We start from the raw sequence: 144,179 nt of genomic DNA on the forward strand, positions 1-144,179 counted from the left end.
GCTTTGCCTTGCGCCTCAAAACACCAGCTAAATCCATCAAGCTCTACCTTGAATTGATTGCCTGTTTGTTTCCCTGTTTGATTAGATAGTCGATAGGTGCCTGAGAATTTTTGCTTAAGGTTCATTTTTCATCCATTATTAGTCTAGGCCAGGATTTGTGAATTGGTTTTTGAAAAAAAGAAATACACTTCTCTGAAAAACAGTTTTTAGGCATTTCATCAGACTCAACAGAACCTGCATGAGAAGTTGATCTTTCAGGGCTGTGTGTGGACCTCATGTTAATGCTGTATGCTGTCTTCTTGGAACTGTAATTTGTAGGTCAGGACAGACATTTATTAAGCATCAGCTCCTCACTAGTCTGCACACAGTAATGGCAAATCTGTAGGGGGTGTCTGTTCCAATTGAACAGCATATGTCTCTGCCAAATTAATCAAAAGGAATTGATTTTTTCTGATTAAATTATTAATGCATAATGAATGCATCTGTCTAAAGTAAAATTAGTGATACTTTTGGATTAAATATTATTGAATTCATTTGCTAGTTGCTTCCTCAATATGTTAAAACTTCAGTTTGGATAGTGCATCTGTTGGACCAGTGGCGAAGAGGGACTTGGCAACCCTAGGTGCCCATCTTCAACACTCAGAAGTGGTCCTTACCAACTCTGAATGGACTGAACTCTCTGACTGGTTTTTGTTTCTACCTGGCCTCTCTTTATAACACCTCTTCCACTTCCACCCTTCTGTTGCTTGTAAATTAAAGTATAAATAACTGCTGTGTATCTGATGAAGTGAACCCCTGACTCACAAAAGTGTATCCTTGTTGTTGTATCCTTGTGCAGCTGGATTTACGTTCTGTTTTCCTGCATCAGACTAAAACAGCCACCGCTCTGGGGTTCTTAAGTACTATGTAAAATGCTAAACATAACCATATCTGGTAGGTGATGTGTAGGAGGTTTAGTGTATTGTATATTTAGCAAGTGCTGACTATTTAGAGGAGGATCTAGAACTGTGTTTGTAGAAAATCAACATAAGACCAGTTCTTTGGAGATCAGTCTTTAATTTCGGTAACTTCAAATGCTACATTCCTTCCCACTGTCTTCTCCCATAGAAAATGTCTGGAGTCTGTTTAGCTTCCTGAGGATGAGAGCGATCAGGGACCCAGAGGGAAAAGCAAATAGCTACTGTTTCGATGTCACTGGATTGTGAAATGAACCACACACAGCAGGTGGGACTGGGCTGTATAGACTTCAGGAAATTGCATATCCCAGCAGCTCATGGGGATTTTCCTTTAACGAAACACAATCAAGAGCTGCTTTTGGATGCAATTCTCTGGAATAAGTGTAGTCCCAACAGAGTCAAATGATCTCCAGCCCTTTATTGCAAATCAGAACAGCTGAGAGCCAAAGGAAGCTGTCTGGCAAAAGGAAGGACGCTGTGGCTGGCGAATATACTTACTAGCCTCCAGATGTCAGTCTGTCATTTGCCAGCATCTGTGGCAGAGAAGCCATCTGCATTTATAACTGAGGAGGTCTATTACATCAGCTTGAACAAAAAATGTGTACCACGGTTGCCAAATTTCATGTTAGCCAGGCCTTTATATGCCTTCTAATAGTGCGCCAGAAGTGAGGGCATGGTTTTTCCTTATCATTAAAAAGCAAAAAATTACTTCTCTCAAATGTCTTCTTTCTATGCAACCATTAAAGTTATAGTAGCCATGTCCCACACAAAGAGCCAGCATAGTGTATTGGTTAGAGAGACAGACTAGAATCTGGGAGACCCAGGTTCAAATCCCTACTCTGCCATGAGTAACATTGGACTTGTCACCCTCTGTTTCAGTAAAATCTCCCTGAAAGGGTGGTTGTTGGTTAGAGGGATAAAATGGAAGATGGGAGTATGACGATAGACACTTTTAGTCCTCACTGGGGAGAAAAGCAGAATATAAAGAAAGAAAGAAATGAATGAATGAACCTGGGAGTAAACCCCATTGAATACAGTGAGACTAATTTGTGAGTAAACAGTCATAGGATTGCACTGTAGGTGTCCCATGTGCACAAAAACACCCACCCACTTGGAGTTCACTTTCTAACTAACTACCCTGTTAAAATAGGGTTGCCAACCACCGGGTGGTGGCTGGTGATCTCCTGCTGTTACAACTGATCTCCAGCCGATAGAGATCAGTTCGCCTGGAGAAAATGGCCGCTATGGGCATTGGACTCTATGGCATTGCAGTCCCTCCCCTCCCCAAACCCCGCTCTCCTCAGGCTCCACCCCAAAAACCTCCCACTGGTGGCGAAGAGGGACCTGGCAACCCTAAGTTAAAAGCAACCAAAAACTTTCTGAATTTCAGTCCTAGTTCTGAATCAAAATGTTGTTTTCTGTGCAATTAATAGGCATGACTTTCCTTCCCTGTTAATATTCCTTGTGCTTTACTGTTTGAAAGCCTTTCTAGTTCTCTGACTGGAGCACTACTTCCTATTTTCTTATTATTTCCCTGTGTATAGCCATTGTGGGGACATCAGTCAGACTCAAAATGTTGTGATAATGCATTCATGCTCTGGCTTGTCTGGAGAGGTGGTGTTGCGGTGCCTCAGGGGAATATGCCATTTCTCCTGTTCCGGGGTGGGGGAGATTATGGTGTGTCACTAATGGAGTGTCACATCATGCAATGGGCTGGGAAGTGCTGACAGAGATCCAGAGTTCCTCCAGGGAGCAATGTGTATCCACCCCTCCTCTTACTGTGGTAAGCTGTTCTGTCCACATGACCAGATGGCATTCGATGCCTCAAAGAGACGGGCATTGATTCCCAAAGCTGCTTTTCAAAGCCAGACAACCAGTTGTTAAAGGGGGCAGGGCCAGAATGCGTGCACGGGGTTTGTGTGAGTTCTTAGCCAGTGTGTCCTCATTTCATCCCTGCAGGCTGTAGAATCCGGCCCTGTCCATGCAGAGCAGGAGCGACTCCGGCTGCCTGCTTGGGGCATGGTCGTCTAATTTTTAAGTTGATATTTTTGTATGGCCCGCAAATGATGTTATAATGGCCCTTGGTGGAAAAAAGGTTCCCCACCCCTGCCATAGAGTCTACCCTCTGAAGCTACCATTTTCTCATGAAGAATTGATCTCTGTTGTCTGGAGATCTGGGAGAACTCCAGGCCCAACTGGAAATTGGCAACCCAGTTGGCCCTCGTGACCCCAAATCAAGAGGTGGCTGCTTACCAGTTCCAGTTGCCTCATATTTTTATCTTTCCTTTCTCCTCAACTGCCTGTTGTTTCTGCATGGCTCAGCTTTAGACTCTAATCATTCCCTCTTTGAGTGCTGCTTCACACTTGTTTTGCAACTCTGATATTGTCAGTGTGAGGTGTTAATGGGACAAATGTGTTTGTAACTGCATTCGATTTCCGTGAGACTGGGATTGGCTTTGGCTCCCGGACAAATGTACACTTGGTGGCAAATGTGGATTTGTTGCTAGGGGGTGTGTGAAATAGCCCAAAGAAGCTCCACTTCCAGAATATCCCGAGTTTTTGGTCACCCTAGAGCCCATTTCACAGAATATTCCCAGGATAATGAAGATGCTCTAGAGAGAAGCCATCTGCTTTGCGGGAGGAGGCACCTAGGGTCAATTCCTGTCATCTCCAGTTAAAAGGAGCAGGTAGCAGGTAGAGTGAAAGACCTAAGTTAGACCCTGGAGAGTTGCTGCTGGTCAAAGTAGAAAATATTGATCTTGATAGGCCAGTGGTCTGACTCAGCATAGGTGTTGTGGGTCGGACAATAGGGCAGCTTCATGTGCTCTTACATGCGTTCAGGCTGGGATCTCAGCAGCAGTCAAGTAAGACCTCTGTACATTTTCCAGCATGTGTAGGTCAAGGGCAGGGCTAGTATTTCCATTCGTACAAGGTCAATGTTTAGAATTAGCCTTCCGCAAACAGAAGTAGTGGTGGCAAAGGAACTGAACTGTACTGCTGCCGGAGCGAAGCACGTGTGGAACATGCTCATAGCATCCAAACCTATACAGCTGTGTGCGCATGAAGCCATCTCCGTGTGCGATCAGGAACTCTGCAAAAGCAGGATTCCTGAACATTCCTGCATACACAATTGTACGTGCATAGAATTTCAGTGAATGTGCATCCTTCCTCTAGGATCCTGCTTCCTTCCATCCTGGTTCTACATAAAAGAATGAGGAGTGGCACCTGAAAAGAGTTTGTGCATGCACGACGGAAGTGTCAGTGTGGGTCAACAGCAGAGGAGAAGAGCAAGCTGTTGCTTTTTAATATGCGAAAATTACACTTGGTATTATTTAATGGCCTATCTCGTTAACATCCTTCGATGGAAGGTAGGGTTGCCAGATCCCTCTTCGCCACCGGCAGGAGGATTTTGGGTAGGAGCTTGAGGAGGGCAGGGTTGGGGAGGGGAGGGACTTCAATGCCATAGAGCCCAATTGCCAAAGCAACCATTTTCTTTAGGGGAACTGATTTGTATCGGCCGGAGATCAGTTGTCGTAGCAGATCTCCAGCTAGTTCCTGGAGGTTGGCAACCCTAATAGAAGGATTTGTCCCCACACTCTAATGCTTCTGCGCTGGTAAGTGGAAGTTTGTTGTTGTTGTTGTTGTTTTGAGGGGGGGGGGGTTTGCAGTGTTTGAGCGATCGTAACTCGAGACGTTGGCAGCCGGGAGGGTCGCTCTGCACCTTGCGGCTGCCTTTTCGTCAAACGCAGAGGAGCGGAGATTGCAAAAGCCAATGGCTACGAGGGGCATCCCTGTTGCGTGCGGGAGAGAGAGACTGGGGAAGGGGAGGGAGGGGGGCAGAGCTAGCGGCTGCCCCTTCCCCCATCCCCCCCACCCCCAGACTCCGACCTAGCGGGGCGTAGCGGAGTCCGGCGGAGCGAACCCCCCCCCCCTCAGCACTAGGTTCGCCGGCAGGAGGCGCTCGCCGACGCGTCTCTCTCCGGCGAGCGCACAGACCCGGGCCGTACCACTCGGCGGGTGGGGGGGGGAGGAGGACCAGCAGCCACAGGTAGCGCCCCGGGGAGCCGGCGCGGGATGCGATGCGGGGCGGGGCGGCTGCGGGGCCGGGGGGAGCGGCTGCGGCAGGGGCCCCCAGAGCCCGCCCGGGGCTGCGTCTGCCCCTGAGGACCGGCGGTGGGCGGGCGGCTGCTGCTGCTGGGGCGGACCCGGGGGGCTCCGGCTGGGTCCCATGGCTGCCCGAGCCCGCAGGTAGGTGTCCCTCGCAGGGCGGTGGTCTCCTGGGGAGGGGGAGGGGGAGCCGCCAGGATCCACCTGTTGGACCTTTCCCCAGGCGCTCCGGAGCGGTCAAGTTTGCCGCCGGGCTTTCCAAAGCATGACCGGGGGCGGGGTGGGGGGTTGTGCCCCCTCCCCAGCTGGCTGGAGGGAGAAGAAGAGATGCTCCAAAGCAGCTGCACGGAGCAGGGCTTTTTTGGGTCTCCGATCTTGGCAGCTGGGTACCCCCGAGCCCCTAGGATGGGGAGGCGAGGGAATCTCTGCCCCCCCCCCCGCACCCGCCCGGCTCTGCTGTCTCCTGCTTCTGACCGATGCAAGCGCTCAAGTTCCAAGATCTCTCTCTCTGAGCTGGTTATGCACGGGAGGTTTTGCCTCGGATTTGCCCTTCTCTAGATGCGCGACCATTTGTGCATGGAAGGTTTCGCCTCGGGTTTGCTGCTCTCTGAAAAGTGCGTTTCCCCCCATCCAAATTCTCAAAACTCAAAAACCCCATGCAGAGTTTGGAGAATTCGGATGGGGGAAATGTGCATCTAGAGAAGGGCAAATCCGTGGCAAAACCTCCCGTACAGAAATGGCCACATTTTTCCAATCCGAATTCTCAAAACTCAAAAATAAGCACCCCCATGCAGAGTTTGGAGAATTCAGATGGGGGAAATGTGCATCTAGACAAGGGCAACTCCGAGGCAAAACCTCCCGGGCAGAAATGGCCTCTGACACACTTTCCTTCATTCTTCCTGGTGCTGCCCCTTGTCAGTGCACACCCAGAGGTTGTCCAGCCTTTAGATTGTTCTGTGGCATCCCTCCCTCTGGGAGTGTAAGGGTTAACCCCCCCCCTCTTTTCTACTCATCCCCCACCATGCATAATTCCCAGTGTGAGCATGGGTATGCATGCATGAACGTGTATATACGATACGGTGGGGTGTGACTTCTTTTTTTTTTACTAAGACTTCTTTCTTAAAAATGTGAAAGATTTCAGGCAGGTATACCTTTGAAAGCTATCTGCCACCTGAAGCGTTGTTCTGAACGAATTCAGGCAGTGTCGTGTTTAATTGCTGTCTTCCAGCACGTAATTCTGTGTGCTCTACTTCAGAGCGAAACCTGAATTTGATGAAATAAGGTGATAAAAAATTGATTCTTCTGAGAATTTGCAAAAGAAAGAAGGAAAAGAAAGCTACACCATAGTACTTTCCCCCCTGTTCCCCAAATCAGGTGTATCCTGCAAAATAGTCATTGCTGTGTGTGTGTTGTTCAGTCCTTGCAAATACAGGAAATGCTGGCAATGGGGCAAAGAATAAATGATACGATGTGATGGTGAGAGCAGTAAAATGAGCAAAGACATGTTCACAGGTTTGACCAGTTATCTTGTTAACTTTTATGCCTTGTGTAACACAAATGTGCAGAATGGAGCGGGAGGATCCTGCTGTTCAGGCTGATATTTGGGACTTCGTGTGTGATGATGAAGTACTTCGCTCTGGCTGAATCGCTACTTGAATCTCTGGTCAGAAATGTCAGTGTCTTCTCTTCTCCATGCCATGCTAAGCACTACTACAAGGCTCATTCCATGATTGTCTTTGCATAGTTTTCAGACTTCACATGCCCCATCTCTCTCTTTGCACTATTCGACACTAACAATGGATTCCTAAGAACACTTCCCTGTGAGTAAGCCCCATTGAATTGACCAGAGTAGAATTCTGTAATCCTTTAGATTACTCGCTTAGGATACCAGCATCTCGAATTCTAGAAAGGTACTGTTGGATCTGCAGCAATTAATGCAGTGCTAATTTTTTTTTAAGGATGCATTGAGAGAAATGTCTGGCAGGCTAACAGCTCTATGGAAATAGGGACTATTTGAGAAGCAGAGTTTGTTATATGCAGTAGTCACAGCATCAGTTGCTAGAAGAATCAGTAGCTGCCCAAAGCATTGAAGCGACTGTTGTCTTTACAAATGTACCCTTAATGCTTTCCTGTTGATCATTTTAAGAGATACACTTTGTTTCCATCGTTACTTCAAGCGCCCCACCACCGCTGCTGGCATGCAGCGTCCACTGTGGCAGACAACCTCTGGGTTTGCCTTGCAATTGCATGTCAATCCAGGGCACAGTAAGTGATCAAGTACTGTTATCAGAGAGCAGCATCCCCCAGCGCTGCATCCTGCAAAGCTTTTATGGTGTGCAGAAATGAGCACAGATGGGACGAGGCAGGTTGGGGTAACAGGATACTAGCCTAACATCATTTTGTCCCCCACAGATCTGGCTACATTAACGCAGTAATATGCACTTTGGAGAGGAAAAGTCATTTTATAATTCACGGGGATAGGCAGTGTAGCTTTTACCTTGCTTGTCTGGAGTGGGATGCTATGGCAGTTACAGCCATGCAGGGTACTCTGTGGGCTCCTGCAAGTGCCAGGTAGATATCTGATGCTGAAATGCCAGGGAATAACTAATTTTATTTGAAATGAAAATAGTGCTTGAGGGATTTCCAAGTACACAAATAGGGACTTGGCACAGGATGTCCAAAGAAGCGTAATTCCACTCCTGTGGAATGATGCCGTATCCAACCACTGATCATTTCCCTACTAACATTGTGCATGCGGGAATATCACATGTGTGTGTTTTAATAAACACCAAACTTTGTCGTGCTAACAGTGCAGCCTTAAGTGAAGTTACCCTACTAACATTAATGTATTTAGACAGGTGTCAAGCCCAAGGGTTACCTCAGACTTGTGTAACGTAACCAAGCAGGTATCTGAAGAAGTGAGCTGTGGCTCACGAAAGCTCACACCCTGCCAGAAAATATTTTTGTGAGTCTTTAAGGTGCTACTGGACTCTTGCTCTTTTCTACTACCGCAGACGAACACGGCGACCCACTGTGAGTAACCAAGCAGGGTAGGTCTAGTAATCAAAACGCTCTTTTTTAAAAGAACATAAAGAACTTTATTTTAAAGAAAAGGGTCAGAACAATTAAAAACAAACAAGACAGGCAGAGGCACTCTAGCAAACGAATGATAACCAGAAGTCTTACTCGTCTAACTATTCACTATATTCGAAACAGTGTTCTAAGGAGCCAGGATGAGTTTTTGCCTCTGGCAATACAATAACTGGGGGGGAAACTGCCATCGGAATGCGGAGTCCAACAGCCAGCTCGCTAGCCGCAGGTGGTAAGCCATTACCACAGGCTTCTTCGGAAACTATAGAGTCTAAAACTTTAACACACCAGAGGGAAGCCATGCAGATGTCAATAGCAAAATCGTTTTCCTTTCTTCACAACAGGTATAATTCCGTCTAGGATTGCACTGCAAATTAAGTTGCTGTACAGAATAAAGGCGGGCATCCATACACGGATGCTCATCTTCCTGACATAGTTCTCTGTCTGTCTCCCTCTGTAACACAAAGTGATTGTGATGTTTGGTCATGCTAGATGTGGCCGAGGAGATCTGGGATTCGGACCTCCTTTTTTAAAAAAAATGCTGAAAGCAGCTGGGGCCCATATAAGGGCCATGGTGCTATGGGATGGGGTTGCACCCTTTCCTCTCATGCCACTTTCCTTCTCTCTAGCAGGCACGCCAAAAATATGTAGGAACTCATATGGGAACTAATATATTCCTTCCTGTGTGGGAAACAGCAGATCTGTGTAGGAGTTATCTGTTCTGGAGGAAATTAGTTGGCTATTACCTGTATTCCTCCTTTTCCGTCACCCATCCCTGACAGCTGCTTTAAGTTTTTCGTTTTCTTTTTTACTACCACTGATCTCTCTGGTCGAGCCTAGGTTGGTTCTATGGGCTTCTACAATTACAGATGGTGTATCTGGGTGTTCTCCTTAAATTTACGTTGCAATGTTATGATCATACCATCTAAAAACGTTGACCTGCTACCTGGTCCTGCCATCTTAGCCAAGACTAGCTGAGACTTTTTTGCTGGCAAAATGAGAAAATCATACTACCTTGTACCTATTGTCTTGTTCTCAAAAGATGTGAAACATTTCTTAAAAGTAGGAGAACATTCTGAAATGATGAAATGTTTGGAGCCATCAAAGATATCCTCTGGTGTGTGTGGAGGGATATAAAAATGAAAACAGAATAAGAGGTTTCATATTATCATTGAAATTTCTTAACTTTTGCCAGTTTACCTCTGCATTCAAAGACCAGCCCAAAGAGGGAGGCTTGCGTGCTTCAGAAAGGTGCTTAGGTTCTCTGACAGTCCAAGCCTATCACCCTAGAGAAGTGCTTCTTTAGGGTGCCACAAATCCCATCTCAAAACAGAAGCCACAACTCTGCCCCTTCCGGCAGAGTAAATATATAAATTGAGCTTTTCTCGAGCTTTTCCCACATAATGAGACCAAAGTGGTTTTACAAAAGTTGTTTCCCTTGCTAATGTTTCAGTGTGGCCTTCCAACAAACTATCAGAACCTATGAGCTGGTCTATGCAATGTTAAGAAATCTGGTCCCCCCCCCCCCCACAAGTTCTCAGTTAAGCCATGAACTCACTGGGTGGTCTTAAGCTAAGGCAGAGAGAAAGGTTCGACTCTCTGCAACATGGGGGCTGGGGGTGATAATGCTGGCTTGCTGAAAGGGGCATTCTAAGGATTACCGAGTGAAGCACTCTGAGTGCTACTTAGGAACATGTACTATAATTAAATATTAACCATTATGATTAAGTAAAGCCATACTAGCAATGTAAATCACACTTATCCCCACAAGGAGCAGAAGGCACTAACTGGCAATCCCTCCCATTTACATGCAAAGAAAATGTCAGACAGAGAGGGTGGTGGTCTGTTTTTTTTAAAAAACAGAGCGTGTGAGTCAGAGGGGGCTAAACTCTACCCCATTTGCATCATATTCCGGTTCTTTCAGCATCCCCCCGCCCCCCAGCCTTGATGACTTCTGGTAGCAGAGCTGAGCTGGGAGGAAAACGCTGAAAGGAATGGGATGTACTGAGGCTTAGAAGAGTTAGTTTCCCCTGTCCACTCATTTCATTTCTTTTAAAAGAGCCCCCTGCTTGTGGATCCCAGGAAAGAAGGGGAAAACTCAGTCCTCAAGTCAAGCTCCTGCAAATAAAATTTTAATTGCCTAGGTAGAATGGGAACACTTCCTTCTGTCTGACATTTTTTTGGGGGGTGGAGGTTGCTCCCTTGGGAGAGAGGTACATTCCCTGTGAATTTTATTCTAGCATGGTGGGGTTGAGGGGAGTTACACCTAGGATTGCCAGGTCCATATGCCCCACCCAGCCACTAGCAGGGGTTGGGAAACTCCTGGAGATTCAGGGACCTCAGTGGGGTACAATGCCATAGAGTCCATCCTCCAAAGCATCCATTTTCTCCAGGGGAACTGATCTCTGTAGTCTACAGATGAGCTATAATTCTGGAGGCTGACACCCATTGAAGTCAGTGGTTTCCTCTGAAACCAATGGAAGCAACTATCAGAGTAGCTTCTTAATAAGGCTTTCTTTAATGTTGGCATTAAATCATCTAGTTTAGGTTTTTAAAACAACCGATTAATTCCATCCAATTCTGAGTGCTTCTTTTTTGCACATGCCTTTATAGTAAATTTTTCTTTAACAAATTTGCTCACTGCTTGAGGTGACTTCTGAGACTCAGATCGAGTGGGTGTGTTGCTTTGACTTCTGGATTGATTAATGGTTAGGAAAAAGGACTATAATTAAATACTAAGTGATTCAAGTAGAGAAAGGAAAGCTAACGTCTGCCTTCTGGGCAGTAAACGTTTTTCCCACCACCCCCTTCCCCACAATCTTCTGCCGTTTGATTCTTGGGCAGGAAATCTTAACTCTGTATCCAGTGTAGCTATTTTAATCTTCCCCGTAGGTACAGTTAGTGCTTTTGAAGGTTAGGTTCAAATAAAAGCAAGTTTCTCCTTTATAGCTCAGAGAGGACGATTCTGCTCCTGGCTAGACTGGTTAAGCAAAGAGCACCTCCTCTGTGACACTGCCATTGAGCCTGAAATTCCTGTTGGTTTAATTGCACATCCAGGGGACCAGAGAAATGCCTTGTATGTGCGGGACTTATACAGGAACTCAAAAAGCAGCAAATGGAAGCCGAGAAAATGAAGGTGTATTACTAGCATCCAGCCCTAGGGTTTTTTGGATTTGTTTAAAACACTAGTTCCCAACCAGGGGTCCATGAACCCCCAGGGGTCCGCGAGAACTAAATTAAGGTCCGCGAAACAAAGTTATAAACCCATAATAAATTAATATTTTCAATTAAAAGTTCTCTATTATAAAATATATATATTCAAATATAATTCTAAGTTTAATGTTTAACTAACAGTTATGATTAAAGTTTATTTTCAAATTCCCGGAATTTTTATTTTGAACCTTGGGGTCCCTGCACCGAACAAAAAAGTCCTAGTGGTCCCTGGTCAAAAAAAGGTTGGGAACCACTGGTTTAAAAGGAGAGCCAGCGTGGTGTAGTGGTTAAGAGCGGTGGTTTGGAGCGGTGGAGTCTGATCTGGAGAACCGGTTTGATTCCCCACTCCTCCACACAAAGCCAGCTGGGTGACCTTGGGCTAGTCACATACTCTCAGCCCCACCTACCTCACAGGGTGTCTGTTGTAGGGAAGGGAAGGGAAGGTGATTGTAAGCCGGTTTGATTCTTCCTTAAGTAGCAGAGAAAGTCAGCATATAAAAACCAACTCTTCTTCTTCTTCTTAAATTTAACAACACCCTCCCTCCAAATAAAAGCCCATTTGTTTGATAATGAAAATGAATGGGAAAACCTTGAATGCTGCTTGCAGCCCTGTAGCCACCCAGGCAAACTAGTTGCTGGCTAGAGTTGCCAGCTCCTGGTTGAGAAATACCTGGATATTTTTCAGGGTGGAGCCTTCGGAGTGGAGGCTTTGGGGAGGGGAGGGATCTCAGCAGGGCATAATGCCATAGATTCCACCTTCCAAAGCGGCCATTTTCTCCAGGTGAACTGATCTCTATCAGCTGGAGATCAGTTGTAATCCTAAAAGATCTCCAGCTAATACTTGGAGGCTGGCAACTCTATGCTGGACTGGCAGTTTCCATTCCTGCAGGCTTGCTGAGAACTACAGTCCCCAGGGTGCACCAAGGTACCATGCCTTGGAGGTCTTGGTAAAAGCATCCAAGATGCCAGGGGATGTGGGGATTCTATCACCATTAAGGTTACCAGTTCCGGGTTGGAAATTACCTGGAGATTTTGGAGGTGGAGCCTGAGGAGGGCAGGGTTTGGAGAGGGGAAGGACTTCAATTCCATAGAGTACAAAGGCCAAAGCGGCCATTTTTCTAGGGGAACTGATAGGGTTGCCATCTCTGGGTTGGGAAATACCTGGAGATTTTGGGGGTAGAGCCTGAGGATGGTTGGGTTTAGAGAGAGGAGGGACTTCAATGCCATAGAGTCCAATTTCCAAAGTGGCCATTTTCTCCAGGGGGAATGATCTCTGTTGCATGGAGATCAGTAGTAATAGCGGGAGATCTCCAGCCACCACCTGGAGGTTGGCAAGCCTAATCACCATTAATTGGTTGGCTAGACAAAGTACTGCAAACAGAAGAAGCAGCCCTGCAGCACAGAAAGAAGGCAGGTGCATGGATGAGAGAGATTTAAATGAATGGGAGGAGAATTAATGAAGTTTGTTGAAAACAAAATTGCACCCTTCTGTGTAGGACCTCAAAGAAATTAACTTCTGGTAAAGGAGAGAAAGTTTATTTCTATTTATTTTTGTGGTCATCCTCTTAGATGAAGCAATATATGGGAGTGACCATTAAGCATTCTGTTTAGTGGTTATGTAATTGATAATGCTTCACATCTAAGATATTGCACTGGCTGAGGCCTTTCAGAGCAGAATGATTGATTTGACAGAACAACCTTTGCATCAATTAATGCCCCTATTTAGAGATTCTGTATGTTCCATTGTTGTCTGAAAGGGGCCGGTGCTTTCCAACAGCTGTTATGTGCCATTTGTTTCGGTACATCATAAGAGTGTGTATACAGAAGACCGGAGGAAGCCCACAGAGACTTTCCTTTTCCTTGTTGTGATGTGTTAATAGCATCCCCTAAATTTGTAGGAGGAAACCAAGGAAGTGCAGAGAGACAAGCTGATTTCAGTATCTCTCGAGTTAGTAACTTGCTTACTCCCCCCCCCCGCAGCTGGTAATTCAATTATACAACGCTGTAGCAACGGCCATGAGCATAGATGGCTTTAAAAGGGAATGAGATTTATGGGGGATAGGTCCATCAGTGGCCATGAGGTCTAAAATGAGCTTCCACAACCAGCTGGGTGGCCTGTTTGATGTATGGAGAGCTTCACCTTACTGAGACGTCCTTCTGGGGCCCTGTAGCTTTCGAATGTACAACTGGGCACCTTGCACAAGCAGGCTTTTTGCTGATGGGGAATGGGCGTATGCGTGTTAGCAAGTGTGAATGAGTGGATTACATGCCTTGAATCTGTATTTGGGAGCAGGGACTCGGTAATAGCAACCTTCATCGAGGTTTACAGAACTCAAAATCAAATGACTGAGATTGTTCCTACTACATCGTGCTAAACCGCGTTTTCTGAGAGCTCCGGGCATTAGTGCCTAATGCATTTGAGTAAAGCGTTCCACCTCCGGGGAAGCGTAGGTTTAATACAGGTCAGTCATGAGTGAAGGCTGTAATCATCAGATGTCTGTTCGGTGGCCTGTGCAGAATGAGGTTAATGTGGCTGCTCAGTTCCCAGTGGAACTGGCCCCAATTAAGCTGGGAGAGGGGGCATTTGAAGTGAAACCACGGAAGGAGTGGGAGCCGGGCACCCTGGCTCTTTCGGCACTCTTCTGGGACTATAGATGGCTGGGCCTCGGAGGCCCTAAACAAGAGAGAAGCCCCCTTAATCAGCACACGGCGAAATAACGATGCCACAAAGTTAGACACAGCAAAGTTAGGCGAGCTTTTTCCTGCTGTAAAGAGCTTTGCAAGCAGATTCACGTCCCCAAAGCCAGATGGTCTCCAAAGAGCAGCCTGCTCTCTCGGTCTCATTCATGTCTACTGCAAATTGAATTGCTCAGCAAATTAGCTCTGGGGGAAACCTCCTGGAGCAGCGGCAATTAGGAAGCAGGCACCTTCCCCTGTAGAAAGGATCTTAATGCAAAGACAGGAGCCTTTTAAAGGCAATCTGATTCATTGTCATACAGTTGTCACCAGTCCTACTTAATCCTACCCAGCCGGTTCTTGACCTCAACCTTGGAATGCAACAGTAAAACTCAAGGGAGGTGGGGGCAGGTTTTGTGTTGTTGAACACCTTAAGGAAGCCATAGGGTTCAGAGGCTCCAGAATGATGGGAGGCAAAAGATGTCAGCGGAAATGATCAAAGGATAACCACAAACCCTGGCCTGCGCAAGTGTTGCGTGTGCTTGTGATTATCCAGCGAGCAGTCACACTTTGAAGGGAAGAGCCACTTTTCTCTGTGTTAGCTGAAGTTCAAGACTGGAATAAAGAGTGATTTGAGGGCCAGCATGGTGTATAGGGTTGCCAGCTCTTGGTAGGAAAATACCTGGAGATTTTTTGGGCAGAGCCTGAGGAGGGAGGAGTTTGGGGAGGGGAGGGACTTCAATGCCAAAGAGTCCAATTGCCAAAGTGGCCATTTTCTCCAGGGGAACTGATCTGTATCGGCTGGAGCTCAGTTGTAATAGCAGGAGATCTCCAGCTAGTACCTGGAGGTTGACAATCCTAATAGTGTTGTGGTTGTTCCCCCCCCCCCCGTTCAAATCCCCACTATACTGGGAAGGTCACTGGGTGATCTTGGGCCTGATACACTCTCCCAGCCTAACTTACCTCACAGTGGCTGTTGGTGGTGGTTGTGAGGATGAAACGAAGAAGGAGAGAGCTGTGTGTGCCTCCGTGAGTTTTCTTGAAGGAGCAGCAAGATGAAAATGCCGTCAATAATATTTTTATTAAAATGAGTGGAATCTCATTTGATGAACCATATTTGCATAATACCACGGGTCTCGTTTCTGTCCTTTCTGCAGCATTGTCCACAATACAGAACCCTCCTGCTCAACAAGGCCGTCTGAGCAGACTTCATCACGCTTCAGGCTACACAAGTCTTTCTGCTGCCACACTTTCCTGCTGCTGCTTTGGCTGTGCCCTGACCTGCCTGCTGCCAGTCATCACTTGAAACCATCCCTGCCCCCCATTGTGAAAGGCAGCCCTTTTCTAGTGACCTGGAATGCACCAACAGCTCGATGTTCAGCCTCCTTTGGTGTGCCACTCCACTTGGACTCCTATAACATCCTGGTGAATTCTCAGGAAGCCTTTGCAGGCGGGAACATCACCATCTTCTACTACGACCAGCTGGGCTTGTATCCCTACTACTTGGAATCAACTGAACCGCCCACTGCTGTCAATGGCGGCTGCCCTCAGAATGCCAGCCTGACAGAACACCTGGACAAGATGAGAGGGGACGTTGCTGCGGCCATTCCTTCGGAGTCCTTTTCAGGCCTTTCGGTGATCGACTGGGAAATCTGGAGGCCCCTGTGGATACGAAACTGGGACAAGAAAGCTATCTACCGGAACATGTCTCTCCAGCTTGTAAGGCAGAGGAACCCCGGCCTGACTGAGGACCAGATTGTAAGGAAGGCCAGGTGGGAATTTGAGACAGCCGCAAAAAAATTCATGTCTGAGACTCTCCAGTTGGCTCGGTCTCTGCGCCCCGGTGGTTGGTGGGGCTACTACCTCTTTCCAGAGTGCTATAACTACCACTACCTGAATAACTTTGAGAGCTTCACGGGGCACTGCCCTCCACTGGAGCTGCAGCGTAACAATGAGCTGAAGTGGCTTTGGGAGCGGAGCAAAGCTCTTTTCCCTTCAATCTACGTGGAGGAAGTGCTAAGAAGCTCCATGCAAGGGAAGAAGTTTGTCTGGGCCAAAGTGGGGGAAGCCCTGAGAGTGGCTGAGCTGCCTTCCTTCCAGCATTCCCTCCCTGTCTTTGTATATGCCAGGCCATTCTACACCTACACACTGAAGGAGCTGACGCAGGTGATGCTAGGGCTGTTAACGTCTCAGGAAATTTCTAGGGATTTAGAGGCAGAGCCTAGGAAGGGCAGAGTGGGAAAGAGCTCAGAGGGGTTGTGATGCCATAGAGCAGGGGTGTCGAGCATATGGCCCGTGGGCCGGATCTGCCCCCTTGAGAGCTCTTATCCGGGCCACAAGTCAGCTGAGGCAGCCACCCCTCCCCTCCCCCTCACTCTCAGTCTGGGCATGGCCCAGTCTGACCAAGTGACATTTATATCATATCTGGCTCTCGTAACAATTGAGTTCGACACCTCCCACCATAGAGTGTACTCCTGCTATAGAGCATAGCTGCCATAGAGTGTACCTGCCAAATCTGCCATTGCTTCCAGGGGAACTGATATCTGCACTCTATAGAGATGAACTGTAATTTCAGGAGAACTCCAGGTCCCACCTTGAGGTTGGTAACCATAGGTGATGTGCTTGCCCTGCTCTAGCTTGTTCCAAAACTATCCATAGGAACTACGCTTTGAGCCCAGTAGACTTGCCGGACAATCAGAAATTCACCTTCAGAGCTGAAGTCATGCTAAACTAGGACAGCAAAGTGGTCAAGCTTACTGAAATCTTACCTCTGTCTAGGGTTGCCAGCATGAAGATGGCAACCAGCTGGAAATTCAACACGGGGCTGGTGGGGAGAGAGAGACTTTGCTGGTGATGTAATGACATCACTTCTGGTGTGACTGGAAGTGAGGTCAGCGCACACCAGTGATGCTCTAGCGTTTGGCCAACATCGCTAGTGACACACCAATGTCAATTCAGTTGCACCAGAAGTGATGCCATTGCATCGAGGTGCTGACAATCGCCCTTCTATTCCCCCCCTCCCATTTTCTCCCAGTTGAGCAGCAACAGGAAGGGCCCACTAGGGGGGTGATGGATCCCCTGCCCCCAGCAGGAACCTGGTAAGCCTAACTCCGCCACAAATGTACTAGGAGGCTGCTGTCTCTTGGCTTTCCATCTGCAACTGGTGATGTTGATACTAGCCTCCCCCTTACAGGTTTGTTGTGAGAACTGTGGCAAGATAAATGTGGATGAACATTGAAAGAGCTGCTACAGAAGTACTCCCAGAAATGGTTGGGTTGAATTGCAATTCATGTAGGAATTACAGGAGTGGGGGCTAATTTTGTTCAGACAAAGAATAAAATGCAATAAGAGAGAATAGTGCTATTTTTGTCCTGACAGTAGAAGGACTTTGCGTCTAGTAACATTTTTAAAAAAACTTTCTTGCTTTAGCTTGTGATCATCACTATTCAGTGCTTACTGTTAAATCTGATACTTGTAGATCGTTTAATATCCACACAAACATTTCACACCACTGGTTCTTGTAGGTTATCCGGGCTGTGTAACCGTGGTCTTGGACTTTTCTTTCCTGACGTTTCGCCAGCAGCTGTGGCAGCAGGCATCTTCAGAGTAGTAACACTGAAGGACAGTGTCTCTCAGTGTCAAGTGTGTAGGAAGAGTCAGAGAGGGGTTGGGTTTGAGCTGAGTACTGTCCTGCAGACGCAATGTGCTAATCATTGTCCTGTAAGTATCAAGATAATGTACTAATGATAATGTACAAGATAATGTACTAATGTACTAAGTACTTGATACTTACAGGACAATGATTAGCACATTACGTCTGCAGGACAGTACTCAGCTCAAACCCAACCCCTCTCTGACTCTTCCTACACACTTGACACTGAGAGACACTGTCCTTCAGTGTTACTCCTCTGAAGATGCCTGCCACAGCTGCGGGCGAAACGTCAGGAAAGAAAAGTCCAAGACCACGGTTACACAGCCCGGATAACCTAAAAGAACCAATGAACTCTGACCGTGAAAGCCTTCGACAATATTTCACACCACTTTGCTAGTAATGCTCACTGAGGTTTTCTTTACCCCTGATTATGTGAAGCATAAGTCTGTCTGTGTGAGTAATTCTAAAATATTTGGGGCCTGACAGCAGGATTAGAAATCTGTTAGAAATCTTAATTTTTCATACTGGCAATTTCAAAAAAGGATGACACTATTTTAAATGTGCATGCTGCCTTCTGCATGCTTTTCCATTTCACATTAGGGTTAAGAATTTTTTCACTAGATTGAAATTGATGAGCGGTATGATTTGATGATAAAATTACCCATACACGCACACACAGGCCTGTCTTCATTTGTCCTCAGCAATGTATATTCAGCATTAAATGGAACTGACATTCTGATGTAAAAAGCAAAGCCAAAAAATACAGGCTCATTGAGAAGGTTTTGGTTTAGCCTGCAACCTGCTTCTAATTTTTTGAAGATCTTGGGTTTCAGTGAAGAGATACAGCTAGATTTGAGCCCAGTGGTGCCTCAGCGACCAACAAGATTTTCAGGGTATGATCTTTTGAGAGTCAAAACTCCCTTCATCAGATACTGACAAAGGGAGCTTTGACTCTCAAAATCTCATACCCTGAAAATCTTGTTGGTCTCTGAGGTGCCACTGGGCTCAAATCTAGCTGTTCTACTGCAGACCAACACAGCAACTAGTAAAAAGAAAGGAGTTCAAATATCTCATTAACCATGGAATGTGTGGCAGTGAGGTCTATGCTGTACATTTTAGTGGCCCAAAGAAGGAACCATGACCTTTTCTTTGGAAAATCAGCATAGACAGTGAAGGCTGTCAATCCTTCTTAACAGTGACCTTTTTTTCCAGTGGGGGAAGTGAATGCTGGGAATGATTCCTCAATCCTGCTTCTTGAAGGTGGGCCAGAGAATATATGAAATCAGGGGGCAAGGCAAAACAGGGGACTCAGTCCTTACTTCTTTCTCACTGGTGCTTCCACTGAAGATGGACATTTGAGGAAGTGTCTTCTGGCACTCGTCCCCAGGTGCCACCCACTTTTGCCTGCAGCATCAGAACAAAGGAGACAAAGAACTGGCGCTCTTTCCTCTGCTATCAATACTCACAAGTTCACACACAAACCCCTCACTGCTTGCCTATGCTGGTGACTTCTGGAAAACATTTAGCAAAAAGCTGCCTCTATAAGAGAGCAATATGTGAATTGTCTATAACGTTTCTGAGCTTCAAGGGGAGTGGGGATCAGGGTAAGTTTCCTAAAGGTTCAAAATCAAAAGACCAACAGAAAGAACAAGTTCATAATTTTTATTTTCAGTGAGTATCACGATTTGTAAAGTATTTTTTTTTTAAAGTGGTTGATTTAATGCCCTTCCTGTATATGGAGAACAAAGAATAAAATGCAAGATGTCTGTCAGCAATGGCTTGGATATCATGTTCCTGTGAATTTTATGTGATGCTTTCTTTTGCTGTTCTAGACGGATTTGGTGTACACAATTGGGCAGGCTGCAGCCATGGGGACTCATGGCCTTGTGCTTTGGGGAGAAGCCGAGTATTCTCGCAACCGGGTAATTTAACAGTAGCTTTCGAGGCTGCTTTCCTAAGTTTCTCTGTTTCTCTCATCTATCTTGCTTACTGTTCAGCCTCAGGTTAACTGGCGAAGGGAGAAACTGTATCTTTGTATATTTACTATTTACTTGCAGGAAAAAAGCCTAGGAGGAATAAGCAACAGGAGGAGAGAGGCTGTGCTTTATTGATAATATTACTTCTGTGTTAGAAAAAACAAACTGTGCATCAGGTCCTTTCATTTATGTAATGTTGGAATTGCAGTCTTGATACCCTTTAAATCTGAGTGATCGTTTCTTTTTCATTACTTTGTTTTTCTTAACTTAAAACATTTCTATCTTACCTTTCTGTCGCACATGGACTCAAGAAGGTTATACAAAAATGAATTTAAAAACTAATAAAAGGTAACTATTAAGCACTAATAAATACTTACATGACTCTTACAAATCACCGGTGTCAACATCATCACCACGTTGTGGTTCCCAGAATTAAAATAATGAATTCAAAGCCCTGAACTATTCTGCGTTTCATAATGTCCTAAAATGTGACAATTTCTGACATGTTCAGGGAAGTGATTCTATAGCATTGGGGCCATCATCAAAATAGATTATGATCAGAGGAGTTGTGGTGTTGCACAGGGATCTATTGGGACAGATGGTCCTACAGAATAGAGGAAAAATGTGCCTAGATAGGGAATTCAAAAACAAAACCATTTCCTACTCCGGGCATTTCCCACCAGTTGAATGAATGACATTTGTGTCTAGGCCATTCAAACTGCAAGTAGGGCTCCTATGCTTCTCCATACTAAGAATTCCTTATGCATAGAAAACTATCAGAGAGAAAGGCTAAACTAAAGCCCTTCTCCCTGACATGTTTGTTTTCTATACGCAAGGCCTTTTGTGCATGGAGAAGTACTGGACCATATGACTTGCAGGTTTGGCACAGATTTTGCACTCTAATGAGAATTTAAAAGGTAAAGGTCCCCTGTGCAAGCACCGGGTCATTCCTGACCCATGGGGTGATGTCACATCCCGACATACTAGGCAGACTTTGTTTACGGAGTGGTTTGCCAGCACCTTCCCCAGTCATCTTCCCTTTACTCCCAAGCAAGTTGGGTACTCGTTTTACTGACCTTGGAAGGATGGAAGGCTGAGTCAACCTTGAGCCGGCTACCTGAAACCAACTTCCATCGGGATCAAACTCAGGTCATGAGCAGAGCTTGGACTTCAGTACTGCAGCTTACCACTCTGTGCCACGGGGCTCCTGAGAATTAAGCCTTTTTAATACAGATCTGCCTGCAGCCATTGTATGAAGGATGGGATTGAGTGGATGAATGTCGAGGCAGCAGAGGGACAGAAAAGAAGGGGGTGGGAAGAAAATTAGGATGGATCACAAGACAGGTATGAGAAGACAACACAGATCCCAGCATGAAGAGGAGAGGAGGTGGTATATATTCTGCAACAAGTGCAGAAGGCAGTGGCTGCTAACTCAGGCTTTCTAGGGTGATCATGGAGAATATTTGATCTTTTCTGTTAAGGTGGTGCAAACTGCTGCATCCACATTCTTCTCTCCAGAGCATGCTGTTCTGCCAAGCAAGGCCCTCTCTTCCCAAAGCACACAGGCTGGGCAAGAGTCTTGGCCTTTCTTGCAACCTTTAGCTGGTAAACATAGGTCATGGCTGAGAGGTGCAAGTTCTTTGCAAAATGCATTAAGAACATAAGAAAGGTCATGCTGGATCAGACCAAGGTCCATCAAGTCCCACAGTCCGTTCACACAGTGGCCAACCAGGTGCCTCTAGGAAGCCTACAAACATTGAGATGTGCTTGTTTTGGATCGAGTAGCCTTGGTCTCTGGGACATCCTTAGGGAGGAAATATTTTAGAGTTGATCTTCTGAACCAAGGGGGTGCAGAAGATCCGTCATGCTCTGCCAGTGAAGCCCCAGCCAGTGTCCAAGTGGGCCACGTAGTACCAGTTGGTTGCTCAGATACAGGCAAAAGGTTCTGGACTGGGTGGACCATGTTTGGAATATAAAGCATTTTTTAAAGCAATGGTACATCACTCAACACATAAATTGTGCTTTAAGCATAGTACTCGTGCTTTTTAAATGTAACATACAGCTGTGGGCCATGGGGACTGTAGTAAGGAAGTAGACCACACAAGACTGAAGTTCAGCCTCCCCTCTTCTACTGTAGACTATGTGCTACAAGGTAACTGGGGATTAAATTTAAAACCACAGTGCTCTTTCTCAGGCTTCCCATATAATGCTTGGGGGCCACTTCGGAGCAGAGATGGCCACTTTCCAAAGATTCTGTAGCCTTCAGTTCAGTAGGTTTCTAGTCTCAGTTCAGACAATTTTAAGTGCTAGTCAGATCTGGTCAACTATTTCTCTTTCTCTCTTTGAGGGTTGGTGTGAGTGTAGACAATGTCATATACTTTAATCGACTTAGCCTAGCATTGCAGATTTTCCCTGGCATTTTGTACCTCTCTGTTAACTGTTTAATTGTTCTTTCTCACAGGCCAATTGCTTGAAGATCAAAGACTACCTGATGAGCACCTTAGGCCCATACATAGTCAACGTGACCACGGCAACCAAACTTTGCAGCCAGTTTATCTGCAGTAGCCATGGCCGCTGCATTCGCAGAAGGATGGACTCTGATACCTACCTGCACCTCAATCCCCATTCCTTCCAAATCCGAGCAAACACAGTTGGCAACGGGATCCAGCTGTCAGTGACGGGAGCCTTAAGCCATCAGCAGAAGGACAAGATGAGGCAGGAATTCACCTGCCACTGCTACCAAGGCTGGAAGGGTGAAAGCTGCCATGCTCGGGGGAAGGGCATGAGACTGCAGACACGGGACTGGCACATCGCTGGGGTTGTTCTGTGGGCACTATTGGTATGGTGTTTGTGAGCCATTTGGACCAGTTGTTTAAAAATGTGAATTTTGTGAAGCCAACTGTGTAAAGTGACTCCCCCCCACCCACACACCAGTGGCCAGGGGCGGGGCCTGGCCACTCTAAGTGAATCCCACTTCCCTTTACTAAGTGGAGAGAAGGGAAGAGTGCTACAAATATGTTGTTTGGTGGCCAATGTCTTGTTAAATGTTCCAGCTGTGTGACTCCCAGAAATTTCCCAGGATACCTTCTCCTTTGGTGGCTCTCTGGGAAAGTGAAGTCATCTGGATTTTCCCAGTTTCATCCATAACCTATGCAGGATTCTATTCCTCCAATACACAAAGGATTTTTTTTTTTTCGTTTTAAAAGTATCTTCACCAGCATAACAACAGCTTTAAAAATTCAACCTGGTGCACGTTCTTAACTGTGACAAGAACAGTTGTTTTCTAATACTTGTTTTTTTAAAAAAGAAAATAGTTAATTTTATCTAGAGAAAATGTGGTATTTATAACAGTGAAAAAAGTATGCATTCACCTTTTACATGATCACAACGTATTTAAGAAGATTAATTTATACACAGAGCAAATGTTTCTCGAGGTGTCTTTCAACTGTGATGTTCTCAATGTGTATGTGTGTGTGTGTGTGTGTGTGTGTAAACTACTTTGCAATGGAAGGGGGAAATGATAGTTTAATTTTTAAATTAAATATTTTTTCATATGACTGGTATTGTCCTAGCACTTGATTCCTCTGAATTGCCACATAATGATTTCCTCTTATCCAACTTTACAACTGATCTGTTTAATGTAGTATTGCCTGCACCTCTCCCTCTCTTCTTCTATACGCAGGAATCTTGACAGGAAAAGGTAGCAAAGGAGGGATGTATATTCAGAACACAACTAATTGAAAACTGAGCTCAGTACAATCTGTTTGTTAACCTTGCAAGGGAAATTATTCTGAATAAAAATGCCTCCAGCATTCAGGCACAAAGCAAGTAGGCCAGATCTGGTTAAATGTCTGGTGGTATGTACTCACTCTACTTTTCTTTTCCATAGGCAGGGAGGGGAGAGTGTGCCTCTGCAGAGATGTCCCTCACAAAGATCTTGTCCAACTAGAGATTGCTTAGCCTACATTTCCACTGCACAGTAGCCCTGTTCACAAGTTACAGTGAACACATGTACAATCGGAAGAAGTGAGCTGAGGCTCACGAAAGCTCATACCCTGCCAGAAATTTTGTTCGTCATTAAGGTGCTACTGGACTCTTGCTCTTTTCTATTGCTAGTGTACACTGAGTTATTCTTTATATTGGTGTTGAGTGATTTTCATATTACATTCAATGCATGTACAGCCGAATGTGTGATTGAAACTCTGCATTTATCCAGATACTGGTTCCTGGTTTTATTTGTAAAATAAATGCCTGCAAATGAAACCAGGCACCAGTATCTGTTACAGTGAACTCATGTACAATCTGCTTTCTTGCAAACAGATGTAAGACATGCAGATGTAAGACATACATGCAGATTGTACATGAGTTCACTGTAACATGTGAATAGGCCTAGTATTTTCCCTTGTTGGCATTTCTGTGTACACCACTGGTTCCCAACCAGGGGTCCGTGGACCCCCAGGGGTCCGCGAGAACTAAATTAAGGTCCGCAAAACAAAGTTATAAACCCATAATAAATTAATATTTTCAATTAAAAGTTCTCTATTATAAAAATATATATTCAAATATTATTCTAAGTTTAAAGTTTAACTAACAGTTATGATTAAAGTTTATTTTCAAATTCTCAGAATTTTTATTTTGAACCTTGGGGTCCCTGCACCGAACAAAAAAGTCCTAGTGGTCCCTGGTCAAAAAAAGGTTGGGAACCACTGGTGTACACCATTTTCCCCAGTCATATTACACACTTTTGCTGGCTCAGGAAAAGCTCATTCTATACAAGCAGAGAAGCTCCTGATCATGTGGAAAGAGCTGAAGGCATACCTACTTGGTAGGTGCTACACACACATCCCAGTCTTTGAGTGTGCATAATTCAGACAGAATTCATTTTACCCCTTTCAAACTGACATGGCAGGAGCATACAGCTACCTGTGTTGAATGGCCTACATGTGCACCCTAATAGGGGCATTTTGTAGCCTTTGCTATCCCTTTAAGGCATTCCCCACTCCTCCACATGAGCGGCGGACGCTAATCTGGTGAACTGGATTTGTTTCCCCACTCCTACACATGAAGCCAGCTGGGTGACCTTGGGCTAGTCACAGCTCTCTTAGAGCTCTCTCAGCCCCACCTACCTCACAGGGTGTTTGTTGTGGGGAGGGGAAGGGAAGGTGATTTTAAGCTGGTTTGATTCTGCCTTCAGTGGTAGAGAAAGTCAACATATAAAAACCAACTCCTCCTCTTCCTCTTCCTCTTCTTTTGAGCAGCACTGTGGTTTTGTTACATATGTGCAGAAGAATTACATGTATACAGAAAAAATAGTTTAGGACCAATCACATGCAAATTCATACCATCATTTCCATTTGTGATATATACTTTTCCCAGCACAGTGTAGAGATGGCCAACTTATCACCTTAATTTATCACCTTCATTGCTTGTTTCTGATTTACAGGTGCCATTAAGTTCAATCATTGTGGAAATGCTGTAAACTAGAGCCCATGGTTGACCGAAATAATCACATTCCATCTAAGCTGGAAAAACAACAACAACCAGGAACTAAATTTGAGGGGAAACCCCTAACCCTGGCAGGTGAATTAGTCCAAAGATGGTCAACAAAGCTGGCAGCTACTGTAACAGTGCCCAACGTCTAACACAAAAGCAGGGTTGCCAACTGAGGCTTGGAAATTCCTGGAAATTTATGGGCAGTGTTTGGGGAGGGGAGGGAGCTCAGTGAGGATATGATGCCATAGAGTCTGCCCTCCAACCCTGCCATTTCCTCCAGGTTTATAATTCTGGGAGAACACCAGGTCCAACCTTGAGGTTGGTAACTACACAAAGAGGATATTCATGGGCTCAAATTTCAGACTTAATGACAGCTTATAAGGTTGTTTTTGGGTGTGCTTTCTTTCATGATTTGGATCCCAGGCACAAAAAATTGATCCTTGTGGCCATAGTAGCTATGCCAGCTGTTTGGGGTTAGGGACAAGCACTTCACTCTCTTTGCATGCAAGGTGTGGGTCCTGTGTAGGGTGATGAGTTCTTGGTGTGCAGAAACCCTTTTTGCTGTTTGCCAAGGTGAATGCCAGAGTTCAAGTCGGAACAGTGCAAGTCACTGTTTGAGTGGCTCTTGCTCTAGGTGAAGTCAGTCCGTTTTGGTCTTGGAGGGAATCAACAGGGGCATCCAAATCGCAAGATGTCATAGTTCCCCTATATACTGTATTGGTCAGGCTGCACCTAGAGTACTGTGTGCAGTTCTGGAGGCCTCAATTCAAAAAAGATGTGGACAGAATCGAGAGGGTGCAGAGAAGAGAGACAGGGAACATCAGGGGCCTGGAGACCAAGCCCTATGAGGAAAAGCTGATGGAGTTGGGAATGTTCAGTCTGGAGAAGAGGAGGTTGAGGGGGGACATAATTGCTCTATAAGTATTTGAAGGGCTGTCACTTACAGGAGGGCAGGGAGCTGTGCCTGCAGCAGAGGATAGGACACACAATAATGGGTTTAAATTGCAGGAAGAAAGGTTCCGGCTGAATATTAGGATTTTTTTTTTACAGTAAGAGTTGCTCAACAGTGGAATCGGCTACCTAGGGAGGTGTTGAGCTCCCCCTCACGGGCAGTCTTTAAGCAGAGGCTGGACAAGCACTTGTCAGGGATGCTCTAGGATGATCCTGCATTGAGCAGGGGGTTGGACTAGATGGCCTGTATGGCCCCTTCCAACTCTATGATTTATTATGTGGCCTTTTGACATGGTAGCATTTCTGATCTAGCCTTGCTTCTAGTAAGAGATTGTTGATTGTCAGAAATGCAGGGGTAGCGGACAGTGCTGATCTAGTTTATCAGCCTGCAGGTAGTCAGTGATACTTTGCCAAGGAGTACTCCAAGTGCATCGTTTCCCTAGCCTGAACCAAAATGGTGGTGCAAACATAATTCATCATGTACCTAGACAAATAAACAAATGCTGACTTTCTCTACCACTTAATAACGTTGGTGACTAGCATTTTAAAAATCTCATTGTGAGTTACAGTGCTCCTCATCAGTAGCATGCCACATAATGTTCCATTTTAATTCTGCATTGAAATAGTTTTGACAGCAAGTCAAGGGGTCTGATTTCCCATTGTGTTCATCTGAGATCTAAGATCAACAGAGAGGAGAGAGGAAGTCCAGTCCTACTCCCCATTAGCTGGCACAGAAAGGAAGAAAGCAAACGAGAGATACACCACACCTTTAGATCACAGTCATTGGGGAAAACCCAGCATTTATCAACCAAAGAGGTACATTATTCCCCTCCCAGCCCTGAAACTCAGCATATACGTAGTTAAATACAATTGCATTATGCGGGACAACTTCAGTGTGGCATGTGCTACAGTTTTGACATTGCTCAGGAATGCACTGGCAAAACTTGAGGGGGAGCAGTATCTTGTAAACAGGGCACCAGCATGGGGAGGAGGAGACTGCAGCTGGGGCAGAATGCGGCAGCCCAATTATCAGCATGGATTAGCTGATGGGAACATAATCTTGTCCTGGAAGCAGCTGCATTGACTGCCAGTCTGATTCTAAGTTCCATTGAAGGTGCTGGTGATGCACTTTAAAGCCCTCCTTGGCCTGGGCCCCCACTAGGGTTGACAACCTCCAGGTAGTTATTCAAAATAACACAGCTGTATGGCTTATGATTTCTTTCTCAAACTTACTACTGTTGAAGAGCTTAGTGTTATGTTACCCAAAATAAGGTGTTGGCTACAATAAATTTTCTTATGCCAAAGTTTTTTTTTATATAATGTTGTAAATCAAAACAATTTTATACAACAGTTATAATAACTCAAATTGCTGCCATACAGTCTTTCTTAGCACTTTGTGCTTTAAACAATTCAAATCTTCACCATAAACCAAAAGAAATTACAAAAACAGTCCATGTAGTTCATATTAGGTGGGACAGCTTCCCGGTAAGTAGTGCTATTTCAAAATAAATTTCTTCAGCCACCCCTGGCCGTTTTTGTATTGCTTCAACTGTGGATCAGCAATAATATATAAGCTATTAATATAATTTATCAACAGTAATTTTTAACAGTAATTTTTATACATTCATTGAAACACCTTATAAATGTACTTACAATTATATTGTTTAAATAAATTTCTTCCAAAAGGATAGTAGTTTGTATGGTTTTTTAGGATCATCTAGCAGTCACTGACTGGCTTCTATAGTCCCATCATTTGAACATTGAGGCTAAGTTGTTACTAGTTATACAGTGAACACCATCTAAATTTAAAGCAACCCTTACAAAAAGCTAGTATAGTCACACGTTGCATTTAACCCATTAGGTTCCATAGATTTCAGGAGGAAGATAAAGCGAGATGCTTGTTGATTTAAAACTTTTTCTATGTTGGTTCTTTGATATTTTCTAGATTTATATTGCCAAATAGCAAAAAAATGAAGATCAGTGACCTTATGTTTTAATTTTTTAAAGTGAGATACAACTGGTGCTTCAACCACGTTGTTCCTTATGCGTGATAAATGTTCACCTATTCTTATTTTGAAGGGTCTAGTTGTCTCTCCTACATAAAAAAGATTGCATAGGCAGGTTAAAAGATAAATCACATTAATTGAATTACAATTAGTGTGTGTCCTTAATTCGAAACAAAAGCCTGTTTGTTCACAAGTGAAATTGTTAACGGGTAATGCGTAGGTGCACATAGCGCATGCGCCACAGTGGCGATGTCCTACCTGCCCCAAATTAGAGACAGTTTGAGTGCTGTCCGTTCGCACAAGGCAATCTTTTAAAGAGGCAGTACGTCTAAAGGCAATTAAAGGTGGTTCTCCGCAACCCTCAATATCTTGAATGACATGCCAGTGTTTATTTATGATTTTTTAAATATAAATTGTAAAGAAGATGTTAATCTTGTATGTAGGTTTCAATTTTTTTGAAATAAAGCATTACATGGTTTTAAATCTGCTCTCTGTTTGACTTTCTCCAAGATGTGGATAGGGTAGCCTCTTTTCTGTAGGGTAACACAGAGAGAGTTAGCAGCTTGTTCATAGTCTGTCTGACATGTGGAATTTCTTTTTAAACGCAGGAATTGTCCATAAGGCAAATTGTTTTTTAAATGTCCTGGATGGTGTGAACTATAATGTAATAAAGCTTTTTTATCCGTGGGTTTTTGATATGGTTTAACCCATATGTGCCCATTTCAAGTTAAGTTTACTTCAACATCCAATAAGGTAAGCAAGAATTACTCACTTTGCCTTCAAACTTAATGTGTGGTGATGCCATATTTAGATCACTTAATAAGATCTCGTAAGCCTCTTCACTGTCCAGGATCATTACCAAATCGTCTACAAAATGTTGGTAAAATATAACATGTTTTTGAAATGTATCATGATTATAAATGTGTGTTCAAAACAATTCATGTATATGTTGGCTATGGAGGGTGCTGCTGCGGAGCCCATAGACACACCTTTTATTTGTCTAATCATGTCATCTTTAAATCTGAAAAAGTTATTTTCTGACAGTAGGTCAAATAAATCCATTAAAAAACGAGTAGGTGGTTTTTTTTTTTAACTCTGGCATTGAAGTCCCTCCCATCCCCAAACCCCACCCTCCTCAGGCTCCGCCCCCAAAACCTCCTGCCAGTGGCGAAGAGGGACTTGGCAACCCTAGCCCCCGCATATCTTAAGGACCAATTCCTCTCTTACGCGCCATGGGCCCACTTCAGATCTTTACCTGCTGCCTGTTCTCTGATTTAGGCTAGCTCACCTGGGACTGACCATAGCCTGGGCCTTTTCCATCTATCGCGACTTTCATTCTTTGGAAGGACCTTTCTGAAGCATTGAGAGAAGGCCCCTCATTGCGAGGCTTGATTGTTCGCTAGGGTTTTTGATGGGATATGAACAGCAGACATCTTTAAGGGGGAAGAGGGAGGTATCTGGGAGTTTTATTTTATCTGGTTTTAATCTGCAATGCTTTAATTATTACTGTAAGCCACCTTGGGCCAAGAGGAAAGGAGGGTTACAAATATTTTAAAAAATAGAAGTTACATCAGATACATAAAAGTTCTGCCTGCTGCCTCTCTTGAAAACAGTTTCAGACTTTGTTGATCAAGCAACAATGCTTTTCTGTACTTTTGGGATGGAGGGATCTCTAGGCAGAAGTCCTGGAGGTATGTTCTTCCGTGAAACCAACCGGTCTCATGGCTGGCCATGCCTCTGTAATAAAGCACCAAGCAGCCACCTCCTTCTACACAAAGCCCAAAGATCTGCAAATGCAGAATGTTGTAATGACAAATAACTATACAAGGGGCCAAGTTACAAAAGTTTGAAATTTTTACCAGGCCTTAACTTGTTTCCCTGCTAAATTTTAAGAACTTACTTTTAACTTTTGATGCTTACAAATAAATTTAGGACAAGTCGCTTCACAAGTCCCCCCCCCCCTTGCATTTTCAGGTTAAAATACCCTCCCACTGCTCTGACTGTTACAGCTGGAGGCTGTCTTCAAAAGCAAGCTGCCAAGTTCAAATTCTATCAAAAAGCAATTTGCGCTTTTCAATTTTTTTTGCCCTTAGCTATCTCCTTTAAGTACATTGAGAAGACCAGAGTTATAAACCACACCTCAGTTTCCTGACAGCTCTCAGACTTTAGCAGCTGCATTGACACGCTGTGGTAGCTTTCCCCAATGCTGGCAACTTCATGCTAGGCGAACCTGCACCAGTTGAATTTCTGCCTGTTACACCACTCTTAAAGGCCCAAGCTCTGCCAGGAATGAAGGCAGCAGCTCCAAGTATATCGGGATGCAACAAACAGCACAGAATAAGTGTGAAAAAGAGGTATTTTAATAATTAATTGTAAAGGACAGTGAAGAGGGGATGAATACAAGCCAGGGCTTGCCACTGGTGATCACATTCTTGTGCCTTTCACTTCTGGGACATGATCTACAATGAGTTAAGATTAATTTTACAACAAAATATTCCTAAAACTTCAGAGATGATGTTCCTAAGTATTATACCAGACTATATTATAACACAACGAACCTTTTTACTTTATGCCACCACAGCTGCAAGAATGGTCTATGCAGCTAAATGGAAAATGACTGAGACACAGGACAAAATTGATTGGATACACAAAATGTTTGAACTAGCAGAAATGGCGAAACTGACTGCATTAGTAAATCAAAAAGACAATGATGAATTTGTTAAGGAGTGGGAGGCATGGATTGTATACTGGAAAAATGAACTTAATATGCAAAATGTTAAAGGTTATGACTTAGACTAATTCTAATTTGTTACAAATGGTTATATTATCGAATTATATAAATGGGGAAGTTAAGTAATGTTCCTTTTTTTAATAATTATAGAATGTTATATACAGAATTAGAAAATAAATGCAAAGAGGATTATGAAGATAAATTAGAGATAGATGAAGGAAGAGGGGAAGTCACAGTAGTAGTAGAAGATGTTAGAAATATATACTGTAGGTTAAACTAGATTTGGAAGAGATTAATGGATAATGTTAAGTGATTGTATGGAATATTTGAAAAAATAATTTTAAAAATTCAAAAAAAATTATTGTGCCTCTTAACCCTCCCTCTCTAGAGAGACACACGATTACACTCCACTGATAAATCAGAGAAATGAACCTGACCTTGCAATTGCTTTGTTATTCCAGCACACAAAGCATCCCTTGCCCCAAGGGTCTTGCATTCCTCTCCTTGCTTTGGCTCTTCCCTGGTATGTTCCCTCAAACACAAATTCACATCCCCTCTGACAAGCTGGGCAGTGCAAGCAGCCAGGGAGAAGTTTGGTTTCCTTTAGGGATGAAACCCCACAACAGCCAAGGCAGGAGGAGGCTTATTCATACTTTACACATCTTGTATGTTTACTGCGTGCAAAAATGCATCTCTGTTCAGGGCTACCCAATTGGCATGTGCTAGGAAGTCACACCTGGGCCACAGCAACTTGGATCGTGAGCATCCTTGTTCTCAACTGACTGGAAATATAAAACTGTGCCGTCATACATTACCAGTGCACCAAAACAAATACCATCACTAACAACAACAACAAAATACTAACATGAAGACTGAATATCAATGTGGGGAAAACCCACATTTTCTTATCTGCAAAAGACATCATTACTGCCTCTTTCAGAAATTACCCCTACACACACACACACACACACACATATGTATGTATAATGATTTCAGATTTTTCTGCAAACCTGGGGCTTTTCTTAAGTTTGTAGGAAAGTCTCTATTGTCTGTTAATGGTTCCAGTCTCTGGGTTTAAGTATCCACAGATGGGGCCATGTTGAGAATTTGATACATTGCTGATGCCTCATGTGGCCTGCCCCTGATAATAGAAAGGCTGATGCACTTTAAACCAAGTACAGATTGCAAAGCTTTCAAGGGGAGCCCCAGAAAGAGCACACAGTAGCCAAAAACTTGAGGTTACTATTGCATGGATCAGCATGATCAGCATGACAGTCTCCAAAAGTGAGAAAGCTTATGGTCCAAGTGAAGTTGATAAAATGCCCTTTTGGCCACTGCAGAATCTGCTTCTCCAATAATAGAGCTAGATCCAGTAGGACTACTAAACTCTTCATTGAGCTCTCCCCGTTCTCCAAGATGAATGGTGCACCTCTGTTCCTGCACAACTGCTGGTGTCCCCACCACAATGTGCCAGAATACCACAATACACAACACTACACCCAAGTTTTACATTAAAAAGAATCTCCAGATGCTGCGATGCATTTGATGAATTAGGCTGTGGTCTATAAAAATAGTTAGCCAGAGCCCTTTGCTATTGTATTCATCAATAATGAATAGTGCCCCCACATATATAGTGGTATATGCCTGATCTTTGGTAACAGGAAAGTGCACTTCAGAATGGAACAGAAAACAGGAATCCAAATTCTAGTCCCTTAACAGACATGGCAGCTCTGGATTGCAACCAAAGCTGGACTTGACACGGATATTGATTATGGGCCTATACACAGGTTTATATAAGGCACAGTATATTCCCCCTCTTCCAATCGATGAGTCATACATTTTAAAAAAAATTCAGAGACCACACACCAAACAAAGAAGCACAACTTCAAGATTTCTCAGTGGAAGAAAGATGGTCCAAAGGAGTTGGGTTTCAGTTGTCATTAAGCACACACAGGTGAGGCTGCTGCATGTCACTAGAACACATTTCCTCCGCTCTGTTGTTAAAAACATATACCCCTCACTGAAATAACTATCAGATGTTAGTCATTGTCCTCAGCCTTAAGCAAATATGACAGTTTGCTGACTAACTCATCTATGCAGTGAATCACAGAAGTGTTTTTATAAGAGTGCCCAGTATCTATAGAGTGGGTACGGTTTAAATTCCTTATGTGTTGCAATTTCTGCAAAGGCAGAAATCTACATCGCCAATATTCCTTAGCATCAAAATCAGCTGAGAAGAGATGAAATTCTGGCAAAATCTCTCTTCAGAGTTCAGGAATGCCTACAGTACAGAAGATCTAGATTTGCATGATCCAGTCTCCTGCCTTTATCATTCCGAAGAAGCAGCTAAGCTTTTCTCCATACACAAAGGGAAATGAAGGGTTACACTTCCACACCTGCACATGAAACAACTGGCTGGGGCCTTTTATGCACAGGTTGTTCCCACCACTGTCACCCCCCCCACAGACTACTTCAGGCTTCATTTTGATTTTGCATGTATTTTCCGACCTTCAGAAGTTGCCTTGCTCTCCGCATTTCCCCGTGTTTTCAGGATGCTCTTTTACCCCGTGTTTAAAATCTGCCTCAATCCCAAATTGAAAGCCAGTCCTGTGCATACTTGTCGCATCAGGTTTTTCTACCCATGCCCATTCTCTCATGTGTCTGTTTCCCTCATCCAACCCCTTCCATAGAAGCCATTTGTGAGTGCACTAGCGAGAAATACCATGAGGCTGCTTAGTCAGTTTCACAGTGAGTGTGGGTCAGTTTTGGTTCGAACAGTTGAGAGAATGATGATATCATCACAAAAGACCTATGTGGCTGCTTTTGGTCAGTTTCACAGCAAAGTGGGTCAGTGTTCTTGGCATGAAAGGCTCTTTTTTTGCAAGAGCAAGACTACCAAAACAAATTGGTTGGAGGGGGGGTTGTCCAGACCGTTCTCTGCTTTGGCTGTAAAATGGTCACTTGGTTCAGATCAAATTAAAGAATCTCGCTGCGGGGCTGGTGACACACTACAGCCAATTACAAAGAAGTGTTTTCAGGGGGGGGGGAGGGATTCATGTGTGGTTCAGAAGCTCCACATTTTCACTGGGGTTGCATAATTGATCACAAGGTATTCCTGGAATTTCTTTGGGGCGAAAAGCCCCTGTGCATAGTGATTTGAGAATTCAGCTGCAAATACTGTGGTTATAGGGCAGCAGATTCAGCGGAAACAGACCATGCACAAAAGACCTGAGTCAGAGGCTGATGGAAAATGAGTAGAGCCAGGCAAACGCCCCACCCCCTCCACCTTAAGCAAACATTTTATGAGGCAATCCTCACCTTTGAATTTTGATATACAGAGAACACCACACCTCTTTTAATATTAGTTGTGCCAAAGCCAGATGATTTCTTTCCGATAGGAAAGAATTTAATGATTGCTCCAAATAGTCAGTTCTTCTAAATTTGGGAGCCTTCCTACACAAGGCTATTGCTTGTGAATGTTTCACTTCTGAAAGACTACTTGCCCCAGAAACGAGAAATCTAAACAGGGATGAATAATTTTTAAAATATATCAGAGAAAGGTTATCGACTAGCACAGAGGTTTAGTACTACCACTGCTGTTTTGGCACAACAGTTACATTGCTAACTGTACTGACCCCACTAGTAGTTTTTGAGGAGCAACCAGTCATTTGTAACAAAACCAAAAAAACAAAGTGAAAGGTCTGTTAACTTCTCCAAAGACCTTCCTTCTAATCCTTCCTGGGTATCTTCAACAGCAGCACTATCCTTTCTGCAAGGAAAATCCCCTCACGGTTGGGCCTCCTCATTGACAGGACACTTATAGGCTGAGCTACCTTGCAACTGTACCTCCAGTCTGATAGACAATATATATAAAGGGGGGAGGAACCTGTGGACATGGGGACACACACACTTGAATAGGCACACTTTGGAGGTGGCTGGCAAAGATGTCAGGAAATCTATGGGGGCCTGATTTTTGGAGATGACTCTGCTGTTACTCTAGTGTTGCTTATGCCTGCTTATGCTTGCTTCTCTGCTCATGAGATATGTGCTCTAACTGGTCATTCGTGAATAAACAGTTTCACAAAGACAGTGTTTTACAAAGCACTGGAGACTTAATCCTAAAGAACCCAACTTTGTAAAAGCTTTTACTAGAACATCCCAGGGTTTGGAGAATACAAAGTAGTACATTCTGAGGATGAAGGAAAAATAGCTTCAATAATAAGTCATCGTGCATATGATGGTCGGTTTAAAACGATGCCTGAAAGCGACTTTGAATGGGCGGAAAGGTGGCATCATAAAGCATTGAATGCTTTAAAAGTTTCCTACCACCCAGTTAATGTGATCTCTAAAAGTACCTTTAGCTAAATCTGCACATCCCCTTGTCTAGTGTCAGACACTTCATAAAAGCACAAGGGCCATCCATAAACTCACCATGTGGCAAATACACAGAAAGCAGCCATCTGTAGTGCCTGGCCATGAGGAAAGGTGAATTCTACTGAGCTTCAGCAACATTTTCTATCAGTCTTGAGGCATGGTAGAATTCACTGAAGATCAGGGGCTCCCCAGAAGGTTGAAAACTCTGCAAGTTTTTACCCGTGCAATTCTAAGCGCTTGCCCTCTTCTCAACCCACTGACTTCAACAGATGTGGCAGGGCATAACTCTCCTTAGGACTGCATTGTCAGGGAGCCAACAGACAGCTGTTTCAGTCCACCCAAGAAATATACATGGCAGATTGTTTTAAAAATACTTTATTTGTTGTTTTTATTTTTTTTAGAAAATACAGCATTCAGTACAGTGTGCCCTGCCTCCCCCATAATCTCTAATCCACATCATCCAGCCCAGTCAGGAATGTGCATCTCTTTGTCTCTCCAAACCTGGTGCTCATGTAAGAACAGCAGCATGACCAAGTCAAACCCAATGACAGATGGAGAGGGCTGGGCCTTTGACGATCATGTCAGAAAGCCCGGTCTTCCTGACACAATGGCTAAGAACGCCTTGGCTGCACCAAAACCTATCACAGCTGCCACTGAGTTTGTGCAAGAATACTCCACCCTTGTTCTTCAACATAACCAAGGCTGTGAGCAAATAATCGCATTTAGAACACAGTAAGTTTCAGAGAAGTGATGGTAGACATTCCAGCAATCACTTGAACTTTCATATTTGATATTGGACTGATCTAAGAAACTAATACAAAAAGGACAGAGATGAAGTCTTCTGGGTCAGTGGTTTGGCGCCTACCTGGAAAAACCTACCTGGAAAAACAGTGATGGCGGCTTGATGGATACCTGTAAATTCTTATCCAGGCTAACAAATTCCGGATGGGGAGCTCTTTCCTCAGGCAAGGATGCATTTGGGGCTTCCCAGTTGCCCTGACATTCTTTATTGGATTTGTGAAATGCTTCTAGAACTTGGCAAACGTGATGCTGGTGTGTTTCCCACAGAGCAGTCAAAGACAGGGAAAGGGAACTTTCTACTGTGCAGCCTGAATGGGTACTGGGAAGGGGGGGTGAAGAAATATTTATGGAGCTGTCAAAATATGGTGACCTTCATTCTAGATGACTGTTTCTGAGGTTCTTCAGAAGGCACTGAAACTCAAGTAACCAGCCATGAGCAAGAGGTTTTCCAATTATTATTTGTGAAGACAATGAACCTAGTGCAGACAGTCACAGACTCCAAGGCATGATGTGGGAGGGAAAATGCAGTAGCTCTGACAATCATTTTGAACGACCTAAATTTGGCCCTTAGTGTTCGGTTGCTAAAGAGAAAATGAGACAGGGAAGGAAGTACTGAAATGGATGCTTACTGATTCTGTCTTTCCCTTCATGGAAGTTCTGGTATGTCCTTAAATTGCAATTCGTCATATGTTCAAAGGTACCTATTGGATCATCACCATTACATGGCAATGTTTTGCATTAATATAGCAACAGGATGGATTCAACCTACTCCGGGGTCCAAATACTACATAAGACTGAGATGAAGCAAGCACTTGGTACACTAACCACCAAGTTAGTTTTTGATCATAATGAACGTGGGGTGAACATTACAGATGATGAGGTCAGTGAACATGTCAATAGTGGCCATCCCAGACACACTTAAACTGAACAATATCTATCTTTTAATCTTTGGCAGGGGTGGGGGTCCCAAGGCACTGTGACCTCTAGGACACAATTTATCACTTTCATCCAGCTTCAGAATGGAAAACATACCTAAGTCAGCAAATGCTCCTCTGGGGGCCCCTTCCCTTGGGCTTGATGGACACCCTCTTAAAAAAAGGTAGACTTTTGCACATTCCTGACGGAATGGAATGACAGAGGCACTAGTATACATTATCCCCAAACAGAATACAAACCAATCAACAAACAAAATGCACTATTTACTATGTCTCACAGGGGCAGTAAAATGCCCACCGAGGGCGACAAGTCAGCAGCACATGAAACACGGGTGGACTAGATTCATGTGTACTTGATAAACTCAACCTAGAATGCCAAACTTCCCCACAGAATTGCTGCCTCAATGTTACTTAAAAAAATTAACCAAATGAATTATGGTGTTGTAGGAACAAGGGATAAAATGCAGTTGTGTCACAGAAATTATAGAGGCCAGGAATTCAGATACAACTATTAAATGATTCTAATAGAGTAAAAACTACTACTGCAGTCCCAAAGTGTGGCTGAGCAATTTGGAGTTGGGTCACAGAAAATAAAAATCAGAACAAGAACAGATTCCATTTGGAGCCTGGGTTCTGCTGGCTAAATAGATCAAGCTAGGGTAAGCCCAACCCTTGATCTTCATCAATATTTTCTGTCCACTGGTTGTTGGAAACAAGAACAGCCTATTTCTAAGACATCTCTGGGCAAGTTTCCAATATTAGGAGACTGTTCCGAATCCTCTTAATAAATCTCGCAAGAGGGTAAACTATGAGCACACAAGCTCAAAAGAAAGCTACAAGACATCTAATGTCTTCATTTCTTCTCTGCAATAATTGTTCTGAATTGTTTAAAAAAGCAGACAAGTTAGAATCATTCTAGAGTACAGAGTGCTTTGAATCTGAAACAAACAAACAAATAAACAAACAAAAAAACCTGCATCTCTTTTGCAGGTCAAGTCCCAAGCACTTCTACCACAGAGTGAGCCAGAAGAGCAAATCCAGGCTCTTTTCCCTTTCAACAACTATTATAACATTATTTGCGCTTAAACTACCTGGCTCTGCTCTAGTTTTCAAAGGGGTACACTGACTTTATATATATATTTTAAAGGGGGGGGGGAAGAGAAATCACAATTCAAAGCCACTGAGCTAACATCACACAATCAGTTCTTTAGAAAAGATGTGAGTTCCTTTTGCATGAGATACAAAACAGACCACCAAGAAGCTCCCTGGGGGCCAGAAGAAGTTTAATCATGCACATTAAATTCAATGATTCCCCCACCCCCCATGGAATGACCACGTCTACTACAATGACTTTCAGAAGCCCCGAAATCTGGGTCATGTCCCTTCTTGGACAGTGCCTAGTTCTCTTCTTGCCTTCAGAGCCAATTGTCAAAGATTTCTTCCAACCCCTAGGCAATTCACTCGTCCTTCCAGCATGTCCCCTGCTCCAGTCCCCTGTGCTTATGCAACTTTGTTCTCATGCTGGCAGCCATCTCTTCCTCCCACTTGGTTTACATGGGCCTACAACAATCACTCTTGGGCACAGAATGTTACTGCCATGGTAAACAACATCTATCGCAGGGAATTAACAACCTTGCGGGACAGAGTACGTTCCATGAAGAATGCGACCCAGTCCGTGTGCGGTGGCCTGTGAAAGTGCCAATTTCCCCTTGGCTTGGCAAAGCTCTAGTGTATAGCTAGACCAGAGCGACTGTATACTGCAGTCTACTGCAGTGAGTTAGTGCAGCGCTGGAATTCAATGAAGGGATGCAACTGGTGGGTATGGAGACCCAGAGGGGAGGACAAACACCTAAGCAAACCAGGCTAAGGATGGTGCCTGTGCTTTACGGCAAAGCCTATTTAGAACCATCTAGCTTGGGAGAGGGCAGTTCAGGAAGGAACGTCTATCTCAGTAAATCAGTGCAAAATCACAATGCAGCATTAGGCCAGAAGCAAACACAGGACAAGATGCTGGTGTGTTGGCAACGCGCAGGAAAGCCTCCCAGAACTATTCACGGAAATCACATGTTCAAACTGCTGCAGCCCAGAGCTGAGGAGGTCAAAAAGCTGCCAGCAGGAACAGGACCGGATTACTCTTCCCTGTTCTTAATTGCCCCAAACCTTCTCTTCTCATGTGGCTGTACTTTAAGGCAATGAGCTGTTTGATTTTGGGCAAAGAAGGGAAATTAGTCAAGCTGTCTCCAAATGGACAGCTTCACAAATCACCAAGAGGGCAGTGACGGAAAACTCTTTTTAGTGAAATCCTGGGCATGTGCACAGATCTGTGGTGAAAAGCCACCCTTTTGCCACAAGCAAGGCTATGCAGCAAGGCATGGATGTCAAGGCTTCTCAAAGAGTCAAGGAAAGCAGCTCCTCTTTTGCCACATAGAGGTTTTCTTCACCCAAATGTTTATTTGCCTTTTGAACAACTCACCCACTAATCTCTAGCACTTTTCCCACCAAATCCACAGGTCTAAGATAAACAACCCAAAGAAGCGGAGTATATGTGTGTGTGGGGGAAGAGCCTCGTTGTAACTGTGAATCCTTGGGGCACACTACACATATTACACACAGTAGAAAAGAGTCACTTCCTAAGCAAACAGGCCATCTTGGAAAGGAACGGTGTTAATAGTACGGGAATTCCAAAATGAAGATCATATCTTGCGAGAAATGCATCAAAACAGCAGCCATGAGAGACAGGGCATGTGGGGATTCATTTTGTGGGATAGCTCTTCCCACAAAGGCAGCTCCCTCAGACAAGCAGTGAACGAAGTCCTTTGAGCGATGCAGTTTCCACATAAACCAGGTCACAATGTGAAGCAGCAACAGGAGCATCGGTTCAAGTGTCATTTCAAACTAGAACAAATGGGATTTCCCCCCACCCCACCCCCCGCCTCACCCAGGATTTATACAACAGGGCAAGCGGGAAGAGAAAAAGCAACACCTAGTGTTCCCCTTCTTCCTTCCGCCCTCCTCCCAGGTATCTACCCTCCCTCCCCCTGACAAAACCAAGTGGACATGATTGTGAAAGCAGAGCTGGAGGGGAAACCTCTGGAGATCAGTGGACAGGCTCAGACGCAGAGAAGTGGATTTGGTTGGAGCTGCAATTCTGGAGGCTGGCAGGCGTTCACAGCCCCTCCCCTGACCCGTCCCTCCTGTCCGCTGGGCTCTAACTGTCTTCTCCATTCTCCCCTGGTCCTTTGATAAGTCGCTTTTGTCCTCGTTTTCCCACAGGCCCCTTGGGTTTGGCAAAGGCCTGTTTGAAGGCATGCTGCTTAGGATGAACCTCATCATACAGGAACTCTGCAGTCAGCTCAGCTCCATCGTCAATTTCAATCTGGTGCAGAGAGAAAAGGAATCACAGGCCTGAGTCCTGGCGAAACTAAGATTCAACTGACATCTTCCTTCCCATGACAGCCACTGGTCCTCCTGCCACCCTTTCCCAGCTGCCTCCCCCTCCATCCCATTCAAATCCTCTCTTGCGTTCAGGATCTGAGCATGTCAGTTCCCACTGGTGACGATGAGAAACTCATTATGATCTACAAGCTCTTGTGCCCTAGACTGTTCTAAAATGTGCTGCACCCATCATTGAATACTGTACTATCTCTGAACTATAGCAATTATTTGCAGCTGCAAAATCCAGTGTGCATGACTGCTGTAGTGTAACAATAGTGCAATATCCAACAATGTGCAAATGCATTCTTGGTTGTTAGCCAGTCTTTTTGGAGCGCTGTTCTTCCCTCAAACAAGGCATAGCCATTATGATATAGCTCGTTAATAGCGCTTGCTCCAACTCATGAATTCCTCCTTTTGCCCAAGGAATTTCCTCTAAAACAGTGGTTCCCAAAGTGAGCAGTACCACTCCCTGGGGGCGATGGGATTACCTAGGGCAAGGGGGCAGCGGGGGGGGGCACTAGAGGTGGGCCCCTTCAACTGTGATGTTGGATAGGGTAGGGGGTGCTGGGGTTGAGTTTGTGGAACCAAGGGGTGGTGGCCCGAAAAGCCTGGGAACCACTGCTCTAAAAGAACGTACAGCTGCTGACCCACCATCTCCTCCTACCACTGTAAGAACGAACAGAACCTCCTTTTTAATGAACAAATGTAAGGGGGAAGAGATCAGAGTTTACCTTCTTTGCAACCTCTAAGCAGAAATCTTGCTCCACTGAGTCAAGCAGCCGGCTCTTGCAGCTGGAGTACAACATGCGCTCCTTGATGCTACATTTGTAACCAGGCATGGAGTAGATAAACACTGCAAGCAAGAGAAGGAAGGTCAGCTGTCTCTGGGCCCCATGATCTTTAAGTCCACAAACCTATTGGGGAGTGATTGTCATGCATGCAACAAGAAGGCTATCACAGAACAAAGGAAACCCAATCTAGAGAGTGTAGGAAACACCCCCCCATCTTGAACAAAATCCTTGCAGCTAAGCAGCTTTCTCTTCATGTATCATGTGGTTCCAGAGGCACAGACTGGCAATGTCCAGAACTGTGTAAGACTTGTGTAAGGAAATATGGATCCATAGAAAAGATACGTATTCTTAAATATAGAAGATCCATCCCAGTGTCTTAATCCACTTGCAAGACTGCTTGTAAGAGAGGGATGAGATTTTCATTGATTTAGCCTTAAGCTGCAGCTTCTTGAGTTGCATCTCACTCTGTTCCTGAGGGCTTCCCCAACTTTCAAGAGCAGCTTTGTGGAGGCCACAATGGGTGAGCTCTGTTCCAAGATCTCCTTCTGTTCAAGGTGCACTGGATCGAACCTCAAGTGTGTAAAGGATGAAGGAAAGTTCTGGTCTGTTCCTGCGTTGCTTCTTTAAACAAGAGTTGAAGAAGCCCAAGGTTTGCCCAGTGCTTACCAACAGACTCCAGATAGTCTCCCTCATGAGAATGCTTATACAGAAAGAAGTGATAGCGGGCAGAATCTTGCGGAATTCTTTTAGGCAGGTCTGCTATCTCAGTGGCAAGTGTGTGCACCAAGTCTATAGTTTCCTTCTCCAGATCCAGTTTCTGTTTAAACAAAGGCAAGAGAACACATATTTCAGAACTACATTTGGATTGAGATAAGCAGGAGAAATCAAATCTTGGCAAAAGATGAAGGACAGCAGCAAAAAAGTACAATGGTTATATTTTCAACTAGTTTCAAGATTAAAAAAGGATATATATATATAAGGGGGTTGACAGAATTTAAAAAGGGTGCAATAAGGGGGTTGACAGAATTTGAAAAGGTGATAACGCAGTAAAAAGAACATTTATTAGGACGAATTTATAAGCTATTTCTTCAATTTGAGACAGAAACAGATTAAAACATATATGGTCAGATGGATACAAAACTTCGAGGAAGAGATCTCTCACCAACAATGGGAAATCTTATGGACGAAAGGTATAAAATTTACAACAAGTCAAACATTAAAGAGAAAAGTAGAATTAAATGTTTTATCAATGGTATATTACCCCAAAGGTTATCAAGAAGATGGATAAGAATTATAATGGGAAATGCTGGAAGTGCAAAGAGGTGGCCGGTACTTTCTATAATATGGGGTGGATGTACAAAAAGACAAATAAATTTGAAAGGAATACATGCTGAAACCCAGAAAATCTTAAAAATTAAATTTGCTATGGAAGCCAAGAGTATGCTATTGGGCATTTTGCCCAAAAACATTAGAAAAAACTTTGAAATAATTTTTAAGACATATGACAATGGCAGCCAGTTATATTTGCAACAAAATGGAAAGCAGAAGAATGTTTGAGACAGGAGGACTGGGAAAGTAAATTAGCTGAATACGCAGTATTCAATATTCAGGAAATATTCTTAGAATTGTATGCTTAGATTTATAATAATCACTTTTTCAAGTTTTTTATTTTTTGTTGCCGTTTATTCTACGATATTGTGTAATGTTATATTTGTAGTTATCAAGTATTGCATAGTGTATTTTATGTATAATTTTCTTTTGTTTTATATATACATATATATATGAGAGAGAGATAAATCTTGCACAAGAAGGCCTGGCACAGAAAATGCACGGGGGAGATGGTATGAAGGTGGTACGTAGAGACCCAAGCGAAAAGGATCAAGCAGTGGCTCCTTACCAGCTGGATATAATTGATTTTCTTCTGTTTTAGTAACTGAATGGCCTGCTGTGCTTCCGGCTGCAAGGGAAAAGCCAGTCCCTGGAGGGTCTGGTGCTTGCTCTCTACGCTGATTTCCGTCTTGACCTAACAACAACAAAAAAGGCAAAAACGGACAGTGATGAAACCAAAGAAACAGGAGAGGCTAGACGATGAGAGGGACAGGGATGACAGCAAAGCACAAACCCATGCAGCTGGTACTCAGGTACTGGAGAGGGTACTCAGGTACTCACAAGCTTCTGTACTGCTTGAAGGAAAGAGCCTGTTGCCAAGGGCTGTTGTTGTACATGAGCAGAGAGAGGACTTTGAACAGATTCCAACCTTAAGTAGGGAACTACAAATTAAGCAGAGCTGAGCACTTCTTTCCCGAGTTTTTTTTTTAACTGAAAAGTAGCCTTGAGGGCTACAAACATGAGCAGAAAGATGAGCTTGGCTACTTGACCTTTTTCCTTCTTTTCATTCGTCCACTCAAAATCCTCCCCCATCCTGGGCTTCCCCACCAAATATGGGAGCAACAATCAGGTAAAATAGCCCTTCCAACTGAGGTGAACATCCTTTGTGTTCAGAATACCGACACCAGGGAGAAGTCACCTAACTGAAGTAGGCATACGGAAGGAAAACACACCACACAAGTAACCCATTAAGAGGCCCTGTGCTATGACAAACAGCCCTCAAGAGCTGCCCACAGTAGCAGCAGTCCAAAATGCTATTCCGAAAGGAGACTCATTTCTATCCCTGCTTTCCAAGTAATTGCCTAGCACAGAGTCTTGCAACATGCCATTTCCCAGGGACAACAACCCTGCGGTCACAAAAGAAACCACTTGCTCTAGCATGCCTGCTGGGGATGGGTGGGAGAGGGCTGCTGCAATGTGCACAGCCCTAGGTGGTAACCTAAGGATCAAGACATGTGGGCAAACTGGTCATCAGACACCCCTTTCAAGTAAGCAACTCCATTAAGTTCCTCCAACATTTCAGGGTCAGTTCCCACTGGTTCCTTACATTTAATGAAGACATCTAGCTGTTGGTTTCAGGACTGTGACTACAGCAACTCCCAGCCTAATTTTGCCTTTCCTCATTTGGACAGTAATTAGTTTATATTTGTTGGTTTTCATAACCAAAGCTAAAAATAAACTCCAGGGGGGAAATTATAAATTTCCAGATTGAAACTACGTAAAAGACTGTTTAGCATTTATAAACAGCAAAATGAAGGCATGATCATTATCCCTTAACGTTTACTACTAATTTGGCTTTACTCCTCCTCTATTTTCTCACTCTCTCTTGTGTTTTCTTCATTATCAGATTGTAAGCTGTTGGACAGAAGCCTCACTTCGATCATGTCTGTGCGGCACCTATTTGTGGCACACACTTAAATCAATGCAGCTATTAATATTATGATTCAATAAAAATTAAAATATTTTAAACAAAGGCCAAGAATTCATTTTGTTGTCAGAGAAGGAGAAGAGCTGTTTTTTATATGCTGACTTTCTCTACCACTTAAGGAAGAATCAAACCGGCTTACAATCACCTTCCCCTCCCCACAACAAACACCCTGTGAGGTAGGTGGGGCTGAGAGTGACTAGCCCCAAGTCACCCACTGGATTCATGTGGAGGAGTGGGGAAATAAATCCAGTTCACCAGATTAGATTCCACTGCTCATGTGGAGGAGTTGGGGAATCAAACCCTGGTTCTCCAGATCAGAGTCCACCACTCCAAACCACTGCTCTGAAACGCTACACCACACTGGCTCTCTTGTTTAATTCTTTTAAAAAGCCATACAGGCTACTGAGTTCAATGGACCTAACTTTCCAATAAGTAAGTATGTTTCAAATGGCACCCCTGGAAAGGGTCAATGGCAATGCCAGTTCTGCTTTCCTCTCAATAGCTTCCCCACCTTGGAAAGGGCCTTGTGTGGGACACCAGCTCCCCTCAAATGTTAAGGTTTTAATGCTAGTGACTGCTGATGCCCGAACAGAAGGGACAGGGGATCTGCTCATAACACTGGAATAAGGAGGCAGGCTGTTTTCTGGCACTGGTACCTACAGCCAAGAGCCCGGTTTTCTAGCCTGAGGAAGCTCCGCAACAAAGGATTGGGCTGTATTTTTCTTGCTACAGGTGCAAAGAGAAGAGTTTCTGGGCTGGATTTGCTTTATAAAATCTCAGTCATAAGCACTGGTGAAATCTAAATCAATGAAAGCTAAAAAAAATGTCAGTTTTGTTTCTGTGAAGTACACTGAGGACACCAGTAATGGATGTAAACAAAAACTGGAAAATCTATTTTTGATCTTTATTGCAAAATATCAAATTCCTCTCTCTATATCCTAACGTTTTTAATCAGACAAGTTTATTTGGAGGAGAATAAGTGGAAGTTTTCCTGTCTATGCTCTCTGGATATTCATGACACACCTTATACCAAAAATGTTGCATATGAAAACAGAATGAAAACAGATGAAAATACATTTTTCTTTCTAAACAACTCAGTAGAAAAACAGGCTTATAAGACGTCACACAGCATCACTGTGGGCTGGGGAGGGAGGAATCATCAACCAGGAACTTCATGCTTTATAGAGGAGCGAGAAATAGGTCACACGGTTCATTGAACAACCATCAATATCTCACTTTCATTCTTGATAATGGAGCAGGTGCTGGGGTTGACTTTTTGCCAAGTAGCACAATTATCACTTTCCATTGTATAGAAAAATTTGCATTTTTATTCTTGTTTAAGTTATCAGAAGCAATTTCAGTTTCGCTGCGGCTTATGCACTCAAACCCTGAAGCGGTCTTGATCGGCTATTAATGAAAAAGAGCCGCGTTTCTATACGGCTCATCAAATCCCAGTTCCAACCAAATATACCTTCGCACTTACCAAAAGCAGAAGGAAAAGGATCTTGTATAGGAAAGAACACGTAATAGGGTTGCCAGATCCCTCTTTGCCACCGGTGGGAGGTTTTGGGAGCGGAGCCTGAGGAAGACGAGGTTTGGGGAGGGGAGTGCCATAGAGTCCAATTGCCAAAGAGGCCATTTTCTCCAGGTGAACTGATCTCTATCGATTGGAGATCAGTTATAATAGCAGGAGATCTCCAGCTACTACCTGGAGGTTGGCAACCCTAGGCACAATTAGAACAACCAAAAAAATGGAAGACCCAGGAAAAATGTTTAAAATTGTTTAATTTGCATAGGAATGTTGTAGCTAGAGCCTTACATCACAGCCCCAGCTGCTCCCACAGCTTTTCCAAGGGAGGGAGGGAGATGTATTGCAACAGAGATCACAGCCGTCTTTTGCAAAGAATGCAGAGCAAAGCTTTGGACACTTCATCAGAGGCACAAGGCAACTTAGGTGCCGTGAGCCTGTTCTCCAGTCCTGAAGAGCAATACAAAAGGTCAAGGCGTCCTGTGTATGTTCCTGCCCCACCAAGGCTCCTTCCTCAGAATCCCTGTGCCAGCCATAAAGTGACTTTCCTCTGTGCAGTCCCTGAAGCTGGGCTGTGGCTAGGGGAGCTGGGAACCTCATCTTATTTCGCTTGCTAACCCTAACCCGTGGCACAGAGTGGTAAGCTGCAGTACTGCAGTCAAAAGCTCTGCTCATGACCTGAGTTCGATCCCGACGGGACTCAGTTTCAGGTAGCAGGCTCAAGGTTGACTCAGCCTTCCATCCTTCCCAGGTCGGTAAAATGAGTACCCAGCTTGGCTGGGGGTAAAGGGAAGATGACTGGGGAAAGCACTGGCAAACCAGCCCGTAAACACAGTCTTGCCTAGTAAACGTCGGGATGTGACGTCACCCCATGGGTCAGGAATGGCCCGGTGCTTGCACAGGGGACCTTTACCTTTTTTTAAGCAAGAACAGTTTTCAGAAATTAAAAAGAAACAAAACCTGATGAGGTTCTTGAGGAACACTCTTCAGTGCTGAGAATGCTTAAGTGGACCACAGAACGTAAAAGCAGCAAGAGAAATGAGTCTTCGCTAGCTGCTTGCGCCTTCTGAGCCCCAGCTAGTGTTCTAGAAACAAGACATTCTTGGGTGCCTTGAGATCCAAGTCGTACTGCCTTGTTTGCTGGATGCCTCAGGCGGTTTTATTGCATTGTTTTATGCTGTGCAATCCCGCCTCGAGTCTCAGGGAGAAAGGAGGCCTATAAATAAACTAAATGAAAGCTGTTCATGCTAGGATCAGAAGGATTTAAATAGTAGTCACATATCAACTACACATATGTTTGTATTACACGATAATTAAATAACTTGAACTGTGCTCCGGGGGGATTTTTGGACTGCACAAAGTCCTTCTGGACATTTCCAATGATCTGCACTTGGACACTCCCAGCCACTTTGGGGTTGGCCTCAGACTAGAGGGGAGACAATGGCTCTAGCACACAGCCTTCCCTTCCTCTCCAGACTCTGATATTTGCTTCAGAGCTGTCAGCCTGGCCTAGCACCTGCTGGGTCTTGAGGCAAGTGCCATAGCTTAGCATTCCAATTTGGTGTTTGCCATCTTCTAGTTTTTGCCGATGACAGGCTATTCTCTTGGTTTGTGCCGATCTGGGCCCACTCTCCACCTACCCCCTTTTTCACAGGCGAGTCTGGTCTCAGGTGTCATCTCAGGCTGGCCTTCAGAACATGTATTCATCAAATGAACAAACTGATGGCTTTTACTGCTAGGTAAAATCCCCACAAATTAATTGTGTACCTTCATGTTTTTACAAGCATTGTGACAACCACCAGACAGTTCAGGAAAACAAACAGAAAAGTGCCACGGTGTGTGTGTGTGTGTGTGTGTGTGAGAGAGACATTGCATTTCACTTTTTATTCTCAGTTCCTCCCCACACTAATCCTTCATGTATGAATCCTTACTATTCGACTGCATTAACCACAAGTTCCCAAAATGACCCTACTAAACTCATTACCATGAAAAGGAATCAGGAATCTAGGTCCCCCAATTCTTTGGCTGCATTCTACGGACTACTGCCATGCTCTTCAAATTAAAAGAAAAGAAAAGAATTTTCCTTAACGTGTTTATGGAGATGCTTTAAATATATGAATGCCTGTGACAGAAATTTCATTATATTCATCAAATGAACAGCCTGTTGTATGTGTGTCTGAGTTTGATATCTGCCTGGCAAATTATAATGTTAAGCTGATGCTGGACTCACTTCCAAAAGTCTGCTTTGCATTTACCACACTAGTATTTAAACATTTTATAACCTTGGGTTACAAGGAGGTTCCATAGAGCAAACCCTCAAAATGGAGGGAAACAGCCAAACTTAAATATAATTTTCTAGTGACCACCCTGATTAAGCAGTTATCTGACAAGTCCGCTCACGACCAAATTCACTTCAAAAAGGAAGGGAGGGAATTGGATTCTTTCTGTTGGAATCCACGTCACCCATGGGGGGTCACTTATCCTTCACATTTCTCTCATGGCAATTTAGAAAATATCTTTCCTATTTACGATAAGATAAAAACAAGTTACACTCTGATTTGTTGGAAATTTTGTTTGTTTGGAGAATATGAAAAGGATGTGACCAAACTGGGATTGAAGAGAAAGAATCCTCCACAAGGAACCGAAAATATAATGCGGGGAACACAGCCTACCTCCTCAAGGTGAGGGTATTCGACCGTTGATGGGCAGCAGCAACAGCCCACTACCATCTGTCACACAGAATATAGGGAAACAGAGTCACACGGCGACTGAAGCAAGAATTATCTGAAAGCTTTTATACATCCTGGCTTGAGCTTTAAACAAGTCACTAACGGTGACATCCTAAGCAGTGTTACACCATTCTGAACCAACTGAAGTTGTCAATGGGCGTAGAAAAGCGTAACTCTACTTAGGATGGCACTGTAATACAGTACAATACAGTCTACACCACTGACATCCCTACACAGGGATGCCATGGCTGTTTTATTAAGCTAGTCAGTGATGTCTGTTCATTCTGGCTGCACATTTCTGCAATGGAGTCAACCACAACTTAGATAGGCGCTTACTTTTTCATATCTTAGCTAGGCTTGAAGACTGGGGCTTCCATCACTTGTGTGTGCTAATTTCCGCAAGACTAATTGCATATAACCAAGTGCAAAACTGCTGCCAAATAGTTTTAGGCTTTGAAATAAGTTTTGGATTGTGGGCAAAGAGGATGTTGTAATTTTTCAGTGCAAAGCACACAATGACTTTCACTGTTGACTGCTGCAAGAGTCAACATTTGAAGGGGGGAAAGAAACACCAACCAAAAGTCAACATTTGAGAAAACCAACCAAATGTGCAGCCAAATGCTTTCCTTGGATGAGGACCCTGGGAAACGGTTCACAAAGGATACTGGTATTTAGTCACTTTATCTACTTGTGCAAGTTGCACAACAGACAGCATAAGTGGCCTCCCCCATTTCCTCCTCAATACACACAATTTAATTGGGGGGGGGGTAGTGTCCTTTCCTATCAGCTCCCATTGGCCTTCTGTGAATGGCAGATTCTTCCATGAACAGAAGGGTACCTTTGACCTTAATCATTTTCTTTAGGAAATAATGGCTGAATTTATATTCTATCAAACACATAAAGTCATTTGTACCAGTAACAGAAGAAAACAACCATCACTAGGATCTCAGATTTTTGCCAAAACCTTCACTTTATCATACAAACAGAATTTAGGGCAACTAAAGAACTAATTAGCTTATGGAGTTTGTAACTCAAAGCGCAATCATAACAAGCTTTTTAAATGCAGAGCAACAACACAGATGCTAAAGAGACGGTCTCACTTTCACCTCAATATGCCCTTCCTACAACAGATCAAAAGGGGCACAGCCAGGTGAGAAACAACCAACCCTAGAAGAAGAAGAGTTGGTTTTTATATGCCGACTTTCTCTACCACTTAAGGGAGAACCAAACCGGCTTACAATCACCTTCCCTTCCCCTCCCCACAACAGACACCCTGTGAGGTGGGTGGGGCTGAGATAGCTCTAACAGAGCTGTAACTTGCCCAAGGTCACCCAGCTGGCTTCGTATGTAGGAGTGGGGAAACAAGTCCAGTTCACCAGATTAGCCTCTGCCGCTCATGTGGAGGAGTGGGGAATCAAACCCAGTTCTCCAAATTAGAGTCCACCTACTATAAAGTCCCATTGGTTCCTTGACTAAAAAATATCAATTTTTCATTAGTCATATTTCAAGGAACTCTTTGGAGTATTTACAGTGCTTATTAGTTCAATAATCTTTCCATACTGTGTGTGTGTGTGGGGGGGGGGGGTTAGCACTAAAAGCGTCTTACTTAAGGATGAGATTAGATTTGAACTAGGGACTTTCCAACTCACATTCTTGACGACTGATCTACATACCTCTGAGTCAAGAGGCAGGAAAGTATTATTCCAACAGTGTATAAAGGCTGCAATTAGAGAACATGGGCTCAAGTGACTTCTGCCGAGTGGCAATACTCTCTCCTTTAGGAGAGGGTTGGAGCTTTGAGAGTTGCCACACATATGACAAAAAACTCCAAAAGGAAACACAGCAATGGAAGGAGTGGAGATACACACAAGGGTCCAGCCTACCATCTCAGTGTAAGGCAGGTCCTGGAAGTTTGGGTCCTGGGAATATATGTGAAGAGGAGAAACTGGATCAGCAACTCAATGTGGAACTGGAACCAACAGATGCTCACATTACTCTCTCACAAATGTAGGGTTGTCTTGGGTTTTAGTACCAAAACAGTGAAGGCAAATGTAGAGGCTTTGAGGAACAGGGCCTACCATCTCACTGCTGGAGGCCAGAGAATGAAGATCCTTGGAGCATATGGGAACAAAAATGGCAACAAGGTTAGCTCCCTGCTAAACCCTCTTAGAAAGATCTGCTTAAATACAGAAATAGTACAAAGTGTTTGGATACACTAGGGACAAGTTTTGAAATACCGGAAGGTTTTGTCAAATCTTGGCCTTTATCCTCAGGACCATAAAACAGCTTCATGCACTGATGCCAGGCCTTCTATAGAGTTTACATGGACCAGTTAAACAGGTGTGAAAGTGTTTAAACACCAGACTGAATGCCACCCAACTCCTTTGCCTTAGAAACAAAATCACTCAGGGAATGGAATGACAAAGCAAAACATAGAGGAAGACAATGAGGCACAAGGCACACAAAGGTATAAAGGAGGCATGTTCAACATGTGCTTTCAGAGAAGCCAATGTCCTTCCATTGTTACAAAAACATATGGGCAACTATGCAATGAAAACTTGGGAACTCATCTGTTTGGTAATGTGTGAAATGGGCCACAGTCTGGTATATTGCGCTGGAGTGGCACTTGACAACTGAATAATCAATTTAAAATTGTATAATAAGTCAAGCCCCATGGTGCAGAGTGGTAAGCTGCAGTACTGCAGTCAAAGCTCTGCTCACAACCTGAGTTTGATGCTGACGGAAGTCAGTTTCAGGTAGCTGGCTCAAGGTTGACTCAGCCTTCCATCCTTCCGAGGTGGGTAAAATAAGTACCCAGCTTGCTGGGGGACTGGGGAAGGCAATGGCAAACCACCCTATAAACATAGTCTGCCTAGTAAAAGTCATGATGTGACGTCACTCCATTGGTCAGTAATGACCCTATGCTTGCACAGGGGACTGCCTTTACCTTTTTAATAAACCAAGCCACTACACTATGAGAATCCAAACCACTTGGTAGTCACCAATCCTGCAGTGATATGGGAAAGTCTGTTTGGTTCAAGTTACTGGGCATCTTGTCCAACTAGCAGTATCTTTCATAATACTAAGACCCCAATCAACACCTAATTTTCTTGAAGCCAAGTAAAGGGCTTCAAACTCCACCTCATAAAGGGACTTCCCAGAAAATCTGTTACCACGATGATATTTTCTCCACATCTATTTCATCTTCAGGTTAGCAACTAGGTGGTTTTGGCCTATGTCCATCAGCCATTTCTGTGAAAGCCTAACATACAAATTTCAAAAGCTCTGAAGAATTTTAAAAGCAGTATTACTATTATTTTTGGCCATCAAGTCACATCTGACTTATGGGGAGCCCTGGTGAGGTTTTCAAGGCAAGAGACGTTCAGAGGTGGTTTGCCATTGCCTGCCTCCGCGTCATGACCCTGGTATTCCTTGGAGGTCTCCCATCCAAATACTTGCCAGGATCGACCTTACTTAGCTTCTGAGATCTGACGAGATCAGGCCAGCCTCAGCCATCCATGTCAGGGCTAAAAAGAGCAATAGTGCCTGCATATTCTGTAACAAGAAGCTGCAATAAAAATGTCCTTCCCCCTACATTATGCTTTAAACCCAGAAGCTAAAGAGCATGCAGTTATGATGAAGAGGAACTTGATGACTGAAATGACGTACTTATTTGATCAAATCCAAAATACTCTAAAATTATTTTTATTTAAGTGGATTGAAAATTTAACTACAGTCTTAATGCCTACAGTAATGATGCAAGATACTGGCTTGGATCCGACGGCCAAGGTACATCACTCCTAACCAAGTCTCTGCCATGGAGTGAGCTTCCTCATTCCTTATGCAAACAGATGCCTTAGTGGAAGAGGAAGGGTGGCAGAGAGTATGTAGTGTGCATGGAACCTGATTAAAGGGTCCATGCTTAAAGTCAAGAAATTCCCAAGGTTTAACTCTGCTCCTGGAACTCAGCCAAATATGACATCCACAATTTATCTAATGCTCTTTATGTAAACATTCATCTTTATTTTTTATTATTATTACGGTCCTTAGACCAAGCATTACATGTTTGCAGTTACTAGGTGTACCCAAACCGGCAGTATATTTTTAAAAAATTAATCTTCAGATTACTCCTAATATATGGAATAAAAGCAATAAATAGCAATAAATAGAAAAAGATAAGAGGAGAAATAAACCCAAGTAGGATTAAAGAGTTGTTATATTTTAGGTTCCTGATCAAAGTTATAGCACTAGTGTAGTATTACAGGGGCAAGGTAAGGCATATTATGGACTGTTTTTCAGCTTCATATTAGAAAAGTAATACATGGACCTCATATCCACCCCAGTACTAGGGCAGCGTAATACAAACAACAAGAGCCATTCTGGGGAGCCACCAAATATTGACAACTGCACTGCAAAGAACTGACAATCTTGCATTGATAAAGTTGTTAAAATCACTGTTTTTGTTTCTAACTCCCTCCAAAATTCATAACTGCTTCATTTGACTTGATTTCTTTTAATCCCCAAACTATTTTTGAAGGTTTTATCTAGGGTAGAGAACTTGCCTAGATACCACATTCTAAAATCTAACATGAACATATAAGTGTCATTCAAATAATTTTTAAAGAACCCAAGCAAGGTGAATCTATCTAATTTGCAATCCTACACAAGCCATTCTAAACCTTGCCTGAATGGAGAAAGAGACAAAGAACTTCTAACATGCCCTGAATCTGAAAAACAAAGTGCCAAAGTGCTTTGGGGTTCAAAGATTTCACATGAGCAGAGTATAACAGCAATGTACAACTCTAAAAGGACTTAGAAAACAGTACTGATCAGCCCCAGCTCAACATGTCATTTTGCTACACTGGAATCTTATGCAGAGTTATTCCAATCCAAATCCATTGGGTTTAAAAGGGAATGCCTGGCATAGGATTGCTCTGTTAATCACTCTGGGCTCCTAACACAGTCTCTTGCATGCGCTGATCGACACTGAAAGAATATTACAAAACTGTAAGAATACCAAACTACGGCACACAAATATTAAATGAAACTAGGATGAAAACACTTAGCCTAAATGCTACAAGGCTACAAGTTCAGCCATTCGTAACATTTTGTACCCCGAACTTTGTCCTGTGAAGTCATACAAGACAACAACAACAACAAAAAACCAACACACCAAGACTTCCCTGACCTTTCTTTGGGGTAAAAGAACATGCCAGCACAGCACAAACAAGCACACATGCATTTGGGGAAGAAATCCAATCTGTGGTCAAGCACAGCCACATCACACCCTTGTTACTTCTATTCCCTTTTGAAGAAATATTTTGTCCACAGAATTTCAGAGCTTGACTATTAAACCTGATGGAGCTTTGTGTCCCTTATTATTCCTCCTTTAAGCTTATTCCCAATATGTTTTCTTTACCATGGATGCTGCTATCACCAACAGTTTGCCTCCATCAAACACACAGGGTACAGGCCGAGGCTTGCCTCTGGGATCCATTAGTGGCCATTTGTAAAGTCCAAAATGTTTTGTCCCAGGCCCAACATACCAATGGCAAGTGAAACTAAGGCAGCGGGAGGAGGGGAAAAAGGCAATTTAAACTTCTAATAGCTTAGAGAAGGCAGAGGAGGAACCCCTTACATTGTAAATGCAATGGTACCTTTGAAAAAGAAAGGCTTCCCTCCTAAGTACAACTAGGCCTAAATAAGAGTGTTCTGTACATGTATAAAATGTACATAAATGCACCACTGATATTTGGTAGTATAGCAAAAATATCATTAGAACTCTATTTTCAGAATTCTGCAAAGGATGAAGGGCCTTACGCTGTGTTAAGTGCTATCAAGTCGCAACTGACTTACAGCAACCCCAGCAAGGGGATTTCAAGGCAAGTGAGAAGCAGAGGTGGTTTGTCATTGCCTTCCTCTGCAAAGCCTTCGTTGGTGGTCTCCCTTCCAAGTACTGATCCTGCTCAGCTTCTGAGATCTGACAAGATCGAGCTACATCATGCTGCTTTCCTGTCCATCAAAGGCCTTATATTACTTTTATACCCTGTACCAGAGATTGTGTTACCATAAGGTCAGGAATGCCAGCCTCCACATGAATATTTCTTGTTGGCATACCATAGTTTAGTCCTCATACTTTATTCAAAGTAACAAGAGAGCAAACTACAGAAAGAAAGCAGGCAATCAAGCAAGCAACAGAAAGCACTTACCTGGGCTGTTTTCCCCTGCAAGATATAGGCAAAAAGCCACTTAAATCAAGCTAAACTAAAGACTTGTAGTAAAACAAGTCTTAATAACATCATTGGTAAACTTAAAAACAGAGGAGATAAGGCTGAAATCAGACTGGTCATGCCTTCTGAACAGGAACCTCTCTACAAGCAATTCCTAACTGTATGAAGGCACTCTGGCCGTGCTCAAAGATACTTTCTTCTTAAATACATGCTACAAAGACAAGGAACCCACCCTTCCCAGACTGCAAGGCTACTGTCTGATAAGCAATGCCTACTTTTAGGAGTGACAGGCTCAACTTACTACATGCATCAGAACAGAGACAACCCAATGTATGCTAGGGGTAATGTCTATACCAGGGATATCAAACCCCCGGCCCACGGGCCGGATCCGGCCCCCGGAGGGCTGTTCACCGGCCTGCGAGCCGAAGCAGCCAGTCCCCACTCCTCCTCCCTTTATGGTTCCCCGTTCTCCCACCCACCCCCCGTCCTTCTCGGGTGCAGCCAGGCCCTCCGCCAGCCTGGCACGCCCTCCATTCCACCCCATCCCGTCCTTTCCCCTTCCTCCTTCCCCCCTCTTCTTCCTTCTCTCCACCCCGGGTCCTTCTTGGGCACAGCCAGGCCCTCTGCAAACTGAAGATCGGGCCGTCTCTCGGCGGGAGGCTGGGCGATCTTCAGCCCTCCCCGCCACAGGCAAGCTCCATTGCCTGGGGTGGGGGGAGCAAACTGAAAATCGGGCCGTCTCCTGGGGGAAGGCGGCTTCCCCGCCCCAGGCAAACTCCACGTGGAGCTTGCCTGGGGTGGGGTGGGGGAGCAAACTGAAGGTGGGAGGGGGTAAACTGTGGAGCTTCACTGGGGCGGGAAGTGAAGTTGTTCACTCCTTCTCTCCAGCCCAGAGGGACCTGTGTGTGTGAATGAGAGGGTGAGTGTGTGAAGTACCGTGAAGTCGCTTTCAGCTCACGGCGACCCTATGAATCAGTGTCCCCAAAATGTCCTATTCTTAACAGTCTTGCTCAGGTCTTGCAAACTGAGGGCCCTGGCTTGCTTTGTAGAATCAATCCTTCTCTTGTTGGGTCTTCCTCTTTTCCTGCTGCCTTCAACTTTTCCTAGCATGATTGTCTTTTCCAGGGACTCCTGTCTTCTCATAATGTGTCCAAAGTAGTATGGCCTCAGTTTAGTAATTTTAGCTTCTAGGGTCAGTTCCGGCTTGATTTGATCTATAACCAACTGATTTGTTTTTTTGAAAGTCCACAGTATCGGTAACACTCTCCTACAACACCCTAAATATGTATTTTCCTCCCTACATTGCTCTGCTCAAATTATGCAGCAAGATGAGCAGCTTCCTGCTTACCAAGTGTAAACCTCAGCAGCTGGAGCTCTAGGGCAACTTCTGAGGGTCAGGACTAAGTGAGCAAGATGCTGATCTCCTATCCTCAAACCTCAGGAGTCTTGCACTGCTGCTCTGAAGGCAGGAAGAACTTCCCAAATGTTAATTCTCCATGCAATTCCTAAAACAAAGGGATGTACTAAAAGGAATGACAGGATTGCCCATCGGAAACAATGAGAGAGGCTTGGAGGCTCACTGGTGATAAAGGGATCCAGGAATGCCAGTTGACATGTATGAGCTCCACTGAAATACATTACAGCACAAAAAAGTTGCAAAGAAAATGAAGAATGGATTTTCCATTAAAGTCTCTGGGCCCAAATAGACTACTCTGGGACTGGAATGACAGGTTTCAGAGTGGAATAACAACCTCTGGGTAGCAGAAGCGTTCTGGGAGTGGAATGACTGCCCCCAAGTGGAATGTAAACACCTAGGAGTAGCAGAAGTGATCTGTAACTAGTATGACAGGTAAAGTGGAATGACTGCCACTGGAAGTAGCAGAAGTGTTCAGGAATGAAATGACAGCCCCCAATTGGAATGACAGCCCCTCGAAGTAGCAGAAGTGTTTTGGGACTGGAATGGCAGCCCCAGAATGCTCCCGCTACTGTCATTCCACTCTGCAACATGTCATTCCAGTCTCAGAGCACAAATTCTGTTCCCAGGCAGCCCCCCACCCAGTCTAGATAAAATTTAGTGCCAGGGACCAGAGATATAAACTACAGAAGACACAGGCAAAGCCAATTAATGATATTATTTTTTACTTAAAATACAAACACGCTTAAAACAATATCAAAAAATAATATCATTAATTGACTTTGCCTGTGTCTTCTATGAAGTTTGTGTCTCTGGTACCTGGCACTACATTTTATATTTATTTATTTATTTGGTACACATGGCCCAGCCCAACAAATTGACATTTATGTTATATCCGGCCCTCATAGCAAATGAGTTCGACACCCCTGGTCTATACTGTATGAAGTGCATGGAATCCAGATGTTGGAAAAGAGTCAGCATCGAATGGGTTGCCACCTCCAGGTAGGGAAACTCCCGGCGATTTAAGGGTAAATCCTGGGGAGGGCAGGGACCTCAGAAGAGATGTGATGCCAGAAAGTCTGCCTTCTAAAGCTACCATTTTCTCCAAGGGAACTGGTATCTGTAGTCTGCAGGTCAGCTCTAAACCCAGGAGATCACCTGGCCCCACCTAGAGGATGGCAACGCTCGAACAGAATTGGCTTTGAGAATTATTCCTAGGCTTTCTAGCAACACTTCCAAACTGAGGGAGATTCAAAGCAGGGCTTTCTGATCCCCACAGGCAGACGTGTTTTGCTGAAGGTTACACTCTTGAGCTCTTCAGGAAACCCAGTTGAGGTTTCAAAAATGGAATGGATCATACTGGAGAGCCAGAACCCACACTTGACATGCATAAGGCCTAAGGCGCCATCAGACTGCTGGACTTGATGGGCCTTGGTCTGATCCAGCATGGCGTTTCTTATGTTACGTTCAGGTGAAGACTTCTGCCCAAGACCCTGGCAATCAGCTGCCAATCAGCACCTGTTGAGAAGTGCAGGAAAATGCTGTCCTAGACAAAACCTCTCCATGGGACCAAAAGAACACTGGTTGTGCTGTTAAAGCACAAAGAGGGAAAGTGCAGCAAGATCTGAGTGGGCTATTTTGGCTTTCATGGGCGGCAATTCTGTGAGCTGCACTCCAAACAAAGCTGACATCTTGCCCGCTACACTGGCACCAAATCACATGCACAGTGACCCAGCAAGGGAGCAATGAACAGAGAAGAACTCTCTTCACGGGCTGTCATAACCACTCAGTCATGCAGAGGCAAAAGCAGGAGGGGAACGGGGGATGTCATTGGAAACATCAATATACATATTTAGAGAAGGGAGAAGAATAAGCAATGATAACTGGGCTGGAATTGTTTAACTGCGTTGCTGGGCATAGAGATGCAGGAGTACCAGGAGATACACTACTGAGGTGGGTAACTTTTTCTAACTGGGGAATGTATATAGTGTTGAAGTCCTTATAAAGACATTTGGGCCCTGCTCACATTTCCAACAGACAGAATGTTAAAATTTGATACACATGCATCGCTCAAGAAACCCCAGTTACTAAGAAGTAATGTTTTTAGGCTTCTTGCTCAAAATGCAGCACACCAGTCTTTTCTCAGCTGAGGCAAAATTACTTCTTTAAAGTTAGTACATCTTTTGTAACCCGATAACACTAACACGCAACCCACATCCCATATGTGGCTGGAACAGAAACGGCAACACAGTTTTGGCAAACAACTAGCAAAGGCAAAACCTAAGTGAACATTTGGAAAATTCTGGTGAATGGTCTGCAAAAATACCCTGTGCAATTTTCACTGCTACTTAGATCGGAGCCTTGACTACTTACCATGAGGGCTCCTTCTCTTCTGAGGCGAAGGGCATCTTGTAGCTGTGGGTTATTGTCCACGCCCTATCTGGGGAGGCAGGACCAAAATTGATTTCCTGCTGCCCCTATCGGGACACTAACCCCCTGCACCTCAGTCACAGGCTTGCCTAGCTCTTAGACAGGAACAAACAGGGTATAACAGAACAAACCGTAACATTAACCAATGAACACAGGAAGGAATTTTCCTATAACTTGTCAGACAGGTATAGGGACCAGAACCTAGGTCTGAAACTGACTGTCTTCTGAAGGTATGGTCGATAGCACGTTGCCTTGACTCTTCACCCAGGTGGGCAAGATGCCCTTCGCCTCAGAAGAGAAGGAGCCCTCAAGGTAAGTAGTCAAGGCTCCGTTCTCCTCTGAGGCTCGGGCATCTTGTAGCTTTGGGACCTATAAGAGCTCCCATCAGGGTGGGTTATGGGATTTCCCCCACAACGTGCTGCTACACCCGGTGGCCGAATGCCACCTGTGCAGATGACCATGCACTGATTTTGTAATGCTTGACAAATGTTGATACATTTGACCACGTGGCTGCACAGCAAATCTCGTTGACTGGAGACTGCTTGTCAAATGCTGCTGATGTAGAGGCGCTGCGCAGTGAATGGGCCGTAATTCCCTGTGGAATAGGGACTCCCGAGGCTTTGTATGCCTCTGCGATTGTGGCCTTTAAGGCATAACTGATGGATGCCGCTGACATTCTGAGGCCCTTGTTAGGATTAGAAATGTTAATGAACAAGTAGTCCGTTCTCCTCAGTTCTGATGTTCTATCAGTGAAGATGCGCAAGGCTCTACGCAGGTCGAGACAGTGCTAAGATTGCTCCTTTGGACAAGACGGCTTCGGACAGAACGATGGTAGAGAAATATCCTGACCGTAATGAAAAGGGGAGTTAACCTTGGGGATGAAAGTAGGGTCTGGTCTTAAAACCACCTTATCCCTATGAAAAATGCAAAGGCCCTGACGAATGGAAAGGGCTTGCAATTCCGACACGCATTGAGCCGACGTGACGGCAACGAGGAAGAGTACTTTCATCCTAAGAATCCTCAGAGGTACTGTCCTAAGGGGCTCGAAGGGCTCCTTCGTCAGGGCCTTGAGGATGATGTTAAGGTTCCAGGTAGGGAACCGGTGAATGGCAGAAGGTCGAGTCTGGGACACTCCCTTTAGGAAGGAGACGATGTGTCGATGCTTGGATATCTCCACTCCCTCCAACAGAGGAATCACTGTCGCTATGGCCGCCACCTGTCGACGCAGAGTAGAAACTGCCAAGTTTAGTCACACTCCCTCCTGTAAGAACCCCAGGATGTTGCTGACTCCTGGTTGAAGAGGGTCGAACTTCTTTCTACGCACCCATCTAACAAACGCCTTCCACAATGCGGAATATATACAGTGGGTCGCAGGTTTGCGTGCTTTGAGTATGGTGTTCATGACCTCTGTAGAGTAACCCAGATTGACAAGGCTCATCCTTTCAAGTGCCAAACAGTCAAGCAGAACCAGTGGGGTTCTGGATGGATCAGGGGCCCCTGGCAGTGGATCCCCCACTGCACCAGAATCCTCCATGGTTCTTGAACTGCTAATCTTCGTAGGGTGGCAAACCATGGACGGCGAGGCCAAAACGGGGCCACTAGTAGTATGTTGGCTTTTTCCATCTGAACCTTGCGAAGGACCTTTGGAATAATTGGCAGGGGTGGGAAGGCGTATAGGAGAGCCCTCGGCCAAGGACTGAGAAGAGCGTCGATTCTCTCTGCGTCTGGTGGAAGTATCTCGAGAAGAATCTGGGAAGTTTGGAATTTTCTGACGAGGCGAACAAATCAACCTCTGGAAGACCAAATCTTTGAGTGATGAGATGAAAGGAGTCTTGATCTAAGGACCACTCCTTTTCGTTTTCTTGCTGCCGGCTCAGCCAGTCAGCTTCCACATTGAGGGTGCCCTTTACGTGCTCCGCTCGGAGTGACAGGACCCTGACCTGGGCCCATTGGAACAGTCTGACTGCTTCTTGATGTAACACCGTTGACCTTGTGCCCCCCTGCTTGTTCAGGTGGGCCTTGGTAGTTGTGTTGTCCATCCTGACCAGGACGTGGTGCCCACAAAGGTCCGCTGAGTAGTCTAGCAAAGCCAGTCTCACAGCTTTTAGCTCCAGCAAGTTGATGTGCTGAGATGCCTCCTGAGCAGACCAGTGCCCCTGGGCAATCTGGCCATTGAGAGTGGCTCCCCACCCCTCCAGGCTGGCATCTGTGAACAGCTGGAGAGGGTCCTTGTGCAGGTATTGTGATGGCTTGGTTAGATTGTCTCTGGATACCCACCAGCGCAAGCTTCTGCGGACCTCGATAGGTAATGGGATGAGTCTGTCCCACTTCTTCCCAATGTCCCCTTGATGTGGACGAAGTAGCCACTGCAACTGCCTGGAATGGAATCTGGCCCATGGCACCACCACTATGCATGAGATCATGTGCCCTAACAGTTTCGCTAGGGACATCAGTCTGGCTGATCTGGATTTGGCGGCAGACGACGCCCGAAGGACGATCTTTTCCACTCGTTCTCGAGATAGGGTTAAGGTATTTGTCCGAGAGTCTATATGGACTCCCAGATGTACCAAGGTCTGTGAGGGGCTGAGGGGACTTTTCTCGAAGTTCACTAAATACCCATGGTCCTGAAGGATCTGAACCACCCTGGTGGTGTTTGCCCGGGTTTGTTCCCTGGATTGCGCACAGATCAGGATGTCGTCCAGGTACGGGTGTACCTGGATGGACTCCTGTCTAAGGGTGACTATAACGGTCACCAAGCCGAAGGGAAGGGACCTGAACTGATAATGGTCGTGGACATGGGTGAACCGAAGGAACCTCCTGTGGGCAGGGTGGATGAGGACGTGGAGGTAGGCCTCCGTCAAATCCACCGCCGTCATGAATGTCTGAGGCTGGAGGGACTCTACGATGGATCTTAACGTTTCCATCCGGAAATGTTTTTGCCTCATCCTCCTGTTTATGTACTTTAAATTGAGGATGGCCCTCCAGTCCCCGTTTTTCTTTGGAACCGTGAAGAAGATGGAGTAGACCCCAAGACCCCTCTCTGGGGCAGGGACCTTCTCCACGGCTCCTATCTGCAGCAGATGGTGAATGGCTCTGGTGGTTCTGGCCCTTTTTTCTTTTTGTAGGGGTAAGGGGGAGGAAAGGAAGCGATCCCGAGGTAGGGAGGAAAACTCCAGGAAGTATCCCTTGGAAATTATCTGGGACACCCATGAATCCGGGTTGGATCTGGCCCATATGTGGCTGAAGGCCTGGAGTCTCCCCCCTACTCCCAGCGATGAGGCGTCACTGGGAGTTGTTGTTTTTGGGGAACTTGTCCCCTTTGTCTGGTCTGTTTTGGCCTTGTCTCTGGAATTTCCCCCCTTTACGAAAGGACCTATTCTGGTTCCAGGAGCTACTCTGGTTCTAGGAGCCCTTTCTATAATCCGCCCGGTATCTAGGGGAAACCTTAGATGAACGAAAGGACGGGTAAGAGGAGATTCTATTCTCCTTCCGAAGTTGCCTAGGGAGCACGTGTTTCTTGTCCCTGGTTTCAATTAGTATCCCGTCCATTTTTTCTCCAAAGAGCCAACCCCCCTTTACGGGGTAGGACATGAGAATGGTTTTAGACCTGAAATCGGCCGGCCATGCCCTGAGCCACAGGGCCCTTCTAATGGATGTGGTAGAAGCCATGGCCCTGGCCGTGAAGGACATTGTGTTTAGGGATACATCCGCCATAAGAGTGATGGCGCTAAGCACTCTTTCCAGACCTCCTACAACCCGGCGGTTGTCTGCCGGTACTAGCTGGAGGAGCTTCTTGAGAGAGCTCACTGCTTTCAGGGTTGACAATCCCTTCCTTAAGGTGTATAATGAGAAGATTGTGTTACACCCCAGCCTCAAATTCAAACCCAAGGTAGTTTCCAGTTTTCACCTGACACAAGACCTGGTACTCCCTGTCTTTTTCCCAAAACCAACTTCTCCAGCAGAGAAGACCCTCCACACCCTAGACCTTAAAAGGGCTATTCTGTACTACATTGATAGAACGAAACATTTTAGAAAGTCAAAATCTCTCTTTATTTGCTATCAAGGCCCCAAGAAGGGAAAACCAGCATCTCCATAGTCCATTGCGAGGTGGGTGGTTTCAGCTGTGAAGCTAGCTTATAAGGCAGCAAACATGACATGCCCCCTGATTGTCCGAGCACACTCCACCAGAGCACAGGGCTCTTCCACTGCTCTCCACAGAAGGGTTCCCGTCGGTGACATCTGCAGAGCGGCGACGTGGGCAAGTGAGGACACATCTGTCAGACACTACAAGTTGGACCAGCACACAAGGAAAGACGCAGAAGTGGGAAGAGCAGTCCTCCAGACGTTGTTCCGGGGGTTGGCAATGGAGCGGAGCAGACGGATCGGGCGCCTCGTGACACTTGGGAACCGGCTAACGGTGAAGGAGCCATCAGGGCCTTTTTCCAGAGTTCCGCATTTAAGAGGTTGGCACAGGCATTACGGGCCCAGATGGAAAATTGTTGGCATATTTTGCAGGTAGAAACGTTATGCCCTTCACCCAGACAGAGCAAGCAGAGGTCGTGCTGGTCCGTGTGAGGTATTTTCGTAGCACACTTAGGACACAGTTTGAAGGGCATTTTGGGGGCCATCACAGCCCTCAGCACAGGGCCGAGGGGACCGAGGCAAAGCACGATATTTGACTCTCCGGGGAGAGTACGCATCTGTAGAATTAGCGGAGGGCTGGCTAGGCGCACCTAAGCGGCAGCCTTGATCAAAAACTCACGAAATTGAAAGGTCTGAAGAGAAAAACTCTGAGGTCAGGCAAAAGGCTCCGTTCTCGGCGGCGGCAAAGAAGGAACTGAGGAGGGAGGGAATGCCCCGCCCAGGAGCACGCGGCGGTTTGGCACGAAGCCGCCCTGCGTAATGGGAGTGGCATCCCCAATTAGAGGTCTAAGGCTAATCAAAGTTACCGGCGGCAGGCCTGCGCGCAGGCGCAGTCCCACATGTGGGGATGCACCGAAGACTGAAGATGAATAGGTAGTTAGAATAGAGTGATGGCAGAATAATTTGAGAAAGGTGAGAAGAAAGAAGTAGATTCCTATAAAGGTAGGAGACACTCAACGACGCTGCTCTCCCTGATCTAGGCAGGACGGAAACTGAGCTATCTGGGCTTTCCCACCCAGGAAGACAGGAAGCTGAGTTTGGCCCTGCCTCCCTGGGAATGTGATGGGAAAACCCACAAGTCTGCAAGCGAGAACAGAAAAGACAAACAATACCAAATGAGGTCTGTACAGTACTGAGTCCCTTACTCCGATGTTATATTAAACCCTCTCTAATGCAGACTTGATATCATGGTAGTATGTCTCTGAGGTGTAACAGTGCCACTAGAAAACCATCACTGGAAGAAGCACTATTGGGGGTCATCTGCATAAGCATCTCAGAGTCCTGCCTCTCACCTCATTGATTCGAATCTGCTGAAGCTCTTGTTCCGCTGCAGTCAGTGGAGCTGGGGCAGAACAGGATGACACGTGCTTCTGGTAACCACTGAGGGAGATGTCTTCCTGTAACCAAACAGAAGAACTGAGGTAACAATGGCAGCTAACATACAACAAAAGATCCATTACAATGCAAGTTTATAGCACCTTCCTCCAAGGATAGTATATCTGCATCTCCCTTCTTCCAGGGAAGGGAGAAAGGGAACATTTCTGATGCTATGTAGATCAATGGCTGTACCTTAGACCTTCTGTCAATGTCCTAAGTTGGCTGTGCTATGCGAGGGCCCTCAGCAGTGACGCTACCCTACAGAGTAGCAGCAAGACCCTGTCACAAACTCTGGCAGTACAAATTGCTAAAAGGGAATACCCCATTGGGGGTGGGCATGAGTTAATTCTGAAAAGAATGGCTTAACACAATGACCAACACAAATGGAAAGTGGTTCTTCTTGGCCAGTGTTACAAAGGTCCAGAACCTCTGAGAGCAAGGGGAATTCCATTCAGGAGATGCTAGAATCACAGGATGCAGCTCAAAGGGGCATCTTAAAAGACTGAAGGCACCTAGGCGAGTCAACATAAAACATCCTGTTAACGTTACTTTGATAGGCCATGAATGGAGACGCAACAGGATTTGATCAGCCCCTTGTTATTGCAGCCCACTGCAGCCCCATTCCACGTTCAACTTCCCTGTTCCTAAGCTTCTACTTAGAAAGACTGCCTTGGTCCCTTGATCTTTGCACTATTAAATCTATTGCTGACAGCCCAAGCAGCTGGCCAGCCAGGTGCCCCTGCTTCCTAGGGGGTGCAGGAAGTGCAAAAAAAAGGGGGGGAAGGCACAGCTCCTCCCCCACTCCAGGACTGTCAGCCATGGGAACTTGTTCCAGATAGGGGACAGTTTTGTGGCCAGAGCCCCAAGCACACCAGTATTCAGCCTCCTGCAGAGACGGAAGGGCATAGCCGGTGACATTGCTGTGGTCAAACAGCTAGTTTTAACTCAGACGTCTTACATTTAACAAAGCGCGAGAAAGAACTACGCTTTAGGGTCTTTGCTACTTTCTGTTCTATCAGAGTTGAACTGCTCTGTGATGGCTTAAGAAGGAATAGCAGATGTCAGCCTTACATAATATACAGCCTGCGTGCTATGTAAGTGCAGTTATCATTAATTAATGCCATACTCAAACTGGCACTTGAAGAAGTTGGCGCCATTAGACGATATGAGCGACAGCAAAAAGCAATAGGCTGACAGCCCTGGCAGGTTCCAGTGACAATTTTCTAGTATCCACAGTAAATGATTCCTAGCTGGTACCTGCAGCCTCCGATTCAGATCTGAAGCGTTTAATGAATCAACAGCAGAATTCCTCCAGCCCAAGCAGACTGCAGGAATCCGCCGGTCACATACACAATTTTTGCCCTGTTTCTGAAGACTCAGGGACCAGTCAAACCACAAACCAGCTAGGAGCTTTGCAAACAGTGTATTAACTGCTTGAGAAATCAAAATCCCCAAACAGAGGAATGCTGGTATAAACTGACACCGGGCCATGCAGACAGTACTTAATGTCAGACATTCTGGCACATGACCCAAAGACAGACAGACACCCTGAGGATTTCACAGGCACATCAAAGTTGCAGACAGATGGGGGAAAAGATTAGACGTATAGAATAGCCCTATTTCATGAGCACTGCTGCCACCTTATGGTTCTTTCCATGACAACAATTACCTAGAACATTTTACAATCCATCGCTGGCAAAGCAGGGATCGATGCTGCATGATGTGGCAAATGGCCCACACCTAACCAAGATTTAAATCCGTGTGCAATCCAGGGTAGGTCACCCTAATTCTGTCATGTGGATTGCACACCTGGATAGGTATTCCTTCCACCTGGTTAACAACAAAACAGGGGTGCCTGGATTCAACATGAAGCCCAGGCTTCTCTCACAAAGGGGCCTTTTCCAATCACAGCATTCCCTCCTCAGTATAATAAACAGTACTGAGAAGTAACTAAGGCTCATTATCACGTCACAAGTTTTGGATAAAGTAAGGGCACTTTCACACAGCCCAAATAACACACTTTCAATCCACTTTCAATGCACTTTGAAGGTAGATTTTACTGTGTGAACTGGCAAAACCCACTTGCAAATGATTGTTAAGGAGCACTGAAAGCGGATTGAAAGTGCATTATTTGGGCTGTGGGAAAGGGCCCTAAGGCTCAAGGGGTGACATTAAACAAAGAAAAGGTTTATCCAGAAAACATAAAACCAGGCATATGAGAAATCCAGCAGATTCTTAGCCCATGGGCTGCCTATCGGTTTTGTACAAAGGAATCACATTGGGCACATGGAGTTCCAACTCAGTGACAATTCACAAAAAGATTAAGATTAAAAAATACTAATTTCCTTATGGTTTATTTAGATAGTTCCTTTAAAAAAAATTTTTTTTGTCTCAGTGTGACATTGTTCAGGGCTGAATTGACCACATGAACAGTATCATTAAAGTAATTCACAGAAAAACTCTCCCTCAGTCACAGAGCAGAAATCCCAAAAAACCCCATGCTGGGCAGAATTAATTCACCCACGGATGTGAAAATAATGGGCAAAGCTGAAGATCCCAACAACATTTCTGGAGGACAGACACAACTTTATTTTAGATAGTTCGGTGTTATGGAAATGAAAACCAATCAAAGGGGGGGGGGGGAATGAACCAGAATGACCTGACTGTCCTTGAGTTGAAGGATCTTCAATAGCTTTTTACTGAAAAAGCAAAACTGTGCAATATTCCCCAAGACATTGCCAGTTAAGGCCTTTCCCCAAAGGATCAGTAGAGCTACATTATTGCAGATGCCAAACAGCCATACCTTGACTGTTCCAAAGAGCTCATCCTTTACGTGGCCTCCTCCAAATTCTTTCTTCACTGTTGCTCTGGTTGCTGCATAGAGCATCTTCAGTCTGACCTGGCCATACACAGAGAAACAGGGATAAGCCATTTCATAGTTATGTAAACAGATTATTGGTCATTGTCAATCTGAAGGCCAGATTATTCATTTATTTAAAATATTTATACTTTGATTTATCTCATCAGTCTCAAGGCAGCTAACAAAGCAGCAAGGACACAAAAGCTTCATAATCATCCAGCAACAAGATTTTTTAAAAGCAGAAAGTTAAAAACACAGCCAAATCTGCCAAAACAGTTTACCCGCTACCAGCTGCACTCCAGAATAAAATAATCTTGCATGCCTCCCTAAATTCAGCAAGTGAAGGTGCTCTTTGCACCCTCTTTGGCAGGTCATTCCAGAGGAACCCATGACTTAACTGTTGCCATACAGACAATCCTAGGTGAGGGTACCACCAGAAGACTGCTCTCTGAAGAACGTAACTGGTGAACTAGAGTATATCAGGAGATGCAGCTAGATAAATATTATCAACACATATCAACACATAGTCAAAAGCTCTGCTCAAGACCTGAGTTCGATCCCGACGGAGGTCAGTTTCAGGTAGCTGGCTCAAGGTTGACTCAGCCTTTCATCCTTCTGAGGTCGCTAAAATGAGTACCCAGCTTGCTGGGCACAAAGTGTAGACAACTGGGGAAGGCAATGACAAACCACCCCATAAATGTAGTCTACCTAGTAAATGTCATGATGTGACATCACCCCATTCGTCAGTAATGACCCTCTGAGCCTGGCTTTGGCCGGGAAGAGCGGGGTAACAAATGGAAATAGATAGACAGATAGACAGACAGACTTGCATAGGGGACTACCTTTACCTTTTTAATACTTGAAATTTCAGGATTTCAGCAGTAAATGAAAGGAGAGAATGGTTCAGGTCTGGGTTTCATGGTAAGGGTGAGTGGGGAAAAGAAAGCTTTCCCTAATGAGGCTAACAGCTATAGAGAAACTACCATGGGGCTGCTTAACTCCCTCCTCCTACAGCACTACACTGATCCAAGCCACCCCATCCTCCAACTGCTATTTAAGAAAAGACTATGCACTGGGATCCATTCATTGGTTATCTAACATTTTACCTGGTTTGACTTCAAGATTCAGCGAGTGCTAAATCCACTATATTGCTTAAAGTGGCCACAAGGTGGCACTGCAGGTCTAAAATAAAGAGATTTTCCTGTAGGTGCAAGAATTCTGTAAGATTCTTTGAGAATACATAGAGGAAAGTAGGGTCAACCCCAACAGAGGACTTCTGTCTAAAGAAATATTTCCTGTTGTTTCATTACATGTTAAATCACCAAGGTTAAGGTCTCTGTTCTTTAAAAAGCTCATGATTTGTGAAACTGCATTTATGTTTTAGAATTAATGCCTAAATATGGCAGGACAGAAGATTACTAGCAAAAGTTTCCAATCACTTGCAACCAGGGTGGATTTGATTTTAATCAAATCAATTTAATTTATGATTTAAATCATGATTTAAATCAGCAGTCAGTAAGACCAGATTTAAATCATGGTTTTCTACATAAAGACTCATTCTTGTTGGTATAATCTTAATATTTACAACCAGATGAAGGGTTCGGTCTTAGAATACTAACTTTTCAGATTACTTTTGCAATTGTATCAAAAAAATACTGGTTTGGTTATACTGTTGGAAATACATAGATAGATAATTATGTAATTGTGCAAGGTGAACTATCTACAGTTTTATTTGGACCACCAGGCCTTGGATTTCTTTGCCACAGTGTTTGCATTTTGCACTTATGCCTGCCTTACCTCATAGGAAGAGGAACTTCAATAAAATATTCCCAAACTGGGTCTCATTTACAGCCTGATGCCCTTATAGATTTCCTCCTCCAGGGAGGGAGTTATATGCTATACACATAAAGATCCCAGGACTTGTGGAGTACTCTGCTCAAAAGGATTCGCTATTATTTTTACTGCTTGCCCCTCCCTTCTCACACTTAGCTCCTTGTGCAGGTCTATTCCTCTCCAAACAATCTTCTATTCATTGCACTTCTTGAAACTTAGCACTTAAGAGGTAGGGAGTTGATTCTGTGTACACAGATTTGCAGAAGAACAGTGTCTTTTTTTCAACTCTATGTTTATTTTATAACATTTTTGCTGTGAAGAAGAGGCAACAGTATTGCTGCAGGCACAAATTCACATTTGTGATAATATCTTCTAGATAGAAAAATTGCTCAAAATAATCTTACAGAAACCTCTGGAAGAGCTCGACGTTTTAAATGGATTGATGGAATTCATTCACCAAAAAAAATTAAACATTGCATGAATATACAGCCTCATGCTACATAATTAAAAACCAATCTGTAGTTCATGATGAATAACCTTTGGACTATAATATATCTTAAACAGAAAACTATCTTTGGATAGATTTTTCTTCAAAAAGCATTTTATTTTTAAAAAAACTTATTTAAATTTTTAAATTCTGATTTTAAATTGATTAAATTGGTCATTGATTTTTATCCACCCTGCTTGCGACCACTGAAAGTCATGGGCAAGAAAAGAATATGCCACACAGTAAAAGCATTAGTCTTTAAAGTACCACATATTTTTAGAGTATTGTAGCAAAACCAACAAATCTAGCTTTCTGGGATCCGGGCATGACGAAGACTGCAACAATATGTGTTGTAGTCAAATTCATTCTAGACAATTACATGTTTGGAGGCATTAAATCAATATTAACAGTAGATCAGATGTTTCTCACTTTAGACCTCACTGTGAAACAAGCCTGTGGATTAACAAATTTAAATATTTTGATCATGTCCCCAAATTACTGAGGCAGCAGATTTTTTAAAATGGCTAATTATTTTAAATGACAAAACTGGAGGTAGCAGCAGGAGATACTATTTTAGAAAAAAAAAAAACCCTTTTTTCCCTAGACGGGAAGAAATGGCTCTTCCAAGATAGTGGCAGCTATGAGATACCACATCATGCCAAAAAAAACAAGGAAAGAATGATTGGTTTATTCACATGCAAATTAATGCAGATTTAATCCATTTTAAAATGTATATGATTAATTACCTAAGATTGCTTTAATGAAGCAACAGCCTGAATTCTTTCTTTTCAAAAGAAACTGTAGGTTACAGCTGATTGAATCTGAGATCACTATATGATAATAGGCCCTGATCTGGATGGCCCAGGCTAGCCTCATCTCGTCAGATCTCAAAAGTTAAGCAGGGTTGGCCCTGGTTAGTATTTGGAGACCTCCAATGAATTCCAGGGGTGTGCAATGGCAAACCACCTCTGAGCATCTCTTGCCTTGAAAACTCTACTGGGTTGCCATAAGTTGGCTGTGATTTGATAGCACTTTACACACATACATATGATAACAGCTGTTTTATACCGAGTCTCAGACTCTTGGCCTCTCAAGGTCAGTACTGTCTATTCAGACTGGCAACATCTCGCTGGGGTCTCAGGCACAGGTCTTTCATATCACCAGTACCCGATCCTTTGAACTGAAGACTATACAGCCATGGCCCCACCATGTCTCAACACAAGTGCATCACAAACTGTTAAGCGGAAGTGTTTCTGCCCAGTACTATCTTTTAAAAGTTAACATTTCTGTCTAATTTCTCTAGACTTCTTAAACCCGTTTCCTTCAACTCCAGGCAGTACACCATTCTGTCATTTTCAGCTGCTATCCCTTAACAGTTACTCATTCTCTCAATTCTAAAAAAGGTCTCAAAGTGGTTGCAAGGCTACCTGCTTATCAATTTCAAGTAACAAAATACGCATAAGAAAAATCTAAAATATGTATGTAAAAAAAACAAAACTGAGCAAAATCATTTAGTCATATAAGCTACCTCAAAAATACTTTTTTACAAAGATTGTGTGGTATAAATATTTAAAATAATAGTGGTCTACCTTTGCAAAAAGTTAGTGGATAAGTGTAAGTAAAATCTTGCACATTAGTGTGTGGTAGTGGATAAAGTATCAGACTAGGCCTGCAGAGGCTCAGGTTCAAATTCCACCTCACCATGAAATTCACTGGGCGATCTTGGGCAGAGCCCCTTCAACTTAACTTACCTCACAAGGTTGTTGTGAATGCCAGTGGAGAAAGGGAGAACCATGTTTGCTGCCCTTAGCTCCTTGGAGGATAAAAGTATTTTAAAACATCAATTTAATCAACAGCACAGCTATTACAAGCCTTGAAAAGGATGGTACAGCAACTGGAATGATGGCTGTTCTATGCACTTAACACTTTCCATCCTCATCCCATAGCATAGATTAGTTACATGGGCCAGACAAAAAAAATGAACCCAACTTGAGCAGTTTCTTTTACTAGAGATAAATGAAAGGCTTACAGGGGAGTTGTCAGGTGACCAGGAAATGAAGAGCCACTCATAGCCTTGTGCGTTCTGAGTGTCCAGCCGGTAGAGAATGTAACAGGGCTGCAGTTCATCCAGTAATGGCAGAACGAAGGAGTCGTAGTCCTTATCCCAACGCTGAGATAGTTCTTTGTAGGCTCCCAGCACCAGCTGCTCTGAAAGTCGGGGTGGGGGGAAGGAGGATACCAGTGAGCAGAAGCAATGCCAAATAGTCACGCAGCATGGATCATCCTAAATGAAGTCTGGGGGAACTTAAAATCCCAAGATGCTTTGTTGCAGCCCACATGTTGCAGGCGGAATTTTCAGAAGTCCAGCTTTCCTTGAAAAGAGAGAGGTCTGTCTAGGCTTCAGGTTCACACAGTTAGATCTGAGTACTTCTTGATAACAATAGCTTATTTTCCCAGGGCTGAACCAGCTGACATTCCTGCGACTGATTGCCTTTTGTTCTTTTGCAACCAACCAAACAAAAACCCTGCACCCATACTGTGTGTTTAATAATACTGAGGGAAATGAAATGATGGTGCACCATCACTCTGACCACAGCCCCACTCCAAAACTTCACAAACATCCATGGGTCCCTGGGGCAATGTGTTCATGCAAGGGAGGGGCTTCAGCACTTACATCACCTGTAGGATTCTGGACAATCTTGTTTATACACACAAAATGGCATCTGGCAATCACCATCAGACAGATTGCAAGTTACAAAATAAAAGCAGCTCTTTTGAGAAGAAGCCAATCATTTCTGCCCCGAGAAAGGCCTTCCTTAGTGATTTTACCACTGACCAATTATAACAGAAAGGAGCCCTGCTATTCTGAGCTGACCCACACATTCATAATAATCACACAGAAGAACCTTGTTGGGTCTGTAACATTTCAGGTATGTGGAGGGAATGCTGACCTGAATGCTCCCCTATGTAGGGAAGGAACCATTGTAAAGCACATGCTTTGCGTGAAGGACTTCTCAGGCTCAGTCCCAGGTATCTCCGATTAAAAGGTTTTAGCTAGCAGGACAAGAGAAAGTCCTCAGAGACCCAGTCAACTGCGTCAATCGCAGTAGACTGCGCAGGGCTACATGGGCTTCTGCTAGAGAGAGTGAGGCTAGAAGCAACAGGGCTGCACAGTGTCATGCATGTGTTCTGCATGTGCATATCAGCTCCTGGACAGCGCTACACTGAACATAAAAGACTGACCAACATCCAGAGGCTGCTGTCAGGAGCCCCTCGGTCACCGCCTTGAGAGAGAAGCGGCATTTGCCGATTGCATCACTTGTTTTGTTTCTATGCAGATCAGTTTTCCAAGAAGGTGAAGCCCAGCTAAGTCCCTCCGGAGCCCTCTTGCTCTCCTAACTCACGCTCTCTCTTGCTCATAAACAAAAGCAAGAAGCCAAGAAGGTCGAGTCCCTTGGCCAGGAGTCACAATGCATAGCTCCACTGATTTATTAAACACATCAAACATGGCTGACTCCTTGTCAGTCTGAAGCGTCCAGGGCCACCCTGGCCCACGGCCTGCTTTTTCCACAACCGAACCATCTCTGCCAAGGCCAGCAATAACCCTAAGGAGGGGGAGGAGACAGAGCAATTAATAATACGGGTGTCATTGTGCACTTACAAGGCTGCAAAAAGAAACCCGGAAGCTTCCACTTCCTCCGCACAAGATACACAATACAGTCTCGCCTAGCAGCAATTTCCTGCTCCTGCCCTGGCTGTTGCTTATGCCACCCTGACAGCCAGTGTGGTATAGTGCTTAAGAGTGGTGGTCTCTAATCTGGAGAACTGGGGGTTTGATTCTCCACTCCTCCACTGAAGTTAGCTGGGTGACCTTGGGCTAATCACAGCTCTCTTAGAGCTTTCTCAGCCTCACCTACCTCACAGGGTGTCTGTTGTGGGAAGGGGAAGGGAAGATGATTGTAAGCGGCTTTGATTCTTCCTTAAGTGGTACAGAAAGTCGGCATATAAAAATTAACTCTTCTTCTTCTTGCATTTGCAGACCAAAGTAGCCAGGATTTAACCATTTGTGAGCCTGCTTCACTTCTAATGAATGTATTACACTACAAGCTTTCGCCCACGACACAAAAGTTTTTGCAACAATAAATGAGTTCATCTGTAGACTTTTGTTTTTGCTGAGAAGACTGATATGGCTGACCCACCAGAATCTGCTTTTATTCTGCTGCTTAAAAATAAGAGATTGAGAAACAGAGGGCAAATCATCCCGTGATGCAAAGGCCAGAGCTTCACTCAATCATCCCACTTCTCATCTAACATGACAGCAGTGCTTGCTCAATCCCCCTGGGGCAACATGAGTATGCAACTATAATTACAAAAGAGGGAATGATGCTCTTCCTGGCTTCATTTCATCATGCTACCAGGTCAGTTATCAACCCTAACCCCATAGAGAAGCATCAGCGAGAGTCAGTGTAGCATCATGAAAGAGAAATTGGGGTGTGTGCAGCTGCTAGAAACACAGAAAGAGCAATTATTAAGGGATTAAAGCGTTTTTATTTTATTTATTTGATTTTTATCCCACCCCTCCCTGACTTGCTTACATTCAGCGTTACTGATCTGGCAAATCAGATGATAAACACACAAGCAGCAGGACTTGTCCTGATTCCCAAAACCTTTAGTTTTGTTTACTGCTCCATTTTTAAAAAAACGGTCTTGCATGAACTCTGAACCTCACTGAAGAGCTACAAACTCAGCTTCAGTCTAGAAAGGGTCTTACCATACAGACTCTTCTCATTATTGGGACTTCTTGATTTTATTCTTACACAGGAACATAAAGCAGCCCCACTGAGTCAGACCTGTGGGCCCTCCAGTTCAAGGGTCCATTTCACACTGTGGCCACTGACCAGCCTGCAGGCGGGGTGTGGAAGCTGAAGCCTCCTTCCTATTGTCCCCGCCCCAACGCATAAAGTGGTCTTCTGTCTCTGAACATGGCAAGTGATCCTCACCTTTAGTCTACAATGAAACAGTTCAGGGATAACTATACCACATGATCAATGTGTATTAGGATCTTATGGCAGCACGAGGGGGTAGTCACATTTCGGCTGTGTTTCATCACATTGAAACGCCTCATATTCCAAAAACAAATGCCATCCTTCTAGTTAGCTACCCAAAGGAGGGCAACAACCTCTGGTCACCCACTGAGGAAAGCAAAAGTAAGATGATGCAATTTGTACTTTATTTTCTTCAAACCGCAGCTAACGTTGATTGACCAGCAGGATCAACAGCTTAAAAGTCATCTGAGCAACAAAATTGCTAGCTCTGATTAACTGGGCAACAAATTTTAAAACAGTTAATCATTTTAATGTGAGAACTCATATAAAACTGTAAATGGCAGCTATAGTAGAAGATGCTATAATGACCAATGAACATAAAATTGTTACTGATGGCTGTTAGCAACGCCATTCGCAACTGCCATTTTTTATTTCTATTTTCCACTGCTTCAGAGATTTAAATTTGTCTTTCTAACAGCCCATTCCTGAACTCCAAGGATGAAAGTCCTCATGAGGCCAGGAAGGGGCTGCGCCGGCACTGGGACCCCCTGTGCCAGTGCCTGGGCTACTTATGCCACCGTGAGTGGCCCCAATGCTGGTGGAGAGGCCCGGACGCTGGTCTTTTGTGGCAGCGCCACCCAGGGATGCCAGCTGGGCCTTCTGCTGGCATCCCACCAGCATAAAGGCCCGCACCGGCGTTCCAGGGGGTGTGCTGGCATCCTGGGAGGTGTTCCCGTGCCATGCCGGGGACGGAGCTGCCTATAGGAAGCTCCCTGTCCCCCTTTGGCCCCAGATGCTGGCGCTGAGATCGGCGATGCTGCGACTGCTATTTTGCAGGCGCAGCCTAGCTATTCTCTACGGGGCATTTTGCCCCATTTAAACTTTCATAGGGTCGCCATGAGTCGGAAGCGACTTGACGGCACTTAACACACAAACTTTTAAAAGCCAGCAAAAGGCTTTTTTAAGGCTTTCAGTGGCAGGGAAACAGGTTCAGAGGCACCGCGGCAGTGCCACGTCCACGCCATCCCCGGCTGCCAAGAGCTCAGGAATGGGCTGTAAGTAGACCGTCATCTCCACCCCAGTATTATTCAACTCTCTTATTCTCAGGAAACAACATAAACAACAATATATACATGCCACACAATACTAAGAAAATTTTGGCAGTTTTTCACCGTTTACAACAGCAACCCTTCCAGAATGCTGCTGACCTCTGCAGTTAGTGTGCTTTAGCATAATGAACTTGGCTTCCTCGAAGTTTCACCCTGCTTACAATTAATTGATCTGAAACAGGCAATTACTGCTTGCCAGAGGAACTGTTGACGCTTGCAATGAAATCTTTAAGATGTCATTGATAACAATCACATGACTCAAACCTAAGTAGTCTGCGGTACATACAAGGAATCATAAACCCTAGCCAGGGCGGCAGTCTGCACCTCCACACAAACACAGACTATATAAAATGTGGTATTTGGTACACAATTCAACTTCGTGAGAATCTCAGTTTGCATCTAAAGAAGAAAAACAAACAAAAAAGCTGATCTTTATGGCGATAAAGTTATATTTGAAAATGTGTGGCACTGCCAAAATTCCCCAAACTGACACCCACACACCAAATACCTGCAGCTTTGTTTAATATATACCGGCTGAACAATGCAGCTTCTTTGACAAAGAACATGGATTAATTTGAGAAAACATTTTGCTGCTGACGTTTTAAGAGCAAAATACTGATGGCACTTTATCTTCCCCCTCATCCCAGATGTTATTACCAGGGGCCGCTAAACCACTCTGCACATCTAGAAGGATTTATCACAAGCTTCAGGAATCAATTCCAGTTAGGTTTCAGCAGCCATTTCAACCTGCTTTGTCTCCATCTGCCAGCTTAGCAGAGTATCCATGGGACAGCTTAATCTTTAGTGCTGAAATCTCACTAGAGTGGCAAATAGGAAGGTACATATTGGAGAAGACTATTAAAAATACAATTGCTAAAATACTACCAAAATTCTTTGTGCTCCCTTTTTCAAGGCTGTGTGATTGTTGTTCAGTATTTTCACCACAGTGTGACCGCCCCCCCCCCCCCCGCCAAGAATCAACTTTCCTAGGGATGGTACTGCTGGAGGAAGGGGAATGCAGGAAAGGTCGGCGACCATCAGTGCATTCTGAACAGATTGCTGAATCGGACTCGACAAATGTAAGACAAAAATGTATTCGTATCAGGTACAATTATTGTTAAGCCATAATTTCTCTCACACACTTGCACATGTACAAGTGCACACAGACACACACACCCTCCAATTCAGGGAAAGCCACACATTTAGCAGCTAAAAGACCAAAAAGGAAAGGGGGAAAGCCTTTATGGTACATACTGTCTACTCTATTAGAAAATGCAGCACTCCAAAAAGGAGTCTAGATTTGTTTTGAAGTCCTGTGACTGATATCCTGGTTTCTGTAAAGGGTTCTTTACAAAAGGCTATGACAGTCTTACAACAAACCTGCATGAATCTCTGGTCTGGGAGGGGAGGGGGAGGGGCAACGTTTCCCTGCTTGGCTGCCTAGAGGAAATTCACTTGCCACAGGCAACTAAGGGTCTGTTTCAAACTTGGGTTTATGCCAACATCTGGATCCATCCAATGAAGACCCAAAGCAGCTTACATCATTCTTCTCTCCTCATTTTATTATCTCAACATACCTTGTAAGGTATGTTAGGATGAGAGTGTGTGGACTGGTTGAAGGTCACCCAGCAAGCAGGAATTGATATTTGGGTCTCCCAGATTCTAGTCACCCTGACCTGGATGGCCCAGGCTAGCCTGATCTCGTCAGATCTCAGAAGCTAAGCAGGGTCAGCCCTGGTTAGTATTTGGATGGTAGACCACCAAGGAATTCCAGGGTTGCTGTGCAGAGGAAGGCACTGGCAAACCACCTCTGCTAGTCTCTTGCCATGAAAACCCCAGAAGGGGTCACCATAAGTTGGCTGTGACTTGAAGTCACTTTACACACACACACAGATTCTAGTCTGACAGCTGAGCCACTAGGCCACAACTGAAGCCCAAGAGACCCAGTGTGGTGTAGTGGTTAAGAGTGGTGGTTTGGAGCGGTGGACTCTGGGCTAGAGAGCCAGGTTTGATTCCCCACTCCTACACATGAGTGGTGGAGGCTAATTTGGTGAACAGGGTTGGTTTCCCCATTCCTACACATGTGAGTCATGCACACCCCAGCTTAACGCCAGTTAAAAGAAAAGTGCACCCAAAAAGAAAAATCTTCCCTTAATAACTATAGCCATATTTTCTTTTTCTTTTAAATTGAACCTATGCACTTCTGTATCTGGAAGATTGTAAAGCAGTACTTTCTCCTCTCGGGGACCACTTTCCTGAATACGTTCCCACAGGAACCATTCCAGAAATCCATATGGAGAAAGAAAACATTGTACCTGAACTGGACCCTGATGTATATGTCTGGACTTGAACAAATAAATATTTTTGAGAGCACAAGGAAGGTCCTTAAAGGAAAAAAGCTGGAAAGAACCATTTTTAAGGAGTGGGAACGCCCTGATTCTTAAGAGAAACTATAAACCAAAGGAACCAGTAGATCACAGACCAATTTACTTAGTTGTTCTAATTTCATTGTTATGAAGGGGAAAAAAACAATTAAGAGGAGGTGCAACTTTAAATTTATTCCCCTTCTGTGGGGTTAGCAGTTTTCTGACAACATTTGAGGAAGTTATGGAGAGGGAGGAAAGAAGAGGAGTCATTTCATTTTGTCTTTGGTTAGTCTTCCTGCAATGGAATCGCTTATTCATGCAAAGTAGACTATTACTCACTCTTAAATTGTCCCTACTTTCATTCACATTGTGTTTTATTGTGTGTTTTCTGGACCTTGTTTGCAAACTGTCTTGGACTATTCAGGAAAGTAGGACAAAACTATTCAAAAAAAAAGTACTGTTTTGCTAGCTGGTTTAGATTGCCCACTTATGACTTGCCACTATTAAAACATTCTCCAAAGAGCAGACATTTTTGAGAATTTTTCAAGGTCATCCATGCTCCTCTACATTTCAGGTGTGGTCATAAAGCAAGCTGTTTGCCGTTCTTATGTACTGGAGCAAAAATCAGTCTCGAAGCCAAACTGAACTCTTTACTTCCTCTATACACTTTAGGGGTTACCGCACCTATATTCCCAGCGATGCATTAAGAGTTTGAAAATGTTATAAAAAATACTGTTCGCACTTTCTATGTTTTCCCACCAATGTGTTAAGAGTTTGAAAACGTAAAAAATACTGTTTGCACTTTGTTTGGCCGCTTTAGATGTGAAGACGTCTTCCAACCATTTATAAGCCGTGGTATCCAAAAACCCTTTTAAAGCGGTGTTTTTTATAATATTTTCAAACTCTTAATACATTGCTGGGAATACAAAGTGCGGTAACCCCCTTTGGGTGTGGGGAGAGACTAAAATGCTAAAGCCAGTGTAGAAACCTCAACGCTGCAAAGCCAGATTTGCTGACCACTTCTTGATCGCATCTGCACCCTTAATCCACAAGCAAAGGAAGTGGTGTAAATGAGGATAAAGAACATGTCGTAAATGACCAAATGTGTAGGAACAACAACAACAAAAACACCCTGCAGCAGAATAGCCCCCTCCCATGCGCTGAATCTTTCTTTGATTTTCTAACACTTCTCTAATACCTGAGCTCCAGCTTTAACAGCCGCTACCCAGAGTGATGTTTTTCTGGCCAGACGGCTTGACTCTTTCACAGTCTGGCCTGTGACTTTATTTCCTGGCATTTAATACGTAGCCATCAGGCACTCTGAAATCTCACTGTAATTTAGAACACAAATACTGGCTCCCCCCACCCGCCCGCCCAACAGTTCTCACACTTTTGAGACTTCTTTATTTTCTTTGGCCCTGAAGAAAGTAGGGCTGATCAAAGACTAGATCAATCTAGATCAAAGTCCTGCATCAGCTCTTACCTGGAACACATACACAAGCCTCTGTGACTCATTTTGCCCTACAGCTGTAAAGGAACACTCCTCAGCTCCTTCCAGTCTATAAGCTGTAGAAATGCTTTGTTGCAGTATATAAAGTTGCCATGGACACACCCTGCCCTTGTGGCTTGAAGATAATTAACAAAAATTAATTTTTAAAAGCACAGAATTGGAAATACCATTATGTTATTTCTGTACTATGAGAATTGGGGAAAACCAGATGATCCAGTCATAAAGTTTCTATAAGGAAAAGCCTATGCTTCAGTACCAAGTGCCCTTTCCTCTACTGGTTTGTTTTCTCTGTATATAATGCTGCATACCTCCTCCATTCATAGGACAGTTAATATGGACTGTAGCCTACGTGCATCCACCATATTTTACCTTCGTAGGCACCACTCATACCCTTCACCTGCTGCTACTGAAATATGGAATGGGCAGGGTGCATTCCTGCTTATGTTTGCAGAGCTCGTACTAATATTCTGCACAATATTCTTAGGTTGCCACCATAGAACTGTACATTTTGGAACCATGGATCAACTACAAGGCTCACCAGAAGTTTACTCTCAGTATGTCTGCCGCAGGAAGACAAATGATACCGGAGGAACTTCAGATGGTCAGAAACATGCCATATATCTTTAGAGATGGTCATTCTGGTTAAGAGGTTAGTCAAAGAGTAGCAAATTCATATTGAGCAGCAACAGCTGTGGGAAAGTTTAGAGAGCAAATAAGACTGTGTAGAGGAAGTACATGAGTCAGCATTATGCTGCCTTCCTCTTGTAAGCTACTGGTGATAAGCCTCAACAAGTAAAGAAAACCTGTTCCTCTGCTAGGCTGACAGAGAGACCTTTGTTAGCAAGCTGAAAGCTCTGAAACTGCATACCATCCTTTCTAGTGTGGGCAAAGGCACAATGAGTAGAGGTGACTGACCTCCTCCAAGCAGTTAAATCCTTCTGTCTTCCTGAAACATTACAATAATTTTGTCCTGAAAGGACCCAGTACACATGCTTCTGGTACTGTACAATCCAGTCTCTTCCTATTTCAGGGAAAGTGATATATCATTATTCTGGCTATTTGACTAGGGACAAAAGCACCAAGGCCCGAACCTTAGCGTAACCTATGGGTGGCGCTAACACTACCATTACCGCAAACCTGTTCAGTAAAATTTTTAGACTTTATTATTACTGCTAAACACCCAGGAATGAAAACTCTATCATGTTTTTATTAAGCAAAAGGCCTGTGGCACTGAGCATATTACATTCATTTTATAACATCTGCATTGGCTTCCAGATGGTTTATTGTGGCATAGAGCTGTCTTGAGTATTATTTATAGTGGAAAGGCAGTCTTTAGTCTAAATAAAAATAAAAGGAAAAGAAAATATAACATCAGTTTGAACATACATGACATAATAATCTAATTGAAATAAACCTGGCTTAAGTTAGAACATCTTCTCAAACACAATATCACAAAATTGCCATGCTTCATGAGGAAGTCACTGAGAGAAGAGGCAAGAGGAGAAGCTTGAGTCCACATTGCTGACTGGGATAATACAATAAAGAATCTCATGAAGACTGGATGTGAATATGTTATGGCTACATTCAGAAGTCATGATAAACTCTAGTTTGATCAAAACCAACTACCTTTCATATCAAAATGCAGACAGTCCAACAAGCCAAGGTTTGTTGGTTGGTACCATCTGAAATTTCAACTCGGGTTTGTAGCTGGTTTGTTAATAACCATCTTGTATTAATGTGTTAAACTGTTTGTATTAATTGTGATTTGTTGTGACATTTGTATTCATATACCAGTAGTTTTTTGAAAGGTGAATTATCTCTGAATATGGAGGTTTTATCTAGCCTTATCCTCATAACAGCCCTATGAAGTAGGCTATGCTGGGACTGTGTGGCAGGGCCCGAGGACACCCAGCAAGCTTCTATGGCAGAGCAGGGAGTCAAACCTGGGTTTTCCAGATCCTAGCCCAACACTTTAACCAGTATACCATGCTGGCTCTCATCATGGCCTCCTTCGAGGCTGTGGGACCAACCCATTCCTCAATAAAACACTAACAGAATCAGACAGAAAGCTGTCCTCTTTTAAAAGTTACGAATGGTTGAAGCTGTTGTTATGTAGAAACTACAAGAAATGAGCTGGAATCTTAGAGGTACTCAGGAATCCAGTCCATATCCTACCGCTATCAAGACCTCACTAAGTGGCTTTAGGAAAGCCACTTTTTCATCCTCACACTCTCTCTCTACATATACAGACCTATCTTACAGACTGTTGCAAGGATTATAAAATAATGTATGCAAACACTGTAAGCGCTATATAAATGTTTGTTATTATTCACTTATCCAAGGATCTTGCTACATCCTCAGGCAAGGTAATCTGAATCATACACACAGATGCACAACCAGCCCAAGGGCTCTACAAAGTCAAGAAAAAAACAACATTAAGGGTTATAATTTACTTGTTGCACTTATACCCACTTTTCTCCCCAATGGGGACCCAAAGTGGATTATAACTGTCTCCTCTCCTTATTTACTACTACTACCATTTTACACAGTATGTTCTTAAGAAAACCTAGATAGCATATGCCAAGGTCACATTAATCCAAAATATTCATCCTAAACAGATGTACAGCAAAAGTCTGGCAACCGCAGCTCAGTACATAAATAAAGGAAAGCAAGAAGTTTCCAGCAAATTCTTAAAATGTAAACTTGTGTTCTCAACACGCAAAAGATGTTAATCAGTGTGATTCATAGGTTACCCCTTTCACTGGGGCTCCATAATAACATGGTGTGTCTACGTCAACAGTCTTGTTTGGTACAGGAAGTCACACACACACACACACACACACACACACACACACACACACACACACAAACAATGAACAGGGAGAGACTGAGTGTATTTTCAAATATATGCCTTATTCTTGCCAAGACAAAATATTAGGATTAAAGTTCATCATAATTTTTCTTCATTAGGGTAAATTGCCAAATGATATGAATGCACAACAGAATGGCAAATGAGATTCATGTAAATGCAAGGGGATAAATACTGCATGAAAACTGCTAACTTCATGTAAGCACTGATGGTATACTCTGGGTGTGACCTCCAAGGGAGAAAAAGAGATCCTATGGTTATATGGTACCGAAAAGCAAAATTAGGTCCATGTATTATTAGAAAAATGAATGAAAATAAGACGTATAATGAATCTATGATGTTCAGTAGACTCTACAGTTTGTTACCCTACCTCTCACCTGCACCCCAATCTATAGATGGAAAATGTACAGAAAAGACCAACTAAAATGAGCTCTTTTCCTGTGAGGAAATACTAAAGAGTTTGAGGGTTTTTAAAGCTTATCCAAAAAATAACTAAGGGGAGGGGGAAGGGCATTATAGAGGTCTATATAATTATGGACACGCTGAAGAAAGTGGGAACATTTCCTCCCCCCCACTCTCTCAAGCCAGATTTCAACATGGACAGAAGATGGATACAACTGCTACAGGGTTCTGCAAGCAGCTTCATGTATTTAAACCTCAGCCATCCACCCCTGCCAGGGCCATCAAAGACTAAGGTGACATAGCTACATGCAAGGTCTATTTGAAATCTGAAGCCAGTCTACAAAATAATTTTTTAGGTCAGCAATTTTTACTTCTCCAGAATGATTTTAAATTGTGCCTCACAGTACTAGAATTTGGGTCATCCATTGTAGCTGATTGGCAGTATAAGGCTTCCTTGTTGCTGAACTGGATTGCCCAATCTCGGCCATCCTCCCCACTGGCCTCAGAATGGGAAGGAGAGGGGATTCAAGCACCCTGGCCCTCTTCCTTCCCTCCTAATGGGCTCGGCCTTGCTCTCTCTCATTCTCTGGCTCTGTGTGCTCCACCCAGTTGTTCCTCCCCAGTCTGGCTTGGAAGCCTCCCTTATATACCACCCCTGGCCGCACCCCCTGGTCTTTGGCTTGAGTTATGAAAACTTTTAGGGTCAAGCTGCCCTTTAAGCCAAGTTGTAGAAGGGAATTATACTTTTTTTCCCTTTACAGCACAAGGGGACTGAAAATATGCCAGGTACCTAGACATTTATAAAAGGTTTCCAATTTGGCAGCAATCAGTATCACATTCCATACAAACCATACTATTTGAGTCCCATCTCTTGTTCATACACTCTACAGTGCCACCTAAGCTGAGTTGTAACTAGATTTGCCAGCCTCCTGCCAGGGATGGGCAACCCCCTGTCCCCAGCACCCATTCCCTGCCACCACCCCTGTGAGTAGCAAAAGAAAATTAACGTTTTAAAAATTGCTGTTGATGGTGTGCCATCACTTCCCAGGAGTGATGTCGTTTTTTTCTAGGAATCACCAGAAACCAATGATTCTAAGAGAGGGCTGAAGTGATGGCACCAGAAGTGATGTCACCGCCCCATGTCCCCGCCCACCCCAGTCTCCCACTGGCAACTCTAGTTGTACCCCTTCTAAACTCATTGACTTCAAGAGACTCAGAAGGACATAACTCTGCCTAGGATTGCACTGCTAGTGACTTTCATTGTCTTAAACATTCTCTGAGAGTATACAGAAATTTTTAAAACTTTGCAGTGTTCCATTTAAGGGATGACCTGTAACACTTTTAATGCACATGAGATCATTTTCAGATTGCTCCAGCTAACAGCATTCCAAGCCACAAGTTCCTATCATTAGAAACAGCTACATCAAAACACAAAGCATTGAATGGCTGACGTGGTTTAAGCAATAAGTCATAAAGTATATCAGACTAGGTAATAGGGGGCAAGGAACGGGAAAGGAGCAAGCAGAGTCAAAGAAGAGAGCTTTAACTAACAATGTGATTTGTGGAAACTTATCTGCCTTCTCAAGAAGGCAGCAGAAAACATTTTTGTCTTTTTCAGAGACTGTTTTGAATTAAAATTTCTGTTATAAGAAACAACACAGAAGGCTAGATTGCTGCAAACACAATAATATGGAGACAATGTTCACATAAAACAAATGGAAGGTATTAGCTGCATTCAAATAATGAGACTTGGAAATCGTCATGTTTTCATGCTCCCCACTTCCTTTTTTCCGCAGACCACTACTCAGAGAACAAATACTTCTAAACAAGGATTAAACTGCAGTTTGGAATCCTAACTTACAGGCAAGAGAACAAACAACAGTCTATAATTTCATTCTATTCAGAAGCCATGACAAACAGTGGTTTATTGACAACTAAGAAGTATTCTATTTCAGAGTCATGCATGAGAGGAGGGGGGAAAACACATGAGACTGAGGACTTCCAAGTCTTAATTCTATGAAGTCAAACCATGGAGCAATGTGGCATCTGTGCAGAGCCTCTGTGTATTTCCGGAAGGAGTATTCAGAAGTAGACACCTCATCCCCTGCCTTACTGATATACAGAGAGAACACAGATTCATGAATGGCTTAATTGAATATGGGAAGTTCTTCTCAAAAACACACACTTCCAGCTTAAAAGACACCTTGTCTAAAGTAAAAGAAACTGTAACTCCTTCGTCAACGTCTAATGCTGTGATTGTAGGTTTTTAGCTTCTGCAGCAGTTTTGTTCAGTCTGAAGCCACAAACCACAGGAAGCCAAACCTCTTCAATGAGATTCTTTACTGTCAACCTCTCCTCTTTTAAAAGTGCAGAATCTCTGAAACAAAGTTTGTCGTGTATCCATTCCCCTATGCTACTGTGGGGATACACATGGTATCTGTAGTGCTGCCTTTTTACCAAATATAGTAGATTGAAGGAATCAAGAGTTAATTTCCTTTTATGTAGCTCCCTCATAGGCCCTCAAGGCTTCCAGTAATACATCACAAAGATAAAAATACCCCATTCAGTAATGACTGAGTATGCTTCCTATATTACGTTCATAGAAATGTACTTACTAGTTTTAAATAGTCTAATACTGAATCAGCTATTCTGAAAGGTATACCTGGATTCAACCTAGTCACCTTATGAGGCATGAGAATCACCATAGCAGGTTAGGAACCACATACAACTGACCTGTGAGGAAAATTCTAATCACAGAAGCACTTCCTTATATAACCTTCCCAAAATCAGATGTCAATGAAGTAGAAATGAGATTCTCCAACTTTTGATTAACCACACAACTAAACTATAGGACATACTCAGGTTGTGCTGGGAGACTTTTCAAATCAATAGGCTAGGTATATAATAATTATATTTCCATATGTTTGCAGTAATATGGATTTTCATGGATGACACTATGACTGTAAATAATCTGGAAATCCAGAGGTTTTGATAATGAGTTTCCACTGTATACAGAACTAAACTTTTTACTTGGAAAATCGCAGACCACTACCTATTCATAAATGAAACTCCTCAATCCTGTAACCATGGCAGAAACAATGAGAGTAAGGAGGTGAAAATTGGAGAGTTGAGATGGAAATGACATTCTATCACAATGTAACTGAACTCCAGTAAACAGGAAGGTAAACACATAGCTTATTGGCCTAAAGCACTGGCTTAGTTCTCACTGAGAACTGGTCAACCTTTGTGTAGGCTGTATCACTTTGAACTGCAGGTAATATGCTCACATAACTGAATAATACTCTTTGATACAAAAACTTAGAGCCCTATTCCCCTGACATCTATTGGAGTCCCTCCAACTTGCTTACATTTGGCAAGGCATTTGGATCAGGCACAAGAAACTTGGAGCTACTGCAGATTAAACTGAGACAGCCCTGCCATTTGGTTAACGAAATGGGTGCTTCCTAGACGAGTTAATCAAGGGACAATCTACAAACCAGGTTGATGAATCATACTGAGGGGAAGGGAAAGCATCAACAATCCACAGCATCAATCCCTTCCACTGAGATTGCTGAATCCAGTTCATTGAGAGTACCCAATTTCAGAACATTTGCATAGAGTTTTTTTTTAAAGTGGAATACAGTCACATACCTGCCATTTTGTTGTTCTACAGTAGCCATGCAATGCAATGCCATTGGAAGTCATTACTAGATTGCCGGGAAGTGTGTTTCATCTCTTAGATAGTATTACTATCCTCTTAAGTGCTGGAATTATAATTACAAGGCACACTGAAAGACACTTTGTTCTGCTTCCCCAGTCAATGTTCTGGCTGCCTTTAATAATTTATCTTCTGTACAGTAAACAATTGTCTGTGTAATCACCTCATCAGGAGACAGTGACCAATCTGGGGCTACAGGGAGAGTCCCATTAACAATATTTGAACAGTGAACCCCCTGTATTGCTCCACAAATACCAATGAGGACAGCTGATCAACTTATGAAAGGGTTGGCAATGTTTCCAAAAGAAATTGCACTGGGAAGAAAAAAACAAATAAGAATACAAATTCCTACTTCCTTAAAGTTACAGCTGGGCTGATTCCATTCCTGGCAAATAGTCGTGTGTTCTAAGCAGGTGCATCCCAATGGCCTCCACTCGGGTTTTCCTCTGGGAGATCCAGAATGGCAATTCTCCTCCATCCCCAAGTTGACTATTATGACTAGATGAGCTACAGCAATGACGTAAAGAGATAGCTGACACAAAGAAACTCCAAATTAATAAAACTTACCATCTTCAATTACGATTTTGATGAGGCGGATTGATCCATTCCGGGCCTTGGCAAAAAAATCCTTTAATTCCGTAGTGGCTAAAAGAACCAGAAACATGATGATCAGATTTGAAAGGCAACTCAAAATGTTGGTCTGCTCTTCAACCCAATCAGAGAAAGCAAATAAAACAGGAGACAGAAAAACAAAGTCAGGTGAACACTTTAAAAAGTAAAGGACACCAGATTTCTCTTGTTTGGATCCACACTGTGTAGGGGAATACTGAATCTGACAGAGGTTTCAGAGTTAAATACTGGCTGGAAGCACATGTGATCTGGAGAACTTGATACTTGACTTGGGGTGAACATAATATCCCAAATTTAGCAGATAGTTTGGCTGGCACAGGCAGGGCAGGCTCGAGTGACAGTTTATTAAATATACAGTGTATCCTGATGTATACACAGGGCAGTGGGAGGGATGCTGGAAGGGGAACGATGATGATGGGCAGGAGCTACTCTGTTTTCGCTCTTGCTGTGGCTGTTTTGCTTTAGATCAGAGGCATGTGATCTTTCACCAGTAGTCTGCCAAGCAAAGGAGAACCCAAACAACTTAGATTCCTATAAGCGGAAAAGCATTGCTGTGCCTGTTTTGCTTTAGATCAGAGGCATGTGATCTTTCACCAGTAGTCTGCCAAGCAAAGGAGAAGCCAAACAACTTAGTTTCCTACAAGCGGAAAAGCAACTCTGCCCTCGCTTTTGCCCTCTGCCTGTCCTACGCTGACCCTTCAAGGATAATCTGCTCTGAACTCAAGAGAACAGCAGCCGACTAAGCCCTCGGTGAGGCTGCACATACTGGCAAATGAAAACCTCTGGTTGCGAGCTGGTCACAACTGACAATGTTTTCTCCCCATGCGTTGGCTGAACATGATTGTTTTTATGTTTTCATTTCTTCTACTGAATGCAGAATATGCAACTCTAGATAATTCAGTTAGCGGGAATTACATGTTTACTTTCTTTTCACAGCATAATTGGAAGAACTGTCAGTAATAAATAAATGAGATAACAGGAATTACAGGCTTTACAGAAATCATTTAAGTTCACTATGTAATTAGAATAATTGTAGTAATCAATATTTGTCAATAAGGTGACCTTGGATACCCTCAGATTCCTGGACTTGAGGTGTTCTGGCTTCACTAGTTAGGGACATTTACATTTGTAATGCTCACCCCTGCAAACTATGGTTTTCAAGTGAATCTTGTTTACAAACGCATTTGCGTGCTTCCAGTGGAAGTTTGTTATATTTACCACCTAAGAACACAGAAGGCAAGGCATTGTATCGGAGAAGCATAAAGGATCTGCGATACTCAGGATTTGTGACGCCGGACAAGTATGGTATTATAACATTCCTACCGAGCAAGTCCTTTCTGAAAAAGGGGAGCTGAGATCTTGTTTAGATCTTGTTGTCTTTCTACTTCTACCACTCTAGTTTTGAGGTGCTCCTTTGCTTTCTCGTAGCCCATCATCAAAAGAAACTGGCCCAAAAGCCCATAACATCCCAGCTTTTTCCTAAATGCAATTTGCTAGGGCGCTCCATATAAATCAGTTAGTATCAGAGTTATTAGACCCTTTTTTTGACAGAGGAGTTTTAACCAAATCATAAATATGACAACCCAGAGCCTGGACTGAACATTAACCATCCCATTTTCAATGCAGCATTCGAGATATTATTCGCCGCCTGAAAGATTTTCCTGAGGAACTTCGATTGAACCTTCTCTAAGCAGGATGTGTGACTATGGTTTTCAAACTGGAAGAAAGCCTTGGGAGTGCTTCCTCTACCCCTCTTCAGCACAAATTCTCCTTACATACCCTAACCAGAAAGGCTCATGTTAAGCATGCAATGTAGATAGTAGAGAAGCAATGCTACATCATGGTGAAAGGGAAAAGAAGGGAAAATCTGTGCGAGAGAGAACATTTGTTTAAAGCTCCTAATTTGCAAACCATAGTGTGTTCCTACACTACTGCAATTGTTACCATGACAGTGACTAAAGTTTGAAAGATCAATAGGGGAACCTGAACCCCACTGGACCTGTGAGACCTTTCAGCTGAAACCAGGCAGCTGTTCAGGGGACTGCTCTGCAGCCTTCCATCTTAATCCTACAGCCTGTCATTATTATTACACTGATCTGTGGTTGACTATGATAGCTGGCCGAAGCAATGAGAAGGTAATCCAAACAAAACAACATAAAACATGGAACACATCAAAACAAGCCTTAAACACTTCCAGACAAAAACAAACAAACTACAAAACAGTGTTAAAACCTGGGTAAAAAAAATGTTTTGCCTTGGTATCAAGAAGACAGTAGGGTAAATGGCAAGCAGTCCTCAAGGGGAAGGGCATTCCAAAGGCAGGGTGCCTGCACTGAAAATACCCTATGGCTGGTTGCTACCTTCCTCACCTCTAAAGGTGGAGGTAGAGAGCAGAACTTGTGAGGAAGCTCTTAGCTGGCGGGCTGGATAGTGTGGGAGGAGGTGGTCCTTCCCCAGCCCCAAGCTGTTTAGGGCCTTAAAGGTAAAAACCAGAACTCTGAATTGTACCCGGAACCAAACGGGGAGGCAGTGATACATTCACTATGCCCCACGCCTGACAGTAGCCTGGCAGTCACATTTTGAACCTGCTGAGGTTTCCAGAGTGTTCAAAGCAGCCTCACACAGAGTATATTACAGTAATCTAACCTGGATACAATCAGCGCATGGATGAGCATGGCCAGATCGTGATGAAGGGCAGTTGCTGGCACATTGGCTGAAGCTGATAAAGTACAACAGAGGAGGCCTGAGCCTCCATCCATAGGCCAGGATCCAGCAGAACCCCCAAGCTACAAACCTGCTCCTTCAGAGTGCACACAACCTCCTCCAAGACAGGTTGACTCAGTCCTCAAGCATCTTTATTGTCAACCCATAGCATCCCAGGTTTGTCTTGTCTGAGCTTCTGTTTACTGGCCCTTATCCATCCTACTGCCTTCTCTAGGCACCTGTTAAGGCCCATCCAACACAGATGTTAAACAGAAACAGAGTTGGGTGTCATTGGCATATTGATGGCATCTCACTCCAAATCCCCTGATGATCTCACCCAGCGGTTTCATGTTGATGTTAAATAGCATGGGAGACAAGATGGATCCCTGCAGGACCTCACAGTATAATGCCACAGGACTAACCAGCAGTCTCCCAGCACCATCTTCTAGAATTGGCCGGACAAGTAAAAGCAGAACCACCAAAGTACAACACGCACACCCCACGCCTAACCCAGCCAGCCTCTCCAGAAGGATACCATGGTCAGTGGTACTGCAAGCCATCCAAAGGTCCAGGAGAATCAACAAGGACACACGCCCTCTATTGCTCTCCTGGCAAAGTTTAGCAGTCAGATCAACCAAGGCTGTTTCTATGCCAAACCCACGCCTGAACCCAAATTGAAATGGGTCTTGTTATTAGGAAGGGGAGGGGCTGTAGCTTAGTGGTACAGCATCTGCTTTACATGCAGGTTCAATCTGCAGCCTCTCCAGCTGAAAGGATCAGGGAGTAGGTGATGGGAAAGGCATCTGCCTGTTTTGATAGACCAGTGGTCTCACTCAGCATGAGACAGTTTCATATGCTTGTGCATACCCACTTTATAAAGCAATTTAACTCACTTGCCCTGCAGCCAAATGCTGAAAATAGTACCTCAAGGTATTACTGTAGGAGCAAGATAATCAATTTATCATTCGTATATTGTCAAAGGCTTTCACGGTCAGAGTTCATCGGTTCTTGTAGGTTATCCGGGTTGTGGGACCGTGGTCTTGGTATTTTCTTTCCTGACGTTTCGCCCACAGCTGTGGCAGGCATCTTCAGAGGAGTAACACTAAAGGACAGTGTCTCTCAGTGTCAAGTGTGTAGGAAGAGCAATATATATTGCTATATATTGACTATATATTGCTCTTCCTACACACTTGACACTGAGAGACACTGTCCTTCAGTGTTACTCCTCTGAAGATGCCAGCCACAGCTGTGGGCGAAACGTCAGGAAAGAAAATACCAAGACCAAGGTCACACTACCCGGATAACCTACAAGAACCAATGATATCATTAGTATATTTGTAGATTTTTACACTTACTCAATTCTAAGCAAGATGCGGTCTACTTTGCAAAATGTCTACTGGTTTAACAGGGATTAATTATTTGGTTCTTATAGAACTGAGCTGGAGCTGCCAGTGCTCATTACAAGCCTCCTTTGTAATCTGGAAGGTTTAATCAGACTTAGTAACAGAGCACCTTTGCAGGAAAGGTTCAGCACACAATACCATCTCAAAAGGTGGAGAGTGAATGCTCCACCGATATCCAGTTAAGTTGCTTGACAAAGAAAAGCCATCACGATTCCACTTATTAGCAATGTGTGGCTTTGAAAGGCTGCTGGAGCCATCACTCAGCACTGCTTGGGCTCATCAGTCCCTGCTGCCATTGGAGGCCGTATCTGTGTCACAGGGCATCAAACTCCCAGGTTGTGGGCCTGGATGCCCCACAAAGAAAATTATTTCATACCAGGACTTACCTTCACATTCCTACTGTACTCACGTTCATAAATAAAAATAAAAATCCCCCTCTCACAATAAATTGTCAGTTTATATATACTTATTTACACTGGATTTGATCCTCATCTGCTAAATGAGGAGACTTCCTCTGTTGGAGGATAGTCCCTGGATCTAATCCACTGCTTCCAGCAATCAGAGATATGTAAACTGTTCGGAAATTTTATAGGAACCAAACAAGTGAAGGAAGGCAAATTTGGCAGCAAAAGATCCGGAGAATTAGTTGCAGATGAAGTCAATTTTATAAAGGGAATCTGAGTAATAATGTAAAGTATTAGGTATTGTACTGTGAGGTTTTAGGTATTGTACTGTTTTTGTAAATTTTTATCCAGTTTAATGTCATTGATTGTTGTATGTATTACACTGCTTTATTGCACTACTCTCCATTTGTAATCCTCTTTTACTGCACTGTTTTTGTATGCATTATACTATTGTGATTGCATTGTTTTTAACTGTATAATCAACCTGAAATCTCAGTAAGACTGACAATAAATGCAATTAAATAACGTCCTTATTCTCTGTTGTGTGGCTTCTGAGCTTCAACAGCTGTTCCCAACAAGAATTTCAACTTAAAAATAAAATAAAAACCAAGACACTCTATAATACCATTTCTTTTGGCCTTTTTTTTTTTTTTGCGCATTTGCACATTTGTGCACAGGCTACATGTGAAACGAAATGTCAAAATGTCAGATGCACAGGATAGACCAATAGCTTGTCTTGCCCAACGACTTGTCACCACTAGTGAAAAAAACTGGGGGCACAGAACTAGTGAAGTATTCCATTATTTGGCAATCACCTTCTCAGTCTCCAGCTGTTTCAAGTGCAAAATTAGGAACTGACCCCAGGCTGCTAATACTTCTAAAGAAATTACACTCAAACACCACTTGCCAAGTTAAATTCTCACCCAATGGTGGTCTAACAAAATTTTAATTCAAAGAGGCGTTAAACAGGGGTGTGTTTTAGCTCCCTTGCTTTTTAATATCTTTCTTTCTGATCTAGCGCAATCATTAGATTCAGTCAATGGCCATCCACCTAAATTACGGTCCCTGTCTTTACCTCTACTCCTCTATGTGGACGATACCGTCATCCTCTCTTTTACTAAAGTAGGCCTGCAACGATATTTAGATGCTTTTAACAATTATTGCCAATTGAACCTACTTTTTATTAATCCCTCCAAATCAAAGGTAGTGGTGTTTTCTAAAAAATAGTCTTTATATAAATGGCATATTGGGAAGGATTCAATCAAACAAGTTAAAAGTTATAAGTATTTGGGAATTACTTATAACTGTAACCTCAATTGGTCCGTACATCGACATAATACTATCAAAGTTACCAGGATTTCCTTAAACCAACTTAAGCATTTTTTTTATGCGAAAGGGAATCAATGTGTCCCTGCACTGATCAAAATCCTGCACACAAAAATACTCCCCCAATTTCTGTGGTGTTCCCGTATGGACTGGAGCCCTTAATCAAGAAATGGAGAACATTCAAGCCATATTTCTTAGACAAATACTGGGGATACCTAAATGTGTTTCATATTTTACAATTTGCCTCGAAATCGGGCAAAATTTGATTACCACTAAAGCTTGGATTCAAACAATAAGATATTGGCTCAAATTATATTTCCAAACTGAGCAAGGTCCCTTTTAAATCTTTTGAAAAATGAACTTCATTACTCTTCATGGGACATATTAATTAGATCTAAACTTTGTCAAATTGGAATTGATTTAGATAACCTTACTCTAGCCAATGAATCTTATATTTTTAAAAGAATTAAGCAACGTCTCCTGGATGCAGAACTGCAGAATCTTAGCCCAGCTCTACCATCCATCTGTTCTCCTGCGGCTTTAGGCCTTAATAACGACTTGGGTAAAATGGCTAGGTATTTGGATAATCTAGAGGTACCTTCTCAACACCGCGTTTTTTTATTAGCTAGGGTTAACGCATTCCCATCTAGGATGCTCTCAGGCCGATATCTTCTGATCCCCAGGCACGAACGTTTATGCCCATGTGGTTTAAATTTGCCTGATACAATTGATCACATCCTCTTAGATTGCCCTCTTTATGTGACTCTGCGGGATAAACTGTTATTTACTTTGCTCCAGTTTATGAGATACAGGAGCAATGAAGTGAAATGTAAATTTCTCTTGAGTGATCAGGATCCTAAAATTACGGCTACTGTGGCTGAATTTCTTACAGGAGTTCTTAAAGAACAAGAAAAGCTTTATTAACCCGAATTGTGAATTATATGTATTGCCTTTGGAGGTATATTGTTGTTTTATTTTTGTTCTCTGGCATGCCAATAAAGGTTAATGATGATAAAAAAAAGAAATTATAAGGATGATAGACTTTAAAAAAATTATACACTAAGCAAAGCAAAATCTATACAAATTATCAACCTTAAGCATATTTACACGTTTTTATTATTTTTCGTAATTTATTCTACTGACTGTCATTAAGGAGTGGCAAAAAATAGAAGCCTACCCATAAACACCAAGATCCACAAACTATCTGCACAGCTATAAACTACTGCTTCCTTCCTTCCTGTCTCTGCTAGTGGCAACTATTCTGGTGTGTGTGTTTGGGCGGGGGGAGAATTACAAAGCAGTTTTCGCATATTAACCATGAAATTCATTTTGGAATTTCTACCCAGTTTGCCTCACTGAGGCAGAAAATCTCCTTTGCTCTTTTTATTTAAATCTGTAAAAGAAACATTACAGTTGTCATCTAGGTACTGAAGAAGAATTCTTACTATTGAACAGGTAACCTTCCTTCACTCAAATGAGAAAAAGAGAAACAATAGGATTTCCACTTGTGAGGTGCACATCATAGTTGCTTGCCTCTTCCTATGAATAGTAGAAGCAAAATATGTTAGAGAACCTATGTCTGTACAGGTCTCAACATTTTACCTTTCTCACTGCAGAATTTGGATTGGGACAGGATTGCAGTTTATTGACACTGCTTAACATGCTCAAGTATAGAATTCTTATAACCAAATGAACCCATATGAGAAAGGGAGGGGCATCCAAAACATAACTACCAGAATACACTGGATGACTTCAAGGATGTGGACAAATTGCTTGGAAGAAGGCATTCTACTATATTCATGCTCGACTTGCCTATCACAGTTTGTAACATCCACCTGATGGGGATTGCCAAACTGAGCCCAGAGATGTTCCTTTTAAGGATGAGGTAAGCCTTGAAGAAGGAAGTCGTGAAGCTCCTCCCGAAGAAGCCCTCCCTAGGCCCAAATGAATAACCACGAACAGGTGGAAAATATCCCCTTTCTCGGCAAGATGCCCAAACAAGCAGTTGCAGTCGATTTATTTAGAGGACACGGATTATCTGGATCAATTTCAATCTGGTTTCTGACCTGTTTTGCAACTGAAAGTGTTTTGACTGATGACTGATTGCTGGGGTAGCAATAGGAGGGGTTTGACCCTAATGATGCTCCTGGACCTCCCAGTGGGTTTTTGATACCATTAAGTGTAGTTACCTTCCAAACCAACTAGTTATGATGAATAGCAGGGACACCATAGTCTGCTTTTTCCCCTCTCTGGTGTACAAGAACATGGGAGACAGTTCATCTAGGACATATGCTACGGGGTCCTAAATCTTGTCTGCTATGCAGTTTAAATCTACATGTAACCACACACAAAGGTGGAAGGAAACACCACCAGCTGATGACACGCATCTCTACTCCTTTCAGACTGAATTGTGTGAGCCGTCAATGTCCTGAATTCATGTCTGGAAACAGAAATGAGCTACATGTGGGTCAATAAACTGAAGCTCAGGCCAGATAAGACTGAGATGCTAATGGTCAGCCACTGAGCCAACCAAGGCTTGCAGATTCAACCCACTCAGAGTGGAGTTGCACTAAAAAAGACAGTAGGCTTGCAACTTGGTGGTGCTACCGGATCTCTGTGTATAGATGTAGGCACAGGTGTTCTCTGTGGGCTTTGGCTAATTGGTATATTCATCAGGTGTGGACTTTCGTTGAAAGACATGATCAAACCCAGGATAGACTACTGTGATCCACTCTATAGCTCGTTCTCTTGTATTAACCAAGAAAACTGTATTAACCAAACTGCATGGACATTTTACTTTTCAACTCATGGATAAACACTGTTTTGACCAGTAATTTCCAGCCTTTATTTCAGAAAAGCTCTGGATACATGTTAATATTATGATCATATGCACGCCTACTCAGAAGAAACTCCAGATTTGTTTAATTAAATGCAGGCAAACTAGTGACCAAACACTGCGGTCTTAGCCTTCAAGTCAGCGATTTTGCTTAGTATCTTAGCATATGCATACAGAATGAAAATACAATTCTGCTTCTGCTGTGCATGCAGCTACATGGTCAAAAGTTATGACTCAGGCTACCAAAAGGCTCTATTAACTTTCATAGCAATATACTGTAACTGCTATAGCAATATGTAAGCATGCATGGTCTTTATGAAATACATGAAATGGGAAGGAAGTCTTTTTTCTCTCTTACTGTCTAAAATCCAAAATCTATTTAACTTAAATTTAATTTAAAATCAATTCACCCTAATAGTATTACAAAAGTATTGCAAAAAGAGATGGTAACCCACCCAAGGCAGCCACTCAAGAGATCCACTCTGCTTGACCTCTACAGTTTCAGATGGGGAAGAATACAGAAAAAGTGAGGAATGTTTTATTAAATAAATATCCCTACACTCTGGACATGTTTTCCTAAGTTTCTTCCAGAACTGCTACAGCTATCTTGATTCACTACTTATAATAGTGACTATTTTCTTTTTACATATATGTCATATTGGGAGGAGTGTGGGCCTAGTTTTCCTCCAAGTATCCTCTTCTCTGTCAACCTATGTCCCAGGAGCGGCTAACCAATTCTGGATCAATAATACATGAACACTGAAATGGATGCCTTCCTGAATTTGACAAGTAATTGTGCCAGTGGCTATCAATCTTTCATTCTCTAGACACAACCTTTGTGTTAAGGGAACCTCAAGTAGTGGCTTTCGCTTCCTATTCGTGGGCCTTAAAGGTAGTAGATACTACATTCAATATTACTATTAAACCAATCCTGAAACGTCATGTTCTTGAGGGGAACCCAGGTAATTTGTTCCTGACTTTTTGGTTCTCACACACAGCTTCTTCTCATCCTAGCCTCACTGTATGAAATGTGATCCTAGATCTATGTTTCAACATAGCTATCTCCTGCCTCTTCCTGAGACCTGGGGAAACTTTTTGGATTTTCTCTGACTCCCTCATGCTAAGTGAAAGTCGATCCAGAGGAAGGAGTCTTTTCCTCTGCAGCAGTGGTCCCCAGTATGGTGCCTGTGGGGGTCATGGTGCTCACCTGTGTTTCCTGGTGCCCCCTGCATCTTCCCCAAGGCATTTCTTCCTCAAAGCAAAGAGCTGGTAACTGGCTTGCTTTCCCTTCACAGGCACAGGAGGTGCTTCAGAAGGGTCCAGGAAGCATCACTTTTGGGTTCTCAGGGAGCACCCATATGGAAATAGCAGTCTCCATAATAGAAAGATGCTTGGCTTGGAACCTCCCAATATTCTGTGGACCCCTCTCCAGCAGCCATTTTGTTGTGGCACCCATAGACTGTTTTCAAAATTCTAGAAGTGCCTGCAGGATCAACTAGGTCAGGGAACACTGGTCTGAAACACTCATCCTATTTTCTTGCCAACTGACCATGTTAAATGGTTCACTGCTGTCACCAGAGCTGTCCAAAAGCAAGCATCTAAGCTAAATAATAGAGAGAAATGAGTAGTTTGCAATCTAAAGTATAATGCAAATTCCTTAGTACTCAGTAACACTCCTATTGCTTCCTTCCAAGGAAAAGGTAAATTCTGGATTACACACTGTGGTCAGTACAAGAAGGAATGTCCTCTCCACGGTAGCTACTCTGTGAGATAGACACTGCTCTCAGAGAACTCAGCATTCAGAACGCAACTATGCTGTGCAAGGTTTTCACACCATCACCAACTTTTCAAGGAATATCCAGCAGTGACATCAATAGTCCCCACTAGTACTAGAAGGTACAATAGTAAGGTGCCTGATATACACTTTATGGCTGCCAGACACCAGTCTCTACAGTGTAATATGTAAACTTGACCAAAGTCATGCAAGGCAAGATCACAAGTATACCAAAGTCTTGATTTGTTTAATCTTTGTTACATTTGTGTGTATGTGTGTGTGGGGGTGTCAAGTCACTGTCCTTAGCACCATGGGCATCAGAAGGAAAGGTGTTCAGAAGAATGCTGCTGCTATCTGTTTGAGACAAAAAGCTGAGTGGGAAAATGTATCACTTTTGGAGACAGTTTCTCTCAGAAGGGTTATAAGCAACAAGTGCAGGACCACCAAGGCCATGAAGAGTGCATCTATATTGTCTAAAATCAAAAAACTAACTGAGAAAGATCCCTGTATTGCCAACCACATGCTAGAGTCCCAAATATTTTTCTGCACCTTAATCGTGTTCCAATATTTCTTATATCCCTGTTTCAGCTTCACTGTGGGGGAGGGGGACATATTTCAGACCATCTAATTTAGGCATCTCTCAGTGATCCCAAATACCAACTATGAAGCCTTTGAGGTGTCAATATGCCCATGCAAAGGTCAGCATTTCAAACACATGTTGCCACTCTCCACAGGGGACTTTAAACCGTTTTTAAACCGACACTCATTCTTGATTTAGAGGTATTTAATTGACCTCATAAGAGCCCCGTGGTGCAGAGTGTTAAGCTGCCGTACTGCAGTCCCAAGCTCTGCTCACGAGCTGAGTTCGATCCCAATGGAAGTTGGTTTCAGGTAGCCAGCTCAAGGTTGACTCAGCCTTCCATCCTTCCAAAGTTGGTAAAATGAGTACCCAGCTTGCTGGTGGTAAAGGGAAGATGACTGGGGAAGGCACTGGCAAACCACCCCGTAAACAAAGTCTGCCTGGAAAACGTCGGGATGTGACGTCACCCCATGGGTCAGGAATGACCTGGTGCTTGCACAGGGGACCTTTACCTTTACCTGACCTCATAAACCAAGTCCCTGGCTACTGACAGGGTTCAGAACAACTGCCATTGCTTCCAGACATACTAAGACATTGAGGGGGTTAGTTACAAGACAGACCCTGGCTATCTGAAACACAGCTTCACAGAGGGCTGTGCCAGTGTATATATTACTGTCTGAACTCCAAGGCTGTAAAACAATCTCATGGCTGCTAGTCATTCCCCCTCCCAAGATTCCTGACAGTCAAGCAATGACTGGAGAAAGAAGGATCTGGTATCAGGTACCCAGGATGGATCCCAACAGTCATCTTATTACACTAAAAGGGTCTTAAGTGCACTCTTGTAGAGGGGTTCCCTCTGTTCCAATAGCACTCAACTTTGCACGGCCTTAATTATTCAGACGCCCACAAAATTATAGCTCTGTATCAAGTGAAGGCCTTTTGTTTGGCTTAAAGCTTCTCTGTGTACTGAACATTCCCCCTCCCCCACTGAACATTTTTTTCCTTCACTTTGCAGAGGCTAAACAAAAGTCTCCAGATCAGGGGTGTCAAACATAAGGCCCACGGGCAGATCCGGCCCCTTGACAGCTCTTATCTGGCCTGCGAGCCAACCAAGGCAGCCACTCCCACCCCACTTTTGATCTGGGCTGGTGAGGCATGACCCAGTCCGACCAAGTGGCATTTATATCATACCCGGCCCTCGTAACAATTGAGTTCGACACCCCTGCTCTAGATCATTGTTTGCTTCACGTGTCACAGATATGTGGCTGCCTTGGCATGTACACACAGCACAAAGCTGAGGCCTCAAGCCAATCCTAGCTTCCTAGCACATGTACCTACATATATCAAATACTGATTTTACATTCATATGTAAAAATGTAAACCACAAAGGAGCCCTCCCTACCACTGATAGTACTGAATGCAGAACTTCAGGCATTTCCTCCCCTCCCACACATTAAATACCCCTTTTGCAGTTCACATTCAGTAGAAAAATAGAGAAGCAAGCACTCCACAGAAAGATAACCTGCAGTGCTCCTAACATACAGGCAAAGGTTCCCTACACCTCATTCCCGTGATTATGTATCAAGGACAGCTTTATTCAGAAAAAAACACTGAGTGAACCAACTTCCTTTCCTAAACCATTAAAATACTCTCCTCTCCACTAGCCAGAAAACAAAATTCTTGTGTAGTACGAGAGCTTTCTGTGCCAAGGAAAGGATGTCACCAGAATTTTAGTTAAAAATTCCTCAATGAATTTAAAAGATGAAATTCAGCTGCCAATTGTTCTCTCGGGGAACTTCACACCAGCACAAAGAAGGCATCTCTTCCATCAGGCTGGGAAAGTCAAGAGGATGGTCAAGTCACAGCATTGGCTACATTACACCCTCGTGAGAATAGATCATGGAAACTGGTGTGCCTTTATTGAGCGAACTCAATGAGCCACATGATTTAGGGCTAAAGGACTTGGATTTACTGCTGAGCAAAGCTATCTTGAAGTCACCTTGTGAAAAGCCCTGCTTCATGTTTTCTTACGGCGAAGTGTCAATAGCAGGTTTGCTCTTGCACTGCACTGTGAGGTTCTCTAAGGGCACTTTCACACAGCCCAAATAATGCACTTTCAATCCACTTTCAGTGCACCTTAACGTTTGCAAGCGGATTTTGTCAGTTCACACAGTAAAATCCACCTTCAAAGTGCATTGAAAGTGCATTATTTGGGCTGGGTGAAAGTGCCGTAAGTGAAGGGAACACAAGTAGGGCCTAGACAGGAACATCACTCAGTTATTCACCATTCGGTAATGCTTAACAGGAAACAGCAAATTAACATTGGCCATTTGCTTCTCTCTTTTCAATTATACTGTTAAGTAAACACGCCCATTGTTAAGAATTGGCCTGGATCCTCTGCCAAACTGGGAATATTACATCAATCCTTCACTTGGGCTTGTTACGTTTTCTTTTCTTTCCTTTTTTTATAAATTTTTATTATTTTTTCAACAATACAGAAAAGAAAAGGAATAATAGGTAAAAGGGAAACATAACATAATATAAGTTTGTGTGTGCCCTGTGATCCTGTCATTACTCATTTTTGTAATCAAGTATTTTCTTTGTCATTTATGAGTCATTATATCACTATATTTCTTCTGAATAAAAAATTACTTTTCATTCGTTACTATATTTCTATATTACATTTTCTTAAAGGTTTAATTAGCCTTCTTTAGAAAAGCTCCAGTGTTCCACAATTGAATCCACACACTGAATCAATTCAAATGTACAGAAATAGAACCTTATACCGTCCTTCATGGGCTGTACTAGTCCACATTACTCGATGAAAACTGCATTTTAAAGACAACGATCCTAAGCAAATTGACTCAGAATCCTATTTTAGTATACTCAGTGGCTTACTCCCAGAAAAGCGTTCTTAGGGTGGCAATGATGTAAAACTAAAACAAATCCTTTCTACACAAACTAGCATGTCACGAACAACAGTTTCTAACTCATCTGTTTCCTTGACAAGCTAGCCTTCAGTATACACAGAAGCCTTTAAATGGAGGAACATTCAAACATGCAACCCCTCCTCCTGAAAGATGAAGTGATACAGTCCAGAAAAGGCCAAATCACCCATTATTTTTCATATTTAAATTTTCCCTCAGGCTAAACCTGCAGATAACTAGATTAATGGTCGGGTTGAATTATGAACACAATGGGTTCAGCTGCTTTTCATATCACATACACAGACAAAAATCCTGCCTGATGCTTAATCCCCATGTAAGGGTAAAATGTACTTATGGCATAAAACAAGAGCAGTTTCAAATTCTAAAAAAATGTAATCATTGGGATTGGGAGGCACCATTCTGCGGTGGTTCTGGTCCTACCTAGAGGGTTGGTTTAGAAATTTAGAAGGTGGTACCGGGGAACTGTTGTTCAGCCCCTTGGCCTATGGGTCTTCCGCAAGGTTTCATCTTGTCCCCTATGCTCTTTAACATCTACATGAAACCGCTGGATGAAGTCAACTGGAGAACTGGACTGGGTTGTCAATAATATGCAGATGACATTCAGCTATATCTTGAGCTTCCAGCCAAATCCAGGGAGGCTGTAGAAACCGTGAACTGGACCTAGAAGCAGTTTTGGAGCAGATGAGTGCTAATAAACGGAAACTTAATCCCAACAAGGTAGACGTGCTACTGGTAAGTGACGATCTGACCCTGGATTTAAGGTGTTACCCGATCTGTATGGGGTTGCACTCCCCTGGAAGGAACAGAACTGTAGTGAGGGGGGTGCCCCATGGAACAGGCTACATACAGTTTGCATTTAAAGTGGCCATCCCTTCTTATTTACAAGGCATCACATGAAGGCATTACTGCTTGTGTGCCAGCGGCACAAAGTTAAGGGACCTAGGTTATATTCTCAAGGTTTCAGATAACGTGATCCAATTTTCTCCGTTCTTCACTGGATCAGCTATTATCTTTTGCTTAAAAGCAACTTGGCAAACTGGAATTCCCACTGGACAGATTCACAAATGAAGTGGCATGGATTATCTCAATCCTGCTGTAAGAGCTCTTTTCTTCGATGTGCTGAAGCATCTGGCGAGTAGGGCTGCCCATTATATCGTCCTCCACCTAGCACACAATGAGGATGTAAAGTAAACAAAAGAACATCTTTTGTTTCAAGTAATACAAGAACTACTAGAGAAACAAAAAGAGAAAAAAGTGAAAACAAAAAGAAAGAAATCAGTGGTTATCTGTAAAAGAAAAAGAAATCACACAGAACCCCAGAGAACTGAAGCAAACATACTGAAGCACATTTTGTCTGACAACATCTCCCAGCCTAGGAACATAACCAAGCATGTCAGCTGTGGAAACTGTGGTTCCCAGGACTTGTTCAAACACAATTCGGACACCTGTGTGCTTCGCACTGTGAGCAGGAAGCTAACTAAGCCTTGGGCCAGCAGCTTCCCATCAGAACACACTGAATGTTTCTGAATTAACTGAGACTTATATGAACAAAAAAAGTTAAAGGTAAAGGTAGTCCCCTGTGCAAGCACCGGGTCATTACCAACCGATGGGGTAACGTCACATCCCGATGTTTACTAGGCAGACATGTTGACGGGGTGGTTTGCCACTGCCTTCCCCAGTCATCTTCCCTTTACCCCCAGCAAGCTGAGTACTCATTTTACTGACCTCAGAAGGATAGAAGGCTGATTCAACCTTGGGCCGGCTACCTGAGACCGACTTTCGTCGGGATCGAACTCAGGTTGTAAGCAGAGCTTTTGACTGCAGTACTGCAGCTTGCCACTCTGCGCCATGGGGCTCCATATATGAACAAAACAGATGCAAAATAGGGAGGGACTGATTTATTCATGCACACAAGCCCCTGGTCATACAAATATTCTATTCATTGTCCTTCTCCCACACTCCATTGTGTTCCCATTCTAAAATCACCTAGGTGGCTTATAGTGTGTGTGTAAAGTGCCATCAAGTCGCAGCAGATTTATGGCGACCCCTTTTTTGGGGTTTTCATGGCAAGAGACTAACAGAGGTGGTTTGCCAGTGCCTTTCTCTGCACAGCAACCCTGGTATTCCTTGGTGGTCTCCCATCCAAATACTAACCAGGGCTGACCCTGCTTAGCTTCTGAGATCTGACGAGATCAGGCTAGCCTGGGCCATCCAGGTTAGGGCAGGTGGCTTATAGGCCATCAGTAAAAAGAAAACAACAGCAACCAACATTAAAAAATAGCATTAAAAACCCCTTGCAGCAATAAAAGTTTTTTTTTTTTTGCCATCAAGTCACAGCTGACTTATGGTGACCCCGGTTTTTCAAGGCAAGAGACGTTCAGAGGTGGTTTGCCATTGCCTGCCTCTATGTCACAACCTGGAGGTCTCCCATCCAAATATTAGCCACGGTCAGGACTGCGAGTGTGTAACTGGCCCAAGGTCACCCAGCAAGCTTCCATGGCATGAGTGGGGATTTGTACCTGAGTTTTCCAGGTCCAACATGTTAACCAATGCACCACGCTGGCTCTCGGCAATAAAGTTAAGTACTATTAAAAGCTGGCATTAACAGGACAGACTTAGCCTGGTGCCTAAGTTATAGTAATGAGGGTGCCAGGCAACTCTCGCTAGGGAGCGGGTTCCAAAGCCAGGATGCCACCACAGAAAAGGCCCACTAGTAATATTCATACTTGTGGTGTGTGAGAACAGAACCATGAACCCACACTCCATTTAAGGAACTGTTTATTGACACCAAGACTCCTTTCAGATTACTGTTCTTAACAGGACGTTATCTGTTGTTGGCCCAATTCCAAGTAAAGGGATACAGGGACGGGTGTTTCATACAGCTCATTTCAATCTGTCTATGAGCCATTGCTGAAGTGCTCCGCCCATTTCAAACAGTGCCATGCTTTCCTCCCATCTTTTTCACAGCGGTTTTTTTGGGGGGATTTTTAATGTTCTAAGATTAGTGCTATAGCGCTATATCATCAATCTTAGAACATTTTTAAAAAGCTGAAAAAGAACGTAGCGCTAAAAAAGGTGGGGAGAAAGCAGTCCTTTCAGAAGCACACCAGACATTTTAAACAGCACACTGCAGCGACTCAGAAGAGAAGGAAGATCTGAAAATGGGAGAAAGCAGTTTTCATAAAAAAACAGCTGCGCCCTCAATGTCACCAGGACTCAACTGGCTTTCTCTGAATAGCCAAAAAAAAAAAAAAAATGGTTAGCAGCCAGGAGCCAAAATGCTTGCATCTGAAATGACACACACACACACAAAAAGGTAGCAACCAGCTGCTCAAACAGATTATAAGGGCAGTTTGACTGGGGCCCACAAATGCAGTCCTATGACTACCTCCAATATTCCTGTGGTATCCTTTTGTGCTTGGACAAACTTATTAAAGCAATTACGCCATTGCCTCAACGTGGAACTATAACGTGGAGATTGTAACATTCACCACAAGGATTAATGAGCAGGTTCCTAGATTTCAACAGGGTTCTATTCAGTGACTGCTCTGGAAAAACTGCATGGATAACTAATGTCTACATGATATTTCCTTGGGAAGACACTTGCATGCTCATTGCTAATAAAAAGTCTTTCCATGATATCAGAGGCATGCCATGAGGATCTTTATATATACCAACTTCCAGATGAAGGATGTCTTTGGTAGTGACCAGCTATGGAGGTTAAAGCAGTGCACCAAACACCTAATCTTTTCCTATTCACTGGGATAGTAAAAGATATGCCTGGGTTGCTTCGCTTCAGAGTACAAGTCGGAGACTCCATGACTAAATGCTGTTATGTTCCAAAAATTCCATCCACAATGAAAACTAAATATCAGGATAATGTTTTAAACATATCTTTCTTCCAGATATGCTAATTTTCTATGTGAAGAGGTTTATTTATTGGTATGGAAGAACATTAAGAACATAAGAAAAGATCTACTGGATTAGAACAGTGGTCTATTTATTCTCACACAGTGGCCAACCAGTTACTCTGAAGTGCCAACAACAGGTCATAGAAGCCAAGGCCTTCCCCCTGATGTTGCCTCCTGGCACTGGTATTCAGAGGTTTACTGCATTTGAATGTGGAGGTTCCCTTAGTCACCACGGCTAGTAGCCACAGACAGACCTTTGTCACCTGAGCCACCTCTTGAACTCTGAAGTGGTACAGCCCTGACACAGGTTTACTACCTCAATGAGGCCTGAAAGACAGTAGATAGCACAGGAAACCATAATGAACATTCGTTTATTTCTAAATTTTAAGCAATCCATGTAACCCATCCTTGTTGTCATTAAAACAAATATTAGTTAATATTCTTATGGCTTTGTTATTGCAGTGCTTAACTTACTGGCTTCGAAAATTTGACATAAGCTCACACTCAAAAGGCAGGAGAGTCCAGCGAAAATATACCTGACAGGAGCACTGTCCAAATCACAAACATCTATTCACTCTGCTTTGCCACCTGCCTTTCTTAGGATACTGCATGGCATAGCTTCCTCTGCAACTATAAAACATATATATAAATCGAAATAAAAAAAATTAAATTAAAAACTCTACTTACTTTCTTAGGCTGTCAATTTGTGCCCCCCGAATAAATCTTGCTTCATTTCAGGAGGCTCAAACTTTGCACACGATGCAAGTGAGAGCTTTATTTGCCTATGAAACCGGTTCCCATTCTCCTATCTGCCTCAAATTTGACAAGGAGGATTCCTTGGGTGAAGGAGCATTTTGTGCAAATGAGATGGAAAACAAAAGGTATAACTGAAAGTGTGTTACTCATTGAAACCAATGAGAAATTTGCAACCAAGGAGAAATTAACAACAAAAAGCACAACAAAATGAAAAACTTTAAGCAAAACAAAAACACACACTCCTAATAGGGACCATTTCTATATATACTGAGGCTGCCAGTCCATCTTATAACTATAGTGCAAGACTTTACACAACTCTAAGGTGAGACTTCAGGCCTCATACCAGTTTGTTGAAGATGCTGACAATATACAAACATCCACAAAGAAATCAGGAAGTTGAACTATTCAAGTAGTGACCATTTCTCAGCTGAATCTACCCTCAAAGAGTTGCAAAGATAAATGAGATAGCAAGACATGGAAAGCCAACACAGACCCTCTAAGATCCCCCGGGGGATAAATAAATGTTTAAGCTAAATAACAGAGGTTCTGAAGGTGGAGTGCTAATCCACGTTAATGATTATGAGAACATTCCTGGTAAATTAAAACTTGAACAAAAGCCATAACTTAAAAGCATTTTTAATATTCCCAAACATACAATGAAAAAACAGGAAAATCCACCCCACTGCTATAATGTAACCACGCAAGCAGAAGGTGTGTTAAGAATTAAGCAACATGTTCTCAATTATTTTTAGAGTACGCCCTGCAGCAAGGAATTACGACTCTAGTTAATGAGTTATGAGACCAGATATTAATCCTTTGTGAATTTAGCTAGAACAAAATCAGCAGCATTTTGTGTACTGTTTTTTCCATACCGGAATTCTAGGCAGAATAATCCCTAGTGCAAAAATTAAACTAGCAATGGCCCTTTGCTCCTGTCCATCTTTTAATGCAGCAACATTCGGTGAAGGGTATAAACTGGGCGCTTTCAGATATTATTTAGTTACTTCATTTATACCCCACCTCAACTGGGACCCAAAGTGGCTTATATCATTGTCCTCTCCATTTTATGCTCACAACACCCCTGTGAGGTAGGTTAGGCTAGGAAGCTTTCAGTCATGTCAGAAGAGGGCGTACAGAAGCAAAGAAACAAGTTTCACTGGCACCCAGAAAAATAAACATAGGTAGTCTGAATGTGACCACTGTGGAGTTACCATTTGCTACGTAAGTGCATCTGTCTGATCAAAGACCAATTGGAGAACCGCAAATTTGAAAGAAAGAAAAAAGGTGGGGTGATCTGGTATAATACCCAAGCAAAACCTTTTTGGTCCTTTCTTTGATCCAGTTCAAGTTACTGTAATCCACTTCTTTCGGATGCTGTACCTCGGAACAAACAAAAAGGTCCTGGCAAAACCTCCACAAAAGAAAGAGATAAGAAAGTAACAGGAAGGATGGTATGGCTTCAAGACCATTTCACTTCTTTCTGAATAGGAAGAACAACTGAGCTGCAGGACAAACATGTTAGGAAAAAAGCTTCAACATGTCCAAATACAAGAGCAGTAGAATGTAAAATTTCTGCAGAGCAATTTGACATAAGTGGCAGAGCATCTACCGGTAAATCAGATGTCACAGACCATGCTTTGAATACCCAGCATTCAAAATGCAAACTTAAAGGTACCAACTCCGAAATTTGCCTAAATTCGCGTAGCATCAGACAGTTCTTCTTTAAGATGGTTTCCTCCCTTACTCAACTCTTTTGCAATGCTACAAAGACGTTGAAACACAAGGAATAGCTATGTCAGTTTGCTATACTGAAAAACAAAACAAAGAGCTTTGTGGCTCCTTACTAATGAGCACATCTACTGGAAAAAACTTTCATGGGTGTAACTCACAAGCACATCATCAATGCTAAATAACTTCATTTGTAGTCCTCAACATGGTTTCTTCTATAGTTCATGAAAATGTATAAAATCCCTCCTTGCTTCTTGAACTGCCTATTAGCCAAAATGGGTGTGCACTTAGAAAGATGACATAGATAAATCTCGGATGAGGGATTATAATCGACAGGAAGGCCCCTGCCACAGAAGTGCTGCTAGCTGACTTTCACATGGGATGCAGTCGGCCGAGACTGAGGGGAACGGAATCTGTATTTTAAGGGCATGTCTGTTATACAGTTTCTTGCATTTCTAAATTTGGTCTCAAATCAGAAGTGCAGGAAGCAGAACTGGAAAATGAAAGCCACTATACTTGCGTTTTGTGCACTCTTCCCATTTATGGACTGCAACACCACAGCTGATCCTGCAATTTTCCTCTACCATTCTTACAACCATGAACTAAAACAAGTTCTACAAGGATGACATGCTCTTGGAGTATCTATAGATGTAACATTTCTGGAAATTGTAAAGTCATGAGACTTTCCCCAGAGGAAAAAAATGGGACATTTGAGGAAAATGGAAATTACTTCATTACTTTCATTAATTCATTACTTTCCTGTCAAACCTAAATTTCTTTTACTGGCTGAACCACATACAAAAATGAAAATTAAAGCATTTATGTATAACTTACTTAGCATATCAAATTTTACTATTTGGCATATTTGTAGAATTTAATAGTATAAATACCTTCGCTTTCTATAAGAAAAATTTTACATATACCCAATACATGAGAAAGGGTTGCAAACTACTATACCCTATGCTCCCATAGCACATATATCTTTAATTTTTGCCAGCAAAAATAAAAGTTGAACGTAGAAGAAAAATTCTGTAGTCAACAAAATAAAGTATATTATTTGGACAGAAATTCTCTCATAGAATCACAATATGATTGCTGGCAAATTTGGATATTAGCTATATGAAAACACTTAATTCTTGAATAACTTAATATCATTAAACATACCATATTATTATTAAAATTATTACATTTAAACAAAAAAAACCTCTTCAAAATATTATATATATCAACAGTATAAGCATTTTATTTTTCCATGTCACCTAATTTCCCAATTTTTTCCATTGAAAAAATTGAAAAAGACTTCACATTTGTTCATGCTATACAATTAGTGTGTGAAAACCTTTCCCTTAAGAAACATTTTACTCTTTCTAAAAGAAAAAAAATAGCAAAGGGGTTTCTTTTAATTGCTATTCCAAAATTTCAAATTTTTCATGTGGAAAAAAATTGGAAAAAAAGACTCAAGGAAAAAATAGGGGAGAACAAAACAAAGCCTCCACGTGAATGTGGCCTTTGGCACGACAGTGGGAAAGTCCTGTGCGAAATCATCAAGATTGCGTTTCCACAAGGATGGTGCTAAAAGGAAAACAGGTCAGATGGGACTCCAAGATAGATTTTTTTTACCTTCCCAAACACACTGATTGATCAGGCAATTATTTTCCTTTATTTGTTCCTTTTTGTGGAGCACAGGCCAGAATATAATTGGCTGGTGGTTGAGCCACTAAGTGACAGTGACCATAAGTATGAGGGGGTTTGCCAAAGGAATTGCTTCAAGGTGTTTAACAACAGGAAGCATTCAAGAACACCAAGATCTATTACTCTGCACAACAGACTCCAAAGACAGGGGGAAAACATCATTGCACGATTCACTGCAATTGAAACGGACAAAGCACTGAAGAATCTATAGCAGGTAACAATTCTGTATTAAGAGTGGCGAAAAAGCTGACCCAGGAGGTCTTCAGTATCTCTAGCATCTACACTCTTATATTGATTATGTTACATAATTTATGGCCCGTTTAAGACCTCAATTGATATTCCAATATAGTTAAAATATGGGATGGGGAAAAGAATCATCCACTGGCTGCATTTTCTGTTTGCTTCCAATACCAACCCCACCCCAAAAAAACCAAAAACATAAAAAGCTCCCCTGCCATATGCAATTAGATCATAGCACCTTCAACTAAGGCAACTTAAAGCATACTCGGCTGGATCCTGTGACATGTAGGCACAATGACTGAAGATCTTGGACCCTGCTCCCCCAGCCCCTTCTGATGCTGACAAAGTTGCTTCTGAGGATTGCAGGACCTACTGGATCTATTGGGCTGGGGGCTGTGCTGAGGAGGAGGAAAGGGGCGAAACTATCCCTCCTCCCTCTTCCACAAGCACCACTGATGCAAGATGAAGGAGAGCACTTTCACCCCCTTCCTCACTGGAGACTCCCTGCTATGTGACTCTTAATCCCTGTGGGTCCCACAGTCACAGGAATTGACTTTCCCAGGGTCACAAGAGACTGCTGGAGGGAGGGGAATGCAAAGAGATCTGTGACAATCAGCACATTTTACATGATCCAGCCTACTTGTTTCCCTAAGAGATGTTTCAAGGCATAGTTTTTCTTGCCTCGTGGTATATTTCAGTGCAATAGTTGACTTCTTCAGGCAGAGCATCAACATGGGTAAAGAAAATAAACAGGTGTGATTTGTCAAAGGCTTTCACAGTCAGAGTTCATCGGTTCTTATAGGTTATCCGGGCTGTGTGACCGTGGTCTTGGTATTTTCTTTCCTGACGTTTCGCCAGCAGCTGTGGCAGGCATCTTCAGAGGAGTAACACTGGAGACACTGTCCTTCAGTGTTACTCCTCTGAAGATGCCTGCCACAGCTGCTGGCGAAACGTCAGGAAAGAAAATACCAAGACCACGGTCACACAGCCAGGATAACCTACAAGAACAGGTGTGATTTCTTTAGGGCCCACTCACAAACTCCATATATACTGAAGTAACAAGCAGGACTATTACATTGAAATTCGGAAGCCCAATCATAGCCTTACCTTAGGTTTCGGTGCTAAGGCAAGTGTTATCAGAGCAAATAACCAGTTATTTTCTTAAACTCTTGCCTTGTTCTTGGGATGCGCCCATCGTTAAAATAAATGAACCAGCACCTAAATTTAGGGGGACTACCAATGCTAGACACAGAGAACTAGTTTGGTTACTTCCTGATGGAGATGGATTCAGCATGCATGACACCTACAAGGTTGCAACAATCCTACACTGATTCTTGTAGCCCAAAATAGCATTGGTTAACATCTAATCTCTTAATTCATTAAATATGATATTTTTCTGTATTTTTCCTCCCTTCCTTCTTTTCTTTCCCCCTTCCCTCCTTGCATATCCCCCCTCAAAACTTTCCCTTCTTATTTACCTTCCCCTCTCTGCCTTTCCACTTCCCTTCCTTATTTTTTTCCAGTCCATCTCCTTCTTCTTCCTGATATATGACATTCTGATAATTATGGTTGCATGACAGCCAGCAGAATAAAATCACTCCTTTCGGGAATTAATGGCACCATCAAGATAGCCTGGCATTATTGTGTTATTTAGCATATTTTAAATTATTGTAATGGTTTCAAATCTGTGTTATTATGTACTATTGTATAATATGTTATTGTTGTATATTTTGTGTTGTTTGCTGCCCTAAGCCTGGCTTGGCCAGGGGAGGGAGGGCAGGATAGAAATAAATTATTATTATTATTATTATTGTTATTATTATTATTGTTATTATTATCATACAAATGGCATACATCTGCACAAGTGGTTAAAAAATTACCATGCTGGTAGGAAACTCCTGCTGCAGTAAGTCTTCTTGATACATATAGAACTCCATTTTAATAACACAATGCTAAATCAGCTGCACAGTGCAGTATTATCTGAGTATCATATTTATTGATTTCCTTTGTTTACATCTCACCTTCCTCCACAGCTTATGTTGTTCTGCCACATGAACACATGAAGCTGTCTTCTACTGAATGAGACCCTTGGTCCATCAAAGTCAGTATTGTCTACTCAGACCAGCAGCGGCTCTCCAGGGTCTCAGGTAGAGGCCTTTCACATCACCTACCTGCCTAGTCCTTTTAACTGGAGATGCCGGGGATTGAACCTGGGACCTGCATGCCAAGCAGATGCTCTACCACTGAGCCATGGGCCCCTCCCCTCCTTCACAAAAAAACCCCCTCAAGAGGTCAACTGGGTTGAGAATGTGCTTGGCTCAAGGTCATCCAGCAAGCTTCCATGGCAAAGTGGGTCTCCCAGATCCTAGTCTCACATTCTATCACTACACCACACTGCTTTGCATAAACTGGGCAACAATATCTCCGACCGGTTCTTCTGGAATAATTCACAAGTTGTAGACTAATGTTGGATAGATATTATGCATGTAATCACTTCAAGCCAGACAGTGGATGCTCATGTTTGAAGTGGATGCATGCATTGCTCTACAAGGAAATGTGCATACACCATCCCATTTGAAGCAGTTACAGTCTCCCTGGGTGTATATGCCTTGCACACGTACCAGGCACCAGAGGTCAATTACAGTTCCCTGCTGAATGCAGCCACTTTAAACATACAGTGTTGTGCTCAACTGGTAATTTGTTGAACAAAAATCAAATTGCTAATGTTCACTTGCAAGCTAACTTGGAGAGGGGCTGTGGCTCAGCGGTAGAACATCTGCTTGGGAATGCAGAAGGTCCCAGGTTCAATCCCTGGCATCTCCAGTTAAAGGGGCTAGGCATGTAGGTGATGTGAAAGACCTCTGCCTGAGATCCTGGAGAGCCACTGCCGGTCTGAGCAGACAATACTAACTTTGATGGTCCAAGGGTCTAATTTAGTATAAGGCAGCTTCATGTGTTCAACTCTGACTCAAAGTTAGTTGCATAGTTAAATCCAAACAGCCACAACATTTCAAGATTTCACACGCCAGTAGAACAGTTCTTAGATCGTCTCCAATGGCAAACATCAGACGGATCTTCAGGTATTTCTCCATCGAAACAGCACAGTAAAACATTTTTAGCTAGTTTCCTGATGCTGTCCTCCCCCCACCCCACCCCCATACACACACAGCCTTCATAAGCACAGCTCTGGGAAGGCACTGAAAACTCTATTCGAGATCCCTAACTACCAAACAAATTACAACTCTCACAGCTAAAGAGGAGTATGAATATATCCTAGGTAGGAGACCATCCTACATGATGACGGTCCTCTTAAGACATTACTCCTTTTCATCCTATTATAACCCTCACTGTTCTACAGCCAATCCCTCCCCACCTTGGACTATTAGGGCTTGCAAAGATTTCACGACAGTGTTTCAAACATTCAATATTAGCAGCACCAAATGCCTAAAGTTGCTAAGGAAATGCTGTTTGAAGGATTAAAATGATAGGATGCTGGGTATGGTTTAGGCCTGGGGTGCCACCCCACAGTTTGACATTACCACTGCAAATTCTTGGAAAGAAGTTAAAAATAGCAGGACAAAAGGCATCCAGTTACTTTTTTTTTCTTTGTCATGGTTACCATTACTTTTATTACAGCTCAGATATGTACGGTATAATTTTACTGTAGCAATGTATTATCACATTCTGACAGCTTCCTCACTCAAATCCTGCACCAGCTCTACCGTCTGCAGCACTGACACCCCTCTGCATTTCAGAAACCATCTATGTACATATAAAGAAACCAATAGGATTCGTGTTTCAGATTATCTTCCCTGTGATCATCTGGAGAATGCTAAAGGCGCGAGCGTGCATGCGCGCACACAGAAGCATGCCCAAAACAAAGTGTGCAGAAAGGAAAATGGTTCCTGCAATTATGATTCACACTGCAGAGCTAAGAGATAATAGAGCAGAAGAAAAGCTGACACATTTACAGAGAACAGAGTTAGTTATTGACAAGCCCTTTGCCGAGTATAAGAAATTGCAATTGCATCCAAGAAGCAATGTCAGCCACTGGATTGGAACAGAAATGACAGTTGGGGGAGGTAGATTTTATAGGTGCAGCATACACAAGCAGACTGCACGCAAAAGAAACGGTGCTAAAAATCATACTGGGGCTGCTAGATAAAATGAATCACCATGAGCAGATACCACTGCAAGCTCTAGTCAGCACAGATGACTGTAGGCAGGCAGTGCTTTCTAGAAAACAGAGGAATAAAGGCTCCCATAGGTTTCCAGAAACAGGTAAACCATGCCCCCTCTGCAAGGCCAGCTGCTGTTTGCTACCCCCGATGCAATAACCCAACTCCAAAATGGAGACTTTCGGGGCAGATCGTCTGGTATTGAAGGGAGAAACCCGGGCTTGGTCGAGCATCCACTTCAACCTCTGAAAAGCAGACATAAGCACAGGTTCCACGACCACCAAAGACCTTTCATTCAAGGCTGCCCACCCACCGCTCATTTGGAAAAGCGAATCCAGTTGGGGGCAGCCCTCCCTCCAGGTGCCTTCGTGGGCGCAGAGACCCTTTGGAAACACTCCACTCGCTGCATCCGCCTCGCTGCTGGCCATGAAGCGGGGACGCCACATCTGGGCCATATATAGAAGATAACTCACAGTGGGTCGCCGTGTTAGTCTGTCTGCAGTAGTAGAAAAGGGCCAGAGTCCAGCAGCACCTTAAAGACTCACAAGAATATTTTCTGGTAGGGGATGGGCTTTCGTGAGCCACAGCTCACTTCTTCAGATACCTGCAGATACTGAAGAAGTGAACTGTGGCTCCCGAAAGCTCATCCCCTGCCAGAAAATATTTTTGTGAGTCTTTAAGGTGCTGCTGGACTCCGGCCCTTTTCTACTAGCTGTATCTGAAGAAGTGAGCTGTGGCTCCCGAAAGCTCCTACCCTGCCAGAAAATATTGTTGTGAGTCTTTCAGGAGCTACTGGACTCTGGCCCTTTTCTACTACTGCAGACAGACTAACACGGCGACCCACTGGGAATTGGCCATATAGAGAAGAGCCAGGGAGCCTTTTCCGGGCCAGGGAGACCAGGGGTGGGGTTGCCAGGGGGAGGGAGCCGCCAGGACCCCCCGGGCTCGACGGAGCCCTTCGCGGCAGGCGTGGGCCAGAGCTTAGGCGCGGGGGGTGGGGAGGGGGGGCTCCCCAGCCTTTTGCCCGACTCCCCTCTCCCCTACCGTGAATGCCGGTCTGGTGAGTCATGGCTCCGGATCAGCTCGGCTTCCACCCCAGCCGCTGGTCTCCCGGGCAGGAAACGGCTCCGAGTGCCGCGCCTCCCGCTTCCGGGTTCCTGCCGACTGGGCAGGAGGGGCCTGAGCCGGGTCCGCCCGTGGGGGGGGGGAGGGCCGGCCGCTCTCTCCTCGCTGGGAGGAGACGAGTGCGGTGGCGCGTGCGGGATGCGAAGAGTGGGCGCGAGCGCGCGGGAGGTTTTGCCTGGGGTTTGCCGCTTTCTAGATGCGCATTTTCCCTGTCTGAATTCTCCAAACTCTGCATGGGGGGGGGGCTTATTGTTGAGTTCTGAGGATTTGGGTGGGGGAAATGTGCATTTAGAGAGCGGCAAACCCCAGGCAAAACCTCCCGCGCGTTTTTGCCCAGTGTAATCGTAGGCAGAATTCCCAGTGGGTCGCCGTGTTAGTCTGTCTGCAGTAGCAGAAAAGGGCAAGAGTCCAGGAGCACCTGAAAGACTCCCAAGAATATTTTCTGGCAGGGTATGAGCTTTCGTGAGCCACAGCTCACTTCTTCAGATACAGCTAGAATGTGAATCCATCTGCCTTTAAGTAGAGGAGAGTGAATTCAGACAAGCATTAGTATGTAAATGTTAACAGTATGTCAATGTGAATAGCAGGCGTGATGGGATTAGGCGTGGTATGCAGAAGAGTCTGTGATGTCCAGGGGACAGATGGGTGTGGAGAAATCAGCATTGGTAATGAGCCATGAATGCAAGGCAGAATTGTGTGTGTGTGTGTTAAGTGCCGTCAAGTCGCTTCCGACTCATGGCGACCCTATGAATCAACGTCCTCCAAAACGTCCTGTCATTGACAGCCTTGCTCAGGTCTTGCAAACTGAGGGCTGGGGCTTCCTTTATTGAGTCAGTCCATCTCTTGTTGGGTCTTCCTCTTTTCCTGCTGCCCTCCACTTTTCCTAGCATGACGGTCTTTTCCAGTGACTCTTGTCTTCTCATGATGTGACCAAAATACGACAGTCTCAGTTTAGTCGTTTTAGCTTCTAGGGTCAGTTTGGGCAAAATTAATCTACTCTAATCCCATGAAAATTAGCCATGTATAGGGTTGCATTGTGAAAGCGGTGCAATAGTATCAGAGGAGCATGCCTATTATTTTGGATGCGGTGGAACACAGGCAGGATGGTGCTGCTGCAGTCGTCTTGTTAGTGGCTTCCTGGAGGCACCTGGTTGGCCACTGTGTGAACAGACTGCTGGACTTGATGGGCCTTGGTCTGATCCAGCAGGGCCTTTCTTAGGTTCTTATGTTCATATTTCCATTCCTCAGCCCCTCCAGAGGCAGCAGGGGGGGGGGGAGACGCTTTTGACTATTTGGGTCGAATCAGGTCCAGTCAAGGAGGGGGAGGGCGGGATGATCCAGGCTGTAAACCCATTGCCGTGGTGTGGCCGTTAATGTAAACATTTTAGAAATAAAAAATTGATTCCTCTCTACCCTCGCCCCCCAACACCACCAATTCAAAGGGTTGCCAGCTTCCAGGTGGTGGCTGGAAATCTCGCACTATTACAACTGATCTTCAGGCGACAGAGATCAGTTCCCCTGGAGAAAATGGCTGCTTTGGCAATTGGACTCTACGGCATTGAAGTCCCTCTCCTCTCCAAACCCTGCCTTCCTCAGACTCCACCCCCAGAATCTCCAGGTATTTCCCAACCCAGAGCTGGCAACCCTCCCGATTCATGAGATTGTATATACAGACTCAGGGAGATGGGCCCCTGGCTCAGAGAAATGATGCTTGAGCTCCAGGTTCTACTATTGTACAGACCATTTGGGAGTGTATCCTGTAATTATTTTCATGAATAGACCCCATGAAAATAAATAATCAAAATCAAGTCAACAGAGACGATTAGAGAGGCACAGAATAGCATAATGTAGTAGTTGTGGGAGACACAAATTACTGGAAAGCTTCACTTGCGCAAGTGATGCCTCCACCTTAACAGTAATTATTAGTTACTAAGGATGCTTGGAGGGAGACATTTCGTTATACATGTAGCTGCATTTATAAAGTGGTTCAACCAGATGCTGGAAGTTTTGCCTAAGGCACTGGTTTTCAAACTCTCCTAAGAACTTTAGAGTTCCTCAATGAGAAGATCCCTAAAGGATGAGACTAAGCTTTCTGAAAGAGACGTAGTCCATCAAAACTGACCTTGGCCTGCAAAGCACACCTACAGATGTGTATTGGGCACGTTCTTGTGTGCACTATCACTTCTTCAGAGGAGAGGACAACAAACCTGGTTGCCACCCTGTATAAATGAAGAGTGTGTGCAGTGGTTTTTAAACTGGGATCCAGGGGTCCACAAAGGTGCTTTAAAGGGCCCACCGGTCCTTTTTAAGGACAGAAGGCAAGCCCTTCTTGTGCCGGTTTGGCTAACATGAAGCACTCTTCGTGTTCTGGGAATGAGGGCAGGGACTCTCCACATCTACGGATGCCAGCTGGCCTGGAGAAAAATGTCCTGTCCCTTTAGTAGAGCCTTAATAGGATGTTATTTGCTTGGTGATGATATTTACCTCCACGCTATGAAAAGTTTCAACTTCCTGTTTCCACACATTCCCCACAACCGCTGGACAGCCCAGTGGGAGGGAATTGGGGGGGGGGAGCTCATCAGTGGCATACCAACGAGCAACATCACTTCTGGTGTGAAGCCAGAACTTACATCATTGTGTCAGAGTAACTCTCTAGAATTCACCCCAAACTCTACGGTTAAAGTTTTGGGTGAATCCTTGAGGGTTGTGCCGATGTGATGGTTTTGTGCCAGAAGTGAAACTATGAGTCAGCACGATACTGAAGAGTTATTCCTGCCCCCCTCCCCAGTCTCCTACCAGGGTGCCCACTACAGGACATTTTTCTCCAGGCCTGTTGGCAAACTTATCCACCTGAGGGAAAGGGATCAAAATTGGCTTCCTCCTCTTTCAAAGGAAAGATGTTAGAGTACTAGCCAGAAAATGTGCTCACTGCTTTCTGGGAAGCCATGCTTCAGTCCTAGGAACTCTTAACTGCTTGAATGGAGCCAAGGAGGCTCAGCCCTAATACAGTCATTGTAATTACTTCCTGTATAGAATGGAACTGATTTTGTTTCCGTATAAACAGGAAGGTGCCACTCTGCATCCATTTTAATAATAGCCAATGGCAGTTCTCAGTTGAATAGTAGAAGTTCAGGTTTTGTGGGATACTGGTCTTTTTTTATTTCTATGAGTAGCTTTGAAAGTTTTTCCTGACCCCTTCCAGTTCCTGTGCAGTTGGTCTTTAGCTATAAGTTATTAATGAATAAGGAGATGTCTTGCATGCTGTCTCCAGGGCAAAGCCCCTCCCAATCAAGGGGTAAGATTTACTAGAACTTGGGCAGGGCCAATTGAGTTGTGGTCCCCTAGAATCACCTATCCTTTGAACCATCACCTTGTAGACCATACATCGACAATTAAAAGTTTTTTTTCTAAACTTGCTTTTAAAGTATAGTTAAGGGTTCTCAAGTTAATTCATGTCATAGTATTCCCTATTTATGGGTGTGAAAGCTGGACAATGAAGAAAGCTGATAGGAATAAAGTAGATTCCTTTGAAATGTGGTGTTGGAAGAGAGTGTTATGAATACCGTGGACCACCAGAAAAACCCAAATAAGTGGGTTCTAGATCAAATCAAGCAAGGACTTTCCCTAGAAGCTAAAATGATTAAACTGAGGCTATCGTACTTTTATCACGTTATGAGAAGACACGAGTCACTGGAAAAGTCAATAACACTAGGAAAATTTGAAGGAAAATAGGAAAACCCAACATGAGATGGATTGACTCTGGGAAGGAAGCCATAGCCCTCAGTTTGCAAGACCTGAGCAAGACTGTTAACGATATGGTGTTTTGAAGGACATTGATTCATAGGATCACCATGAGTCGGAAGTGACTTGATGGCGCTTAACACACACAAGGGTTCCCACAGTATTGTTTTGAAGATTCAAGTGGATGAAAGCCTCCAAGGGGACTGCATGCTCTTTGAAAAGGGGCTATCTGGGAGATCTTGGGAGTCTGAGAAAATGTTTAATCAGAATGGGGGGCCGTAGGCGGCTAAAGTTGGAGAACTGCTGTCTTTGAACCTCCAGTTCTACAGTCTACTGGAACACACTTTTAAACCTACACATGTGCTGCATGGAAGTAAATTATTTTTATTGCAAGTAATATGTAATTTTGTTGCTTCCATGTGCTTTGGCATCCAGAATGAAATGGCTTTTTTGGAGATTTCACGCAATATTGTTTCCAGTTGTCCACCTTCTAGGTTTTCCCTGCTTTGATGTTGTCTTTCCCTTCAATCTTGCTTTGATCCAATCTTTTTGTAAAGATCACAGACAAAGTACCTTTGCATGCCACATGGCTGAAAAGGTGCTAACGTTTGATGGTCCTGTCCATGTTGGCACTGTTTTTCTTGGCCCAAACTCCCGTGGCTGCCATTTTCTGCCTCCACCAGAGTGCTAGTTTGGGCTTTAAAAAAAATGCCAGTCACTCTATTTCTGTAGTGGAATAACATTATAACAATCTGTTGCCGTGATCTACTAGTTCCTCTGAATTCCCAGTTTTCATTTTTTTAAAATTAAGTCTTTAGCCCTTTACATTGCAGTGATATCTCCTCAATGAAAAGGGTTAGACTTTTAAAAATAAAAGCTGGGGATATAGAGGAAACAGTAGATCATGGCAATAGATCATTATAATGTTATTGTGCTATAGCAACCAACCAATTGCTAATTTTTTTCAGACACCCTAAAAAGCCCTCCAGTAGTACAGGGGAGGGATGTGGAGGCTGTGGCAAAGAAGGTGCAGGGGAAATTGCCATGTGGATGCTTTGCTGCCAACACAAATGCTTGTGCAATTGCAGCAATCACAAGAGCTACATGGAGAGTCATGATGACCATGTGCAAGCAGCTTCAGTCATTTGCAATGAACAAACATTCCATCACCACCAAATAGTCTTTCCATCCTCACATCACCTTTAGCACACCTCGAAGCTGGCTGCAGAAGTGATGTGGGCAAAGGGCTCAGGAGAGACGGGATCAACACAAAACAGAAGGGAAAGGATAACAAATGTAAAAGATTAGAAGGGAGAAGAATGAACAGCCCCTAGGCCTCACAAGTCTTTTCTCGCTCCCTTGGACTTGGGGGGGGGGGGAGAACAGGGTCTTCTGGCACCCCCTAGTGGTGCAAAGAGCCACTGCCTCTGGGAAGCCCAGGAGGACTGCCTGAGGGCTGGCAAGGCATGGGTCCATCAGCCAGTTGATTGGCGCAGCCAGTCTCTTCTATCCTGGCCACACATGTGGCTTCTTCATTGGTGTCAGCATGGGTTGGGGGGGGCTGGTTGGTTGACAAGCCCCTCAGCGGAGCACAGCAGCAAGGCTGGGCTCGATCAGCAGGGTGAGTGTCGTCTAGGGAAGCCAGAGCCGGCGGGGGGCGGGGGTCTGATTTCCGGACACCTGATGCAGCAATTGAATCTGAGGTGGAGGTCTCAGCAGAGGAGAAAAGAAGACTGCCAGTAATGGGATTTGGAACCGCACACACTCTCAGGAGGAACCAGAACATCCAGGCAGCAATAGGTTAAGTTGGTGTCTTACCTTGCCTAAGACTGAGATTGTCAATGAAAGCATTTTTCCTATGAAAGGGACAATATGTAAGCTGTCGAGAGTGGGATCTGAATCTCCCTTTGGAGATGCAAAATTCTTCTGTGGAGCAAAGCCCTTGTCTTGTGCCTGGTGCTTTAGAGCACCTGACCATCCTGACAAAATCTATACAGCAGTGCCAAGGTTCCAATAAAAACCAGAAGAATTCGGGTTAACCCAATTTTTTTCAAGGACTTTCCCCATAATATTTCCAGTAGAAGCACTGGAACTGTGGCAGAAATCCTTACTAGGGCAAGAGTACCACCTAAAGTGTCTGGGATCTTAGACCCCTGGAGATTTCCATTACAATGGCACATTGAATTCCATTCCAACTGTCCTGGCAGACTTAATCCCTTGTGGAAAAAGAACAATCCTGTTTGGACCGGACATCTGATGTCTTGGAAGTTCAGAGCCATTACCATATGCTTGATGGAGGCGGAACTATATTTTGTACGGTTGCTTCTGACATCAGAGATGGAGCTTTGTATGGGATTTGCTGAAACAGCTTGTCACTCTTATAAAGGAGGCTGGCTTAGGTTCAATTCTATTTAGCATAAATATCTGGACATTTGGGATTTCCACGTCATCAGTTTTCAGTCTTCAGCAAAAACTGAGTCCATAGGAGGCTGGGTAGGAGTTAATGAACTCTTCAGCGTCTTGGTACTGCAAGCAACTCTGCACATACTCTGAGGAACCTGCTACAGACTAGGTGTACTTAGCTTAGTTCAACTGTTTTGCTTTTCATTTGAATATCTCTGCTGGTGTAGCTGTGTGCCTTTCCATGTACTATATTTTTTTTGCCCCTTTCTACCACCTTTTGAATCTAACCACCCTTTTCTCTCTCTTTTATAATAAACCCTTGTTTATACATATAAAGACTTTTTTGGCTTCACTTAGTACAATAAATTTCTCTAGAATATTTCTCCTAATCTCTTCCCCAAGAGCAAGACTGCATGAGGTTGGTTATAAGGTATTTTCTAGGGTTTCTACCCTGTCACTTCATTATTGCTCTAATACTGTGCTGAAAGAGTGCCTTCTCAGTGGGTTAGTCTAAATGTTCTCAGGAGGTCCTGAAGGAACCCTTGGACTAAGGGAGTTTCCCATCAAGGAAAGACACCATTTTCCCTTCCTACTGTAACAGGAATATTTGGGGAATTTTTTGGGGGGGGAACTGCAAACTATTTTGTCTTTTGGAATGAAAGAAATGCTTAAGTTCCTTTTTTGCCAGGGGCATACACATGGAAGGAAACAGGGCCATTATAACCTCAGCGTTTTCATGCACCTTTGGCTCACATAACAGAGGCAACTGCTATAGAGCATCCCAGAGCTCTCCTGCACAAGAATTCAGGTCTTGGGCAGGGAACACCAGAATTTTTCCTGGCAAGAGGAATGCAAGCACTGGGGCAGCAACACAGGAACACATAATAACAGCATCTTCAAGAGAAACAGTCTTGTTTATTTCTGAAGAACTCACTGGTGAAAGCAGCCCCCTCGCCCCATAGCAAGCAGGAGCCATGGGTTTGATTCCCGTTGGGGGACAGCTCCAGCACCAGCCTGAACTGCACCAAACAAAGGGAGGGTCAAACTAGAATTCATAACCTCACACACTCAGGGGTGGTTCTCTAACCCCTCAGCCAACTGGGCACCCTGGACCAGACACAGCATGTGCCATTAGGCTGAAGCAGGCCAGTGCCTTTCGGTTGACTATGCTCTTAGAATTGACCCCTTCCTGAGAAGTGGTATGTTGTCTTATTCAGTTAGTCACCTACTAAGCAGGACTCAACTACTTTACTCACTTAAAAAAGTAAGTCTTTTTATTGATGTGCTCCAATGAAAGTGTGTATATGTATGTGTATATGCAAGTATTACAAAGTCTTAAAATTCAGTAACAATGCATACAGTAAAGCAAGCAAGTTCTACATACTATTCAGTTTTAAAATCCAATACTTAAAATATAACAGTCTGATTTAGTTCAAAGTATCTAATTCACATTCTAGAATAACATTTATGTAAATTCATACATACCAAGACCATCTTCTGAGACCCTCAGTCCAAAGACTTAGAGAGGTCTGAAATTCTAGCCCTTTCTCTGCCCATATTTATACTGTTTCATACTGTATTTTCACTGTTAAAAGTCACTGTATTCCGACTTTGCTGGGTTTCCATGACTAGACTTATACCATATAAGTACTTCCTCTCTGTATTCCAACCGGCCTCCATATAAGGATTTCCTCCTTGTATTCCGACAGGCTACCATATAAGGGTTTTTCTCCTCCAGCTGGCCATTTGCCTATTTCTTAAACAGTCACTTTTTAGCTTTAATATACCTCCACGCCACGACGCTCAACATTATCAGCATCCTCCTCTCTCAAACAGTACGATCAAAATGAATCTATTCTGTAGTAATTCTTTCATATTTAAACGTTAGAACACAATATTACCTTTATATAATACTATTTTATAACAGTCAGTGTTCGTGGCAGACTGAATTTCACAAGCTTAGTTGGATTCCAGAAATTCAGTTAGATTCCAAAAGCTTACCTTACAAAAGATTAGGGGTTTTTAAAACAGTTTTCTAAAAGTGGCTCTTAGCCAGGCATGTTCATTTTAAATGAAATACAAGCCTCTAAATGGTCTTTATGAAGAATAAGGTTTCATATTGAATAATTCTGCATATGTACAACACTAATATAACAGTTTATATGCTCTGATATGTCAAAGCCTGTAACAAGGCAACCCCAAGCAGCTCTGCCATGGACACCAGCCCTATTGAGCAGGGCAAGAAAAACGACAGGGAAAGGTGTGGAGCAGGGGAAAGGCACAGAGATAGCTGCATGAGGAAGACCACTGAGGTTAATGAGCACGGAGTGGGAACTGAGCCTCATCTGCCAAGTTCCAATCAAATGGAGATATGGCCGTAAGGTATTCCACACATTTATTGAACAGCATCAGGAACACTGCAAGCAACTCAGTGAACAGCGTTGCCATCTGTCTAAGGACCCAACTAAATGATATTGCATCCATGAGTCTACCTTGGAGACAAGGCAGCTTTTTAGTGCCTGTTTCTTTACTTTTAAAATCTCTATGAGGCCTGATCCTGCTGGGAGCTGTAGTATGAGTTCGACACCCCTGATCTAAGTCCTTTCAAGACTTAGGACTGTGCTCTCAGTCTTCTGTATACAAATTAAAACCATGATGGAGAGCAGGGAAAGATTTTACATGTGATAAGATTGGACTGTCTCTTTTCTTTAAATGTTTAGGGTCCTGGATAGACACTGTTGTGTTTGAGACACTGTTTTCAGTTACTTTACATTCTTAACAGTGCAATATCATGTTCATTGTACCACACATCATTCATTTTGAGCTGAACATCATACCTGAGTAAGATGGCAAAGCATAATGGCAAACTCTGGATCAGTACCAAGAATATATATCTGATGCTGTTACAGGAAACATTATATACAAGTGCATTAATTCCCCAATTTCTATGCCATCTATAGCTGGCCCCACTGATGATGCCATGGCCAGTCATCAGTGGATAGAAGATGCTTCTTCAGTTTGGTGGATCTCAACAACCTATAACCTTGAGGGATGAGCTTACCTTGGTATTCTGCTGCCACCTGGTGGATTCATCTGAGTACTTTTGTCTCTTCCATCTTTCTGCGATTGTAGTTACCAACTTCTCCAGCAATTTAAGCTTCTCCTCTACCCACAATATTTGAACCAGTGTTCCCACTTCTTTTGATGTAAGCTTTCTGATAAACAGAGGCTTCTCCAAGTGCTCTGTGAATACTTGTCTCTCAGCTCCCTCAGCTCCAAAGACTGGCAATCCCAGAAGGGTAGCCAGGTTAGCCTATTGGAAAAAAAGAAACCCTGTGCTGAAAGATCCTCACTGGGTGCCCATCTGGGCACAATTCGGTGTGCTGGTACTTACGTTAAGGCCCTAAATGGCTTGGGGCTGGTGAAGGACCACCTCCTCAATACTGGCTAGCCCAGAGGTTGATCTGCCTCCCAAGCCTTGTTTTCTGGGGCCCTGCTTTCAGAGGTGAGGGTGGCAACTAGAGACAGGACATTTTCAGTTGTGGCCCCTTGCCTTTGGGATGCCTGTCCCCTTGAGGTTTGCCTGGTGCCCACCATGCTATCTTTTAGGCACCAGGCCACAGTGTGTATGTCCCTGGCTCATTTTAATGGTTTGTTTGTTTTTACATCGATATTGTATGATGCTTTTACGGTATGAAGGTAAAAGACCCCTGTGCAAGCACCGGGTCATTCCTAACCCATGGGGTGATGTCACATCCCGACGTTTACTAGGCAGACTTTGTTTATGGGGTGATTTGCCAGTGCCTTCCCCAGTCACTTATTTTTGTTGTTGTGGCTAAACACAGCTCTTTCTCTGCAGTTATTAGCATTAAGTGATTTTTTTTCAGGAGCTGTATAATATGTAGCTGAACTGTTCATGTCCTCAGAAGTAAACATTTACTATACCTACTGAATTAAATGAGACTTACTCCCAAGTAAGTCTGTATTGGGTTATTTTTCTGTCTACTTTTTACTCTTTTTGTGGCTTTAGGTAGCATGCCTTCCTTTTTTGTGATAGCTGGTTTCACTTCCCAGTTCTCTCTCTCAACGGTTATTTTAAGATGATCAAAAAGCTGCACACCCATATTTCTCCTACAGGAAACAGAAATAGAATACTGATTATCTACTTTAATGGACTAGCCAGTAGTTTAAGGATTAGGGAAGCTTTAGTGACGCACCAAACTCTCCATCAAGGAAAGTCACCATTTATACCCACAAACTGTGGAACTGGTTTGTGCCCAGATAATGCTGCATGAAACTTTTTTTTTTAAAGTAAAGATTTCTTTGCAAAGTGAAATGTGTGACAGAAGAACACCATCTGATCTCTGCAGGACAGGGAGTGGTAAAGACTTGAAAGCTGCCTGGGAGACTTAGGAGGGGCCACAGCTCAGTTGGTACAGCACCTGATTTTCATGCAGAAGGTCCCACGTTCAATCCCCAGCATCTCCAGTTAGAAGGTTTAGGTAGTAGGTGCTGTGCAATACCTCAACCTGAGGCCCTGGAGAACCATTACTAGTCTGAGTAGATAGTACTGACTTTGATAAACCAAGGGTGTGACTCAGGGTAAGCAGCTTTGTGTGACCTTTACTCCCCCAAGCCTTACCCAAGTGCAGCATATTGTGCAGATTATTGGAAGTAAAGGACTTTGCATTATCTGTTAGCGTCAGACTTGAAGGGACTATAGAGCCAGAGAGATAAATAGGCCAGGACCTGTGTATCCCCTCTCCTCTCTACCACTCTGGTTCTGTCCCTTTGATGTGTAGATTGCTACTCTCAGAGAATCTTCCTTCCTTCCCACTAACACCTTCTCTCTCTCTCTCTCTCCCCATCTTGCAGCCATGAGAGTAGGACATGCTTTCCTATATCTCCATCCATCCTAGTTTAGCTAGTTAGATTAGAATGCTATCTCTACCCTGTCTAGAATGGAGTTCCTTATAACAAAGGACTCCCATTAGTTTACTAAGATAAAGGCACCCTGTTAACTTTATTCCCTCAGCAGCAACTGATGCAAATTCCTCTGTGCCAGATGCACTCTAAAATTCTATGACGGATAGCCTATGGATGGCTAAACTGTGGCACAGGCGCTGTGGTTTCTGGCACTCTTGGGTAAGAGGTGGAGCACTCACTGACCTTGGTATGAAAAAGTACCCGAAGGCACAAAGAAGTACCAGAATGCACATTCAAGTGACAGCATCTCATACTTGGAATATTACTTGGGGCACAAATGCCAAAACGTTTGACAGCCACTAGTACAGACCAGAGGTGTACAACTCAAATCACTCTGAGGGTCAACATCACTTTTTAATTCAAAAGGACTGCACCACTAGCAAGAAACATTTTACTGTGCCATCCTTAGTAGGTCTACCTGGAATCCTACTGAAGTCTACTCAACAGGGCTGGCTTACTCCCAGGAGGTGTTTGTAGGATGCCCTGTGGCATTTTGGACTCATGCATATTTGTAAAAATGAAAAAGACGTTGATGCCTGAAAGCTTATCACTATAATGATTTAAAAAATACTGACTGGGCTGGATCATAAACAACAAACCTTTAATCAAAGGCTAATAAAAATAAAAATCTCCCACCCACTCCCTTCTCTCTCTCTTTCTCCTCACCCCACCAGTCTCTCTGCACTTCTGTCTCCATGCTTTCCAACACGGTCTCTCTTTCTCTGTTCCTTCCTTCTCAGATATTCCTTCTCTTTTTTGCTTCCATACATCACAGGCATCTGCCCACTCTTTAGGGACATCTGTTACAGCCTGTTTTCCCTACATACCACACTCCTCTGCTGCAATTAACCTGTTAGCGCCAGACAGCACAGGCCCAGCACAGGTTGGAAATTCCCAAACAGCCTATCGATTATTTGACTTTCTGGCTGGAAGTGGTGAATAGGTCATGAGCTGGACCAGCAGGTGTTTAAACAGCACTGAATCAAATCATACTGAAACAGCAGCAGCATCTTCTTCTGTGCATCTTCAAGAGGGAGGGTGATGCTTATGAGCAGGTGGTATCATCTCTAAAAGGTGGTAAGCGTAATGAAAGAGCGTGTGAGAGCATAATCAAATCAAAGCCCATCAGTCTGTTTCCTAAAGTGACCAGCCATCTAATCTTTGAAAATTCACTACTTGGGTAATATAGCAGTGACATCTCTTCTGAAGATAGCTAGCGGTGCCCTATGTTAATGTCAGCATGAAATTCTAAAAAAACATTTTCACTACCAGCCAATGCCAAATCCTGCAGCAGTGGATTCTGCAAGTTAACAAGGTAAGAAAGGGACAGGTGCCTTTGGCATGGGTATCATGCACCCCAAATTGCTTATAACACTAGTCACACGGGGCCTGTTTACAAGTTACAGTGAATGCTCAAACAATCCATGTACAGTGGGCACTTGGTTTTTTTATGCATGTGTTGAGTAGTCCTTATGTTACATTCGATGCATGGACAGGTGAACATGTGATAGAAGCCCCACATTCATCTGGGTACTGATCCCGTTTCATAAGTAAAGTGGATACAGGTTGGTTCTTTCTTACCAACAGATGTTTGAGCGTTGACTGTAAGGTGAGGACAGGGCTACTGTGAATAGTGAAACAGTGAGCACTTTAGAAAGAGGGATGCCCTTGAGGAGTAATTGCAGGAGGGGCGAGTGGGCTACCAGCCTCCTTAAAACAGTATCCTCACAGAGGGTGTGTGTGTGTTAAGTGCCACCAAGTTGCTTCCAACTCATGGCAACCCTATGAATCAATGCTTTGAACAATCTCAATCTCAACCAGTAGCTTCACTGACGGAAATTAGAAAACAAATCGACCAATTTAGTTATTATTCCGGATATAAGCTCAACAAAACCAAAACTAACATGATCCTTTATAATGTCACAGCTGAAGAAAGACTTGATATATATATAACAAATTCCAATGGTCAACGCCAAAGAACAGTGTGAAATATCTGGGTGTCAAGATACCAGTGGGATTAGATACACTTTTTGACTTAAACTACAAAGTAGTTTGGGGGAAAATAGAGGAAGATCTTCAAAGATGGACTGGACTACAAATATCATGGTTGGGTCAAATAGCGGTGTTGAAAATGAACATCATGGCAAGACTTAATTTTCTTTTCCAAACAATTCCAATTTACATAAACGCAATGACATTGTCTAAATGGCAGAGAAGATTGAACAAGTTTATTTGGAATGGTAAGAAACCTAGAGTAAGATTTGCACTTTTACAAGATGAGAAAAATAGAGGCGGACTGAACTTACCAAATCTTAAACTTTACTACCAGGCAGCTACACTTGCTGCACTAACAGACTGGATTATACTTCCAGAAGACCGAATGATCAGATTAGAAAAAGCGGATCTTGGACATGGTTTTCATCAATGGCTTTGGATGAAAAAAGCCACCACAAGACTTAAGAAGGTAAATACAGAGAATCTACCAGTGCAGATGATGAAAGTATGGAACTCATTAAAGAGATTTCTTAGTCCATCGCCACCTAGATTGATGTCTCCAATAGAAGCATACACAGACTATGTAAGCAGGAGTAAAAACGATTTACTTACTTACAATGATTTAGTTAAGAAAGATGGACAAGTGAAAATACTACTACAGGAACTCCAAGGAGAGAATGTTAAAATTTCCTGGTTTGTATATCATCAAAGTATACATGCTTTAAGAAGGGACTACATACAAGAAGGTAGACAAAGAAAACTAACAGAATTTGAAACTGATTACTAAAACACAAGATAATCTTTTGTCAAAAATTTACAAAATGTTGACCATAGAAACTACATCTGAACAAGTTAAGATATGTATGGTGAAGTGGATGCAGAATTTTGGGGAGATGATTCCGATGCAAACTTGGGAGAAATTGTGGAAAACAGACATTAAGTTTACCAAATCACAAGCTGTAAAAGAAAACTGGTATAAGATGTTCTATAGATGGCATTATGCACCGAAAGATCTGCAGAAGATGTACAAAGCAAATCAGGCAAACTGTTGGAAATGCTCTGATACAGAAGGGACATATTTCCATCAATGGTGGACATGCAAAAAGTACAAACTTTTTGGAAAATGATACATGAAGAAATACAAGAACTAATGAAAATCAGCTTTCAACTAGATGCTAAATATTTCTTATTGGGTATTATTCCAACTCAAATTTCACCCAATCAAAGAGAGCTGTACCAATATGCAACAACAGCGGCGAGACTGTTATTGGCGCAAAAATGGAAAGACAAGGAGATACCGGACTTAAAGATGTGGATTACAAAAATGCATGAATATTCAATGATGTCAAAACTTTCCACCATGCTACACTATGAGATGACCGAAGAGCACAAGCAGAAATGGCAACCTTTTTATGACAAATATAATAGTTCATAAGCATATACTTTCGTTAGAATTTTTATGAAATCTGTGGTTGTTGTTGTTTTAAATAGATTAAAGGGTAACATTAGAAATATTTAAAATGATATTAGAGAATTGATTTACGAATGACATAATAGTAATATTAGAAGAAAAAAGTAAGATTATGATAGAGATGATGATGAAAGCCCGTACGCCGGTGAAATGGAAATGAAAATGACTGTAGTCTGATTACCCCTTTCCATTTCCCCATTTTCCTGTACCTTGTAATAAAAATAATGAAAACTTATTTAAAAAAAAAGAACAATCTCAATCTCCTCATTTTCCACATTAAAGTTGAGTAATTCTCCCATAGTCATTACGTTTGTCTTCTTGATGTTCAGCTGTAGTCCTGCTTCTGAACTTTCTCCTTTAACTTTCATCAGTAGTCGTTTCAAGTCTTTACTTTTTCTGCCAGTAATGTAGCATCATCAGCATATTTAAAATTGTAAATGTTTCTCCCCAAAATTTTCACTCCACCTTCCATCTAAATCTAATCCAGTTTTCCTTATGGTATGTTCTGCACATAAATTGAAGAGATAGGGCGATAGAATACATCCTTTTCTGACACCTTTGCCAACTGGAAACCTTCTGTTTCTCCATGAACACATGAAGCTGCCTTATACTGAATCAGACCTTGGTCCATCAAGCTCAGTATTGCCTACTCAGACTGGCAGCGGCTCTCCAGGGTCTCAGGCTGAGGTCTTTCGCATCACCTACCTGATTAGTTCCTTTAACTGGAGATGCCGTGGATTGAACCTGGGACTCTTCTGCATGCCAAGCAGATGCTCTACCACTGAGCCACAGCTCCTCCCCATAATCTGTCCCAACAGCAGCCTCTCATCTAGAGTACAGGTTGTGCATCAAAACAATCAGATTTTGTGGCACACCCATTTCCTTTAAAACCAGCAACAGCTTTTCATGACCCACTCAGTCAAAAGCTTTGCTGTAACCTATGGAGCACAAGCAGATTGTCTTCTGAAATCCACCGAGGGCCTGGCTTCCACAAAAGCCCTGCGCCTGCTTCTTGCCTCTTCTTTCTACCTTCCGCAGCCAGGGCCGGTGCTACCATTAGGCGAACTAGGCGGTTGTCTAGGGCGCAGACCTCAGAGGGGCGCAGAACTGGCTTGAGAGGCACAGCTTTTAAACAAATTAGTTTCTTGGAAAAAAAATGCAACTGACAATTTTTATTTTTATTTTAAGGTATGTACCACAACAGTGCTATGGAACAGAAGTAATTATAACACCTTATGAAACGTTGTGTGCATCTATTTTTTCTACAAGACATCTTGGTCAGCAATGAGGGGGAGCATCAGTAGTTAGCCTTGCCTAAATCGTTGAAGACTTTCTATTCCTTGGCTCCACCATCAACCAAAAGGGAGACTGCAGCCAAGAAATCAGGAGATTGAGACTGGGAAAGGCAGCCATGAAGGAGCTAGAAAAGATTCTGAAGTGTAAGGATGTGTCACTGGCCACCAAGACTAGATTAATTCATGCCATCGTATTCCCTATTGCTATGCATGGGTGTGAAAGCTGGACCACTGAAGAATGCTGATAGGAAGAAAATAGATTCCTTTGAAATGTGCAGTTGGAGGAGAGGGTTACGGATTCCATGGACTGCCAAAAAAAAAAAAAAACAAATCAGTGGGCTACAGATCAAATCAAGCCTGAACGGACCCTAGAAGCTAAAATGACTAAACTGAGGCTGTCGTACTTTGATCACATTACGAGAAGGCAAGAGTCACTGGAAAAGACAGTCACGCTAGGAAAAGCGGAGGGCAAACCCAGCGCCTGCGCTTCGGTGTCTTTCGGGTTCGGGGCGAGAAGCCCGTCCCGAGCAGCGGGCCCGTGAGCCACAGGCGCCGCCGCCATTGGTTGCCAGAACTCCTCGATTTGCATTCCCCTCTTCCTCGCCCCGCCCACTGGGCCGCCGCGCTTCTAGAGGGGTGCGCCTGGCCCCGCCGGCCGCAGACTGGGAGGGGAGCGAAGCGGACGGATGGACGGACGGGGCTCCCTAGCCTCCTCTGACCCCCCCGCCCCGCCCCATGTCTTCAGACTGGTTTAAAAGGCGCTTCTTGAGCAGCAGGAGCGGCGCAGGGCGAGACGCGGCCCGAGAGCCGGAGTGGCAGGAGCGTGAAGAAGGGCAGCGGCGGCGGCTGCAGCAACAGCAACAGCAACAGCAGCAGCTCCCTCCGCTGCCGTACAGGCGGCCCAAGTTCCTGCGTGGAGCTGGTTGCAGCGAGGAGGGGCCGTGTGGCAAGAGACCCGTCCGCTCTCCGTCCCGAGACAGGCCGCTGCAGTGGAACACGGGCTATGCCGAGTGAGTGAGTGAGTGAGTGAGGGGCGGAGGGAGGGAGGGAGGAGGGGCCGGTCTGGCGAGGAGGGGCTTCCGTTCTGCAGTGGGTCTGGGGGTGGCGCGAGTCAGGGGCGGGCTGGCGGGGGCGTCTGCGTGCCCGAAGGCAAGTGGGGGCCCCTGGAACATGCCACAATATGTTGAAAATGTGAATGAATGACCTTTTAGCGAAGTGCCCTGGTTGTCTTATCGAGTCCGATGAAGACAACTCGGAGGAGGTTAAAGGAACAGTTCTTTATTTAGCTAAACAGAGACCCTGGGGTGAAATAACCCACAAATAAGATGCAGAGTTACTCACCAGAGAAACAAAGGAAAGTCAGTATCGTTTATGCATTCGCGTGGGGCAGGCCCATGGCTGCTGACAAGCAGGTTGAGACACAAAAGCACCAATGCACATTAAGTGTCCACCCCACTCCAACCAGCACAACCTATAGACATTGGCCGAAGGCGTCACTTAGTGAGTGCCTGATCTTGTGGGCTCGGTGACCAGAAACCGCATTCCTGAAGATGAACGTAATTCAGAGCTCTCGACTGGTGAGAGGCTGTACCAAGCACAGAGAGCGTGATTTGTTGGTTCGTGGCTCCCGGATGCCAACATTCCCAAAGCTTCCATGTGTGTGCGTATGAATACATAGTGTTTGAAACCAGCTCTTATAAAAGCTCAGTGATGGCCTTATAGTTGTGGGTGGGGCCCCCTTTGTCTCCTGGCAAGTGATACTTTTAGACCCAGTCTGCCACTGGCAAGAGTTGAAGCGCTGGTCCCTTTGGCTGCCTCGCTGCTCCGTTCCGGTCGCTAGAGGCGGCTTCTGTGTTTTGTTCGAGTTAACCTCTAAGCAGCTGCACGCCCTGGAAAAATCAGGCGTCTTGTGGCACCTCAAAACCAGCACATTTCTTTTGGTTCCCTACATCTACTTTCGAGGACTAGATCTGACTTCCTCGGGAGCATGACCTGGATTCCCAGTTTGGCACTTGGCAGAAATAGTAGGGAAAACAGAAGTTGCGAAGAGCAGAGTTAAATGGCCATGAAATGTGAAAAAAAAGCCCTATGTTTGAAATTATGTGAAATTTCTAATAAGATAGAAATACACTAACAATAGCAGAAATTGGTGACAGTCTTCCGCCTTATGCTAAACTAACACCTGAGGAATCCTTGGCCTTAGTTCAAGCCTTGGGAAGTGCAACGTTATTCTTCAAAGTGGTACAAGGCTCCCACAGACTAACATGGCTACCCCTCTGGACTTGGTGACCTCAATGTCTCTCCCAGGGGTCCTGCAACCTATTGTTGGCATAAGTAGAGTGTTTTCCCACATGACACATGGGTTGTATGCTTTCCTGGTTCTCATGTGCATATCTGCCATTGTTTGATGGCTGTGTCAAGTGGTGTCAAATGGTGACTTTGTTACCCAAACTGGACCCAGAAAAGGGGAAATAAGCTTTAAAAAGGAAATAACATGATACCTTGTAGCCTCTGTATACCAGGGTGGATCTCAGTAGGGGTACTCCAAAATAAAATTATGAAGAGTGTAAGAGAAGTAATTGTAAACACAAACAAATAACTTTATTGTATATAAAATAAAAATAATAAAAATTTAAAAAACCCCTACACTAGGCACCTAAAAACTGATCCCCTAAGCAATCACACATGCATACACACACAAGCAAGAGGGTGCACTTATAGAAGGTATAAGGGAGGAAACTGGAAAGTTTTGGGGAAGGGACATACAGCATTAAATCTGGGGCTTGAAGTCCGGGAGGCCAGGAGAGGTCCGGGGTAGATGCAGCAGAGAGGCAAGGAGCCAGCAAAGCAAGGAGGAAAAGGGGTGCGGAGCGCCACAGGGGTTCTCAGAAGGAAACCAGAGTTCTGACCAGCAGAGATGTGGACCAGAGATCTGCGGAACCTTTTGCTGGGTCTGGGGGTCCTTATGCAGAGAGGATCCCCAGAGTAGGGTAGGGGTTTGACTGTTCTGACTTTGGACTGGGTCAAGATAAAAAGTTTAAATCTCATTGGCTGGTTTAAAGGTAACTGCTGTTAAACTTGCAGTGGGGAAAATTGGGGGAAATTACTTGAGTAGACTGTTGTGAGGCAACAGTCTAATCAAGGCAAATCTGCCAGGACACAAAAGTCTCGATGAGGCAAGATAGCTCCTGAAACAGGATGGAGGGCAAATTGATGACATGAGTGCCCTTCTTGATTGAGTAAAAAAGGAAAAAGAGAAACAGCAATGTCTTAGGGCTGAGCAGACACCTCTGGGGTCTGTCAGGATATTGGGTGACGTCTCCAGTGTTGAAAAGTTGTTCGTTCTTGAGAACGAAACGTCACTGAGCTGGGAAGATTGCATTTGTTCTACTTTCCTTGCAGCAACATCCTTCCTTTTCATTCTTGCCAGTGTCATGGCTGAACCCAAATGCCTGTATGAGACTCCCCAAGTTTCAGATCCCCTTTCACTGAGGCTGTAAAAGGGAGTGCCTATTCAACTAAGTCCAAAATAAGAGGGGAACCCTACTACCTAAGGGGTCAAAGCTGCAGGAGGGGGTGGGTCCTCACAACTTTTATGCTTGTATGGACTCTTGCAGGAAGCGTTTGCATATTGTTTAAAATGCTATGTTTGTCAGTATCCATACTTTCAGCAGGCACTTAGAGGGGCTTTGTGGTTGTACTTTAGGACTAGGAAAGGGGAAACCCATGTTGAATCCCCACTCTGCCAGGAAAGCTTTCTGGGTGCTCTTGAGCCAATCACACACTCTCAGCCTAGCCTACCTTACAGAGTAGTTGTGAGGATAAAACAGAGAAAGGGAGAACAATGTGGTTTTGAGTCCTCATTGGGGAGCAAAGCAGGATATAAATATCTAAGCAAATAATACTGTGAAAGGAAATCACACCTGTACATGCCTTTGTACATCACCCATGGGCCCACTGAAATCAGTGGGACTGACTTCTGAGTAACTTGTGACAGTATTGGGCTTTGCTCACCTGTAGTTTGAGAATATAAAACCAGCTTTGGTGGCTGCCGCGGGAAGAAAAAAAGGGCTTTTTAAAGGTGAAAATAAAAAATGTGGGGAAAAGCCCATTAGCAAACAGCAATGCTGCACTAACAAAAACCTGGCACAGCGCCACTGTTACTGAAGGGGGCATTCCAGGCCTGAAAGGAGTTGTGAAGCTGCCTACTGGCAGCTCCACCCTCTGAAACACCTTGGGAATGCCCCCTGGGATGCTGGTCCAAGGACTTACGCTGGTAGGAGGTTGAGCCTGCGTCCCACTGCCTGCTGCTGCGGCAGTGCAGGGGGCCTGGTGTTTGTGCCCCAAAGCCGGCATCCATGCCAGTCTTGCCAGCACAAGTGGCACAGACACCGGTGTGGGCCCTTCCACGCCTCTTAAACACTTTTGGCCACGAAGCTCAGGAATGGGCTGTTAATTTCCAACTTCCCCTTCTGCCTCTGTTTTGTTGCCAAGTTACTGCTAATGGATTATGATCTGCAAAGGTCTTTGTTTACACTCTCTAAATTGATAACTAAGGTTTGTGATATCCAGCACATATCAATCCTTGAATGTTAGATGTCTGTCAGAAAAGAAAATATAAACTCTAGTTTAATCTACAAGAACCGATAAACTCTAGTATTCAGATTTTTTATCCTCCAAGCATCTTCCAGTTGTAACATGTCCATGTAATTAAACACATTTTTAGGAAGTTTGCCTCCTTTAGTTCTTTTAGACGTTTTCTTAAATCTCTTCTTCTTGAAAATCGAATATGGATTGGGGAAAAAAATCATAAAATGTTTCTCTTGCATTGTTTGGGGCATATATCGTTGCCAGTGTGTAAATCCTGCCTTCCGGGAGCCTGATTTTCAAAATGTTGTATCTTCCTTCAGTCTCTTAGTTCTTCTATAACGTTTATTTTTAAATTGTCTACATAAACCACAACTCCTTTTTTTATTATTTGCTGAGACCTCATAGGGTTTTCAATGCAAGAGCCATTCGGAGGTGGTTTGCCATGAAATACATTTTGAATTGCCAGTCTGGAGGCCTGGCTCGAGTTCCTCCTCTACCATAATCTCCCCAGATGGATTCCTTTGGTCAATTTCTCGTCCTTTTTTTTGGGTGGGGGGGGACATCAGAATTATAACATTATTATGAATCTTATAATAATGGGTTATATTTCGAGAGGGTATTATGTAGCACTTTTACAGTTATTGTTAGGTAAAGTAGGGAATTTTCTCTACTCCTTTATAGGCCATGCTGGTGTTATAACAGCAGATGCTGCAACTGTTGGCTGGGCCCCGAGGCTTCTGTCCTTGAAATTTTAACGGGACTTTCTTCTGATGAGAACTGCATAGGATTTCTCCCTAGGAGCAGTTAGCAATAAACTGCACAGTTACTACCTGTTGCAGTTTAGGAATTCTTGATAATGTTTTTTATTAAATGCAAGAAAATATTGTAGGGGAAATTGAATGAAGTCACATCAATGATTTCCTACCCTTCAGTCCCCGGGATTTGCTTAGTCCTGAACTGAAGAAAGCACCTGTGCTTTTAATAGTAGCATGGCAGGGAGATGTGCAACAGTTGTGGTTTTCTCTGTCGCAGTGGTCTTGCGATAACACAAGCTGCTTCCTCCCTGTCCACAGCTGTTAAATCTACAGAATGCCTTTAAGGAGTAGGGGGATTTACTAGAGAACTAGAAGGCATTTCTAAACCATGTATGCATAACCATTGCTTAGAACAGGGGTGGGGAACCTCAGGCCCGGGGGCCATATGCGGTCCCCAAGGACATTTTTTGTGGTCCTCGGGACCTCCGGGAACCCTGCCGCGGAGGCGGGGCACAGGGCGGCCCTCCCCGAAGGTGTTCCTGGGGCCACGGCTTACAGCGCCCTTGTAGCGCCCTTTGGACCTCCTCTCACCGACTGTCAGTTGTTGGTCGGCGAGAGGGGAGGGGGAGGGACGCTTCCCTCAAGGCTGCCCCCTACAGCTGCGGCATGCAGGAACGCTGTGGCACATTGTAATCCCCTCTCGCTGCCTGTCAACTGTTGAGCAGCGGGGCGGGGGGGGGAGAGGCCAGCGGCTCCCGGTGGCAGAGCATGCATGCGGGAGCTGATTGGGCTTGGGTTTTTTTTTATGGACTCTGGGGGGAAGGGCATGGAGACTGGGGCCCGGTTGCTTGGGGCTCCATGCGCCGCCGGGTGTGTGTGTGTGTGGGCGGGGGAGGTGGGGAGGCTGGGGCCCGGTCGTGCAGGCTGGCATGCGCTGGTGTGTGTGTGTGTGGGGGAGGCTTTTCTCTCTTTTCTTCCTCTTTTTCTGTCACTCTTTCCCCTTTCTCCCCCTTCTCTTTCCCATCTTTTTCTGTCTTTCTTTGTCTCCCTCCGTCCTTTTCTTTCTTTCTCCCCCTCTCTCCATTTCTTTCTCCCTTTCTCTCTCTTCCTCCCTTTTCCTCTTTCTCTGTTTTCCTTCCTCCCTTCCTCCCTTGCCAATCGACTGTGGGCTGCACCCCCCTGGTGCCTCGTTTTCTGGGGCTCACCGCTGGCTGCCCTCCCACCTGGGAGGGGGGAGTGGGGGAACCCTGCAGGCCTTCTCTGTGTGGCCTCTCCTGGGGTTGCCAACCTCCAGGTGGTGGCTGGAGACCTAGCAACCCTAGCCTCTTTCCCCCCCCACCGGGAGATCTACACCTGGTATGGCCCCCGAAAGATGTTATAAATGTGCGAATGGCCCTTGGCAGGGAAAAGGTTTCCTACCCCTGGCTTAGAACTTCAGTTCCATGATATTATGAACATGATCCAGCCAGAGAGTTGAGCATACACTTCATTCCCCAACAGAGCATAGACGGAGACAAGCTAAAGTCAATTAAATACATATTTTAGGATTAAATTTGGTCTGGATGTAAGGCACTGTGTATGTACAATGCAGTCGATTCCTGAACAATCATTGTCTGCTTAACAAAAAGTGTTTGCCAGTCACAGGTGATACAGGAGTAGAACCAGTAAGGAACATTTATATAATTAGTCATACTTATTTATCCTTAGTAATAAATGTTGCAATACTGGTTGTGAACAAATACCACTAGCTATGGATTTATTTATTTATGTTCTTTATAGTCTGCCTTTCTCAGTGAGACCCAAGGCAGAATACACAATGTAAATCAGTGCAATCAATAGAACAAGACCTGGGTTAAGTGAAGGAATAGGGCTCTGATTACAGAAATCTGAAAACAAAGCATAACTATTAGACACGATATGTTAACAATGCCAGAAATGGAATATAGGGAGATAACAATGTAGTAAGAGCCAGAGAATACATATGGCAAACAGATAATATATACTAGCACAATCTTGTTAGATCTCAGAAACTAAGCAGGGTTGGCCCTGGGTAGTACTTGGATGGGAGGCTACCAAGGAAGTCCAGGGCTGCTACATGGAGATGGGCAATGGCCACACCACCTCCTTTTGTCTCTTGCCTTGAAAAATCTACAGGGTCACTGTAAGTTGGCTGTGACTTGATGACACTTTCTTCCACCACACACAGTAGTGTAGCCCACAATCCTGTTGCCTTTATTAATTCACCTTTTTGACCCATCTCATCATAATCTAGACCTATTGCCTTTATAAATATGCTGTCTTGAATAGTTCTGTTTTACATAGTTTATGGAATGCTATGAAGGTGGGGGCCTTCCTGACCATAGTCAGGCCTTTCCACAAGGTAAGGGTCAAAACGGAGAATGCACCAACAGTTGTTGATCTTGCCCATTTTTTTGGGGGGGGGGGCTGCAGAAGGCTGTGCTCAGATGAGCAAAGTTGTCATGTTGAAGAGGGGGTCCCACAGATATGAGGGTCCAAGGCCATGCAGGGCTTTGTATGTGGTAGCCAATACTTTGAGTTGAACCCAATAACTGATGGACATCCAATGGAGTGACTGCAGAATGAGTGCAATATACAATGCTCCACCTAACTCCCAGTAATAGCTGAGCTGTAGCATTTTCTACATCAGGAGTCTCCAAGTTGTCTTCAAGGGCACACCTATGTAGAGTGTGTTACAGTAGTCAAGTCTTGATGTTACCATGAATGTCTGGACTAAGTAACTACTTTTGAGGTTATAACCTCAGTGGAAAAGAGCAATGTGATTACTGCCCATCCCCTATGTACTTCATTATGTGTAATATCTGTGATAATTAAGCTCTCTTGATAGGGCAGCAGATGATCCCTGTTGTTTCCTTGTCCAGATGTGTTTTATCCATTCCTTGGACTATGGAAATGCTCTCCTTTTGTACTGCGGGAATAATCAAGTGCACAGCCCCTGGTGATCCTTGTGCTGCTTGATGGTGTATTTATTGCAGTAAGAGTTGGTAATATCAGTTCTGTGTCAATAGGGTCATAACTGTTCCAAACTGATAATCATGTGTGGGTGATCCCCCAAAGGTGATCACCCAGACATGATTGTTTCTGTAACCTGTGTCTGAACTATACTAGCTTAAGATGCACATAAATGGGTTGAATATTATGGGCTGGATCAAACAATTTTGTTCCACTGTGTGTGTGGAGGGAATGATTTTTCCTCATTTCCCCTCTCCCACTGCAGAATCAGCTTCACACCGCATGTTGTTTTCTAGGGTCTCTCGGCCCTGAAGAGCAGCATATCTGGGATCTCAGTGGGCTTCAGCAGAAGGGGGAGAGGTGGAAAGGTTGTTCCTCTGGCAGAAGGGCAGGAAATCAGAGGACATAACTAAGAGACCATTTTTAATAACATTCATGTGATGCTTGTCAAATTGCATCCTCTCCTGTTCTATTTTTAGTATTACTTGGAATGTCAAAGTAATTTAAAAGAAAGTAGCAATCTCTACTTTAGCCGCAGTTAGTAATGATATGTAATTGATTTTCCCAAAAGAAGATCCTGCTTAGAATCCTGCTTAGATTTAATGGATTGAAAGTTGCCTTCCATCTGGAGAAAAGGTGCTTCCAAAAGCAGAAGAGGGGGTGGCAGTTTCCACCCATTCCCCCTGTACCACTGGAGGAATATCCCATGCTATTCCTTGGAGTCCCCCAGGAGCAGTGTTTTGGGGAGTGTAGTGGTCTGCATCGGGAACAGGAGGTAGGAAAGACCCATTCTGTCGGCAGAGCTTTGCTTGCAGCCTGTTAGATCCAACCCATGTTAAACAGAATAAGTCTAGATGAGATGGTGTATGTGGTGCTCACTGTGTTGCCAAACAATGATGTTTGCTCAGTTCCTTGTACAGTTGGAGTTAAAAAAACCATCTAGATCTTTTTTCCAGGTGTTTGGCAAAGCAACACAGAGGACACGCACCCTCTTGCTTTCCTTTGAGTAGGCCTATTATGTAATAGTGCTTGCCAGGTTGGCAAAGCTTCAGCAATTGCATTGTAGAGTTAGAATAGTTTTGCTGAGGCAGGCTTGCTACAAAGACCTTAAGGCAGCAACAAAAAGCATTAAAATTACAAAAATGACAGCATGCCCTTTATAATAATAATAATAATAATAATAATAAGAAGAAGAAGAACTTATCACAAATCATGTTGCAAGATTTCAGTGTTGTGTTTGAAGCAACTAAGAACCGGAGAGAGGAACAGCATAGCCTTTCCATGGAAGAATTGTAAAGGAACAACATTTCTGTTTCTCCTTTCATTTGAAGGGCAACAGTGCATAGCAGGAGAAACGTCCCTTATTGCTTCACAGCTGAATGAATTTGCATCCCTTTTTTGAATAAAGCACCAGTGAACTGCCTTTGAGATGTCTGTCAAAATAAGTCAAATCAGCGGACTACTGCTTAGCTGCTATAGTACAATTGCAGTCAAATGTGTTAAGCAAGATTGTTTATGCTATAACTCCAATTCTGATATTCCGCTTGTTTTTTAAGGGCGAACAGCAGGGGATTTTGCTTGAGAGCTACCTTTTTGGTGACCCTAAAGCAAGTGCACATCTATGGAGTGGACTCTTCAGGTGTCAGACTAAATGCACAAGGCTGCACCTGCACATCTTGTATTCCTGCTCTTCCAGCAGGTGTTCGCTGCCCAAGTGAGCACCTGCTAAATGACGTAACGGTGACATGTAAGATGTGCTGACACATTCTTTGGTCAAAATCCCTGGCAGGTGGAAACTGTTTTTAAAGGTCTGGCTGAAACGGAAAAATCCAACCATTGTATTAAGTTCCTCCTTTTCGTCTTGATGCCTTGTTTGCATTAAGGGGTGAATTACAGGAAGTCTATTTTCCTCCCCAAAATTAGTTCTTCAGCTGAATTTGGGACTCTGAGTCATGCCACTGGGCAGTTAAAATTGGCTCACTGAGATAAAACAAGTTGGGAAATGCCAGGCTTATTATAGTTTATTTGTTCAGATTTTAGTGAGAGAACAAAAGCTTCCTTGTTCAGGGATCTTGGGACAAAGCAAAGGACTGGATTTTCTGGCCCATTCTTCTCCCAGAAATCTCTCCCTGCAAGTTTAAAACAAGTTCTTGTGCATTTTTGTTCTCTGCTGTTAAATATAAAGTGGTGTTTGTAGCATTCTTACAGTAAATCACCCCAGACTAATGCCAAGTGCCAACCCTGAAAGAGTGATCAGGTCTCATGGGCTGTCAAGAGGCAACAGAATTGTATCCCTTCCCATGCAGAGCAGATAGCCCACACCAGCCTTAGAAGCTAACAAGAGTTATTGCTTACAAAGTCCATTGGCAAGACAGAGACAGTCTAACGGCTTGTCATATAAGTAATTCAGAGTGCTTTCCGTGTTTTGTCCTTGGGCACTCACACAAAGTGCCCACTCACTGCCCTGAAGTTTTATCTCTGGATCCCATTCATACTAACATCAGACACAAATATAGAAATCGAACCTACACATTGGCTGGCTTGGTGGTGGTGAGGAATCACGCAGAAGAGAGCTTCTTCCCTGAGCTTTGAGCCAGATTATATACCTCTAAATCAAGCTTTCTACCCCGTTTTGGTCATTGGCCTGGGTTATTCAGAAGATGGGCTGTTCTACCCATAAGAACGTAAGAAAAGAACTGCTAGATCAGACTAAGGCCCATCAAGTCCAGCAGTCTGTTCACACAGTGGCCAACCAGGTGCCTCTAGGAAGCCCCCAAACAAGACGACTTCAGCAGCACCATCCTGCCTGTGTTCCACCGCACCCAAAATAATAGGCATGCTCCTCTGATACTAGAGAGAATAGGTATGCATCATGACTAGTATCCATTCTAACTAATAGCCAGGAATACCCCTCTCCTCCATGAATATGTCCACTCCCCTCTTCAAGCCCTCCAAGCTGGCAGCCATCACCACATCCTGGGGCAGGGAGTTCCACAATTTAACTATGCGTTGTCCAGGCTTGCTATGCAGAGGCAGGCAATGGCAAACCACCTCTGTTGGTCTTGAAAACCCTATGGAGACTGGCTGCGACTTGATAGCACTTTACACACACAAATACCTAGACCAGACTGAAGCATTTATTATGTCAAAGAGATACTAGTGTTGCTGCAATTTTCCACAACAACAGACTATAATGGCTTTTGATTCAGTGACCTTTTTCTCATTTGCCCAAAGTACTAGAGCTTGAGGTATCCAATGAAGATGATGGGCACTAAATTCAGAACTGACAATAGTAAATACTTCAACATGTGGAATTTGCTGCCAGAAGATGTAGTGATGGCCACAGGCATAGACAGCTTTAAAGGAGGTTTAGACATTCATGTAGGATAGGTCTGTCCGTGGCTATTAGCCATGATAGCTAAAGGGAACTTCCATATTCAGAGGCAGTAAACCTCTGAATTCCAGTACCAGGAGGCAACAGAGGAAGGCCTCGGCCTCTATGCTCTGTTTTTTGGCCCTCCAGAGTAGTTGGTTGGCCACTGTGTGAGACAGGATGCTGGACTAGATGGACCACTGGTCTGATCCAGCAGGGCTCTTCTTACATTCTTATTATTATGCTTTTCCTTGCTATTTAGACTTTAACTTTCATCTTAATTTTTCCTCCTGCTTCATGAACTGCTACGCTTCATCCTGTGTTTTGTTCTGGGCATAGGATGGGTGTCTGCAGACTTTAAGGTTAATAGGGTATGTGATTTAGAATGTTAGCACAAGAAAATCTAAGAATCAGTCCTTGTTTCTGTACAAAATTGCATGATGCATTTTTCCTGACTGTCCCACTGATTCAGAGTTTTATCCTTGGAAGATACAACTCACACACTGGGAAAAACCAGATCCATTGTGCTTTGTTAAATTTTAGTGTGTTGATGAATTAATGGCATCATTCTCAGAACATCTGCAGGACAAATAGGACTGGGCTTGCAGTACCTTGCATCACACACCTTTAGAGGGTGCAAATCACCAGCCAGCAAGAGAGGCATAATGTTGTAGTGGTTAGAGTTTGGGGCTAGGAACTGGGAGACCCAGGTTCGAATCCCTACTCTGCCATGGAATCTCACTGGGTGGCCTTGGGCCAGTCCACTCTCTCAGCCTAACCTGCCTCACAGGATTGTTGTGAGAATAAAAAGGAGAGGAGAATAATATAAGCCATCTTGGGTCCCCTCTGGGGAAAATGGTGGGGTATAAATTAAATTAAATTATTAAACCATTTGATTTATCTTTATTTAAGTCATGTGTGGCTCATGTAATTGTGCCTATATAAGCTAGCCTTTACACTGTTACCCTGAAATTCTGTCTACGAAGGCTCTGATAAGAATCTTAGAATCTGCGATTCATGTTAAATTAGGTAGAATTTCATCTCTTTGACATATGCTAGTGTTTCTGTACATGTCTGATCCTTGTTTTCAGTCATTTCAAGGAGATTAACTTTTAATGAAGTTATACTATGTGGTTCTTGGCTGAGATACAAAGCTTTCACCAAACAACTGGAATACATAAATAAGCTTCTGTTCTCCCTGATTAGAAGACTGATGCTTGTTAAAGAGTGATAATGACAGGGAATGGTCATTGTATGTATATCACTGTGGAATAGTGGGTAATGTGTTGCCTGAAATAGCCAAAGAGACTTTTAGTTTCCAGGTGGCTGCTTTGAAGTAATGCCCACCCCCCTATGAGTGGGATAGTACTTCCTAGCACCTAAGCTCTGCAGTATGTTCAGTTCTCATATCATAAATATTCATGACTCTACTAACCATGGCCAGCTCTGAGTGGATGGGGACCCGCTTCTAGATGGCATCAAGTGGAGGATTCTCGCTCGCCTCCTTCTTTCCTGCCTTCCACAGAGAAGGCAGGTAGCAACCTCATCAGACCTAGAGTACTGGGCGGTGTTTCAGTTATATCAGTGGTTCCCAAAGTGGGCATTACCACCCCCCGGGGGCGGTGGCATTACCTAGGGGGGCACTAAGAGGCAAGGGGGCAGCAGGGGGGGCGCTAGAGGTGGGCCCCCTCAACTGTGTTGGATAGGGTAGGGGACGCTGGGGTTGAGTTTGTGGAACCAAGTGGGGGGTGGCCTGAAAAGTTTGGGAACCACTGAGTTATAGCCTTTATCC

General features: G+C 43.8%; 3 protein-coding genes and 1 non-coding gene across 5 annotated transcripts in view; 3 read left to right on the top strand and 1 right to left on the bottom strand.

Annotated features, from left to right (window-relative positions):
• Window positions 1-15,194: 15,194 nt before the first annotated feature.
• LOC130475425 (hyaluronidase-4-like) lies at window positions 15,195-22,524 on the top strand (the record flags this gene model as incomplete). The annotated part of the gene is made up of 3 exons (XM_056847204.1): window positions 15,195-16,208; window positions 19,527-19,616; window positions 22,132-22,524. Coding segments are annotated over 3 exons (1,497 nt in total), but the record flags the coding sequence as incomplete, so codon positions are not given.
• Window positions 22,525-40,018: 17,494 nt separating this feature from the next.
• Window positions 40,019-114,756, bottom strand: TWF2 (twinfilin actin binding protein 2). 2 transcript variants are annotated; one of them, XM_056856520.1, is made up of 9 exons: window positions 114,707-114,756; window positions 87,121-87,198; window positions 71,564-71,742; window positions 67,158-67,253; window positions 64,270-64,374; window positions 43,085-43,210; window positions 41,854-42,004; window positions 41,128-41,249; window positions 40,019-40,337 (listed from the first exon to the last, which is right to left on the bottom strand). In XM_056856520.1, exons 1-9 carry the CDS (start codon window positions 114,729-114,731, stop codon window positions 40,170-40,172), a joined length of 1,050 nt encoding a protein of 349 aa, XP_056712498.1. In that variant the 5' UTR covers window positions 114,732-114,756; the 3' UTR covers window positions 40,019-40,169. The 2 variants fall into 2 exon arrangements, with proteins under 2 accessions (XP_056712498.1, XP_056712507.1); XM_056856529.1 differs by having other exon boundaries at window positions 71,564-71,737; window positions 114,707-114,724.
• On the top strand, window positions 112,235-112,307 carry TRNAP-GGG (transfer RNA proline (anticodon GGG)). The gene has a single exon. It is a non-coding gene; the product is annotated as a tRNA-Pro (tRNA).
• Window positions 114,757-131,413: 16,657 nt separating the features above from the next.
• PPM1M (protein phosphatase, Mg2+/Mn2+ dependent 1M) overlaps window positions 131,414-144,179 on the top strand; it is a 25,273-nt gene continuing 12,507 nt past the window's right edge. The window contains exon 1 of the mRNA XM_056863530.1: window positions 131,414-131,688. Within this exon, the coding sequence (XP_056719508.1) occupies window positions 131,414-131,688 (275 nt within the window). The remainder of the gene's footprint in view (window positions 131,689-144,179) is intronic.

Source organism: Euleptes europaea, chromosome 1 (assembly GCF_029931775.1).
Source record: "Euleptes europaea isolate rEulEur1 chromosome 1, rEulEur1.hap1, whole genome shotgun sequence".
NCBI classification, from domain to species: Eukaryota; Metazoa; Chordata; class Lepidosauria; order Squamata; family Sphaerodactylidae; genus Euleptes; species Euleptes europaea.

Coding starts and splice junctions, on each gene's coding strand:
- TWF2 (XM_056856520.1), bottom strand. CDS start 114,731: ATGACTCACCAGACCGGCATTCACG. Junction 71,743..87,120: donor CAAAATCGTAATTGAAGATG/GTAAGTTTTATT, acceptor CCCGACTTTCAG/AGCAGCTGGTGCTGGGAGCC. Junction 67,254..71,563: donor GGTCACCTGACAACTCCCCT/GTAAGCCTTTCA, acceptor GTGTATGGCCAG/GTCAGACTGAAGATGCTCTA.